General features: G+C 39.5%; 8 protein-coding genes across 14 annotated transcripts; 2 read left to right on the top strand and 6 right to left on the bottom strand.

Annotated features, from left to right (window-relative positions):
* Positions 1-9,639: 9,639 nt before the first annotated feature.
* timm29 (translocase of inner mitochondrial membrane 29) lies at positions 9,640-12,508 on the bottom strand. Its single transcript, XM_044332513.1, has 2 exons — positions 12,284-12,508; positions 9,640-10,649 (listed from the first exon to the last, which is right to left on the bottom strand). Exons 1-2 carry the CDS (start codon positions 12,387-12,389, stop codon positions 9,973-9,975), a joined length of 783 nt encoding a protein of 260 aa, XP_044188448.1. The 5' UTR covers positions 12,390-12,508; the 3' UTR covers positions 9,640-9,972.
* A 749-nt stretch (positions 12,509-13,257) lies between these two features.
* On the top strand, positions 13,258-25,387 carry yipf2 (Yip1 domain family, member 2). Of its 2 annotated transcripts, none has more exons than XM_044332511.1 (9): positions 13,258-13,516; positions 13,658-13,723; positions 16,098-16,282; positions 16,390-16,470; positions 16,591-16,678; positions 17,952-18,068; positions 18,264-18,430; positions 18,756-18,938; positions 19,030-25,387. In XM_044332511.1, exons 2-9 carry the CDS (start codon positions 13,693-13,695, stop codon positions 19,117-19,119), a joined length of 942 nt encoding a protein of 313 aa, XP_044188446.1. In that variant the 5' UTR covers positions 13,258-13,516; positions 13,658-13,692; the 3' UTR covers positions 19,120-25,387. The 2 variants fall into 2 exon arrangements, with proteins under 2 accessions (XP_044188446.1, XP_044188447.1); XM_044332512.1 differs by having other exon boundaries at positions 13,258-13,520.
* Positions 24,375-50,674, bottom strand: carm1 (coactivator-associated arginine methyltransferase 1). Of its 3 annotated transcripts, none has more exons than XM_044332508.1 (16): positions 50,044-50,674; positions 41,653-41,778; positions 40,581-40,687; positions 38,646-38,750; positions 37,460-37,570; positions 37,150-37,327; positions 36,859-36,949; positions 34,691-34,772; positions 34,311-34,396; positions 34,083-34,172; positions 33,804-33,941; positions 30,860-30,949; positions 30,633-30,745; positions 29,289-29,474; positions 27,839-27,907; positions 24,375-27,722 (listed from the first exon to the last, which is right to left on the bottom strand). In XM_044332508.1, the coding sequence occupies exons 1-16, from the start codon at positions 50,183-50,185 to the stop codon at positions 27,583-27,585; spliced, it is 1,854 nt and encodes a 617-aa protein (XP_044188443.1). In that variant the 5' UTR covers positions 50,186-50,674; the 3' UTR covers positions 24,375-27,582. The 3 variants fall into 3 exon arrangements, with proteins under 3 accessions (XP_044188443.1, XP_044188445.1, XP_044188444.1); XM_044332510.1 differs by having other exon boundaries at positions 29,397-29,474; positions 50,044-50,673; XM_044332509.1 differs by having other exon boundaries at positions 41,653-41,775; positions 50,044-50,673.
* Positions 50,675-51,258: 584 nt separating this feature from the next.
* si:dkey-204f11.64 (uncharacterized protein LOC100537752 homolog) lies at positions 51,259-55,314 on the bottom strand. Its single transcript, XM_044331485.1, has 3 exons — positions 55,074-55,314; positions 52,439-52,565; positions 51,259-52,268 (listed from the first exon to the last, which is right to left on the bottom strand). Exons 1-2 carry the CDS (start codon positions 55,164-55,166, stop codon positions 52,440-52,442), a joined length of 219 nt encoding a protein of 72 aa, XP_044187420.1. The 5' UTR covers positions 55,167-55,314; the 3' UTR covers positions 51,259-52,268; position 52,439.
* Positions 55,315-58,349: 3,035 nt separating this feature from the next.
* On the top strand, positions 58,350-63,312 carry LOC122967067 (caseinolytic mitochondrial matrix peptidase proteolytic subunit). Its single transcript, XM_044331480.1, has 7 exons — positions 58,350-58,454; positions 59,789-59,890; positions 60,798-60,869; positions 60,987-61,083; positions 61,887-62,074; positions 62,219-62,324; positions 62,544-63,312. Exons 1-7 carry the CDS (start codon positions 58,443-58,445, stop codon positions 62,768-62,770), a joined length of 804 nt encoding a protein of 267 aa, XP_044187415.1. The 5' UTR covers positions 58,350-58,442; the 3' UTR covers positions 62,771-63,312.
* Positions 63,313-64,017: 705 nt separating this feature from the next.
* On the bottom strand, positions 64,018-74,088 carry aldh3b1 (aldehyde dehydrogenase 3 family, member B1). Of its 3 annotated transcripts, none has more exons than XM_044331476.1 (10): positions 73,972-74,088; positions 72,537-72,706; positions 71,984-72,094; positions 70,105-70,225; positions 68,634-68,719; positions 68,230-68,311; positions 67,210-67,602; positions 66,116-66,282; positions 65,932-66,031; positions 64,018-64,919 (listed from the first exon to the last, which is right to left on the bottom strand). In XM_044331476.1, exons 2-10 carry the CDS (start codon positions 72,696-72,698, stop codon positions 64,732-64,734), a joined length of 1,410 nt encoding a protein of 469 aa, XP_044187411.1. In that variant the 5' UTR covers positions 72,699-72,706; positions 73,972-74,088; the 3' UTR covers positions 64,018-64,731. The 3 variants fall into 3 exon arrangements, with proteins under 3 accessions (XP_044187411.1, XP_044187412.1, XP_044187413.1); XM_044331477.1 differs by lacking the exon at positions 73,972-74,088 and adding an exon at positions 73,784-73,965; XM_044331478.1 differs by lacking the exon at positions 73,972-74,088 and adding an exon at positions 73,592-73,725.
* A 1,409-nt stretch (positions 74,089-75,497) lies between these two features.
* Positions 75,498-83,857, bottom strand: LOC122967332 (serine/threonine-protein phosphatase 4 catalytic subunit B). Its single transcript, XM_044331922.1, has 9 exons — positions 83,717-83,857; positions 82,324-82,634; positions 79,052-79,103; positions 78,905-78,955; positions 78,217-78,318; positions 77,352-77,525; positions 77,068-77,194; positions 76,692-76,881; positions 75,498-76,456 (listed from the first exon to the last, which is right to left on the bottom strand). Exons 2-9 carry the CDS (start codon positions 82,431-82,433, stop codon positions 76,327-76,329), a joined length of 936 nt encoding a protein of 311 aa, XP_044187857.1. The 5' UTR covers positions 82,434-82,634; positions 83,717-83,857; the 3' UTR covers positions 75,498-76,326.
* Positions 83,858-84,962: 1,105 nt separating this feature from the next.
* cln3 (CLN3 lysosomal/endosomal transmembrane protein, battenin) lies at positions 84,963-99,237 on the bottom strand. 2 transcript variants are annotated; one of them, XM_044332214.1, is made up of 16 exons: positions 99,087-99,237; positions 98,879-98,952; positions 98,734-98,761; positions 96,747-96,843; positions 96,519-96,605; positions 95,814-95,893; positions 94,549-94,634; positions 92,843-92,915; positions 91,819-91,962; positions 91,447-91,586; positions 89,546-89,598; positions 89,386-89,454; positions 89,184-89,239; positions 88,990-89,083; positions 87,507-87,647; positions 84,963-87,181 (listed from the first exon to the last, which is right to left on the bottom strand). In XM_044332214.1, exons 2-16 carry the CDS (start codon positions 98,931-98,933, stop codon positions 87,065-87,067), a joined length of 1,320 nt encoding a protein of 439 aa, XP_044188149.1. In that variant the 5' UTR covers positions 98,934-98,952; positions 99,087-99,237; the 3' UTR covers positions 84,963-87,064. The 2 variants fall into 2 exon arrangements, with proteins under 2 accessions (XP_044188149.1, XP_044188148.1); XM_044332213.1 differs by having other exon boundaries at positions 98,879-99,237.
* Between the last annotated feature and the right edge of the window lie 4,580 nt (positions 99,238-103,817).

The raw sequence follows: 103,817 nt of genomic DNA, 5'->3' as shown, positions 1-103,817 counted from the left end.
AGAGATAACGAGAATGGTGATGCCCCCACCCCCCCACCACCACCACCCCCTCCGCCTTTGCTGCTGGGTGTGTGACCAACTATGCTTCTCGCTACCTGGCCCAGACTGGATCAATACTTTAATCTAATTGTCATTCACTTCCACTGGGACAACCAAACACACACACATATACAACACACACAACACATGCAACATGCATATCTACATAGGTGCCAACATGTATCCACACACATATTCCTAAAAGACACATTCTTGTAAAAACCTACACACACACACACACACACACACACACACAGCCAATCACATGAGAAATCATGAATGAAAATCCTCTTTGTGTGAATGCACTCACTGTTATGATAGCATGCAACCTCGGTGTCCTTTACTACATCCACTTCCATGCTCAACTCTGCACTCTTTCTCTGCCTCTCTGGGCGTTCCTCCTTGGCGTTGCATCATGCATGCACATCAGTGTCGGCAAACATCCGCTGACACACTGTCACATCGCATTCATGTCTGCCGGCAAGCAGCCTCTCCCACGGAGTGACAATGGAAAGTAGATGTCAGGGCTGCTCTGGGATCAGAGCCCTGCCGTATACACAACACTCAACCTGGAAAAAAATATAGGAAATGAAGGTGCAAACTGACTTACCCAACATCCTCTCCTGCAGAAGCGGTAGAGTCTCCGTCTCTTTCTCTGCATTCCTTTATCTCTATACCTCCTTCTTTACCCCTCCCAGTGAAAAGCCAAGCCACCACTCTCTCTCTCTCTTTCTCTCTTTCATCCTGTTCTCATCTTTCACTTATCTCTTCTTTTCCAAATCCCTATTCTTCCTTCCTTTTCCCTGTTTTGCCACCTCCTCCTCCTCCTCCCTGCTTACCGTTTATCACACTCTTTCCTTCTTTCCCTTTCTTTCTTCCTCTTCGGTGGCTCTCCGGTGTCTTCTTCCTGCTGCTGTAAACTGCAGACTGTCTGGCGAGAGAGAGAGAGAGAGAGAGAGAGAGAGAGAGAGAAATAGAGAGAGGAGGAGGAGAGAGAGAGGGAGCGAGGTCGAGAGAGACCGAAGAGGAATTGGAAGTGCAAACCAGGACACCCACAGCCTCTGTCAGTTTGAATGAATATTGTGCACACTCTGCTTGTCTCTCCTCCTCCCCCCCTCTCTTTCTCTCTCCCTCCCTCCCTCCCTTCCTCCCTCTCTCTGTCTACCACCCACCCCTCCTCCACTCCTCTCTCGCTTTGCCCTCCTTCGCTATCTCCTCCTCCTCCTCCCTCGCTGCTGCCTTCAAACATGTTCACACTCCAAGACTGACTGACATTATAGAGCTGCACTTACTGACACCCCCCAACACACACACACACACACACACACACACACACTTTGTACTCTCCTGGACCCAGACAGTTAACCCTTTTGATGCAGCTGCACATCCTGTCTGTTTGTATTCATTATCATTCTCTTATTACATGTGTATTTCCAAGCACTAGTCTGTGTACTTTTGTATGAATGTTATTTATTGGTATATCTTTTATTGTTTAGGGTCCCTAAAAATTACTGACACTCTTAACCTGTAGGGTAATTTTATCACCCTTACAAAAAAACATGAATTCAGATTTTCAGATGAAATGTACAAAAACCATGCGTTTAACTATGCGAATATACTGCATGTTAAATGTTTTCACATTTTTCACATGTAGCATTACATGTGAAATTTATGTTTTCACATGAGATGTCTTACATTTTAAAATATCTGAAAATCACATGTGCCTCTGTCATATGTGTATCGCATGTCAAAGTGATGTAGTACATTCAAGTCATGTGCCCATGACTTTATCACATGTGAAATGTTGTTGCACATGTGATATTTGTGTGAAATTGATGCTTTCACACATGTGGAATATATGAAAATCACACAAGCCTACTGTTTCACAATTGATAAACCAGGCGTCATCAAGGGAAAGTATCACATGTGGTGTGTGTTTCACATGTAACATTAAATGTGAAATAGATTTTTCACTTGTGATATCTTTCATTTGACACGTTGAATATCTGAAATCACATTTACCCATGGCACGAATTTACTGTATAGTACTACTTACTGTAATATTACATCAGAAATTGATATTTTCAGGTGATGTACATTTCACGTGTCAAGTATTAGATAATCATGTGTGCCTGTATCATGTGAAACATGATTCATGTGTAATATTACATGTGAAATTGATGTTTTAAGGTGATGTTGTACATTCCATGGTTTGAAATATGAAATGTCTTTCTCATGTGTGAAATTCATTTCTTTTGTGATTTCTTGAAATTCAGAATCTATCTAGAAACACAGGAAAACATGCACCTAAAAATATATTTTCTTAAAACAAGTGTATGTTGAAATCATTTTACCCACACTTTCCAAGAATACACCTAAATCCAGCTTTTTATATTACATATTGTGCTTGTCATTCTGATATTTCTTTGAAAAATGCATCAATTTCACTTTGCACTTCCATAAAACTGACTCCAGTGTTTGTAAATCCAAGCACATGATGCTATTTGGAGCAACTGTAACTATTCTTGGTGCACCATACTTTGTGGTTGATCCATTTCATCAGTGGCTATGAAAGCATTTTTTAGTTTTCCTGCAAGTATATCTCTGTTTGTGTGGTTTACATCTATCAACACCACTTGAACAATGCCCTCTTTTCTTGTATTTTCATTTATACCGTTCCTTTACCCTCCTCCATCTTCTGCAATTTATCCCCCACTCTCTCCATCATCCTGCCTCCTTCCTTAGTTACATATTGATTAGGTACTTGAATGTGTGTGTGTGTGTGTGTGTGTGTGTGTGTGTGTGTGTGTGTGTACATGTGTGTGTGCATACAAGCCTGGTCCTGCTGTGGTCAATGAGGTCAACATGGTGGCCAGACAGACATCCCCACCCCCTTCATTTTTTGTTGATTTTTTCTACCCCCTGCCTCCTCCATCACCTCCTGCTCTCCATTCTCAGGGTTAGCGAGGGTAGTTGGAGTAAAGGAAGCGTTGCGAACGACAACGTCAGCATCCTTCACGAACTCACCTAACAGCTCAGTTGATAGCAGCTGACAGAAAATGAATGCACTGGCTTGTAGTGTGTACCCCAGCATCACATCATGAGCCTGATGTGTTCACGTAGCAAGAAGCGAGATCTGACTGTTTTAGCCATGATTTTGTTGGAATGTCCTGGTGGACCTCACAAATCCCCTAATTTCCTCACAGGAAGGTCAACACAGTTAAGAACTGAGTTTCTACACCATTAGGGTAAATGGAAATTTTAAAGATCAGTATAATTGTCAAAAACAGGCATTTACACTTTTGAAAATGTTGCAGATTATTCTCTGAGGATGGTCAGGTGACATCCCTTGCCTCTCCAATTTTGCATTGGAAAAAAAAAGCAGTATGTTTTTCAAACACCACCTGACAGTGACCGCCCTCACTGACCCCTACGGCCGACAGACTAGCTGTCTGCGGGGAGGAGGGGGCAGGATGGATGGGAGTGCAGGGGTCGATAGAGGCCATAAGGCAAAGATGGAGGGAGATGCAGACAGAGGAAGCTTAAAAAGATGCAACACAAGACAACAGAGACAAAGCAGCAAAGCTTTTTGTACATTTTCACTCACATACACATCAAATGTTGTGGTAGGCACAATAAAATATCAACTAAAACATGAACTCAAGCTGACAATCTTACTGAAGCAACCAGCCATTATTAAAGAATTTTCTTTTTAATCTTTTGCCAGGGGTTGATTTTATGTTTACATCCACAGATATTTACAGTCCAGCTGAGGCCAAGCTTGAAGTGTAGCTCTAGGAATGTCAATCTTTCTGTTTAAGTCAAGTCAGTTTTATTTGTATAGCCCAATATCACAAATCACAAATTTGCAAACAACATCAATTATTACTCTTTCTATTATGAACTTTTGATCCATGGAGGTTTTATATTTGTAAAACTTTCCTCGAGCCGAGAAAAGCGATTTACAAATCTGTGACGTCATCACGTGGTAAGTGTATGGGCTGAGTGGGAACTCACAGGCAGGGCCAGCGGGGGAAACACTACTGTGCATATTCAGTGGGCCGCACAACACGGAAGCAAACCCGGAAGCTAGAAACTTTTTTTGGCATATGCGCCAGGCGAGCAATTCCTACAGGACTGAATGGGCGCCATTCTTAGTCCGGTATGCAGCTCTTATAATACATCCATGATCAAGTACCTCAGGAATATCTGTTACATCCTTTTATTCTCAGAAAACCAGACAACTAAAAAATATATATTTTTCAAGTAAATAAGATACTAGATTAATATACTTTTATCCAGATTTTAATAATATTTTTCTTGTACATTTTTTTCTGTGACTGAAAATACATCTATCCATTCCAGTGGACGTTATGCGCCATTTATTTAAAATTATGATATAATTTACACTTGGACTCAGGACCTATATTGAGTTCCATTGAATCACTTTTTATACTGTTGACGCATGGTGTCCACTGCAGTGGACAGATCCGTAACTCCTTCAAAATAACATATTGAAAAAAAAAATATTGGCATTTTTTACTTGTTTAAAAGTAAATATTTTAAAAATATTACTTTGTGATTTAATAATTCATGCATGAAAGGGATAGAACACAAATTACAGAATACAGCATTGAACAGGAGAACAAAATTATAATTTATAATACATATGAGGAATGTGATGAAGAGTGATCTAGTGACATCCAATTTTTCACAGCAGCCAATTTAGTAATTTGGGTCAGCCCTTATTATAGTAGTTGAGTAGTAGTAGTAGCACATATAGTTGAGTATCATCCACACAGCAATGGAAATTTATTCCATGACTACGTATAATTTGGCCAAGAGGGGAAATATAAAAAGAGTAAAGCAGAGGGGCAAGAACCAAGCCCTGAGGTACTCCATATTTAACATCAGAGAATTTAGATGTAATATTATAGCAGACACAGTGTGTTCTTATCAGACAAGTAGGACTTAAGCCAAGAGAGGGCTAGGCCAGAGACACCAAAATTACAATTTAGTCTAATGGTAAAGAGTGATCAATGATGTCAAAGACTGCATTGAGATCCAGTAATAGAAGCACAGAGTTGGAATCTGGATCCATAGCAATTAGAAGATCATTTACCACTCTGGTTAGAGCAGTTTCAGTTGAGTGACAGGCCCTGAAAACCAATTGAAAGGGTTCATATAGATCACTTTCTTTTATATGAGTCAAAAGTTGATGAGACACAACTCTCTCTAGTATTTTAAAAAAGAATGAAAGATTAGAGACTGATCGATAGTTAATAAGAGACCCTGGATCAAGGTGTGGTATCTTAAGTGAACTCGTAACTTAAACTTCTGGGGACAATGCCAGATTTAAGTGATAAATTAACAATAGATAGCAATGTAGGTCCCAAGGGCATATGTTTGATTTTAACATTGGTAGAAACGTTTTTCTTTCTTTTCTTTTCTTTTTTTTTTTGGCCCTACTGAAGTCGAATGGCATATGCACCCATATAGATCTTGACTCTGCAAAAAGTTTTTTTGATGTATTTGCTAATACAACATAATTAAAACACGACTTGTATCATATATTTTCTCTGATTTTAAACAGATATTTACTTTTTTTTTTTCAAAATTATATATTTTAATTTGACACAACACATTTTCACATTTAAATATGATGAGAAAATAAAAAGACAATAACTAGTAGGTAATGTGCTACTCTTCAAACCATCTGCTGTCATCTATCCAGAGTGTCTGTAACTCTGTCCTTCTTACAGATTGTTGATTTTGGCAACAAATTAAGTTTCTTGAAACTGAAAAAATATCAGATTGGTTACAGAACATTCTTACTGGTTACTGAACAGTGCCCTCTTTTCTTGTATTACTGACACTTTGGTTGTTCTTTTAAAAAAAAGGACCTGATGTCTGCAATGATCAGTGTAGATACGCTTTACACTTGAATTTCAAAAACAGTATCTACTAACAAATGTTAGTTTTGTCCAGCAAAGAACTTTTTAATCACATGATGTTTAAAATGTTTAAAATATAAAATCAGGTATCCCCCATCCATCTCTGTCACTCTTTATCATAATAGCTGACACAAACCTGGCAACTCTGCATAGATCTCATTGGTAACATTATGTGTAGTTAAGATGACAATATTAGTAAAAAAAAAAAATCAATAGGATCAGCAACACCTTGACATTTATAGGTCCCTTCCGTCCATACCTTTATCTACACCTATGGCCTTTCACCACTTAAGTCCAGACTGAAATTTCTCAACTACTGGATGGACTTGACTGAATTTTGTGCAGGTGTTCTTGGTCTCAACAGGATATATCCTAAAGACTTTGGTAATCCCTCCCCTCTTGAGCCACCATGAGGTTGACATTTTTGTTTTTCAATGAAATATCTCAACAGCTATGAGATGGATTTCCAAGAAATGTGGGACAGATATTCATGGTACCCAGAGGATGAGTCCTGTAGACTCTAGTAATCCCCTGACTTTTCATTCGGCGCCAACAACAGATTTTCACTTATCCAGTGAAATATCTCAACATCTATGACAGGGATTGGCACAGAACTTTGTAGACATTCATGGTCCCCCAGGGGATGAATCATACTCACTTTTTGCTGACTTTTCCTATTAACTATTACATGAGTCACTATCATATTTGGTACACATATTAATGTCCCCCTGAGGATCAATTCTAATCACTTTGGTTATAACCTTAGTTTTCATCTAGCTCCATCATCAGGTCAAAATTTTATTCTGTGCAATACTTCAGTTTATGACCAAATACTGTCATGAGATTCTCATTAGTTTCATCTGTACTTTCTGCTTAGTGCTCAGTAAATGTTATCATGCTACCACGCGAAACTTAGATGATGAACATGGTAAACATTATACCTGTTAAACATTGTTGGCATTGTCATTGTGTGCATGTTAGCATTATGTTAGTATTTAGCCAAAGCACTCCTGTACCTCAGTACAGCCTCCCAGAGCTGTTGGAATAGCGGTAAAATCTTAGTTTCCAGACTAATACCAACTGCAACTCCGTCTGCATGTACCAAGCTGTTGTGGTGTCTTAACAAGGTAGGCTGATTATAACATAATTTCCATAATTGGTTTTAGATTACTGAGATGTTTACAGTTGTAAAACTACATGATGTTATTTATTTTTATTTGCATTTTTGCCTTTAATAGTGGTTTACGGTGAAGACACTCTAGTTAAGATAACTAGAGCTGCAACTAACTAATTATTTTTATTATAGATTAATCTTTTGATTATTTTCTCAAGTAATCTTCTGGTCTATAAGATGCACGAGAATAGTGAAAGATGCCCAGCACCATTTCCAAAGGTCTAGATGTTATTATTTTTCAGCTAATCTTAACCCAATGCCACCAAGATGCCTTTCACAATACTTTTCATGATGAAACTGAAAGTTCCAGAAAAGCTCCTGAATGGACCTTGAGGTGAGATTGTTTCGTCCACTAAGCTGTTGGCAATCATAAATTATTTGTGAACAGTTTTGGTTTTCTTCTTCTTTCTCTTTTTTATTTACTAATGCACCACTGATCAGGGTTGTTGTAATTGCTCAGCTTTTTTTGAATGTGTTCTCTCAGCATTTTTAGAAATGAAATGAAACTGAGCTCCCAACATCAGAGAGCAGATGTTGAAGTGATTCTGAAGCTCCATTATCAGATTGTGGAACTCTCTCACCAGTATCACTTAATCACCGGGATGCTGAAATCATTGCAGGATGAAGCAACCTTACTCTCAGCAGACCAGCTTCTTGCTGTTTGATAATATGTACTAACTGTTCCATACGAGTGTGTTATTGGGGTATGAAGTTGTTGTTAATAAGCAACATCCAGTTCAATTATAGGGTTACTATGACAGAGAGACCCCTCAATGCCTTTACTTTGCTAAAATCAAATTTTGCTGGGTCTGGGCTCATACAATATTTTACACTAGACCGCCCTCTGGTGGCAAAATTCAAAAACACCACTGGTCCTTGGGCAGAGACTGATCGGTAATCCATTGCAGTCAGCTCACTACTGAAAACCGCAGGCTGGCCCCTGACCTATGACTTCCTCCAGGTGACATCTGATAGCCCCTATCCCAGAGTCATATTAGTGACATCAAGAGTCACCTTTGACCCCATTATGGTTTAATCTCCTTCTTGCTTTGGTTGGGTTATCAGTCCAGGAGGTCAGAGTCAGTGTGAGACTCCCTCTTAGGGTATCTGAAGAACTAATGAGTGGGTTATTAATCTACACTGAGGTGCTGAGAGACATACTGTACCTGCAGTTATCATGTAACCCTGTGACAGTGAAGGCAGCAGTGGTGTACATCTGTTGTGTGTTGTAGTAGACTACAAGCTTACACACTTTAACATTAAGCACAAATGTAAAAAGGTGAGTCATGGGTATGAATATTACATCACTACTACATATAAAGTAACTAAGCACATCTACTCTGGTACTATTTCCATTTGATGCTACTTTATATACTGTACTATACTTTTTCCTCCACTACATTTATCTGACCGCCATAGTTATTACTGACTATAAATACATTTATAAAATACAATGCAATATCTTTAATTAAACTAGTAGCTCCCAACCTTTCTGGCGTTTAACCCCTTACAATAAAGCAGTGTGTGGTTGTTCTGAGTTGTTAGTAGTTCAACCAAAGGTCCAGAGAGATAAAACGATCAGGTACTTAACAAAAAAAGCAAAGATTAAAGAAAAGTCCAAAAAAACTAATATAAAATATAAAAGCAGAACTTTGTTTTTCCTTCTTTCCTACCTAATTAATCGTCTCATGATCCCTCAGATTCATCTTGTGACCTTTTGGAGGGGCCTGACCCCTAGTTTGGAAACCAGTGAACTGAACTACCTAACTGTACTGTAAAAGTAACTCAAGCAGCTACAATAGTAAAATGCATTTTTATTGGTGCATCAGTATAAACATAATAATAACATATCAGTCACAGGAACCATTAAGTACTTTTACCCTTGATTAGTACATTTTCCTATTTATACTTCAGTATTTTTACTTAAGTAGGATTTTGAATGGAGGACTGGGGGACAAATTCCAGTCCAGAGAGGGTGTTTCAATGCCAGTTCCCATCTGACTACTTCAGGTAGCATATGTGAATTTCTCAAATCAGGGAAAGATGTTATCCAAGCTTCAGAAAGCACGATATGACACACAACTAAGATATTCCAAAAACCTCATCATGACAGGAATATTACAGCTCATTTAAACACATTCAGTGTAATCTCATATAAAGCATCTGTAAGAACTTGAGAGGTAAATGTCAGGTTTTGGTGTCAGCTGCTCAGATTTAAAGAGTAGAGAGACACAGTTTTAACAGGAGAAATACATTTTCACACCCACAGGTGCAAAAACTGGAGCAAAATAGAAACAAGGGGAAAATGTGGGAAAATAATACATTAAGTAAAAAACAATTGAATGAAGAACAGAAAAAATAGGCATCACAAAACTGATATTGAACTTGTGTTTGCATCCTTAAAATTCCAAAGTCTTTATAGTTTTGTTATTGGAGTTGTGAGACGAGTGAGACAAAAACAACGGAGACATCTGGCTTTAGCTGACAGATTTATTGACACATGGGACATGGTAGAAATGATTTGAAAAACTTTCTGAGAAACAAAAAAACATGTTGGAATAAATAAAAACAAAACTAATTATTTTGAAGGGCTGTTTACACTTTGAAGAGAGAGCATTTCCTTTTTTTTGTTAGCAGCTTGTGGTGACAGTAAACAGTTTGGACAGTTCATAGCTGATAAACATTAAGCTAACAGTGGTTTGTAGAATCCAACACTGCATGAAAAATGTGAATAATGACCTCGCTACAGTTTTGTGTCCAGCATGGTTTTGCTTTGCTGTGTGATATGTCTGTTCAACACAACACTTAAGCTTGAGTCTGTTCCTCTTCCAGTGATTTTATTTGGCTCTCTTCACTGACACTGTCCTCTTTCTTTACCACTACATTTGTTTCTTTCTCCTCGTCTTCCACTTTCAGCGCTAACCACGACTCTTCGTGCAACCTCTCGTTCCTTTCCACCTCCTGAACACTGGGTGGCAATGTTGTCCGCATGTGCTCCGGCAGCTGCTTGAACTCTTCCTCGTTCACGTCAAAGTCCTTCATCTTTGAGTCCAGGATCCACCAGCGGCCTGCGAAGCCAACATCCAGTACCCGCTGGGGGAGCTCCCTCCAGGGTACTGACAGATTGGAGCACTGGGCTTCGTACAGTGTGGTGTCGGGGTCGTAGTCGGCGTGGTAAACCAGAGAGAGAAGACCCAGGCTGGCGTGGCGCAGCCGGCCCTCATTGCGAAGCTTAACTAGACTCTGTATGTGGCCGTCAGAGGGCCCGCTGCGGATCCACGGTGACAGCAGACCCAGCTGATTGGAGTACTCCACAAGGGTGGCGTCAAAAGATGAGTCATCAGGTTTTGTGTAGAAACAGGCCCAGGCCCCGCCCAGCAGAGACACATATACAGAGGCTTTGACCGGTCGCTCCCAAGCACCAACAACCATCTCCCGACACGCCTCTTTGTAGTCAGAGACCAAGCTGCGACACCACACTCCTAAAGACAGAAGAGAAGAAGAACCTTAGTCCTTCATGGTGTCCTAAACACACACATCACCAGGGGCCAGGGGGGCCACAGTAAAGCTGACAAACACTTAAGCAGCTGGTTTAAGTGTTTCACCTTGTTATCCAATATTGTACATACCATGAATATAAACATACAAACAATGACAGCCAAAACTACAGCTGCAACTATGAAGTCCATCCACAGGAATTGAATCAGTAACTATTTTCATAATCAGTTAATCAAGTCATTTTTTAAGTAAAAATATCAAATATTCACTGGTGTCAGCTTCTAAAATGTTGTTGTATTTATTGGGACCATGTACAGTGTTAAATATAAATGTTACCGTTTGATGTGCTGAACCAGAGTTAGCTTAAAGCTCATTTTCATCTGCAGTCCCTTCAGCAGGTCACAATTAAGACATATGACATTCAGTTTACTGTCATGTATGACAAAGGAAAGTGTTACATCATCACATCTTGCTTTTAATTTGACAAGCTTACATTATTAATTTCTCCTTGACATTGTGGTTGTATGTGATGTGCTATTATGTGTAGCTTTGTATTTTGTATTATGTTTCCTTTGTGTTTTTTGCTTTGTACTGTTTGTAATTGTGCCATCTTTATGTTTTGGGCAGTTGGTCAAAGAAAACAGGACATTTAAAGACATCACCTTGGAAACTTATAACAGTCATTTTTCACTATTTTCTAACACTTTATAGACCAGATAGATTTCAACATGCAGTTTCAGGTGAGTGCTGACACAGTATGGTGGTGAGTGTCTTTGTGCTATCTAATGTTTTGCTATTCAGACAGCTCTGAGTGTGTGTGTGTGATTTCCAGGATGCTACTCGCCTCAAGTTTTCACTTAAAGGAAACGTTTGCTAGTGGCATGAAGTGAACAGACTGAAAAAGGAGAACTGGACACCAGGCTGAGGTTAAAACAATAGTCAGGTGCCCAAATTAATATTGAAACAGGTTTTTCTTGCTGTAATCATTCTGTATGTTCACACACTGGCTATTAGAAGATCCCTTCATAATGCACTTACAATGTAAGTGATGGGGGACAAAATCAAGTAGATATCTTTCAACTTTACAGTCTTTTTAGTGCCAAAGTCCCTCTTTTTGTTACTATACTTCCACCACAGCTCAACAGGGAAACACTGTCTGAGGAAACACAAAGAGGGAATCTGATGCTAAAAAGACTGTAAATGTGTCAGATATCCACTTGATATGACTAACTCAGACTGCTAAAGCCTCATATAAGCTTCACATCAACTTTTAAATGCATTTTTGCACTAAATGACTGTGTGGACACACTGTGGATTTTGGCCTCCATCACTTACATTGAAAGCACATTTGAAAGGGATCTTTTAATAGGCAGTATGAACAGGAGGAATGAATACAGTGAGGAAAACCTCCTTTACTGTTCATATGGACACCTGACTGTTGTTTTAAGACAGAAGTGAAAAATTGTAAACTTATCATTTAATAATGGGTGACTTGTTGATAAAATGGATCACACACTCCAAGATTTTTATTCAAACTAGTGTTAAGCTATTCCTGTAACTCATGTGAAAACCTGTTAACCTCCCTGTATATGATCTGAAGTCGGTGTTAGTTTCTCACCCGCTTTACTGTTCTTCAGTCTTTCCCAGCGGCTGGTTGAGGCCGGAGAGGCTGCTGTCTCTGCCGCAGCACAGAACAGCCTCCTCGCTACAAAGGACCAAGACATTTCGGCTGCTTTTACTTTCCTAGCGCCTGTCACCTTCACGCTAACATCTCGCTGGTCGCTCACGTAAAGAAGAAGGGAAATGGCGCCCAGGAGGTGGGCCGATGTTAATATTCCGTCAGATAACTCTACCTCGGAAAGGTTCCGCTTGCTGTCACATTTGAACAGACAGTGAATTAGGGACTGAATTATTAAAAATATGTGTTTAGTTGCGATTTAAACATAAATTGGGGATGTATTCAGTTTTTACACAACTGTGCAATATACAGTACACTATTGTAAATCCATGGCTGTTTCTAGCTTTTTGGGGGACCTTTTTTCCATAATGAACATAAAAAATTAAGTATTGTAAAGTAACACCAGCAAGATCAAGATAAAAGTGCAAAACCATTTCGCAAATCAGACTTTCAGAGTATTTTTATAGGGCCTGATGAAACTGGCATAAAGATAAAGGTGCAAATGAACTATGAACAAATAACTTATTACACACAATTGTCATTACGAAGACTAAAACAGAAGGCTCTCAATTATCAACATCATCATTATCATCATCACCATCTTCAAAACTTTTGCTTCCCAGATTTTTTTTAAACTTTGAAATTAGTTTACTTGTAAGGCAAAGAGCTCTCGGAAATACAAACTGCTTTTTGATCATATATACATGTTATTTCAGCCATTTTGATATGTATATAAATATGCATATAAATATTATGTGTTTTAGATCAACACATGAGGATGATTCAAGTTTGGTTACCGAAAGTGTCAGTTTATATTTGAGGAGAAAAAAAATACGTCGGCGCAATGGGCCTCCGCTACGCACATGCGTAGTCCGTGCATAGCGAGAAACGGCCTTGCTCACGTGACGGCTTTGTTTACGTGGTGACGTGTACCCGGATGACATGTTAGCTGGACCATCCTGACAGGAGCCACGCTATTTATGAATGACAGGCTTTAGGAGTGTTTTCTTATTTTCTGCCAGTTTATTCTTGGTCCGGCCGATCTATATGGGCCGTGTTGTCACATATTTACATTAGCTACCTTCAGATAGTCAAACAAATGCTAAACAAGAGCTAGTTTAGCTTGTATTAGCTGTCACGCCATCACCGTCAGAGACATCCTGCTGCGGACAGGTCGGTGGGTTTAACATATGCTTTTCTGCTTAAGACTGGTAGATTGATAAATCCACGGCTGGGTGGCTTACTGGTACTAATACTGTACATTGAAAATTACGGATAACTGTAGGTTATATAGTTGTTGTCTTCTTCTCATAGGTCTTACATGAGGTTGCTGTTGGTCCACTAAAGCAATGGCCAGTCCAAATGATCTACAATTCCAAGGTAAATACAACCTGTATAAAGTCACTCATGTCTTCGTTATAAGATAGAGTTCACGATTTTTCAAGTCTGTCTTAAAACAACAGTCAGGTGTCCATATGAACAGTGAAAGAGGTTTTCCTCACTGTAATCATTCCTCCTGTTCATACTGGCTATTAAAAGATCTCCTTCAAATGTACTTTCAATGTAAGTGATGGAGGCCAAAATCCACAGTGTGTCCACAGTCATTTAGTGCAAAAATACATTGAAAAGTTGATCTGAAGCTTACATGAGGCTTCATCAGTCTGAGTTAGTCATATCAAGTGGATATCTGACACATTTACAGTCTTTTTAGCATCATTTGTGTTTCCTTGGACAGTGTTTCCCTGTTGAACTGAGGTGGAAGTATAGTAACAAAAAGAGGGACTTTGGCACTAAAAAGACTGTAACGTTGAAATCTACTACTATCTACTTGATTTGACTCATTTGGACGCTGAAGCTTCATATTAGGTTCAGATAAACTTTTAAATACATTTATGCACAGAAGGAGGACTGTGGATTGTGTCCCCATCACTTACATTGTAAGCCCTTTATGAAGGGATCTTCTAATGGTCAGTATGAACAGGAGGAATGATTATGGCAAGAAAAACCTGCTTCAATGTTAATTTGGGCCCCTGACTGTTGTTTTAAGACAGACTTGAAAAATTGTGAATCCATCCTTTAATGAGGACGAAATCCTGTTGTTTCTCTCTGAAGTATTTAATGGTCTTGCCCCTGCATTCATTTCTGAACTCCTGTCCTTGTACCACACTGCCTGAGGATCAGTGGTACATCTGTGGCACACTGCCTGACCTGAGATCACCTCTGAGCAAAGGTTCCTGTCTATCCCTAGATCCAGGGTTTTCTCTATAGCTGCCCCAAAATTCTAGAACTCTATCTTCCTGCCGTACATTTACAACTTCAAACACACTTTTAGTTATTGTCGTTTAATTGTGCTCAATCTAATCTGCTCCTGCATTTCACCTGAAACCTGAAGTGCTTTTCTGTCTCTCTCTAGCAGTTTCTTCTCCGTGTGTGCTTTGTCATGTATGATTCTTATTATTATCATGTGATTATTTTTTATCTTATCTTTCACTGACCTCTCGCTTCTTTTTGTGGCTCTCCTGCCTGCATTACTGACCACATGCCATCCTTGCAGATACTGGATCTGTGGTTGTGCATTAATTAAGCAATATTTGCTACGAATTAACCTCTTAAGTTAGTCAGGTGATGTGTTGCCTCTTTCTAGCACTGAAAATAAACTGAGACCGATGTGACGCCTTTTCACTGTAATTAGATAGTTGTGTTAGTTTGATACTTTCTTCAGATCATATGTGGAGGAAGACAAGAACTTTTAGAAATCAATGAAATAAGTTGAGCTGCAGAAATCTGCCCTTAACTCTCAACTCTATGACCTCGCACCTCTGTTACAGTTTTTGCTCAGTCGCTTCGGCACACTCATTATTTTCAAAAGAAATATGTGTATTTCCTGATTTCCCACATTCACCGACTGTGATCAGTGTGTCTCTCATGTAGCGTGCAGACATGTTCTGTCATGCTCACTGTGTAGATCCTCACATGCTAAATATCAAACCTTTCGTTTCAGTAATGTTGCCTTAAAAAAGAATTATGGTAGGTACCACAGATCCTGGATATGGAGCATCAGCGATAAATAATGCAAATAAATGTAGGGGGAGCATAGCTACATGCCAAACGATTCTTGTTTATTGTACAGTAAGAGAAAGTATCAGGTGTGATGCTGATGAAACACCGAGGCCAGACATGTCCACAATAGTCCAAACTGACATGAATTTGTTGTATTGAGATGTTTGTCTAAACTGCACGATGTTATATCAGCTTTCATGTCTTGTATATTTGGCATTACTGTTACTGTGAGGTGCTTATGATAATTAGATGTACAAGGTGCACACTCACAAGGAAAAACATTTCAACATTTTGTTACTATACTTCCACCACAGCTCAACAGGGAAACACTGTCCGAGGAAACACAAAGAGGGAATTTGATGTTAAGAAGACTGTTCTTAAGCAATTCAGAAAAATAACTGTAAACCAGATTTGCAGGTTTAGGTTAAACCTCAGGTGCAGTGACCTCTAGTGGCAGTAGGTTATTTCTACAGGAAGCAGCAGCTGGATTGAGACTCAGGTGCAGTTCAAACCACAGCTTCCTAGGATGGACTGGGGTTTAGAGCTGCAGTGATTAGTAAATTAACAGAAAAATAATCATTCTCCTGCTTCGTCAGCCAATGGAAACAACTGAAATACCTGATCTGGATAAAACTGTATGTTTTGTCTACACCATTATTACTGACCCCCATTCTTTCCTGATGTACGTCTGTAGAGTTTGAGGAAGCAGCAGAGCTGTTGTCTGCAGACCCGGGGGCGTCCACACTCGGTATATCTGCCTCAAACACTGCCAACACAGCGGCGGCAGCAGCAGCAGCAGGAGGAGGAGGAGGAGGAGGAGGAGAGGATGTGAAATTAGACCTATCAGATGATGAAGAGGGTCAGGAGGAGAGCTCAGAGGTGAGCAAAGTATCTACATATGTTGACTTACGGTACGTCACCACAACACTTGTGAAGAGTCTAAATGTTTCGAGTCAACAGTAGCTGAGAGATGTGTGTGCTTTCAGCTCTTAGGAGGACAGAAACCAGCTGGTGGCTTCTGGACCTTTGAGTACTATCAGTCTTTCTTCAATGTGGACACAGTGCAGGTATGTAGACAGTTGTGTTTCAACAACGGGTACAAGTCATTTTTAAAATTAATAAAGCAAGCTCAGAAACATATTTCATCATGGCAGTTAGTTTTAGTTTGCATTGTTCTTGTGATGCAGGTACTGGACAGAGTTAAGGGGTCAGTCATGCCATTACCTGGAAGGAACTTTGTCAAACACCACCTTAGGAGTAACCCAGATCTGTACGGTAAGCCAGTGGAGACATATTCACTGATTAGGTATTTATTACACAGTATACAAACATTTAATTTATTATATGTTATATATATATAGATATAAGGACAGTGGTTTATAATGTGCAGTATTTATCAACAATTTCTCATATGAACTTCCTCTTCTTTGAAGACATATTTCATATTCTTACTGTGTTTTACTATATTGTCATTGATTATCTGTTTATATAGCAGTGTACAGTTATGGGTGCCCACAGGAGGAGATGAGAAATACATTAATAAACATTTAAATCTACTTATAACTATATTATGTATTATAAATCATTTATTCAATGTTTATTTACTGCTCATAAACGCCAAGTAGGGGTATGTTTTTTTTTTCATGTATTATAGATGATATGGCCATATTTTTGTAGAACAATTACTCTTAAAAGACACTTTTTTATAGTGTTTTTACTCTTCTTGAGTCATTTTATGTCTGTTGCCTCATTGTTCATGGGAAGCACTTTGTGACGTTCTTATAAACATACTTACTGCTTCCTTACTCACACATTTGCTTACTTACTTACTTACTTACTCACGTGATTATAGTATTTATTTACTCACTTACATGCTTGCTTACTCACTTACTGAATTACGTACTTGCTTACTTTAGGTACTGACTTATTCTCTTACTTCCTTTCAGCACTTACATACTCACTTACAGTCCTTACTGACCGTCTTTCTTTCTTTTAGACAAAATAACATAATTCTTTATGCACAGAATCATTTGAACCTGTTTTTTGTAGCATGTCCTTTTAGCAATTTGAATATGTCTGAGCAGTAATATGGGAGTATATAGGGAGTATATTTGTTGTGTTTTTTGTGATTTATAAGGTTATTACAGTTTACAGTGGCAGGGAAGGACATTCTGTGTCAGGGCACTAGTGTGGCATGTTGTTGTGGTGCTTTGTAGTCACATTCAGTTGTCATGTTAGGATCATCTTCTACACCTGTTGCTCCACCTGTCAAATGCTGCTCTGCACTCTGATTTAGGGATAGAGGCCTATATGTCTGATTAAGCCATTTGTTGAACTTCCAGCATAGTTTTGTTTACAGATTTTGCACTTTGCATCATTCAAATGCATTCTAAAAATATTTTGCCACACAGCTGGACTGTAAGCTGCTAAGTAGTAGCGTTATAACAGCATTTGAAGGTCAGTTGCATGATAGCATTAAGAAGTTGTGGAGAAGGTTAAGTTAGGAAGTGAAAGGTAGCTGATAGTAAATGTGTATGTGTTTCTGCAGGTCCATTCTGGATCTGTGTGACTCTAGTGTTCTCAGTAGCAATCAGCGGGAATCTGTCCACGTTCCTCAGCGAGATGGGAAACCCTACGTACCACTACAGACCACAATTCCACAGAGGTCAGTCTGAACATGTTTGTCTTTCTTTACTAAGTCATGCATCATATTAAAGAATTATCAGTCGTGCTCTGTAAATGTAAAAGATTTAGTTGACAACATGTTTTTTGTTCTGACAGTGATGAGTCCACATCTCATGACTCACCTGACAGTGGCAGACGACAGTGATTTCTGATTTCTTGTCTCTTTTGCTTGCAGTAACAATAGCTGCAGTAGTGATCTTCATGTACGCCTGGCTGGTGCCGATTGGTTTATGGGGTTTCCTGACCTGGAGGCAAGGGGCTGAGAGGCAGATTGGAGGCTACTCCTTCCTGGAGACTGTGTGTGTCTATGGCTACTCCCTCTTTATCTACATCCCCACCTCGGTGAGTTCATCCACTCTCCTGAGTTTTGATTCTATTATCAATGGATGTCAGGATCATAATAAGCTGGCTTCATACAGAAAAACTATACTGACATAGAGCATCATGTGTTTTGGCTTCAACTTCTGCTTTCACTCCACGAACAAACAGGACTGAGACCCCTCTTTTCAGGCAGTCTCGACCCAGTTGTTTAGTCCGCACCAGAGTTTGATTGACAGCTTTCACACCAGCCCAGATGAACCAGACTGAATAAGCAAACACACCAAAGTTGGAATCAAACAGGTTAGGTGTGACATCAGTAACCAACATCTGGCCTTGTCATCTCCAGGTTTTGTGGATCATACCGTTCGAGTGGTTGCGCTGGACACTGATCCTGATTGCCATGGTGATCTCTGGCTCAGTCCTGGTCCTCACCTTCTGGCCCGTCGTCCGTGACGACACCAAGGTGATGGCAGTTGCTACAGTTGTGACCATAGTGGTTTTACACACGCTGCTGGCAATCGGCTGCAAGGTTAGTGAGCTACATGGATGAAGCCTCAGATATCGGTTGTACACGTTTAACCTTGAAAGGATAGTTGATTTCTTCTCTTTTCTTCTTTTAGATGTACTTCTTCCAGACGGCTGTACACATACCAACACCGGCCCCAACAACCCCCCCGATTCACATGACACTGGCCACCAAATCCCACTGACCAATAAGCAGGAGGAGTGTCTGTTTTCATTGGGAATCACATGCAGATATAAAATCATGTACAGACATGGCTGGTTGAGGCAATGTTTATTATTGCCGTCGTGTGATTTCATTTGTGATTTGCTCCCCTGATGAAGTGTTGGGATGGGTGTGTGCGGTTGTTTGTCTAATTTATCCTGAGGTTGGTTTTACTGTGACTGAAGTAGCACGTGTTCACTGCAATAACTGTAGATTTCGACTGTGACGTATCAAGATGTGGTGCATCTCAGCGGTCTGGCACGGCTTCCTTAATTCTGTGATTCCCCTCGTTACTTTAGCGAGATTCAAACACAAGTTCAAAAACAGAAGAGATTATGAAAGACTCATCAGTAGAAGAGAAGCAAGTAACACAAATCCAAAACCCATGTTGTTGCAAATCATTACTTCTTGTGAGATATCAGATGGACAACAACTGAGACGGAACAACAGCTAAGAAAATGACAAAGCCCCTCATGTGCGTGATCATGCTCTTCTCTCGCCTTGTGCAATACTGACTTAATTTGTGTGGACAGTAATATGATTCTTTTCATTCATTTTCATTTGCTGAATCTGATCATTTTCAATTATTTGTTCATGAAATATCAGAAAATAGTGAAAAAAATTCCCATTAAAATTTCCCAATTTGACCAACGTCATGTCTTCAAATTAATAGCCAAAAGATATTCAATTTAAAATGATATAAATCAGAGAACTGTGTGAAATTTTATTTTCATTATTAATGATTTTTCACAGCAGACATTTTGACTTGTAGGTAAAGCACAGGTGTTACTAATAACGTTAACGACGGCTCTGTTCTATTCAAGTATCACTGTCGGCCATGTCTGTACACACTAATTCTAATCCAGTATTATTATGTAGACTGTCCACACTGGAAAAGTGACAGAATAGAGTATACTATATATAGAGACTAATATTCCTTGATTCTGAGTGTGCTGTTGATATACACTAGTCTCCCACAATGCAATGCACAAGGGAAATGGAGGAGCGGGGGACACAGACAAACATCTTTGCCTCAATGCTAAGTTTAATTAGCAGTGTTATTCTAATGTCACATTATTTACATTAATCATAACCTGTGTATAAAACAGCAAACTATGTTGATTCCATTTTTACTAACTGCAAAAACAGTGTAGTAGAAATATAAAGTATATACTGTATACAGTTAGTATGTAGTGTGGATTATGGGCACAGCTATAGCAGGACCCTGAAACTGAAGCAGCTAAATGGAATTCAACCATCATTCATGTTGTTATTTACACCTGTGATTCACTGTGACATCAGAATACGTTCCATGAAAAAGGCCTGTTGTGATGAAATATGGTGCAAAACCCTCATGCTCTCCACAATGTGAATTATAATAACTTGTGTGAGATTATCTGAATTATTATTGAGCATAATCCTCAAGCTAACATTTGAAGTCATATTAGAATGCTGTAAACTAAACTAAGACTAAACAGATGCTCCCTGCCAGCAGCTTTCAGCTACTGATGCAACAGTTCAGGAGTGAACAGAACGTTGTACGGTGTGAATGTTTTCCCATGAAGCAGCTTGTTTCAGTCACACGTAGGAGAGGAAGCCGTTCCAGACTGTAGTACAAAGTGCTGAATGTGTTATTATAGTATAAGACTGGAGAGAGACTCCTGCTGATGCACCACATCACTTCTACCTGTAAGAATCATGAAGAACTCAGCCTCGTAACCTTCACTTACAAAATGACTTCAGTTGCTTTATATGAATAGATGATCTATTGTAAATTGAGGAACAGGTTTATGTCTGCAGAACTATTTATTCCCTACTGTGATGCTGTTTAGGGGCTTTTGTTAATAAACTTAATGAGTCTTTAACTTACTGTTTGTCTGCAATTACTGAGACCATATTTGCTGCAGAGAAGTAGACAGTTCTGCAGTAATGAGACTCACCATAGTTTGCTTGATTAACCTTACAAAGGTTGCAAATAGTCTCTCACATCATCATCTGTGATCATTATATCTCAGGATGAACTGTGAGATGCACTGTGCCGTTGTGATGCAGTGTGAATGGAAACAGTGAGAATATCATAAACAGAAGAAAACTTACCATATGGTTCACTGACGACAGAGCAGAGGAGTCACCCACACAGCAACAGTGGTGGAGACCATCAGCAGCGTTATCACTGCAGATCTTTGTTCTTTTATTCCTCTCAACCTGACTCAATAGTCAGTATGAGGGCTTTATGAAATTAAAGATAAATTAAGATCCAAGCTTAACACCACCCTGGTTTTCACCGCCTGTTTCTTTGTCAAACTACATGAGATCAGCCTTTTAACTCCCACTACATCTGAGTCAGAGAAGTCTTCCCACTTTAAGTGAAAATATGATTTAAAAGATAAATGGGAACAGGGATTGAGGGAAATAGCCAGGCTCAAATTAAACAAGCTGATCCTGCATGAACGAGACTTGGTTTGGTTCTTTTTAATTTATTGCAGACCCATAGACTTGAAACTTGGACTCGAGGCTGAGGTCACAAAAATGAGGACTCAAGAATTGAAAATAAGAAGTCTCAACTTTGTGGTGAACTCCTGGAACAATACAACTGACTTGAACTTGTCTCAACTCACTTGTGACTTCACTTTGACTTGTGTCGACTGACCTTTATGTTCATCTGGTAGCTCGATTGGCCCAAATTAAATGTGTAAAAAGTTAAGGAAGTGAAAGTGGAGAGAGGTTATGTGGGTTACGTCTTAACTGCTGAGTTCACCTGGTCCTTGATAATGAATGCAAGGATTTTGAAAGTTAGATCTCCAGAGGCTTACTGTCCGAGAGAGACGCTGGGTCTATTTTAGCTGAGGGAGGGAACGCTCACACAGCAGACAAGGGTCACCTCTTTAAGACTACTGGACCACATTTACACCTACTGGTACAAGAGACCCAATTCAGTTTTGGGGGGTTTTTTTTGCACAAATGATGTTGTTGGGGGTAACATGCTGAATCTGCTGTTTTGGGACACATTCATATGTGGAAATATGCAGCTGATATCAATGCACTGAAATAAATAATCTACTCCTATTAGGGTAGAAGACAAATTATGTTTTGACCTGGTAAAATCCTATGACAAAACACCTTGCATATTTAACTATTATACATATTAGTGATCTCCATGGAGAGACATGAAAGACTTGCAACTGATTGGCAATTATGAAGACTTGTTATTTGAAATATGACACGAGACTTCACTTGAAGTCGATCGATCAATCTGTATTTGTCCAAATGAAAGTAGATAGCAAATGAGCCGACATAGACTTCACAGACATCACCTTTCATTTAGAGAGCAGCTACAAGCAGATGAAAGACTTGTGAGACTGTCTAGAGGTTTTCGTAATTTAAATGCTACATACATATCCAGAACGGTTGAGTCAAAACAAACTGGACTTGTAGGTTCTTAAAGATGTTTTCACATCTCATCCAAAAGGCTTCTTCAGTTCTGACTGATTGGTGGAACTACCCATGACCATGATGACTGAGAATCTTCACAGACATAACACTACATACATTCAGAGTTGTAAAATCATGTCTGTATTACCAAACACTTGGCTTCTGATAAGCCTTTGAATGCAAACTCTTCCTTAAACAACACACCCCCACCAACACAGCACCTTGCATTGCTGTAATGCAAGTCTGATTTTGGTCTAAAAGCTGTTCCCATTTCTGCAAGACTCGGAGATCTCATGGTGTATCTATTTGTGTTAAGCCATGCTAGCTGTGTGGCTGTAGGGATGGCAATGTCCACCACTTTAGTTCAGACTGAAATATCTCAACTATAGGGGATGATGGATCGCCATGACATTTTGTGCAGTGCCCAGAGGATCTATCCTGGTGACTTTTTCACTAGCACCACCATAAGGTTGACATTATTCATTTTTAGTGAAATTTCTAACTATTGGATGGATTGCCTGTACATTTTGTACAGACATTCATGTTACCCTCAGGATTACTCTGAATAATTCGAGAAAAATAAAATGTGTCCAATACTTTGGTTCATGTCTGAATACCTGCTAAATGTATGACATCCCCATCAGTCTCAGTTGTACGTTGCGTTTAGTGTTAATTAGCAAATGTTAGTATGTTAACATGCCAAACTCTAGTGACAATGGAAAATGTTCCACACATTAGCACAGAGCAGCGTTACAGAGCCACTAGCATGGCTGTAGAGTCTTAGCCTTGTTAACAGTTAACAGTTCCCTCTGAAAGGCCTCTCCCCAAATACCAACGAGTGCCTGGACATCTTTGTTCATCAAGCACACCTCATTGTTCTTTAATTTTTTTTTCAAATGTTGGTTGTCTTTGCGGTTACTGTTGTTGTAGTTGCCCTTGTTATGTGGCAACACATCTGCTTACCAATCACGATCCACAGCACTGCTGGCAACCTCTGAAGGTACCTGGAACTTACATTTAGTATCACTTGCAGAGCAGCGCCCAAATTTAGTTCCAGGAACCCATCCCCAACGCAAATGGAAACAATAGCAGAACCCGTGACAATGGCTACACGTTATCTTTTCTGTAGTGAAAAAGGGACAATTGTGTCCCAATTTTTTGGGTGAAATCTCACATTGCCCAAGAACCTGAATTACACAGTATTACCAATCATTCTAATTCTGTTACTACCTCTATCTATTTTACTTGACTAGTAGCAGTTGCCACTTGTTACTGCATTGTTGATGGCTTATAATGTAAAGAGCTAGAGCTGCTGGCTTTGACATATCAAAAGATGCTGAGTTGAAGCCCTCAGCAACTTATAGACATGACTCGACTGATCACAGTGCTTAGTGTGCAACATAAGGGCATACACTAACATTCACTAAGAGTGAGTGAATTTAGGACTCAAGAATTGCATCTATTGCAGAAGCGTCTCAGTTCTGGACTGAGAAAATGCTCACCACAGTATTCAGGACGGAGGCTTTCTCTAGCTGTGTCTGGAGCAGAAGAGTCAATGTCAGACAGTGAGAAAGGTGTTATTACTGGTAGGTCAACACACAGAAATGACAGAACATGACACACAGTCTTCGTCATACACTTTTCCATGATAAAAGTGGATGCCACTATTGACTACACAGAGCAATGATTTCATGACAAAAAGGGACAAGATCGCTATAGGCTAGCTACCACATGGTAAACATCTGGTGTGTCCACAGTCTATTTAACAAACTATAGGGAACAAATTAAAAGTACTACAACACCTGATTCCAGGATGGTTTTTGGAACATCTCCACCACATTTAATTTGCTCTCTTTTTTTAATTGTTTGTTGTTTTTTTGTGAAAGAAAAAAGACAAAATAAAGACAAAAAAGGTTAATCCTACAAAGACATTTTTTTTCGCAGCTCTCTTAAAACTTGCTAACCCATAAATTCCAAATGAACCAAGTCCAATAGTTGTGACACTGGAAGCAATGCATACATGTGTCAGTCTTTCTCTCCTTAACTCATACACAGGGATGAGGGTGTCGGGTGTGTTGGGGGCATGATATGTTGGAGGTCATACATATTGAACGGCGAGGAGGGATGGACTGGCCCTGTCTCCCACGCCTCGACCTTGAAGTCTTTTTGCGACAGTCTCATAGTCTCAAAGGAGGTTGGGAGGAGAAGCGAGGGAGGAAAGCAAGGATGTAAACTAGGACGATGCCAATCCAGCACAGCTTTTCTCATTCTGGCGGCCAGCTGGCTGCCGCCTGGGTCATTGGTCCTTACTGGTTCGTTCTCCAAATCTTCCTCCTCTGACTGTGCCGGAGCAATCTGGCTTCACAAATGACTGGCTGATCAGCTTGGGTGGTGCTGCTGCAATGTCCTCTCAGATCAAAGCTGGGTATTGGGTGAAGAGAACAGGCAGCAGCAGGTTTACAACTGTGAAAGGACTAAAATGTTCTAGCTAGAAAAAAAAAAAAAAAAGGACACCAATTATTTTTTGGCAGACTGTCCCACTGGTCACCTTCCATGTTGGGTAACAAACACACCAAAATCATCCAAAGCTCCCTAACAGACTGGTGTCTCTAGGGTTTGCCTAAAGGCCTCAGTATGCTTCAAACGAAGTGCTTGTCAGATCGCCTAACAACAGCTGCGTCAGACAGTTTTTTTTTAAATTTCAGACATAAAATCCGACAGGCATGCCAACTTTACACAGCAATTTGCAGATTGTGCTGAAGCTTTAAACTTCTCTCTCAAGCAACAGACATTTAAAAAAAAAAAAAAAAATTCTTGGAGAGATATCAGGAATCAGCGGGACGCAGCCAGAAGAGGCTACGATGGCAGGCTTTATGCTCCACCTTCAGGTGTGGCCATTCAGAACAGGTATATATACACATTTCCCTTTAGATGTAATCAGACGACATGTTGTACAAACAAGTTCGTTTGAAGCTGAGGCCTGCCTCAAAAATAAGAATACGATAACCTGCAGCAGCTATAAACTGACCAGCACTTCATGCTAGTTAGCCTAGCTATATCAAAAATCAGACAAAATACACCTTCTAACAGCTCCCTTTAATCATTTGTTGTAGAACTTGTTTAACCTGTGCAAATATAAAGTGTCACCTGGCTTTTTGTTCACTTTGGACGGTGCTCAAACCTGGCAACCCCACTATGAGGACAGGACTTTTGAGATGCTGCATGCAGACACTGCACCCAGCTGTAGGTGGGTCGAGGAATTTGTCTGACTTAACTGCTCTAAAAAGTTTATTTCTAAATATTACATGAACATGATGTAAACTTAACCCAAGACAGGAGCTTAGGAGCATTTTGGAGGAGCATATGTTCCCTTTTTAATAGACAAAGGGTAGCAGTTACTCCCTGCTTCCAGACTTTGAGCTAAGCTAGGCTAACAACATCACAAGTCTGGGTAAGATGTGCAAGCATATTTAAAGCTGCACTAAGCCATATTTTATATTCAAATGTATCAAATGACTGTGTGGAATGTGACAGGGGTCGTTCATAGTGACAAACCCACAGAAGAGAAGTTAATTATTTCTTGACTGCAGTTCCCCTCAGCTTTACGGAGCTTCATAGCATCTTTCAGCTCGTTGTTTTGGTTTTCTGGCCTACAAATTGACTGCTTTGGTTCAGGCAACCTCATTTCCAGCAGCAGCTGTTTCAGTGACAGCTCTGACAAGAGTGAATATTTGACTTACATCTGTCTGGTAGTCAGAAATATGAAGTCAAATGAATGCTGATGTTACTCCGTGTGTGCTAGATGTGTAAATAAGCAACAGTTTGCTAACATGTGGTAAAGAAATATCAATTCATGCAGCTTTAAAAATACAGAATATCAGAGCTGTTCATTTACATTACAGGCTATTGCTAATTGCCACTTAATGTATTGTATGCCAACATGCTAGCATGGAGCCCAATTCCAGTTAATGTAGTGTTTGCTTAATTTTTAGCAAAAAGGACTGGAACCCACTATCTACAGCAGAAACAGATGATTATGGTGCTGCTTTATCTCATCACTCAGAATGGAAGGTAACCACCGTGCCATACTCCCAAAACTTGATGTTTAAATGAACATTGGTGGAATGCATCAAGACTACTGCTTTTAAGTAGGATTGAGAATATAAACACAACACCGATAACCACACATTGCGTAATAAGCAGAACTTAGAGGGTCAGTTTATCCAAATCACAAAAATCTATCATTTACTCTTAAGGGTATCTAGCCATGTAGATGGTTTCAGTTTACTGATATATCTGCCTTTGCATAAAACTGAAACTAACTGCATGAGAACACTGACTAGAGGTAAGCGGGAAAAATGTCGGGTTTTTTTCAAAGGAACTTTTGTCTGGCATGAGTCAGTCTCTTGAAGATTCGATCAGATATGAAAAGCCAAGATGGCAGCCCAGAGATGAGTGTTGATGATGATAATAGTGTCCTACTGCACTAATGAGAAGCTTCAGTGTAGGTCTGGCGGAGAACTTTAGGAAGAGACTGATGCTGGTATCTGGCAACAAGTTGATTCTTAGGGGTAGGAGGGGTTTGGGGAAATGTGGGTTATGACACATTGGAAAAAAAAAAAACTGAGAAAGAAGGGAAGTGGGAGGTGAGGGAAGAGGGTGGGAACCCAGGAAAGGGGACAAACAACGGCTGTGCATCTCAGCTGTGAACGTGTTACAGTCCCAATGAATCCAAGGAGGGGTAAAGGAGGAGGTGGTGGTTTCTGCTGTTAGCAAGACAAGAGTCTGGACGGATACGAGAGTGTTCAACCGTTCATATAGTGATGGACTGAACACAGTAAAATGAGGGTGACGAACAAGGGGAGGAAGTGCTGGGACAGCACTGGTTTTGGTATACTGGTTTTGGCTGCGGTTGGTGGGTCAGTCAGGGTTGAGGGGCTCCACTGGGAGGGGTTGGGGATGTCTTGTCATGCAGGGGTGGGGAGGTCAAAGAGGTCTTTGCAAGGTCTTCGTCTTAACTGCCGTAATGCATGGTGTTGCTGGGGATGACCATAGGTGAGGCCATGGAGATGGCAGCACCCCCCATGGTGAACTGGTTGGTGACGGGATAGTAAGTACCGCTGCTGCTGGGGCCTGATTGGCCCGTAGTGGCTCCTGAAAGAAAGAATGAAGCAACATTCAACATTCCCACTGAAGATGCTTACATGATGAAGTTCTCTTAACAATGTGTGTACGTTTCTGTACTGTGGTGTTTTTAGAAAGTGACATACCCTGGACAATTCCTGTGCTCATGATGGAGCCCATCCTGGAATGGGTGTGGTTCACAATCCCTGTGTTCACTGTGACCAATCAGAAAAGAAAGCACAGTCAAGCACATGTGCATCACTACAATGGATAATTTTTTTTAGGCCCTTTGCTCCCTGTTTAGAATCATGTAGCTACAAAACACAGATGCCATGAGAGCCCCTCACTCTAGAGGTCTTCACAGGTCCACATGGTTCCTTGTTATATTACTGAGTTGCACTATGGGAAATGTAGGATCCACAGTTTTAGGAGTTTGACTCGTACTGGGGACTAAAAATGTGTGGCTTCCCTACCATGTGTCTTTCACTGTAATTTGTACAGCACTTTGGTGTTTTTAAATGTGCTCTATAAATAAACTTGAGTGGAAGTCAGGATATCTTGACCTCTGCTGCTTTGATTTTAACATGGAGGACCCCTTTAACCACCACTTTACAGTCTATTTTATGTATATTTAGGTCAGTATTTATTCATCAACAGCCATTCAATGTAGTTACATTCTGTAATTGGCTCTCTGTATTGTAGTGCTCGTTGTTAGTGGCAGAGTCTGGATTTCCATGCTGAATTCAAATTGACCTCACACACAAGGGATTTACAGAAAAAGATGCATGTATGTTGTCCAGCATTACTGTTTGTTTTTTCTCATTGATATCAACCTCACTGTTTCCTGTTTACTCCCCCACAGCTGTATCAGAGCTATTTGTAGGTGACAGCAAAAAAAGAAATGCAAGCATACTAGCCAGTCAATAACAGCTTCTGTCAGACTCTCCGTGTCCGCACTGGAAACACAGAGTCTGCTGGAGCTTTGACTGTCACTAGGAGCTCATTCATGGCCTTTTGTTAAGTTTGGGTGGTACCTGTGTTGTAGCTCAGCTAGAGGCTCAGTGAGAGGCTCTCCGGTGTGCGTGTGTGTCTGTGGGGTAGTGTCAGTACGTAGCCGTGGCCCTGCGGTTTATCATGTTACCATCGTCAGCCCTGAATATCTTGTAAAGCTCTGAATATTTCACAGTTAGTTATCGGCAGGTCATGTGTTGTGTTTACTGCTATAGAAAAGGAATGTTGGGTTATTAGCAGAAAATAGTGCTGCCAGCAGCTCTATGAGAGGCACAAACTGAAGCTACAGTTAGCTAGTGTTAGCTAGCTTAGTGTTCTGATGCTTGGTGGCATTTCTTTTCTGTGAAACTGATGTACTATTAGTATGTTTTTCTTTCTTGTTCAGTTACAGATATGGTGATATATTGTAGATTATTTCTTCGTGATATATTGTGTATTGGAGAATCGTCTTTGTTGTGATGTATCATTATGGTGGGAAGAATAACAGTGATGGTATCGTATCGTGAGTTCATCTGTGATTCGCACCCCTATCATACAGTGCTGCAGTGCTCATTAAAAACAAAAATTAATTGTTCTCATGCATGCCTGGTACTTCATGCTGCACTGCAGATTTCCTCTGTTGCTCTCCTATTTGTTCCCCACTAGACCAAGTTCCACAAGATGTTGAAGGGCCAGGTGGAGTGTGATTCGTACCCAGGGGGATGAGGTTGTTGTGAGACACTGACGTGCCGCTGCCGATGACTGTGCTGAGGTCATAAGCTGCAGGCATCCCTGGAGACGAGAGACAAGAGACAAAGCAAAAACATGATGAATCTCATCATATTCGCCCTTTCTCGACGTGGAGCCTGCTGACACCACAAGTCATTAAAGTAGCAACATGCTGGTCTGCAGCTGCAGCAGTGTTAGTGACAAGGAGGGAGGTGTTACCCACTGGGAGGAAATAGGAGGGGCAACAAAAATTAAAAGTCTGTTGTAATTGTGATGATGGAACACAATATACTGGCAAGTGAACAGTATATGGATTCACTATGAGAAGTAGAGCTATCATGTTTTATTCAAAGCCGTCATTCAACCATGTAATGATCTGTCCAGATTCAAAAGGCTGGATCTGCTGTTTCAGCTGTGGGCGTTCATAAAATGTTCAACTGTACGGTTATCTGATGCACGCTTTGATTTTTATAACTGTTAGTTAATAATGCAGCTGATGAGAAAGTGAATCAGGATATTCAGGGTGAATACATCAGCAGCCTGATGCATCCTGGTATCTTTATTGGGATTTCAACAGTGCCGTGGTGCGCTGAGCTCCACAACTGACATGGACAGAGTGAGGGCATCATATGGCCCCCTCTCCTCTGGATCTGGGAATGTGTTGATGCCAGAGGCTGACAAAGTGGATATATAATAATATTTTGATATGGAGTGAATTGAAATGTGTGACAGTGATTATTATAAAAATCTGAATTCAATTCACTACCTCACGATCCTTTCAAGCCCCGTTTGGTGTGTATGAGATGATTGTAAGTGAGGCTCTAGGTGTGTATTATACATATACATATGTATATGATTCTCCACCAGCACCTCCCTGTCTTTGATCCAGCAGAATATTGAGCAGGTCAGTGTGGTGGGATCTGGTCCAGGGCCGGTCTCCTGAAATCTCCTTTTGCTCAAACTTTTACATTCATCTACAGGCCTTTTCCACAGCTTCACATATCAGGCCACCCACCTTCAGTTAAGGTTACACTATGTATATCTCTAAAAGGTCTCTGGCTACATACCAAGTTTGGTGATTAAAAATTGTTAAAAACGTGTATGTGTCAAATTTCCATCATGTCCCCTGACAGGAGGAATGACTGAATCTGCTTTTTCAGACGGGCGTCACTCTAAACACACAGAGATGTTTCATCTACCAGTGTTTATGTGTGTGTTCACCTGATACACCCATCCCCTGACTCATGCTGTAGGCTGCCCCCGTGTTCCACATGTTCTCAGATGGGGAGGTGTAGTGTGAGCCAGGAGGAGGGTTGGGGGTGGTGCCTGTGTACCTGCGAATAACATACACACACACGTTTGACATTAGAGAGACAGACAGCGCTCCCAGCTCACCTCAGCTCTTTAATGGCGCGTTCCAGATGCAGCTCTGCGGTAAAGAGACTCACCTGAAAAAGGGGTTCTTCAAGTCCAGGAGATTGCTGGACTTTGATCCGGTCTGGTCCACCTGGGCAACAATACTGATGTCGTAGCTTTGTCTGTTGGGGAGAGGATCAGTGTTAATATTAACATATTATTAGTGTTTGTTTTATTTTTGCATTATTATTAAGGGTCCAAGAAGTGAAGCTCGCTGCTGCAGCCTTATTGTTTTTGTTCTCATCCTTCTTCTTTATTTTTCTCTGCTTAAAGTGTTTGTGCAGCAAAAACTGTAAGACCAAAAGTCAGGTGTGTTGCAAATTCCACCCACTACTCAGGCACCTAACATGACACTCATTGACCACAAAGTGTCGCTGTAACAATCAAGCTTACATTTTCACAATTATCTTGGCTATAAGCTTGGCTTGTAGTCAAAATTCAATCTCTCAATTCATCTGCATCTTTGCAGCAATGGTTTTCTGCTCTAAAAATGTCCAATTTTGCGACTTTCTCAATTTTCTCAAAATCCTGCTTTTGACAATTTGCCAGAAATCATTCGTCCGATCATCCCAAAGCTTTGTCAGGATCATTTACGGACTTCGCTGATCTAAAGTTATCAAGGAAATTTCAATACGTCAATCCGTTTTGAAATGAAACATTTTTAGACATGTGTCTTTAAGTTCAATTTAACAAACGCGCATAAATCAAAACTGGCTTTAGCGATTGTAACCAGACTTGAGATATTCTGCCACAAGGGGGCATCACAAATGCAAAAATGTTATATCTCATAATCAGCTACATGGATTCATACAAAATTCGGTGCACATGATCTAGGGTCATGACTCCGTCAATGCATAAAATTTGGTGATGATTGATCAAAGTGGGCATGGCTTATTGCAACAAATCTAAATTTCTAAACATTTCACATTCTAAACTTCAAAAAATCCAAATAAATCAACCGAATCTCCTACAGAGATGAGATTTTTTCAGCACATCCAATGAAATGTGACAAAAGTTTGCCTCACCGCAACCTACGGTCAACCCAGAAGTCCATCATTCTATATTTTTCATAATATGCAAAATCAAATAACATCTACATCTCCACAAAACCTCATTCATATACAGCCAAAACTGGCAGACATTCTGTAGATGGAAGATATCAAGTGTTTCAAACGGTGTTCAGATCGGTCAAACGGTGAATCAGCCGTTATATTCAATTCGTGCTGTAATTAGTACTGTAAGCACATTTTCTATTTCGTCTCATCTTTAAACTAATTTCACAAAAATATTTGACTATATACTCGAGAAAAGCAGGTTGATGAATGATTTTTTTTTTTCAGAATTGTATCCAACAGTTAAATTAATGTAACGTCTCTCTCTGCCTCCTGCTTGTGAGGTTGCTTCCTGACTCAGGAGCCGGTGGGCGAGGTTGGACAGGGCCTGGTTAGTTTAGGCTTCAGCCTATTTTGGTGGCGTCCTTGTTAACCTCTTTCTCTTCTCCTCCTCCTCCTCCCAGGCCTCCACCAGCCAGATGAGTTAGGGTTTTGTGTTTTGTGTTTTGTTTGCACATGTCACACACAGACTTCATTCATCCAAGTTATTCACTCTCATTGACTTCAATGCAGTGAAAAAATAGCCCAGTTTAGCACATGATGTCATTGTCTCAAGTTCTGAGAAGGTGTGTGGAAACCACGTCTCCAGTGGTGCAGTCAGTATGTCACCTTTTCTGATATACAAAAATCCACAAGTAGCCAAGTCCTACTTTCCAACAATGCACCAATTCATGCATGTGCTATGTTTTCAAGTGCTTATTGAGGTCATTTTAAGTCGAAGGTCTCCTATTATGACCCATGACAATTCCTTTTTCTTTGCTAAAAGTCTTCGTGCAGACCAAAAGTCACCAAAATTGGCAGGTTGGTTGCAAATTCCACCCACTGCTCAGGCACATATAATGACACTCACTGACCTCAAGGTGGCGCTGTAATAATCAAGTTCACATTTTCACAATTATCTCAAAACAGCTTGGCCTAGAGTCAAAACTGTTTCATCATTTTAATCTCACAAGTCATCTGCATCTGGTCTTCTGCTCTACAAATGACTTTTTATTTTTTAATGTATGCGAGAGCCTTGGTGATACAGTAGGTGCCTTGAGGCCTTAAAGGAATAGTTCAACATTTTGGGAGATGTGCTTATTTGCTTTCTTTGAGTTAGATGAGAAGACTGACACTGCTCTCATGCCCGTCCTCTAAATATGAAGCTACAGCCAGTAGCCAGTTAGCTTAGCATAAAGACTAGAAACAAGGGGAAACAACTAGCCAGCACCTGTAAAACTAATTAACACATTATATCTTATGTGTTTCATAGTGTAAAGTGTAAAAATAGCGTTGTGGTTTTACAGAGCATTAAGTGCTGGACTATTTCTTGTAAATTCCTGCAGTCTTATCGTCACTGTGAGGTTGCCAGGCAACCAGCAAAAACTCCAGAAAGTTACAGTGCCCAGCCAAGAAACAGCCCGGCAGAGTGGAGCAGTAATGGAGGTGTCTACATCAAATTACAAAACAATGAAGAGACGGCACAGAGAACAAACATGTAAACATTTGGATTCTTGGAATGAAACCAAGACAGAACAATGAGGAGGCTCTGCATCCAACATAAAACATGTAAGGCCAGTTTGTGGTTTTATTTATATCTTTGTGAAGTTGGGTGGTGGCAGGAATGATTTGAAAGTCTTGTGTGACTAGTAAAATCACTTTTCCATGACTTTCTCCAGTTTGGTTATCATGGATACAAACGAGCTTCCAAACAACTGCTCTGGTCTTTTTCTTTTTCTATGATTTCATTCATTTGATTCCTTTGTACAACAGATAATTCTCTTGACCTACAACTTCAGGGCTGATATTTTGGATAAGCAAGAACCTCTGAAAATAAGTACAAAGCAGAGCACCATGCTATACAGAAATATGCTCAGAAACATACCTCTTGTTGGCCACCAGCACTGCAGTGCCGGACAGTGTATCTCCAGCCTTGGTGAAGAGGGGAGACTGCAGCAGACAGCGCACCTGGTACCAGTGGGTGAGGGGCTCTGTGGGTGCTGTGGACAGCCATACTGTCATCCTGCAGGGAGGTCACCAGAGAGGTGGTGGAGTGAGGGCAAGACAAACGCACGGGACTCATTAAAGGCTTACAAGCAGGTTACATCAGTTGCTTACAATATGGGAGGTATTCTATGTCTCAGTCAGTGACTGGCAGACTTACACTGATCCCATAAACGCCACATCAAACCAGAAAGCCAGGCCGTGCACCAGGCCTGAGTGCATCATGTGGAACTTAAAGGGAATCTCTATCCTGGAAGCCAAAAGAAAAGGCAGAAAAGGAGGCTTAATAATGGATATACATTCAATATACTCACTCAAACACACACAAGCAACTGAACACACACACACACACACACACACACACATACACACACACACACACACACACCTGTAAAGATCATCTTCTTTGGCCTCCAGGAAGTTGACTGTGTACTTGACCGACTTGGCCATCAGGATACGGATATCAAATGTGTCCTGTGGAGGGAGATATGAGCTCATCACACAAGACCAAAGAAGAACAAAACCTGTTTCACACGACTCAAATTCAACATCATCAACCAATCAGAGCAGATTACTGCCACACATGTCAGCGTGTCCCAGAGCACGATAGTGAACCCTCCAACTGCTCTTGGATTGATCCAGAGGTCAAACCAGAGTGTCAACAGACTACTGTGTGTAGTAATCAAAACCTTGTTTGTGCACCAGAAGTGAAGTTCAGACATTTCATTAACAAGCGTAAAATACGAGTGTGTATGGTAGATAACGTACCACGATTGGCTGGCGGAAATACTCGTCCACTGCTGCCCCCCGTAGGGCAGAGAGGTCTACACCATGGAAGGAGGGCTGGTACCTGAGGGGCCAAAAAAAAAAAAAAAAAAAGTCAGATTCAGATCCTCAGAACATCCTCCTCCATCAGGAAAACTCTGCCATGAATGTGACTTGTTGTTCATGACTCAAACACAAAACAAAACAAAACAGCAGAACTTTTCCAAGAAGAAGTGAACTCACTTGATTTCCCAGCACTTCTAAAAACTACAGACATGACTACTGAGAATGTTCTGTATGAATGTTTTATGCTATAATTACTGTGGTACTATAACAATATTCATCTACCTACTACTACTTTTAGTAAGAACATAAGAAACTCTGCACCTTGTTCACCCTGGACTATCAAACACTGTATATTGCAACTTTGTTGGACTGCAAAAGCATGAATGTAAAACACACTGGACACCAGGCTGGTAGTTAAAAGTTTAGGACAGTTGACTGGTGATTACTTTAACTGCACTTTCTGTCTATTCATGTTTTAACACATGTTCTGACTTCTTTTGGGCATTAATTGTTAAAAAGTCAGAATTTAAATGTAATGGACGGCGGCTGCTCTGCCTCTGATCGACCAGTTGCTGATGAAGACTCTGAAAATGACTGTAGTGTAAGCCAGCATACCGGTCACCTCTGACTTCTCTCAACAGTCAGTCAACCAAAGACTGACATACAAACTAAACCAGTTTGAAATAAAACAGAAGAACTTCTGTCTTCACTTTTTATTTGCTGTGTCAACATGAAGTGACTGTAAGATCACACATTCACAACTCAGCAGTGTCACTAATGTCTAAACCCAGCAGCTGACGGTCAACAAGGTCTAAAATTAAATGTATCCTCCCTCCTCAGGTGTTATTAGACTAAAACAGACCAAATTTGAGGACTGCTCTTTTAAATACACTCTAAATTATGAACTCAACAAGAAGCTGATTAAACACGCACTGTGAGCTCTACTCACCGGGATTAAATGAAGGGCTATTTTAAGTGTTTCTGTTAATACGTCCATCTCCTTTAAATGCTCCTCATCCTGTGTACTCTTCATCACACAATTCAGTCAAATCAAAAATATAGTTTACAATTGTGCATACTGGAAACATTTTGGGCAGATTCTGCAGATTGTCTTCAATCTATCACCTAGAACTGCCTCCTACTTTTTTCACTTTTAATAAAAAAAAAAATCACTGAACATGTTGCATCACAAGTCAGTTTCATAATCACACTGTGTCCCTGCTAAGCTCAGTGTCGGCACAGATTAGCTTGAAGTGTGTGAAGATGGTGTTAAGAGGAAGTGAAACGGAAGACTTGAAATACTGACTGATAAACTCTCTGCATTACAACAACAGTTTTCACAGACTGTTGTCTTTCAGCTTGTTTTCTTTTCATTTTCCAAAAATGATGTTCCTACTGCGCCAATAAAATTCGCCTTCTGGCCACATTGCTGCTAACATGCACATCTATGAGCCTAGTGATCAGTTTCACTGCAGAAACATGATGTGCCTTTATCCCGTCTTCTTGTGTTTCCGCTACTCTTCACCCACTTTGGCACGTTCTAGGGAGTAAATGAGGACACAGCTCGGGAGCTGATGCTAAATACAGTTTCAGTGGTTGCAGTGGTCCACTGCAGGGGTCGCAAGCTGTGCTGTCAATTGGGATTGGTCAAGCGAGTGCATCACAACGAGAACGAGAACGACAAACACAACAATAACCACTATGCTACTACTGCACCTGTATTCACCAGGATGAAACAAGATAATAGAAACTGAACCACCACAATGTGTGCGGTGGAGCAAACTGATATCAGCAGCACCTCTTCCACTGTCCCACAACTGCGTACTTCACTCTCATAACCAACGGCACTTCAAATTACTTCCTTATAACTATGGAATAGTATAGTCGGTCCTGTAAAACGTCCAAGTTTGTAACATACAGTAGAAACCTGATGAAGAAGCTAGCTTAAAACCCCACAAGCTCCTTAAGAGTTCAGGTTGTAGGAAGCCCAGGATTACAGGTTCAGTTCCTGCAGTGGAAAAGGGTCACATATAATGTTGCTGTTGTAAGCTATGAAACTTGTTTCATAGTTTCATAGCTCCATCCCCACCCCTCACCCTCCTCACCAGAAGTTGGCCTTGGTGAACTGCTCCATGTAGAGCTGCTCGTCTGTGAAGGGGGCCAGGTGGACGTCACCGATAGTAGGGAACATTTTACCTGAAACACACAGAAGAGGCCACTTAGCAAAACTAACATACTGCCAGCATTACATAATAGAATGAGAAACACTGAAACAGTTTGCAACATGAACACATGACAGCTGTTCTTCCTGCTTCTCTACAGCGGTCCTCCACTCAGCATTTTCATGCGTACAGATTTTGCTCTGTTCCACTATTCTGCACCTCAAACATTCTCACCATTGGGTTTGAGGAACTTCTTGGCATGCAGGTAGCTCTCCAGCATGCGCTCATTGAACAGCATGTAGCCCATGGGCTCTGAGATGATGATGTCAACCTGTTCGGGCAGCGTCACCTCCTCCACCTTTCCCGGGATGACGACCACGCGCTCCCCTAAACGGTTACTGTTCACCAGCACCTGCGAGGCGGAGCACACTTTTACTAGGGCTGGAAATGAACCAAGTCACTCAAAACATATCAGAGGCAGGTCAGCGATATTAGCAGTAATCTGTCTGTGTGTGTGTGCGTGTGTGCATGTGTGTGTGTGGACCTCGGCATGCTGTGCCATGGTGCTGGCCTCCACAGCGTAGACCTTCCTGGCTCCAGCTTGGGCTGCAAAGAAAGAGAGGATCCCCGAGCCACAACCGACATCCAGCACCACCTGGAGGAAACAGGAAGTATGATGTCACCCTCAGCAACTATTACAGCTACAGTTTCCATCCAAATAATGAGAAATCGTTCCACAAACTTTGGACAGATGATTTAAAAGCATTTCCATCTGCTGAAATGAAACAAATAAATAAGTCCTTCCATCAATCAATAATAAAAACACACCAGAAAATAAGTCTTTTAATAATTATCAGCTCATTTTAGCTGCTTATTAGCATCAGCTAATGCTGGTTATATTTTGTTGTGTCTGAAAATAAAAAAAACAATAAATAAAAGAGACTTTTATCCCTGGAAATAGTTTCTGTAACTGTAAGAAACTCATATGTTTCAAGCATTTTCAAATATCTATCATATCATTAAATGATGCATCTATACAGTAAAGACTGCAAACTCCATCTGTGTTTTAGACTGACAAAACATGTTATCCTTGAGTTCTGCAAAATTATAGATCACCATTATCTGACATTTTATAGACTTAAAGATTCATCAAATAAATAAATGACACATTCATTGTTGTGTCCACTGATCATTTTCTTTGTCTTCTGGCCTGTAGCAACATCTCAAGTGCTTTTTGTCGCTTGTTAGCCATGTGCCTCATTTCTCAACACTTCCTGAACCACTTCTCTCAGCTATACCTGAGACTCCACTGATCACATCACATAACACACATCACACACACCATGAAGACAGAGGTAACAGTCAGGGCAGAGTGGCTGACATGTCACTGCAGGAAGCAAATGTGATCAAATTGGTGCTTTTCTGCAAAGCCAATGTGCATCAAGATGTCATGTTGGTGTTTTGATGCGTATCACACACTGTTGGCTACAGTTGTCTTGTTAAGTGAATCACTCACGTCACATAAGAAATGCTGCTTTCAGTGGGTCGCCACATTTCAAATGACAGCAGCTGAAAACTGTTGCCGTCACTGACATGAGGTCGAGCAGCATCCTGCATCAAGTGCAGGTGTGTCTGCAGTTGTGTGTCCCAAAGAATACAAAAACCCTTCAGATCAACATGAATCCCAATGCTGCCATGCTTTCCATTCAGACCGGCATGTTTGAAGTTACCTTGTCCTTGAAGTCGGTGTGGTTCTGGAGGATCGCCCGTTGGTAGGTCCCTGTCCGAACGTAGTCCTGCATCATGTTCTGTTGCTGGGAGAGGTAGCCATAAAACTGCAGACACAAGGAAAAAAAAACATTCTTTGATGCATTTTTTTTTACATTTTTAAAAGCCAACTCAGTGATTAGAAAGGACATACAAAAAGACAAAGTGATTGACAAATCCGATCCATCAGAATCGTATGCCTCCGAGCTTCTCAATTTCTTTTATCGATGCCGGCATGTTTTTCTCACAGTTGTGCATTTTGCAAAACAATGTTGTTGCAGGAATACAGCCAAATATTCAGCCATGACTTTGAAAATCTTTTAGATAACACTGAGCTATGTTTTCTGTACTCCAACACAACAAACTCTTCACTCCTCATATCTTTAGTGGGAGGGACTAAGATGCAAGGAAAAGACACAGGAGAGGGAAACACGGGCTGAAACCAAATGTCCAGACTTCACTGCGCTTGCAGACTTGTGGACTATGTGGGTGCGTTCCCGGGAAGTCTGCAAGTGCTGAGGTCTGTCCAAAATCTACCAGTCATCAAGTCCACAAGGGGACAGACCTCCAGAGAGTCCACTTGGGGTGCAGATTTCACCAGACGTTGTTTGGAAAAATACCCATAATCCTGCAGCAATAGGCTATAAAGTGACGATGTAAAAAAAACTAATGATACTAATTATTACTATAAATAATAAAAGTTATTTAAAATAATAATTATCATAATAGACTATGTAAAATACATACTTTTGATGACATTTGCTTTTTTTCATTTTGTTGTATCAATGAATTGATGTAGTGAAGTATAATGTACACACAGAATGAAAGGCCTTTAGGCTTAATCATGATAATCTGCTAAACTAGACGGGCAAAGGTTGGTTTTTGTCCGTCTACTGTGTGAAGGTCTTCAGTTGAGGATTGAATGTGAATATAATATTAGCAGTTTTCCAGCAGTTGAGAGTAAAGACGCAAATCTGCACATATCAGAACATTCAGAAAAACACTTTGAAATGAGTTACAGGGTCAGGAATTTCAATTTATCTCCATGGAAACACTGAGGTATTAAGTCTCCTCTGAAAGCACTTTTTTTTTTTATCCACTCGTGGCCCAGCGCCCTTGAAGACTTGTGATGACAGTGAAACACATCACAGTACGTATGACTCAAGTCCACAAGGGCTCAGTCCACGAGTCCAGAGGGAGGACATTTGGATTCAGCCATGGATGCAATTAAGGGAAGTGTTTGTGTAAAAAAAAAAAAAAAGAGACATTAGCTTGAAAGCTTATGTGTGATGCTGTATCATCAGTATCATCGACAACCAACGACAGCACAGCGACGTTTCCGCTTTATGCAAATGCAGATTCAAAATTAAATTATCTGATTGGCTATATGCAAAAAAATCTGTGTCTGTGTAGACAGAGGATCACCGCATACTCACTGACATGCAAAAACCAGTGGCTCTCAAAAGACAACCCAGGACATGTAGTTTACAGAGCAGAGCTATGTGCTATGCCAATGAAAAACATCATATTTCATCTTAGTTGATCATGGAACTGGATTACAAAAATAACTCAAACAGCAGCACAAACAGGCTTTGTTCTGACTGAACATTCCTAATAAAAGTTGTAGAACTATTAATAGTCAGCAAAGAACAAGTGAGGTGGTAATTATTAAGGAATAACTGCTTTGGAAAACTGAATAAATTCAAATCTGTCATTTATTTATGAAAAAAAAACTTAAATAAAACATTCTCATGTTTGTGAGAGCCTGAAGTCTACTGTGTATACTTCTATGGTTTCTCTGATCTGTTTTGACGACCACAAGAGAAGACCCAGGAAGGTGTGTGTGTGTGTGTGTGCGTGTGTGTGTGTGTGTGTGTGTGTGTGTGTGTTCCTCTCACCTGGAAGTACTGTACAGCAGAGGACTCCTCTGTTCTGTCACTAAAGACTGAGCGCTCACCGAGATGCCCACGACAGTTCTTCAGGAGGTTATAAAAGGACTGAAAGTCTGAAGCAGAACATAAACACACAAATAATCAGAATTACAAGTCATACTTCATGCTCACTACACGAGAGATAATATATACTCACAGTGCTGTCAGAAAGCATTGCAATGTTTTTCATTGGTTTGGTTCTGTAGTCAAGCACAGTGGGTTTGAAATGAAACAATGACTGAGGTTAACATGCTGGCTTGCTTATAAAGGGGTTCATCTGGGGTGAACAGTGTGTTGCTTTTTATTTGTAGTCCCCCAATTTTAGGACGATACAGTTGGACGATGATCATAACAGAGATGGAGACCAAAGAGTTTTCTTTTCAAACATTCAACAAACAGCTGAATGTCTGGAGTTTATGTTAACTTGTACTCATGAAGCTTACATTAGCATAATTAGGTAGCTAGCTTTGGGGAAAATAACAGAAATCCTTTTCCTGCAGCTAGAGGGCTGTGATGGTGTCTGTTTGATTGACAGCAGCTGGCGGGCTGAGCCCCAAGAACAAAGTAAACAAAGTTGCACTGTAGCTGCATGTCACAAACACTGTGCTGTTAGAACCACACCAGCATCTAACAGGAACAAAATGACATTTGCAGGTATGTTAACATGCTGTTTAAAGTGCTTCAGCTGAGCAGCTGATTAGCTATCTAGTATTGTCACTGCCTGCTAACTGACATTAGCAGGCAGTGACAAGCTAACTGCTTACATAACAAACTTTGGCATGTCGGCTCACAGGTTATAAACAGGAAGAAAGCAAAGCCAGTGTGATGTTACATGCTACTGGGGAGACATGTATGCATTTATATACCTAAAGGCCTTATCACTGCAGCAATAAGATATTATCATTCATTCATTGTTCCAGTGCACATTCGGTTACAAAGAAAACAGCACATTAAGCAGTGTTCATACATTGAGTTGTGTGAGTTCTTGTCATACAGTATGTAACAGTCTTATAGAGTGTATTTGGGTGTTTGTGTGTACCTGCAGGTGAGGAGAACTGCAGCAGGACGCTGTTACAGCCCAGTGTGATGATGAATGACTGCTTCCCCACACGGCTGCACTCCGTCTCCCTGGAAACTGAACACTTGAACACACTCGCCTCCTCTCCTCAAAAGAAAGGGAAGGGATGTGCGTTAGGATGGCATGAGACGTAATTTCCAAAACCACATGCTGCTCAAACTTTGCTTTGGCGGATAAATTCAATGATGGTCTTCTAGACATGGCAATATTTGACCATCTAGTAGGTTCGGGCCGTTGATCAAATTTTATTTTCAATTACGATTTTGGCTTCCAATGATTATGAAAACACGATAATCAACATAAAACAATCATTGTGCTGTATGTGCTGTTTCGCAGTGATGCTCTGGTTTTGTCTTGTGTTATAAATCCAGCACATGGTGTATCGGAGCAGCCGGACAGCGCAGTGAGAGACAGACGGAGCGGAATGGACTTATTTAGACATCTACAGGACACTTTGTTTTAGTTTCAGTCAGAGTTTCGATTCCATTATTTTAGCTACAAGGACGCTTCGCTGCAGACACTCAGCACTGTGCTCTCTCTGTCTGCAGTCTGTTACTGTACACATGCTTACTTGTAAAAGCTGATTAGAAAAGAATTAGATTGGTTATGCGTATACATGGCAGATAAATCAGTGTCCTCTGTGGAGTAAAATCTACCTGTGGAAACCAATCTTCTCTAATCCCATTCTCTGATTACAGAAAGCAAGTTTCTCATTCACATGACAGTTAAGAAATCAGTTTTCTGGAGAAAAGCGACTGTAAGCTGCATGTAAACACACTGCATGATAATACAAGTCAATGATTTCTGTCAAAAGTACCATAATGAATGATCATTTTAGTATTGATCACTTTCCACACAACATGCATCTTAACCACTATAATAATATGATCTGGTTTATTTTGTTCTAATCATTTTTTGTATTGAATATATGTTTAGTGGTTTTCAGTGGGTTGTGGAAGTGCACTAAAACTTATTTATTTTGATATAATTTATTTTTATTTATTATTAATATATTTTTTTATTTATTTATCTCATTTTTTATGTTTATTTTTGTATTTGTTTGAATTAAATTTAAAGTTGAAGGAAAGAAGAGAGAGAAGTTCTTTTTTTAAAAGTTCAATAAATCCATGATGTTTCCAAAGTCAATGAGTAATCATGTTCAATAATCATGTTCAATATTGACCAAAATAAATGTGATTATGATTTTTTTGCCTTAATCGAGCAGCTGTACCATCTAGGTAATACGGACCACTGAAGAAGATGAGTAAGGGACTGAGTTTGAAGACAACAGCACTGAGAACAGCCACGACTGATTTGAAAATAGACGTTTTCGGTTTTAATTTCGGTCTTCATTTTTTCAGTTACCAGCATTTTGCACGGCAGCCAAATACTTTTCTTGCTGCTATTCACACGTTTGTCCTGACATTTCAGTGTCAGATTCGACACAATCCGCTCCTGTGTGGGAGAGTTGCATACAATGCAGCCTCATCCTCTTCTTCTCCATCAGCTGCTCACACACACACACACACACACACTCGCAGGATATCCACAAATACTGAAATTTGTTTGAAAATGGCAAATTAACAGGAATCAATATACACCTGTTAGACACCAAGATATTTATTTTTTAAAATGTCCAGTAAAAGTCTAGGTGAGATTATTTCACACCTGCTGATGACATCAGTGTCTCTTTCTGTCTTTATGCAAATTTCCATTTGCATAGATTTCTATGTCTACCCACAGCTCAAAGATATGTAGTTTAATTTTTAAAAAAAGCAATTTTCAAAAGCAGCTGGTCACTGTAGTTTTTAATCAAACATTACTCAAACAGGAGGGAACGGTGCATTTGTTGGGGACTATTTTCAGTAGCGAATGAATACACATTTGACTTTGGTGAATGTTTCCTGCAGCAGGACAGTGTAGGTGTATATTGAGTCAAAAATAAACTACAGTGTGTGTGTGTTCATGGTAATGAAGGAACATGTCACCCAGGGCAACAGTGTGGTTCAATGATGTGTTTTTTTAATAGTTTTGTCCATTTAGTTTTTAGACAAAAATGGACTTCTACAGGTATACACACAAGATATACACACACACACACACACACACAAATAGTACTGGTTAGTGTATAAATCAGGGTTTCTACCAGTGTGTGTGGGTGGGGGTGGGGGGGGGACATGGGACACTGTAGTCTGTACTGCACATTTACTGTCAGATTGACAACTTACTAACTAACGACAACTAACATTAAAAGTAAAGTTAGGCTTTGATGTCCGCTTTCCGGCTCATATAAAAAAAACAAGAGAAAGAGAGAGAGAGCACCAGCGAGAGAGAGAGAGAGAGAGAGAGAGCAGCAGTGGTCGAGCGAGCTAGAGAGTGAATGAAGAGAGGGAGCGCGAGTAGCAAGAATGCCGGTGAGTCAGATCAATAAAATGTTATTTTCTGATTGTTTCACAGCAGTTATGATCCGGAGGACAAATAAACATACCCACACCCCCCCCCCCCCAACACCTCTCCTGGACCCTGCAGCTGAACGCCACACCGTACCGCCTGATTTGGTCCGAATACAACCTTACTGCTAACCTTTTCCTCTGCTCCGCTCGCATTCACCGTCATTTTTCTGATGCTCGCTCTCTCTCGCTTAACCACTCACTCACTCACTCACTCACACCATGCCCTATGCCTTACGCTACCAGGAGTTTCCCCGGCAACAAGACAGACGTTGTCTCATGTTTCGAAACAGCACTGCTAAAAGGCTCCCAAATGCTATTGATTTCTGAATGAATGGATATTTGGCGTTATTTTTGACATTTAAAAAAAATTTTTTTGGCCTGGCAGGGGTTCTTGTTGGCCTGGCAACTCACCAGGCCTGTACTGTTATAGGGGAAATACTGTGTACATATATATATATATAAATAATGGTTGGAAAGCTACTTACTGTAGCTTGCAAGTAAATGACAGAAAGTTTTGTTAGCAGTTGTGTTGAAGAGCAGTCTTGACAATTTGAGGCACCACTAGTATTTTAGCTGCAGTGTGCAGGCTAATGCTAAACTAGCGGAGTAAGTGAGTGGAAGAGAGAAAGTGAAGGAGCGGCGGTGTGGCTGCTATCAGGGCGGCAGTATAAACTGTGAATGTAACTGTACATGTAGGCTATTTTATGATCCACACTTTGTAATAAAAATAAATGATGCAGTCCTTCATGCAAAGCAGAGTTCCTGAATTTTGTGTAGATACATTTTGCTGATTGTAGTGACACGAATGAGCCGTAATTTATTCCATGGAGCAGTAAAGGTGTCTCAGAGCCTTTCAACCAGCTATAGTATAAACTTCCATATTATTTACTTTAATTTATTTTGTTGTTGTTGAAATATGCCCAGCATTCCAAGGCTGTAAGAATCAGGAGCCACTCAGGATTTTTCATATTATTATATTTTCATAACATCCAGTCAGCTTTTAGTACTGACTTAATATGGGGCCCTTTGTGATCTGTGTTATTTCTTTTTAAATTCTCAATGCAATTTCATCCATGCTTCTGTTATCACAGAAACTATCTTAATGTTGCCATCAGTCTGTCTCTGGCCTGTGCCGGACCTGTCAAAAAAAAAAAGACACTAGGCCGCCAGCCCCTGCCAGCCTCCTTTAAAAAGATACTTGCTACCAGCCCTAACAACTTTTCTGGGGGAAACCCTATAAATTCCTTGTTGGTTTAAGAATATAAAGAATGTAACCAGTCTTTATGTTTAGTGCGATGGAATGTTTCCCTCTGTGGCAGCTGGTTTTCACACTGCAATAATGGATGATGAGTGTGTGCAACTGGCACAAACATGTTGTTACTGTAGTGATCATCTTTTGAGATTCTAAACTCAAAAATGACATTTTAACAACAAAGTAATATCTTCATTATGACTGAGTGGGAACTTGGGAGATTACGGTGTAACACACCTGAGGAAGCCTCACAGTACACACAATAACTGTAATATTGATGCAAAGACTTTCCCAGGCAGGAAAAACATTGTGGTCGTGCAGCAGGCCCACTAGTGTAGACTCACAAAGCAGCCTGAGCTAATCCAGCATCTATTAAGGGATTAAGAGAAGCACTTCAGATTTAGAGAGATGCATCTTCTGGGAAGAAAGCCAGCCACTCTTCAGTTTTCCTCTCAACCACTTAAGACACTTAACAATGTGAGAAAACAGATCCACAGAATAATCGCATTGGTGAGTTACAGTTCTCATCAATAACCTCAACACTGATGATCCACGACTACAGGCAGGTGATTTTTATTGTGATGTTTGTGTGTTTATGTTCCCCATATACGTATTGGTCCTCATCAAATATGCAGTAGCAATGAGGTGGCAGAACACCTTGGTGACATCATCAGAGTTATTTTCTCAGACCAAACATCCATCCATCCGTTTTCCGCCGCTTATCCGGGACTGGGTCACAGTGGCATCAGACCCAAGAAAGGGGATCCCCAGGCGTTCCCAGGCCAGAAGAGATATGTAGTCTCTCCAGTGTGTTCTGGGTCTGCTCCGGGGTCTCCTTCCACTTGGACATGCCTGGAACACTTCTAGGCTTTACTCCGAGCTCCTCCCGGATGTCCAAGCTCCTCACCCTATCACTCAGGCTGAGCCCAGACTGTCTCCGGAGAAAACTCATTTTGGCCACTTGTATCTGTGATCTCATTCTTTCAGTCACTACCCAAGGCTCGTGACCATAGGTGAAGGTTGGGATGTAGACCTACTGGTAAATTGAGAGCTTTGCCCTCTGGCTCAGCTCTTTCTTCACCACAACAGTCTGGTACAATGCCTGTGTAACTGCTGCTGATGCTGCACCGCATCCGCCTGTCAACCTCATGGTCCATCTTAACCTAACTTGCGAACAAGACCCCGAGATACGTGAACTCCTTCACTTGGGGCAGTAACTCACTCCTAACCCACGGGGAGCAGTCCACCTTATTCTGGCAGAGCACCATGGCCTCAGATTTGGAGGTGCTGATTCTCATCCCAGCCATTTCACATTCAGCTGCAAACCATCCCAGTGCCTGCTGGAGGTCATGGTGTATTGAAGCCAACAGAACCACATCATCTGCAAATAGCAGAGAAGCAATCTTGAGGTCCCCAAAGCAGACACTCGCTGCACCTTGGGATTCTGTCCATCAAAATCACAAAAAGGATCAGTGACAAGGGACAACCCTGGCAGAGCCCAACACCAACTGAGAACAAGTCTGACTTACTGCCAAGAATGCAAACACAGCTCTCACTGCGGTTATATAAGGACCGAATGACTAGCAGCAATGGCCCCAGTACCCCATACTCCCGCAGCACCACCCTCAAGGTGCCCCGAGAGACACAGTCGAGACCCCTCAAGTACCTTTGCAAGGTTGAAGAGCTGGTCCACTGTTCCACGGCCAGGACAGAATCTGTGTTGTTCCTCCTGAATCTAAGGTTCGACAATCAGCCGGAGCCTCCTCCCCAGCACCCTGGCATGAGCTTTCCCCAGGAGGCTGAGTAGTTTGATCCCCCGATAGTTGGAGCACACCCTCCAGTCCCCCTTTTTTGAAAATGGGAACCACCACCCTGGTCTGCCAGCCCATACGCACTGTCCCCCATCTCCATGCAACACTGAAGAGGTGTGCCAGCCATGACAGCCCAGTAATATCCAGAGCCTTCAGCATCTCAGGGCGAATCTCATCCACACCTGGCACCTTGCCACTAAGGAGCTTTTTGACTACCTCAGAGACATCTGCCGGGGATATGAGTGAGGCTTCCCCTGAGTCGTCCAACTCTGCCTGCTCCACAGAGGGCATGTCAGTCGGGTTTAGGAGATCCTGAGTGTTCTTTCCACTGCCCAAAAATGTCCCTAGTCAACCTAAACAAAAGCTCCTCCAGAGCTACAGAACACATTATACAACTGTTTTCACAGGCTGAGGAGTAACTGTGACAATTAAACTGACCTATATGTGTAAAATCACCCTGCTGACATTTCTCTCTTCCTCTCTTTACTTCTGCAATTCACAGAGAAATGAGCCTTCTGTCCTGATATGTTGAACCTTGACTAAATGAGTCAGTGAAGCTGTCAGCTTTGAACAGGATCAACTTTTCTTATTTCTCACTAAGCTGTTTCCTCACTGCTTTTATTTTCCTGCTGCCTCAACCACACTGCCACAGTCACAGCTCAGCTCAGCTGTCAAAGGGGCAGACAGATGTGATGATTGGTTCTGGTGCTCTACATCATGGATACACATGTATATGATTGGACAGGATGCAGCAACATGACTACATGCCAGCATGCTGCTGACAGCTTAACATCAGTCAGAATAAACAGCTTTAGACTGGTGATGTCATGAAAGAAATGCAGATCTCAACATAATAGAGTATGAGAAGCAGGAGCTGTGGTATCAGTGTGTTTAGAGAGCTCACTGTGAGTCTCAGTAAACGCATGGCGGCTCTGGATAGGCTCAGTCAGACTACAAAATGACAGAAACGTATTAATAATTAAGTCTTATGAGGAGATTTGATGTTTTAAAAGCAGAATGTCCATAATGTTAACTTCTTTCACAGTGCAGAGGGAAGCCAAACAAACAAACCAAACAAAATAGCCTGCACCAATCACATCACGTTCAGTCAACATTCAGACCTCCTCCTCCCTGAAAATATGACTTTACCATAGAATAAATTTATTAGCATTTTTTTTTTTTTTTTTTTTTTTTTTTTTTTTTTTAAATCAACCAGGCAGACATAGGTGAGTTGACGCCAACAGCTTGAGCTTGGGAAACCCTCTACCTGACAAAAATGGTCACTGACCATCAAAAGCTGATCAAATTTCTGCCCCTTTTACAACAGATGATCAAGTGAGAAAGCACAGAAGTACAGGACAATGCATGAACACAAGTAACCTCTACTCCTAATGCAAATAATAAGCTGATATACCAGATGGCTTCCAAGTAAAGACTCTGTTACAGCTGAAGCTGTAAAAATGCAAACTTGAATAACTGGATAACTTAATTAGGTTATATTTACCACACAGGAGATTTTGATTTAAATATTGTTCATTTCCACAATTTAACAATCAACATTTTCAACTCAAATACAAAAGAAAAAAAAAATCACTGGCCTAAAAGGCAGTTCATTTTCATAAATATACTTTTCAGTGGCATAGCAGTCAACAATTATAATGCTTAATTCCAAGACATACACACTTTGAAGTCTTTTAGAACATTTCTAATGTATTTGCTGCCAAAAAATTACATTATGCTACAAATATGAAACTTTTAGTAGCTATTAACACTGTATTTGCATGCTCATCTTCAGCATGGAGATTTTTACTTTTCGAATGATATTACTTTTGCTTTTCGAGGGACCTACTTTTCCACAGGGATCAATTAAATTTCATCTTTTTATATATGCTATAGAGATGTGTGTGGCGATTATCTCAGTGCCATGCTTTTCTCTAACTTCAGCATCAGAGTAGAGGAGGCCAGCAGAGCGGCTGTTTCTTTTCAGCGGGACATCCCATTGAATAAGAAAAGCTGGTGAGGAGCGGAGCGGCTGATGCCGCCTGAACGCAGGAGGGAAGGAGGCGGCGGAGGACCCGGGTATTGTCCCAATGAGAACAAAGATGAATGCATAAGTAATGAGGGCCCGGTCTCGCTGCACCACCCAAAGCGCCAAAACAGCTTTTCCCCAAAAAAGTAAAAGCTTCAAAAGTTGAAGTGTTTACCGCTCTTATCACGGAAAGATGTGTTGGGGAAATATAGGGCTGCATCTGCCGGCTGGACCGCAGCGCAGAGCGGCGGGTCGGGAGTGATGCCCTCTGCTGCTCCAAAACAACCCGGAGAGGCTAATTCTCGAGCTATACAGTCAAAAAACATTACTCTCGGGGGACAAAACGGGATATGTTAGTTTACAAAACCACTGGACATGTTCATGGGACTAAATAAATGTAACTGAAAGGGAAAAAATAGGTGCGATGTGACCGGGTGCACCGCTGCTGCTGAAGCAGGCTAGTGGCATTGTTTAACTAGCATTAAACTACACGTTACTTAGCTACTCTACTGGCTGGAGTCACTAACTAAGATACGTTGTGTGTGTGGCGCTATATTTTCAGACGAGTGTACTTATGTGGAAGCTAAAAAAGCTGAAGTTAATCAGCCTCGAGCATCGGACGACGATATTTTTTGAGTTTTAAGGGCTCCCTCGTGATGAGCAGGGGGACGCGACGTGGTCTCAAGACGGGCTAGCTTCTTGGTAGCTAACGCTCCGTACAGCCGGATTAGCTGCATTAGCATTAGCATCGGCAGTTAAGACAGGCCGAACATCCGAAGAGCCGCTGCGGGGAAAAGGTCAACTCACCATTGGAGAGATTGATGAGGGCAGCATCTTGTGAGGTTTTCACTTCTAACCGCAGCGGCTGCTGCTCTGAGTGTCGCTGTATGTCTCCGTTCGCGTCTCCGATGGACAGGAGCCGCACGCCGGGGAACACCGAGACCGCCATCTTCAATCTGGAAGTAGAGACAGGTCGGTCGGTGGCGCTCACATCCAACCGACCGCGCACTGCTCTCTGCTGGAGGCGAAGCTGGGCACCAACACGATAAGCCGCTCCAACAGCGACACCTAGGCGGCTCACAGCGGGCAGTGGATCAACACAAGAGCTGGAACAGAGAATTATATAAGATCTTGCCAATGGAAAACCTTTCTGCTACTTTAAAGGGGAATGACACGTATTTCTTAATATTCTGGCAACCAGTTTTAGTTAATTTACCATCTGAAATTTCAGACTTACAACAGAGGGGTGGATTAACTTTCAGAGTGAATCCCATCTCATAAAAACGTATTCAATTAAATTATAATTCTTCTTCTATAATTCTTCTTTCCCTCTCTTCTTTTTATGAATTTTATGAACTAGTGGACTTTTTTTGATGACGCAATATCACAGTAACAATAAAACAAACGGCTTAGAGCAACACAATGCAGCAGCAGTATCAAAGATGCCCTCCAGACATGCTTTAAGATGTATATAAAATGCTCTACTTTGAATAATAATTCATGTCTAATATGGTTTTTCCACAAAAAAAAGTTAAGGCATCTCATCCAGATTCTATAAATATGCAAATATTGTTGATTTATAAAGTTTTCCTGCTGGACACAAGATGTCTCCTACTTCACTGTAAAGTCCATTCTCAGTGTTTATGCACTGGAGGCTCCAAGTTTCCACATCACACTGTAAGTTGAATATTGGACCAGGATCGTATCCAAACTATTTGTGATGTCACATATCATGCTGGTAGGTACACCCATTTAACTTAGATTTTCAATGAGCACAGAGTAACTTTCCACTTTCAGCAAATGAATGTAAAAACAAACTCTGCACATACATCATTCTGCACAGTGAAGCTCAAACATCCAACTGAAGGAACAAGAAGAAAACTATTTTTGAGTTCCATAAAACATGAGAAAAAAATCTAAACTCTATTAGTGTATAACATATTCACCATAGATACATATATACTGTACAACCACTTCCCAATATCGACAAAGAAAACATCACAATATAACAAAGGCAGGAAATGATTTTGGTAATAATTTAATGTGTTAAAACATTATACATACAGTAGCATCAATTAGCAACAGTTTGCTACAGATGCAAGCAAAGCTATGAGTAACCATGATGGTCAACAGCTGGCAGGATGACAATGTGAATTGTTTTACTGTATTAAATACATACAAATGTAACAATAATCAAGGTTTCCCGTTAAGAAAAAATGTCTTTTTCAGTCAAACATATCAAAAGTCCACATCATGAGGTTCTCTCCACACCTAACTGTCAGTTTGTGATTGTAAGTACTTGCATATTTATTTATGCCATGTTCCATTCAAAGAATATGGACACCCTGGAGATTTCCTTAGTGGTACATGGCAATGTCAGTTTGCTAGCTAGCAGTTGTTCAATGCAACTTTATGTTTCAAACACAAGTGTTTTGATCAATTTCAGATCAAGCAATGCTTAGTGTATGCTGCTATGTTTACATGACATGAGATTATGACATCTTGAAAAAACAGAACACTGAGAAATCTTGGAATTCTAACTAAACTAAAGTGTCATTTTAACACAATTCCTCTGCTATTTGTATCAAGTTAAATCATTTTTTTCATCAGCGAAGTTTGGTGTGGTTAATGTAGTCGGTGTTTGTTAAAAAAAAAAAAAAAGTAAAAATCCTGTACATTAAGGCTTATTGTATAAATCTGCCATGGTATAGACCTCTCAACCTTGAACAGAGTGTAACATGAAACCAGTGGTTGCATAATAAACGCACAGGAAACATCTTTCAGCTGCAAACACACACCATATCAAAATAAGTACGATACATTTAGCACATTTTATCAACTGAAATTGTTGACATCATTCCTCAGCTGCTCCAGTGTGTGTGTGTGTGTGTGTGTGTGTGTGTGTGTGTGTGTGTGTACGTGTGCATGTGTGTTGGGTCTGGGTTTCTTTATCTTCAGTGCCAGTGAGACACATGACAGAAATCGGAATGATCAGGAGTCTGTTGATGAGTGTTTTGCACTCTTTCACAACCCTAAAAAGAAAAAGAAAACAAAAATTTAGCTTGAAGGGATGCATCTTGTGCTCTACCAAACAGCAGGTTCATTGTTTGGCAGATGCAAGAGGTACCATTGAAAATGTATTTAAGAATATTAATAAAATGATACATTTGAGCAAACAGAAGAGAGCTATACTCTCACACACCTCAGAGGAGGACACATGACTTGGGAGGCCTGAATGGGTTATCGCTGGAGGGCACTCCGGTGAGGAGAGGGTCTTTGTGAGCATTTTGCAAACAGAAGGTCTTCAGTTCAGCAGCAGCCTGAGAAACCTGTGTAATATCCAATAAATCACATCATTTGGTTAAGAGGGGGCAGTGTCTGTGATAAGTCTTCCAAGTGAATTGACATGTACTTGCACCATTATACTGTCCAAAAAAAGACAAAGAAGACCTGAGTATTCTCAAAAATGTCTGATGCCATTAACACAGATTTCATAGGGAAACACAATTTTAAAAATCACATGCTTCAAAGTAACAGCACAGTTTAACTTTCTTCCAAACAAGTTTTTTCACCCTATCAACCAACATTTATTATCCAATTAGAAGAAGAATATTTTCATATTTTGTTTGTTTTTTCATATTTTACTGCACATGAGCACATTATGAGTCTGGTATGCCTAGTTATTTATGTAGACATTTTGATATATTTATATAAAATTTGGGGGGCAATACAATGAAATAAGGGAATACACTTTAAAGGTACACTCCCTGATTTTATTATAATAATAATAGCACCAAAAATTAGCTGGAGGAAATTTTGTGGCACTTTTGGCACTCTGTAACAGCATCAAAGGGTGTAACCAAAATATTAAATAACCCTGATGATGCCCTCAGTGTTATGAAGGTAATGAAAGATACTATCGAGTTGCATTATGGGAAGTGTAGGATCCCATAAGTGCTTTGTGGGCTTGACAAATATTAGGGACTAAAAGTCAGGATATCTCAGCCTCTGCTGCCATTGGTTTTTAAATCTGTTTTGCAAGTTGCCTAACTTTATAGAAGTGCTTTACAAAATCCATGGAGTGCCCCTTTAATTTACTGACAATGAGGCCAATTCTACACACTTTGCTATCTGTGAGCCTCTGTGAGAAAACAATGCATTTTCTGACACCTCTGGTTCTAATTACTCATTGATGTCATATCTGCAATCTATTAAACAGTATGCCCAGAAAGCTCTCTCCTTCACATCTGATGGAGTTTTAGTTTCAATAGCTCCAGTTAACTATGTTTTTTTATAGTTGTTTTATTTTTACAATTTCAGCCAACTGGAAAAATCCAAATGTATTACCTCCTGTTTGCCAGAGTAGTTCTGTTGTGAGACAAAGCTACCAGACAATGTGATGTTATGACAACAAATGTAGAAACTTAACATTGCACTATTATAATTTTTCTTTTTTTCTGTTTTTATTACACTGTATAGACTGTCAGAAAGGTGACAATTCAACTTTATGTTTATAGACTGTCAGAAAGGTGACAATTCAACTTTATGTTTATAATTGAGGTCATAGTGGGTGGTGGTGGACTGAACTGCATTATATTGAAAGATGTTTCTTTTGTTCACCACCATTTACATACATGACAGATAAAATAAAGTAGAAGTCATACAGAGCTTTTGTATTGGATTGCATATATTAATATTTAAAAACCCATTTCTTTGCTTTTGTTTCTTTAAAAGTCTGGTTATGGTCCTGCATATGGTAGACACTTCCTAGCATCACACCCCAGTATTGAACCTTCATCATGTCTTACTGTACCATCTTGACAATATCGCAGATTATTGTCAAGATTATTCTTACATTTCTGTTTTGGACTGCTACTAACTGCATGAATTTGTGAGTGAGCGAAATCCTTCTGTGATTTATTCATTCTGAGAACTCCCCCTACGGTTTTCTGCTCGTGCGGTTAACACAGACACACACTTGAAACTAGTCAGACTTCTGTTCTAAAATAAGAAGCTGCCCAACAATCACACCAGTCACACAGCAGCACAATCAACAAAGCAATCACTGTGCTGCACTACCAGAGAAGAGTCTGTCTGCTACCACACTGCACTACACTGCACAGCAGGAAATTACACTCAGTGAATTGCTCTCCAGTGACTTATAACATGAACTAACTTACAGTATATGTCATGTTATATGGGTGACTTATAACATGAACCAAAATGTAAAAATTAAGTATAAAACTCAATGTCAGTGGTTGGAGCTCTTCTGGATGTGGGAGTTTGAACACATTTTCAATTTAAGCTACTGTAGTTTGTAGTCACATTAGCCCCAAACACTTGGTCTAGTTTTAACAGGAACTGAAGAGTCAATTTTCCTGAACTTTACAACTGTACAGTAACACAGCTACTGTACAATCATAGTCAATACATTGTAGGCCTGCTCAAACTCTATATAGCTAAATTTTTGTCCTTCACTACGAGCGACTCTCACATTATGTCATTTGAAACGTTATTATTATACAATATCGATTATAGTCGTTTTAAGTAAGTAGAAATATGTGAAGATAAATTTCATTTATTGCTACAAAACATTTAGGAGGCTCTGTACAAAAAAACAACAAAACATTGTGTAGGCTGCTTGTTGTTACATAGTGATAAGCTGTAAAACGTTTAAAATGCGAACAGTGAGAGTAATTGGCAGCTGATGGATTGACAGTAATTAGCTGCAGCTCGCGCTACATTAAAAGCTCGTGTTGCGCCTCAGAGCGGGAGTCACGCGCAGAGGAGAGGTTTGATGTACAGTTGGATAAAGTGTTGCGGAGTGATGTACATACCTTTATCCGACGGACGCTGGCCTCTAGACGAAGCTGCTTCACTGCTTTCTGAGCGATGACTAAACTGCTGTTTGGGGCGGCGTTGTTCGACATGACTGAGTCCAGATATCAGAGAAAGTGACTGAAGTAGCCGAGCAGATACTTCCACTGATGTTTCAGTTGTAGGCTGTAATAAAACTCATCTTCCGGTCAAAACCTACCAAATAAAAAGCCTATTCACTGTCTTTTCCTTTACTCCCCCCACCCAAACACACACACACACACGCATGCACGCACGCACTTTATGGGACATATTCATTGCTTTTCAGTATTTGTTAATTCTATGAAGTTGTGGTAGCCTATACTGTCAAAAACAACTCATTACAGTAATAAATCTGTATTGAAAAAATGTATGTGGCTAAGTATTATTAGCTACTTAAACTATCAAAAGTAAAAGTACTTATAATGCATAAAAACGGTCCCCTGGGATTATTTACTATGTGAGTGGATTATTGTTACTGGTGCACATATCACTTCACATATCAATATATTTTATAAGTTTTTGATATATTTTGTAGCCTATGCAAAATCTTAATCTGTAAAGGAACTAGTAACTAAGTAACTAAGGAAACTACATTTCCTATCGAGGAAATGTAGTAAAAAAGTACAATAACTGTAGTGGAGTAGAAAGTAGTTTGAAAGGGAAATACTCAAGTAAAGTACAAGTACGTCAAATTTGTACTTGACGAATGTGCTTAATTACATTCCACCACCGCCAAATGCAGTGCTAGAGTATTCCCAGCGGACGACAAAATGTTCCATCAATATCAACATAAATATTCTCCATCCAAATCAGTCTGTTAAAAGTTCATGAAAATAATGAAAGACATTTGTAAGATTCAAGTCTTCAGAACAATATAACAGTTGCATCAGACCAGGGGTGCAAATGATGTGCCAAGGTGGTGAGGATGAGACAACGGTCATGCGTGGACATTATGGTATCTTATTATTTAATTTAACTTTTGATTATCTCGCATCACTAATATTACCTTCTCTATTTGTTTACTTAAAATGTTTAATTCAATTCAGTTTTATTTATATAGCACCAAATCATAACAAAAGTGATCTCAGGGCACTTTTCACATACAGCAGGTCAACACTGTACTCTTTAGTTTACAGAGACCAAACAATTCCCTCTAGAACGAGCACTTGGCGACAGCAGCAAGGAAAAACTCCCCTTTGACTGAAGGAAATCTCAAGCAGAACCAGACTCCAGGTGGGCGACCATCTGTCTTGACCGGTTGGGTTGAGAGAGAAAGAAGAAGGGAGCAAGACTAGTAATAAAAATAGCAATAATAAAGCTTTATATGCAATACAAGACAACTAGTGAGGAAATCCTTTAAGTAGATGAAACAAGAATGAGATGAAAATATCATACACAAAATCCTATTTGGTTATTGTATGACTAAAACTATGTTATGACTATGACTGATTGTTATTGTGTGACTTTTATAACATTCAGTGAAGCTCGATGTGCTTCCTTCTACAGGTTTGTGGTTTGTATTTGTAAGAAAAAAGTTTGCTTAAACAACTAAAATAAATATTTTCTCTTCTGTGCACAACCAGGTGGTCTAGTTAGTCACACGATAATTTAAAGAAATAATGATGAGTATAAAAAAAATAATAAAACATGCAAGGTCTATGGTGTCATAAATGTATACTGCAGGTTTAAAAGACCAAAAATACAATTCCTTTACTAAACAGTTATTCTTTCTTCTTTTAAATCTCATCCACTGTTGCTGCAAAGCAGCAGCAGGAGTTCAGGGGGAAACTTCATATTATAATTATACATTTTTGTCCACTTTATAAAGAATTCATGCTTTTTAGTTTACATAACTGTGTATTTTTGCTGTTTTGTATATCTCATTTGCGCAATGTGGTTCTGTGGAGGATTTTATATACTGTATTCTTTGTCATTATTGTCCCTAAATACATTTTTGCAAAATTGTGTCCACTTTGCATTTTTTACCACTTAAAGATCTCAAGGATTTCTTCTGCGTAGAGATTTTAAAATATAATCTTAACCACACCATAAATAATTTATGATAGCTTTATAGAAATAGTAGAGTAAGTACAACATGAGGTAACTACGGAGCCCTGAAACTGACAAAATGTAGTAAAATGTTATCAGACAAAAATAGAACTGAATAGATCGAAACATAATGCTCTTAGTTAAACACTTACTGGATTGTGAATATTATGTATTGGTTTCCTTTACCACTAATAATTGTATAAAATAAATGAAAACTTAATTTATTAATGTTGGCACACATTTTTATCATGTATCTATTCCCTGTACGATTCCCTGTCAGCAACATTTCCCATTTCTAAGTATAAAACTTTACATTTCTTTTTACACTATTTCTTGTTTTATGCCTGTAAAACATGTATTTAACAGTATTATTTATTGCTGTCTTCAGTTATATTTTTTGACTGGTCTGATAACCTTTTGTCCCATTTGGTCAATTTTTGGGCTCCGTAGGAACCAACTGGGAACTAATAAGTCAAGAGAATCATATTGAATTTATAAAATATGAGGACAGTTTGTAATCAGAGAATAAACTGTTTTAAAGTTGTACAACTCAGCCAGTCACAAGTTAAAATGCTGCTTACATATAGCCCACAGTAATGCATCAGTAATCATTAGGCTATAAAATGTAATCTAATAAAGTGATAGAGGCCATTCTGCTTCATCATGACTAACCTACTTTCACCTTTGACACTTTAAGTCTGCCTTCATTTTGCTAATAGCTACGTAGCCTACTCTTATTAAAGTAAGATTATGAATGCAGGATTTTTGCTTGTAACTGAGTGTTTTTACACTCTGATATCCTATTACAATTCGTGATTAGGTAATATATGAAAACCTCAGGCTGCTCTACCACTGTATTGTACCATTGTACAATACAATATTTGAAGGAGACTGGTCTAATTGCTCACGTAATAATGTAGTTTATCGTTGGCTACTTATTTATTTATCATTGTATATAATTTGAGCCATAGTAGACGGGGGCGCTAATGAAACAAACACTGAATCCAAGCGCGTATTTTTCCTACAAAGAAGAGGCAGTTCAAAGGTAACGCAGGAATTGATTCCGGTGCACAAATTCTTTTTCCTAGGATGGCGACGGAATGACCTGTCTTACTCTGTCTCTGATTGGCTAGTACTCGTTAACTTCGTTTGTTAGGTTGGTTCAGGGTCAGCCAATCAGAGGCAGAGTATGGGCGGGTCCTCTCAGAAATTTCCGTCGCCATCCTAGGAAACATAAACTCGCTTCCGGGACAACTGCGGGTCAGACTGAGGGGGAGTTAAACCTACAAGACTTCAAAATGCTGCTACGAGTGAGTATTAGCAACAGTTTTCATTGAACCCCACTGTCAATGTGGGTCACACCGTCGTAAACTGGTTTGATACAGATAAATGTAGATATAGTTACTGTTATCACTGCAGCTTGTCGTGTGTGTGGAGCTTGTTAGCTGGTAGCTTGTGTAAGTGTAACGTTACGTCAATGCATCAAACCAGTATCACCTCTAAACCAGTCAAGGCTCTACTGATGTAAAGACACAGGACACAGTGTTCCCCCAACATACAACACATTTAACCAGCTACAAGTTAGGCTTTTCTTTTGCTCGTGGAAAACATGACAGCAGCAGTTAAGCTCGTTGCTGTATGTTGTGACCATGATGGTCACAGGCTGAAGTGTAGTTACATAGAGCTCATTATAGTAACTAGCATAAAACATAGTCAGAGAGTTTAAAGTCGACGGTCTGAGATGGACTTTAACTAGTTAAATGGAAGATTCAATAGGCGTAAATCCTGGATTAACCCATATGTGACAATCCGTATCAATTAATCAATCAAACTTTATTTGTATAGCACCTTTTCATATAGGTTAGTGCAGTTCAAAGTGCTTCACAGGTGACTGACATGCTGATAATAATAAAACAAAACAAGTGTAGACAGTAAAACCGAAAAAAAGAATAATTTGAGACTAATGCACACGAGAAATAAAAATGATGAAAATGTAATCAAATAAAATAGATTTAAAAGCTATAATAAGCTATATAAGAAACAACATATATTACCAACCTGTACTTCCACATCTTTGCTCCACTTTCAATTCAAGGTATCCTGCTGCTAAACAAATAATTATTAAAATGATTTTATCAGGCCATGTCTCACAGAATAGCTGTATCCAGATAGACAAAACAATAATGATATCTACTCCCAGTTTGACAAGGACTCATTTATTATATAAAGAGCAATCCATTTATCTCTACCTATATCAAAGAGACACATTTTAATAGTATGAAGGGCATCTGTCCCTCTAAAGAATTACAGAGAGCGTTTCAACCGAGATTACTTTTTTCTGGAATAATGATATTGAAACCACAGACTATATCTTCTTTTTTATGTAATAGGATACATTTGTTTTGGATGAATGTTTTAATAGTTTTCTGGCACCAGTAGTTCCATCCTTTAACACATCATATTACAAGAGATGATATCACATTTGTCCTCAGAATAAAAAAAGAACTACCAATGAACAGATTCGCTCTTAAGCTGCACGTACGAATGATTGAAGTAAATTTGTGGCATTCACCAACTTACGCACTTAAACTAGAGTAAAGTTTTGAGTTTTTTCTGCATGTGTCTTCCTGTCTGTGTCTTTCAGAGGGTGCTGCACATGGGAGGATTGACACTGAAACACAGCAGATCCATCCATCACAGTCCTGCATGGAGGAGTCCTCTAATACCCATAGTTGTGGAGCAGACGGTGAGTCTTCTTTTGCCTGTGCTGGTCTGAGGTAGATTTTTACTGGGAGATATGCTCCAGGAAGGGATGAGTTTTACACACACACACAGAGACTTGCAGTTGAGCAGGTTGTGAGTATCTTGTGTGTTGTGAAATAAAACAAAATGACAAAGAGTCAGTATGTAGACTAACAATCACTTCATTTTTGAGAGTGTACACAGGAAATGGATGTCTATTCACACCTAGCAAAAATAAAAATGAGGATTATGAATGGTGGTAAGAGAGCTGCACAAAGATACTGGAAACACATATTGTATCATTTCCTGTTAGAATGAAGCTCTAAAATCTGTTGATTTCATGTAAAATAAAAAATGCAAAAACATATTAATATATTAGTACACACTGTATACAGGCTGTATGTAGCATGCAAGTGCACCAAACATTGAGACAAAATCAACTAACTCCACCACTTTAAAGGATATTTTAAAGGGATGTTATAATAAACTAATATTTTAGTTTTTCATCTATTCTTCTGAACATTTTCTCAAGTGTATCTATGTTTTTACATTCTTATTTCATTAGACAATGAAAATCAAGTTGCAGAGACTGGAAACATGGTGCTAATAGTTTGCAGTCTCTGCAGTACTGTGCTTCTTGACACATAGAAGATCAGTGGAATAGTGTGAAACCACTGGCAGGGAAGTATATAGTGTTACCAATGTGCACATGCGTGTTCATTAGTGTCCTTGTGTGTGCACACAAGACAAAAAAAAAAACTGGAACAGACTCATAAAAAGAGCTCCATAGCACTACTAGAGGTCAGGTTACACACACAGGTTATCTGTAAAGGTGAGCTTTTTGTATTAGAGAAAATGGTCTCGTTGGTGTTCTTTAAGATAAAAACATTCTGCCTGTTCTTTATTTCCAGGGGAGAGGAGAACGAGCGTATGACATCTATTCTCGCCTCCTGAGAGAGAGGATCATTTGTGTAATGGGTCCCGTAAGTGTCCTGCTGAGTGTTTGTATTGATCAAGAGACAACTTTTGAGATATATATATATATATATATATACACATATACATTTATATACATTCTCTCTCTCTCCTCCTGTGCTCAGATTGATGACTCCGTAGCCAGTCTGGTTATTGCCCAGCTGCTCTTTCTTCAGTCAGAAAGCAACAACAAACCCATCCACATGTACATCAACAGCCCTGGTAAGCACATGAGGAAATGTACATTTCTGAAGGAAAAGGGAGAATTGACAGTTAGACTGGGGGGGAGTAGACACATCTATTATAAATATCCTGCAAATAAGACAAACGATGCATGTCAGAAACCAGAACATTCAAATAGAAAGAAAGAAATTGCATTTAGTTTTCTATAAAAGATTAGTTATTGGTTGATCTGCCTCCTCTATCTCCATTTTGAACCACTTTTTTCCATTGATAAAAATCACTGGTTTTGATTACCCTTCTAATCTTCTATAGACAAAAACAACATGTTTGTTTGTATTGTTTTCATCAGTTATTGATGTGCTAATTGTCTCAGGTGTTTTGAGATTTGGTTTCCTCTTTTTATGTGACATCCTGTGACTGTGGTTTAAAGATGTGTTTCGTATTGTGAATTTGATGTCTGACAAAGATCCAAAACAAACGTTGAGTCTCAAACAAAAATGACCAAACTCCTGTGTTTCAAGCTCCTCAAATGTGATGATCTGTTGCCTTTATTTCTTTTCAGATAGTAAAGTGAATATCTTCTTGTAATGCCAAACATGTAGAAGAAAACTGGAAAAAGAATGTTTGATTTAGTATTTTTCTATTTTCATGAAGCCAAATGTACTGTGTGTTATTATTTGACTTTTCATTGACACATTCCAATGTAAGATTTTGCACAAAAGATCTTCTATTTTCCATTTCAGGGTTTTAAATGTCAGTTTTACGCTGTGCAGTACAATATAACAAGAATTAATTTGCCCATTTTTTTCTTTTATATTCTGGGTAAAATAATCCTGCATTAGGCGGTGTGGTGACAGCAGGCCTGGCCATTTACGACACCATGCAGTATATCCTTAATCCCATCTCCACCTGGTGTGTTGGCCAGGCAGCCAGCATGGGCAGCTTGCTCCTGGCAGCGGGATCGACAGGCATGAGGCATTCACTGCCCAACGCCCGCATCATGGTCCACCAGCCTTCAGGAGGTGCCAGGGTAAGATGACAAGGCAGCAGGGAGCCCATAGTCTCCTTAGGCCCTTTAATACTGATCTTAAATCCAGTATGGGGTGATTATGAAGTCTGAAAATGAGGAAAGCGAAGTTACAGTGAGATAATATTCAGAGTGCTGTGTGTTCAGGGTCAGGCCACAGACATCGCCATCCAGGCTGAGGAGATCCTTAAACTGAAGAGACAGATCAACCACATCTACGCCAAACACACGGGACAACCGCTGGAAACCATCGGTAGGTTTGCACAGCTGTTTATCTGTCTTATCTATCTAACTGCTTATCTGTTTTCCTGTGCGAAAAAAACTATTTCAGTCACAGAGTCCAGAGCTGAATTTTTATTTAAAGCTGCACTGATTAGTATTCTTTACATTAAAGGAATTGCTCATTTTGAGAAATGCGGTTATTGGCTATGTGAAGATGGATACTGGATGCTAATTTCTCTCTGCATTTCAGAGAGTGTGATGGAAAGGGATCGCTACATGAGCCCCATGGAGGCGCAGGACTTCGGTCTCATCGACCGGGTCCTGGTCCACCCGCCTCAGGCAGGCCAGGATGAGCCTGAGCTGGTGCAGAAAGAGCCGGCGGCGGCAGCCAGTCCCTCTCCGGCACCGGAGTCTTCAGTCCCTGAACCGGCCTCCCCAGGGACAAATCCCCCTTCCTCGTACAAACCTGAGCCATGAACCGAGCGCGGCAGAACTCTCTGAGTCCTGCACACATTTGTTGAAAGTCTGGAGAGCAAGGCCGAGCCTCCATGGTGTGTTTCTCTTGTCTTAAGTGGCTTCTATCTTCCCCCTACAGTACCAACACTATGCAGTCTACTCATATGGTGGCTTCATTCACACCGCTCAGAAAGTGATGCGTCAGGGTTTTTTTAATTATTTTTGAGATGATGATTCCTGCAGTCTGTGAAATAAGTCAGAGAAATGATGGCTAATGACTGAAAAGTAACAGTAATTAGTCATCGATCCGACTCCACACAGTCTCTATTACTCAACTCTGTAGGAAACAAATGGATCTCAGCTGAGTCCATCTTTAGTGTGTACAATGTGAAAGCAATGCAGGATGAGGTGCTCTACTGTAGGTTAGGAGAGGGGAAGCCTGTTAAGACTATGGAGACATCTTGTTCTGTACCTCCTCGCTGCAGAAACGTCCACTGAAGAGTGGGCAGGACCTGTATTTGCATATTCATATTTTTTAATAAATATGATCATTTTGACCACAATTCACAAAACATGTTCTGCTTGTTCTTTATCCACAATAGTCTCGAATTCATTCTATTATCCATTATATTACTCAGAGTATTTGATATTAAATGAATAAGGCATTATGAAATGAATAATCTAATGAATGAACACACAATATATAATATAGCAATTACATTTCAAACTCAGCTCAGTTTTATGAAATGTTTTCATCCTGTTTTCTTCTACAATAAGAGCTTATTGCAGCTCATTTCAGAGTTAATTCCAGCACTTTTTATATTTCAAAATGTACTTTTTCCGAAGTCTTATTTCACACCATTTTTCTTTGGTGAATAATCTCAATGAAGACAAAGTGATTGGCTGTTGATAGGGTCTGAATTAACAATATTTTATAATAAAAACTGCTGGAATTTAAATTACTGTCTAATGTCTTCATAAATTTGGGTTCCCAGAATGTCTTCTTCATAGACTCACGTACAAAATGGAATTAGTGAGATGCTTTTATAAGTAATGCAGACTTTTACACTTCAGACTCAATATCTGGACCTTTAGAGCAGTGATCATTGTGCTAAAGAGAACAAATCCATTTGAAGCACACAAGTCAAACACAGGAGAGATCCAACTGGTTCAATTAAACCTGAGTTGATTTCTGAGAACTGTTGGTTCTATATTCTTATCTTTATAGTACTGCAGTAGCACAGATAATAGTCAATAATTCACATATATACAAGATGACATTTCTCATTTATTTACAGTATTTCATGAAAAGAACATTAAAAACAGACAAAATCACATCCGAATCTCCTCAGACACCAAGAGAGAAAAAAATGATTGTTCAAGACAACAAAAAGATTCACAAATGAGGTTGTTAAAAACAACATAACACTGTAACACCATTCTCAACACACAACTCTTTTTAGTGCAGTGAGGATAAAAAAAATAAGCACTAAGTGGTATCCGAGGCTTTAAGACATCTAAGCCAGTTTTAAAAGTTTTATTAATAAAATAAACTGCTTTGATCTCTAACCTGCGCTGTTCAAGTTAAGGCTGACGTAATGAATGTTGAGGTGAAGTGAAACCAGAGCTCAGAAAGTGAAGTATGTGCCGACACAAAACCCAGTGAGAAAAAGTGAGAATTTTACCACAGTTTGGAAAAAATGCAGGGTAGGATATCTTCTAAAATACACTATAGATATACAGTTCTAAACAGTGACAAGATGACTACACAGTGTCAGAAGGCTGGGGAGGGAAATCAAACAGATCAAAAGAATGGAGGGAAAATAGTGCACCAACACACCTTCCCAAACGATTTAAAAGCAAAAAAATGATTAATCCTGCTGCACCTACATTCACACTCATGCATACAAGTATAAAAACTCCATCTATCTTCACACACACCCACAAACACACACACACACAAACATTCTTCCTGCCTGCCATCACATGAGTGAGCAGCTGCTCTTGGCTGAGGTGGTCCAGCGCAGCCAGCTCAGCTTGTTTTCTGTGTAAGGTGGGTAACGCAGGCCGTTGAGTCTCTCCAACGCCCAGCCGCGCAGCATGCACGCCCGCCGGTGGCTGAATGCCTCAAAGCCCCAGCGGCCGTGGTAACTGCCCCAACCGCTGGCCCCTGGAGGGAGAGGTAAAGGACATAACACCAGTCAGTAAACATCTTCCAGGCTCTTTCAAAATAGAAATAACACAATTTTATATGAAATGAATTTGCTAAAGTTGACCCTCTTCTCAGCTGTTGGATAATTACGCTTCCTGAAATTGTCAGACTCAATGTGTGTATGGATTTTTAACCGTTATGGCAGCGTGACCATGAACGGCTGTCGGTCAGTTGGTCCAGAATGAATGAATTGCCATGAAAGTATCATTTTGAGAATGTTAACATGCTGATGTTTAGCTCACACCTGCTGTTTTTGCAGCTTATTTTTAGAAAATTGTGATCATCCTTCATACCAAGACTGTACATGCTGACAAACATGTGAACACTGACTTCCAATACTGTATACACAAAACCACAAACATGTCCACTGTTTGAATTACCAGATAGATACTGTTCCGATTCCCATCCCAAAGATCTAACACTATTTTGTCACCAATTCAAAATTCCCCAGTTTTAGCCGTAAACTGAAGGGCTTATATACTCCATCAGAACTGCTTGTCAGACAGTTAGATTTGCTTCAGACCCTCTCTCCTTACCTCATTTTGGACTTCTCTCTTTTTTACTATTCTTGACACAACTATTTAGGCTTACTGACACACTGCCTGACTATAGTTGTGTCTTTGTGAGACATCGTCTGCATATAAAAACATCACTAGAGCAGGCTGTCTTCAAATCATTAATATATAATAAAAAGAAAAGTGGATCCAAAATACTGCCCTGTGGGACGCCACCTTCAATGGTTCTAGGTTCAGATAATGTCAGCTTTACATCAACATTTGTGTGCGATTTGATTGTAGGACTGGACTCTACTGCTAGCCTATTAAATCTGATAGCCTTTAGTTGTTTTAGCCTTTTCCTATGATCCACTGTGTTAAATGCTTTCCTCTCTCCACTGTTGGCCAGGTACATTCAGCATGTATCTGTAGAGTAGGATTTTCTGAAGCCTAATTGAGCATTTATCTGGTCTTACCTACACCTCCAAAGGGCAGGCCTGGCAGTGTCATGTGGACGATCCCGTCATTAGAGCAGAATCCTCCACTGCTGGTCTTTTCCAGCACTGTTTTCACCACCTTGAAAAAAAGAGGAAGGACAATATGATGAGTCAATACGTCTACAGCTGTGAGGTGGAAGGTTGCAGTGTTCTCGTCTCTTACAGAGGACTCATCAGAGAAAACATAGAGGGCCAGTGGCTTCTCTTTGCGGTTGATGAAGTCGATGCTCTGCTCCAGAGACTCAAAAGTGATGATGGGCAGGATTGGGCCGAAAATCTCTTCCTTCATCAGGGCGTCGTCTTCAGCCACGTCCACCAACACTGTGGGAGCTGAGTAGAGCACAGTGGCAGAAGCCATTATAGCCACAATGTTGATGATGTAGAAACCTCGCTTCATAAAATTTATTCTGCCTTTCTTTCCCATTCTACTTTCCATTTTAGCCTCTCTACACATATTCTTTGAAGATGCATGAGATTTAATAAAAAAAAATCCAAAGTTGAACTACACAATTTTCACTCACTGACAGAGGTACCCAGACATCCTGCAGATATTGCTCTGTAATTAGCTTAGTTGCAGTTTAAGGTTTAAGCCAGGTTTAAACTTGTGTTGTGTTGTCAGAATCACAAGGTCTCTTTAATCCCATTGCTTTGAAGCTGCAGTTTAAACTGCACCTGGGATTTAGTCCAAACCTAGCTGCTGTGTCCTGTAGAAATCACATAAACAGCACTAGTAAACACTGTATCTGAGGTTTAAGTTCAATCTTCTACAAACATGGTCTAACTCAAAAGAGTTCAGTATAAAGGCTCAAATCACTGTAGCAATTTCTGACCAAATCTGTCACCCTGTACGATCTTATGAAGCCAACACTAAAATATGTGTCAAACTAATGTAATTATATTGAAAATGTGTCTGCCTCTGTTCATTTTGGATGGCAGATATAGGGTTACTGATAAACTGTGTCCTAGGCCAGTCCACAACCTGCAATGAGGAAGAGGCCAGTAATGACCTTATTGTAACATGTTTTACAATGTGATGCATATTTACATTACTATAGGCTAGACAGATCATGTTTATTACTATAACTTATACTTTTCTTTGTCTTTGTAAGATGGTGCTGATGCTGATACAAAAATACATCACCAGTACTATGACTTATGCCATGAAACATGAATTACATGTTCTATAAGTAGCACCAAACACTTGTTATTCTATTCAGATATAATTATACTGCACACTCTTAACCCTTCTTAACACACCTATGTACTTGTCCTCCTCGTTGCTCTCTCCTCCCACAACAACCTTTCCGCTGGAATTCTTGAGCAGCTCCATCAGACGAGTCCAGTGTCGCTGTGACACAATGCGGGACATGTCAGGACAGTTCTGAGGCTCCTTGCTGTAGAATTCCTCCAGGACCTCACGCAAAGCAGGCAGCAGGGCGTCCCGGGTGGCTTTTGTACACAGCACATAGTCCGGTGCCACGCAGCTCTGGCCAGCGTTGAAAAACTTGGCCCATGCCAAGCGGCGGGCAGCAACTGTGATATTCACCCCTCCGTATATGACGCATGGACACTTGCCGCCCAGCTCCAACGTGACCGGGGTCAAGTGGACCGAGGCTGCCTGCAGGATGCTGCGCGCAACATTCTGAGAACCTGAAAGAGAGCTGAAAAGTCACCATCCAAAGTGGAAAGGATATCTAAATCTCATGACAGTCTGGCTGGTTTAAAAACACTAATTTGTACGTCTTACAACTTTTCTTTTTCTTCTTCTTATTTTTTCTAAAACACATCATTTTTCAATTCAACAAACTCAGGGGTTTGCCTCTACAGTGGTACAACCGGTATGACCAGAAGCTCATAGGGGCTAATGTTAGCTAATGTTGCACACTTTGTTTGCTGAGAGTAATGCCCTCTTTTTCAGAAACGTCCCATATGATCACATTCACTCAGTTACACATTCACACCTGGAAGCTGCCCAGTATAACCACAGTCTGATCTGCTGGCCACTGAGCAGCTCCAGGGAGGGAGGCAAGGAGCAAACACTGCTTCTTCACTTTCCCTACCCACATTTATCCTGCTGGTCCAGAGGATTGACCTGACAATCTTCTGGTCACAAGTTTGCTTCTCTAACCTACAGGCAGTGGTGGCCTAAAGGTTAGAGCGAGCTTGTGTTCCTGATATTTTGGTCATGAGACCTGTGTAAAAAGGGCAATATAGACACTTATCTACAGTTCAAATACTGTGATAAGCAGCAATCTGATGGATCCTGGAGGTTTTTACCTGTGTAGAAGATGTGGTCAAAGCGATTCTGCAGGAGTGCCTTTGTCTCTTCTGCTCCACCACTAACAACCGCGCAACAGTCCTGTCAAATGAAGAGTCCCATCTGAAACGTCAGATTCACTGTACCAAGCTCTATGGACTGATATGACAACTAGAGTCCAATGTTCTATACATCAACATGCATCAACAGTGTATGTCGGCCAATAAGTGTGTAAAAATTGTTGTTATCTTGATTACATCACTGGTTCAAGTTTCAAGCTTTTCGGTTATTCCTCACAAATATTACTAAGAACTTTGGTATGTAACTGGCTATTATCTATCTGAAATTGCAGATATTAAAAGAACAAAAAAGAGCAAAAAGACCATTTCAACATCTTGGAATAAATATTCTGAAGCTGCTTTACCTGAGACAGATATTTGGGGATGAGCTCTGCTATCAGACTGTCTGTGGCTGCGCTGACCTCTGAAGGCTTAATGACCACACAGTTTCCTAGTTGGAGACAACAACATCATCCAGTCAGTACAGATAGCAGTGACTGAGCTGACGACAGTTACATTTGCACGTGTGTCTAAGGTGTTTTAATGCTGACCTCACATGTAATGAAGGCAGCATATACTAAGAGTGCTAGTTATCAGGTTTTGTGGTGAAGAAATAGAGCTTAAGGGAATTCTTCTTGTGTTAAATGTAGCTTTTTTTCAAAAATTATTCATGAAAATCCAATAATAGCATCTTTACACAAGGATGTGAAATGCTGTAAGCTTCTACCCGCTATATGTAAAGTTATGTTATCGTTGTGTGGTAATGCACTTACGAGAACAGACTGTGTTGACAAGTCCTATTTATGTATTCAAGAAAGTGACATCTGACACTTGAGAGTCAGCTGCAGAACAACAGCCTTTATCATACAAGAAGCTCCCAAGTTCACATTCCAGACTTTCATGTTTGCTTATCATTTATCTTCAAGGTTAGATCAGGACAGCTTGTGAATACAATGCAATTTGGAAGGCAACACTTCAGTTTACCTCACTGGACTTCCCACTTACCGATATAACTAATCTCTTCTTATTATACTTGGCAAACTTTGTGGCACAATAATCCATATTTTTATATTAACAATGACTACTTGTATATAAAAGGAGTTGCTCATAATGATGAACACACAGAGAATTATCACCTGACTCTGCAGTTCCCTGCAGCTCTATGGAGCCTTAATATGTGTTTTAGCTCATTGTTTTGGTTTTATGACCCACAACTCTACTGTTTTGATTCAGTCTCACTGCTCTCTTAAGTGTTTTTTTATGGAGAAAAAGCTCTAAAAACCCACTGTACACAATCTGCTCAGCACCAAACAGCAGACAAAGTTAGTAACTACCTGGTTAACATAGTGCAGCACTTAGCAGCTAGAAAGAGATATTTTTCTCAGGAGTTAGTGAAGACCAAAAACAGAACTACAATTAGAGTGAATATTGAACTTACATTCCTCATGTGGCCAGAAACATGACTCCCATTGAATATGAATGTTGCCCTGTGGTGGCATAATATGTTTTTGTTGTGTTTACAGTTTGTTTTCCGCTGCCCCCAAGTAGCCTAAAATCTATTATTACAAGTTTAAAACCTGCATTAATTGAGTTTTTTCTTTCAAGATTGGACCTTGCTGGCGAACTGTTTCAGAAAACCAAAACAATGAGCTAAAAGAGCGTAAAACGCTCCATGGATCTGAAGAGAAATGCAGAGTTGATGATAATTCTGTGTTGCTTAATAGAGTGACCCCTTTAACATTACACATTGTCAGTTGATTTATTGTAACATAACATAATATTGAATAATGCAGCTTTAAGTCAATTTATATCCTAGTGATATGCTGTGAATGATACCTGCAGCAATGGCTCCAACCATGGGTAAGAGAAGGAGTTGCAGTGGGTAGTTCCACGCCCCGATGATTAAAACAACTCCTAATGGTTCTCTCCGTATAAAACAATCATCCAGCTTTGTAGCCTGAAAATGGACAGATATAGTATATGAAAAATACATTATACAAGCAGTACAAGCTTTTTGAAAATACATACACATAATATCTTAGCTGAAAATGAAAATGTCAAAAGGTAAAAATACCAAACATTTGCATCAAGTTGCATTCAGGGAAATGTAGGATGCAGCAGTTTTGGGGTCTGACTCGGATATCTCAGCTTCTGCTGAATACATTTTGACCATTCTCGTTTTAATCTGTCCTTTGTTAGTCTCACAACTTTATGAAACACTGGCAGAAAATCCTCCAGTGTTTTAACTTCTCATCTTGCTGCAGTGAAGTAGAAGTGCACTCTAGTGATGTTAACTCATTACTATTTTCTACTGTAGCACTTTGAGTTTCACTATGAATGAAAACTACAGTACAAATGAAATGTATTATTATGATCATTATTATCATTGTTATTATTATTATTATTATTATTATTATTATTATTATTATTATTATTATTATTATTATTATGTTACCCTCAAAGCAGACTACTCAACACTGTATTGACTTTTCAAACCAAGTATCAGAGAGAAAAAAATAAATAAATAAATAAAAATCATGTGACCACCCCAGACGAGGGCTCGTTACGTCACACTCCAATCAAAGAGCTGTGGCGCTGGTTTTGAATACGGGGTGTTCTTCTCAATCTGCCACAGTATGTAAAAACAGAGCTGTACTGAACTCTGTTTAAAAGTCATCCGTTTTTATGGATATAGATTTGTTTCATAATGATGAACAAATACAAAAAACTGATTTGTAAACTCACAAAAATTATTTATATATATCATTTATATTTTGCAAATATAAAACATATCTGCAAATACACAAATTCCACAAATAAAAAAAAATATCTGTGAATACATTAAATTAATTTACAAATAAATGAAAAGCATTTCTGAATATCTTCCTAACATTTACAACTTTCCAACAGGCATTTTTGAACTCAGAATCGAAAAAACATTTTCGGATAGCAAGTGATCGCCTGCTGACGACGCCATTTCCGCATTTCAAAGTAAGAGCACGCAGTCTTTCTTTTAGCTGTTTTTTGTTTTTTTGAATAATCAGCGATAAGTAACGTGCATTCATTGTTTTATGTTAATGTCATACAGTGAGTATTAGTGTGTGTTTATTTGTTCTATGTATATTATCTAGTACACACTTATATTTATATTTTTCATTTATTCTTTCAGATGAGTAAAAGTCACAAAGCACTTCACATCTCATTAGTAGCACAAAACAAATCTCAATCCATACCTTTTAATAATATAGACTTATGGAACAAAATAATAAAAAGCAGTATGACCACTATGACCATAATCTGACTAACTGTTTCATCTCGGCCATACAAGTGCAATACCAATAGTTGCCCAGCAGATGTTGCCATTTTGACTGTATCACAGGCTCAAAAACAGTGAACTATTTTTGATGCGATTGCTTCATATTGATTCAGGCCTCAGAAAGCTTTGTTTCCCTAATCACTAGTGCACTCCAGTGTGTATCTCTGACATGACATTTGGGTGTGGTTACAGGCAAGACAGAGCACACTTCTGACCACACCCAGCAGTGATGCTCTTAAACTTTGTCAAATGGAAACCTTGTGATTTTTGTACTGTTGGTTAGACAAAATGACATGAAAACATGACTTTGAGCTCTGCTATCCACTTGTCATTATATTTAGAATTTTGTATAAAAAGTGTATGCAACAACCAGCACAAATAAATCATTGTCAAACTTACCAGGTTCTTACCGACATACTCTGGCTGCAGCCAGCTTTTGAGGTTATTGATGGCGTAGTGCAGCTCGTTGATCACCATATCAACCTCAGACAGGACGGCCTCAAACTTTGGCTGATGTGCAAGAACAGCAATAAGAAAAGGGAAGTAAGCAAGAAAGGGAAGTAGCAGAAAATTTTTTTCTTACTGTGCCTAAAACATGGAGGCAGATGTGTGCATGCATCCAACTGTGTCTGTGTGCGATTCTATTGTGCCTAAAATGTACAAAATAAATAGTTAATTATTAAAGTGCAATTAATTTTTGCACAGTATGAGAATAGTATGAGATGGGGTAAAATATTACTTTACTGTATGTTAAATAGCTTTTTACTTTCAGACAGTTTTGTTACAGGCTTTAATAAAATGTTCAATTGCACCATCAGCGGGACAGATGGGGACAGACAGCTGCTGTGCAATATATTTACCTTCAGGCTTCGAGCGTAATTGTTGCGTAATTATGTGTTTAGGAAGTAATGTGAATACTGTCTCTGTATGACACGTGAGCACATTCTTGTACCTTTGCGAGGTCTTTGTGCAGCGCCTTTAAAATCTGCTCCTCATTCTCTTTGATCATGGACATGAGCTTGGTCAGCTGTGTTCGACGAAACTGCTCTGGAACTGTGACGCCTGAACGAAACGCTGACCGCAACCTGTCAACAACCTGGCTGTGGGTGTCCATCCTATCACCTGGAACACACACACACACACACACACACACACACACACACACACAAACAATGGAGATAAGAGAGACAAACTTCACATTTGAGAAGCTGAAACAACAAATGTTTGTTTTTATTCAGTAAATCACAATTCATTAAGTTAAAGCAATGTAAGCTTGCATTAATTAATGAATTGATTAAATATATTGTTGCATATATTAAGTGTGCATATTAAAGACTTTCCCAGTATAAATGCTGATGAATCTGTGCAGCTCTGTGGAAATAAGTTGAACTTAATGAACTAATGACCTGTTCATAATGTCACTGTGATGACGCAGTACTTTACTATGACAGTACACTGTGTAACCACAGTGCCACAGTGGAGGCTACATGTTAGTACAGGCTACTGATGTGACACCCTGAAATTTGTGCAGACAGGTCTGTCCAAATGACTCAGCGAAAAGGATGCACGACTCTATGGGGAAATATTGAAGGTGTACAAGTACAATATGTACTCTGAATCTGCTTTCAAAATGACCAACTTACCTGGGAAGTACAGACGATAATAACCGAAGGAATTACCGAAAAAAAAACATGCAAGCAGGTCTTTCTATGGCACTGTTAATTCACGGTGAACTGTGAAGTATCTCCCTCAGTATTACCGCGAACACACAAAAACACCAAGCTGAGCCGTCAAAACCCACCAGATACTGAGACATTTCACAACTTTTCGCAGTATAGAGAAAACATGAATAGGATAGCTGTATGCCGAATTTACCAGAAAACCCTAATGTTTTATCAAAAGTCTTCAAATGTAAGTCTGTTGTGATCCATTTCTGGCAAGAAGTAGAGAAGTGTAAACTAGGATATTTCTTAAGGGGGTTTCGTGCTCCAGTGTCATCGAACTCACCGTCACACAGCGCGTAGAGGACAAGCTGTAAACAGGCGGTAAACAGCTGGTTTTAAGCTCACAGTTGAGCAAATATTATATTGAGTTTAATAGCAATAAAGCAGCCATGCCGTTATAGTGTGTGTGTGGTCAGATATAAGTGGAGCCCAAACACAATGCGTGTGTAATGTTAGCAAGTAATTTCCTGTTTATCTGAGAGATTAGCAACCAAATCGCAGGTCAATCGATTTCTCAAAACAAATCAATTCCCTTTTCGCTGGACTTTGTACTTTGACTTTTCTACTACCACTTCTCACGCGGTGATATTCATCCGCGGGGAAATTTTGCAAACTGAACAGATATTTTAAGTGTTAGAAGAAAAACTACAGTTTTTAGTCTACCTGTTGTCTGATCTGTGTTGTGTCTCTCAAACTGCCAGACCCGCCGCCCCCGTATCCAAAACTGCTGAAGCCAGGGAGTAATTTATTGTTTCCGGGTGTCGTCATTTCTCTAACTGCCGGTTCACTGTGGGAGCTCTTGGAAATGGGAGGGGGAACGGTTTTGGTTGTTCTTGAAAAACTAGACTTGAAACTTGTCAGGCGACAGAGCCGTGATCTTGCATGTTCAGCCCGCATCTCTGTGTATTAAAAGATTTATTTGCCCTGGAGTCAGGGTTTTATCAGGTTTATATGTTTCATATGGACAGACAACTCCAAACTTACTCTTTCTTTTCGCCCATAAACAATAATCTGCTCCAGGGATCGAACCAGCAACCCTCTGGTCACAAGCTGGTTTCCCTAACATAACATTTGGCACACCCACTGTCTGACTGTCATTGTACCACAGTGGGATGTGATGGTAATCTTTCTCTCTCCATATCTTCATCTGTATGACTCACACACTCAAATATCACTGAGACCAAATGAATCCCAGAAATGTTACATACATTTTCAATAGCAACCATGCGTCAAATTCAGTCTAGGGTGGAGCGGGACTGATGGTTTTAAGAACAGGTTCACAATTTCTCAAGTCCGTCTTAAAACAACAGTCAGCCCATTTTAACACTGACGCATGTTTTTCCTGCTGTAATCATTCCTCCTCTTCATACTGACCATTAGATCCCTTCATAATGCACTTACAATGTAAGTGATGGCGGACAAAATCTGCTGTCCTCATTCTGTGCAAAGACATATTAAAAAGTTTATCTGAAGATAATATGAGGCTTCAGTCGTCTGAGTTAAACCTAGTGGATATCTGCTACAGTTTGTCTTCTTAGTGTCTGGATCAACAGTGTTTTCCTGTTCGGCTGTAGTAGAAGGATTGTAACCAAAAGAAGGACTTTGGCACTAAAAAGACAGTAACTTTGAAAGATATTGACTCGAGTTGACTGACTTGGAAGTCTGAAGCTTCATGTTAGCTTTTAAATACATTTTTGCACATGAGGACTGTGGATTTTGTCCTCCATCACTTACATCGTAAGTGCATTATGAAGGGATCTTCTAATGGTCAGTATGAACAGGAGGAATTACAGCGAGAAAAACATGTCAGTGTTCCTTTGGGCTCATTGGATTATAGTTTTAAGACACTTGAAAAATAGTGAACCCGTCATTTAGCAGTTTAAGACATAGACTATACAAACAGGAAACTTGGCAAACAGACTTGTTGAACAAATGTGTTTTACATCATGAAAATAAAAATAAAAAGGCTTAGCAATAATACAGTATCAGTTTGGCTTTTTACAACTATGTTTGTCATTTTTACGTATGATTACATGAAGAATGTGGTTATGGTTTTATTTGCAGAGGTTTCAGGTGAACTGACCCCTTTAAAATGTGACTGGTCCAGCTGGGCCAGTTATTGACAACCAGTAATGTCTAAACAGCTACGGCTAATATTCATGTGTCATAAAATCACACCTGAAAATAAATCAGCATCGATATAAAAACTTTATTCTCACAATATCAAAATTGACAGACCTACAGAGATTTGTAGATTAAAAGGAATTAAGAGAAAACAATGGTGAATATAGTGACTCCGTTTGGCCAGTCATTACATCTCTGGGATTTATTTGTGATGGTGCTGAGCAGCAGCACTGGTTATGTTAAATAGTGTCACACGAAACAGATGACAATTAAACAGAAAACGTAAGAGCAAAAAGGGATAAGTTGTTTTGCATGTAATCCTGGCAGCAACAATTATACAAAAACAAAAAAAAGAAAGAAAAAGAAAAGACAACATATGCTTCAAAGGAATTCCTTAAATCGTAAAATTGTGAAACTTCCTACATCAGCATATTAAAAAAAAAAAAAAAAGAAAGAAAAAGATCTAGCTCCTTCCAAATACTCCTAAAACTAAATGACAATGTTCGTCTTGAAAAGAACCTACAATGGTGGTGGAGGTTAAGTCAGGGAGGGAGAGTCGTATCTACAGGGAGAGAGAGAAGAGGACAACAGATGGAAATGGAAGGAGGCTGATGGGGAGAAAAGAAACTCTGACGGTGACAACAGTCATGGACCCAGTATCCACCTCGCCCCTTAACCTTTCACAGTGACTGCTCTGTCAGGCTCGGGCAGTGCGGCAAAAATCCAGCTCTTCAAGCTGAGGCTCTGCGGAGCCTCGCAGGGGGTTTGGCAGGTTTTCTGTCAAACTGCTCTGAGTTCAGACTGACAGAACCGTCCAGCACAGGGTGGAGGGCGGCTGGTGTGAAATGGTACCGGAGATCTCGACACATCATCATGGCTGTCTGCTCGAAGACTTCACAGGAAATAATCAGCTACTGGCTTCTTGGAGGGGATGCCTCTGGTCTCCTGCGGCGCTGCCTCGAATATGATGAACTCCCGCTGTAGATGTTCATCCAGTTCCAAGATGGCAGCCACGTTGCCACATCTGTTTGTAGAAACAAAAAAAGAAGATCCAGTTAGGGATATTCAAATATTTGCAAGACTCAGAAAACCAAGTTATTAATTAGTTTTAAAATTTTGATCATATTTTATGTTAGATAGATCCTCATATGATTTCTCTCTGGAGCAGTGCTTGTAATTGTGAAGTTCTTTTCCATGGAGTTGTTGACATTATGTCCACTCAGACAGGAACTCTTTTGAGTTTGACTGTAGCTGCCTACCTGTAGCAGTAGTTGGGTGCTGACCACACTGTGAGCACGGTCTCGTTGAAGTGCCACTTGTAGCCCTCCATGACCAGCTGATGTGCTCGGCAGATCATGTGGATGTCGTTGGCGGCGTTGAACTGGGCCACCACATCGCTCCCAAACAAGTAGCCAGCACCTCTGGGACTCACCCCCCACCCTGTGGTATCTGAGAGCAGGGAGAGAACATGACTCAGGTCAAGATCTGCTTCTGACATCAGGGCAGATGGTTATATGCAGGGCTGATATTAATCTTTTAATAACACAAACGCTTTGTGCTGCAGTTGTTTGGGACTCTTCCAAGCGTGACTGTAAACATTGATTGTTTAAAAGGCTGGAGAGGGCGCCTGTATACCTTCAGGGTCCGACCACAGGAGGTCACACATGGGCCCATCGTGGGGCACTTCCTGTTTTCTGTCAATGGTCCGGATCTGGTCCAGTGTTTGGATGGATGGAGACAAGCCACCGTGCACACAGAAGATCTGGAAGATAGAGAGAGAAATGTAATCAAACCCAACTGAACAGCATATCAGACACTGAGAAGTTACTCAACAGGCTCAGTCAATTCAGTGCATGTATTTTCAGAACTATGTCAGAGCACCAGTCCAAGTTAAATATATTCCAGGACATGCATCTCACCTTGCCGTCAATAATAGCAGAGAGGGACAGGTAGTCGAAGATCTCAGTGCAGTATCTCCAGACGGTGACTGAACCGTACTTGCGGAGGCACTCGTCGTAGAAGCCGTAGACCTGGGTGATTTGCCGAGACTCGTGGTTTCCCCGGATCAGGGTTATCCTGTCTGGGTAACGCACCTGAGGAGCACAGCAGAGGCAAGAAGATGAGGACAGGAGGATTTCAGAAACCTAGATGTGAAGTCTCATGACAGCCCTCGAGATATTTTTAGACATTAGAAGTGAGCATTTACAGTAACACACTGGTGACCAACTTTTCCTGTTGTTCAACTGTTGTCACTGTGGTTATACAAATACAGTGGTGTGAAATGCTCTGGGGGGGGTCAATATATATAAAAAATAAAATATGAAAAAGCAATATATATAATATAAAAAGGCAGAGTCAGTGAATTAAAAGCCTATAGAAAGTTATTATACAGAAGGCGGTTACCGCACAACAGGTTGAAAAAGCACAAAAATAGATATACACAACCTTTGGCCTGGATTATGTGGCAAAAGTTGATTTTTTTGGTTCAAAAATGTGTGGTAGAGGTGAAGGAGATTCCTTTATTGAGAATTTAATCCAGACTTTCATTGGTCTCTTCTGATATTTCTTCTAAAAACACGTTCATCTCTGTAAAAACAGAGGTGGTTTGTGCATTTCTTCCTTGTACCAGTGCTAGATGGATTCCAGTTACCTGTGTGTTTACTCTTTCACAGGTATGTGTCACACCTACGCAACTGTGACACTGATGAAGGCGGTATGTTTTCTGTAAATCAAGGGACCCTCCTCTGTCACCAGTAGTGAACAAAGACAGAAAAGCATGTGTACCTTAAGAGCTAGCAGAAGAAGGAAAGTCTCCACACTGTAGAAGCCTCTGTCCACAAAGTCGCCCATGAACAGATAATTTGTCTCCGGGACATCTCCACCAACCTGTCATGTGGAAAGATTAAAAACAAATCAGTTTATCAGTAACATAGAGTGTTTTTTATGTAAATAACACATCAGCATCATAAATAATGCCATGCTCAGTAGGACTGGAGTTATATTCATGCTTGAACTACAGTCAGTTTGCCAGGAGTGCTGCTCCCTAATACACACAAACAAGCACAACAACAGAGTCCAGCCAACATCTAGGAGACCCACAACGCCAATTGTCAAGTTAGATGTGGGCATTTGACGTCTGATGTGGGCACTACAATGTCCAAACATCCAATTTGCATAAAAACAAGCGCCATCCCTTTGAAATGACGCGTTCTTTTGGAGAGCAACGCTGATGGTAATAATACCCACTGCAGTGAAGTAAGGGATGATATTTTAAACACAATAATCATGATAGCAAATACTAGGAGATGTGGGCTAGAATAAAAGCAACAGAATAATCCTTTAAGACTTGTATTCAATATTGAAAATTAAACATACTGCAAATGATGTTCATAATGTGTACATCTCAGTCTAGCATATTTAAAATATTACACAATGACAAATAAAGAAAATCAGAGAAGAAATAGTGACTTACTCTAAAAAGCTCTTTCAAGTCATAGAACTGACCGTGTATATCACCGCAAACCTATGAGGAGAAACAGGAGAATCATTATTGCCACATTCATTTCATTTTTAGTCAAATTCTGGTCAAAAAAAAGAGCCGTTAGAAAATGTTACTTACTGTGACCGGAGAGTCTACTCTCTGGACATTGCTTTCTTCAACCAGAATCTCTCTGAAAAAGACATACACATAAATATATGATTCAACTGAACCTCGCCAGACTTCCTGATGATGTATTTAAATGACTCAGCAGCTGGACATAAAGCCTGGCTCCACCTGAACTCATTTCAGTGTTTAAACCACAGCAGTTCATTACTGAGTGATTTTCTGTGCATGTTTTGATACTTTTTTCCAGCCAAAATAACTCTGCACTGTTGGAATCCATAGTACCTGACACAAAATCAAGCTGGAAAATCACACACTTTTTACAGCCACCTTTTCAAGCCAATGTACATTTTCTGGAAAAACCAATTGAGTGACATTTGAGAGGGTAAAATTACCAGAAAGGATTGTCTGTTTTTGGTTAAACTGGAGACCAATCACCTTGATTACATTACATTGATGCACAAATCATATGCAGTTGTATGCAGAAGTTTGGACACCCCTTAACAAATAAGTTTTTTTTAATTGAAAAGATGTAAACACAGCCTCTTTTCAGCAAAAAATAATGCATAGATGCTTTTTATGTGAAAATATTGAACAAATATAAAAAATAAAAGACATCATTGTGGCATGTGCAACAGTTTGGGCACCTTCAGAGTTCCGAAGTCTCAGATTCTTTTTACAAGGTCCTCAGACCTTAATCAGCTCTTAAGGCCTGAGGCATGTCAACAGCTGTCATTAGGAAATGTCAGCTGGTGCCAATTTCCAAGCTTTACAAATACTCTGTCTCTTCAAACCTTGTGTGAGCACTCAGCAACCATGAGTTCCTCTAAGCAGCTGTTATTGATGCCCACAATGCAGGGAAAGGCTACAAGAAGATAGCAAAGTGTTGTCAGCTTGCAGTTTCCACAGTGCGAAATGTAATTAAGAGGTGGCAGCTTAGGGCAACTGTGGAGGTCAAGATGAGATCTGAAAGATAAAGAAAACTCTGGGAGAGAACTGTTCGAATGTTGGTCAGAAAGGCAAATCAAAACCCTCATTTGACTGAAAAAAAACCTGCAGGGAGATTTAGCAGACTCGGGAGTGGTGGTGCACCGTCCCACTGTGCAGCCATGCTTGCACAAACAAGACCTTCATGAGTCAGTAGAAGAAAACGTTAGGCTACCTGGGTCCTCATCATAAAATACAACGTCAGAAGTATGTAACAGAACATCTACAGAAGCCTGATGCATTTTGAAAACAAATGCTGTGGACTGATAAAGTTAAAATAGAAATCTTTAGCCACAATCAGTAAAGGTATGTTTAGAGAAAACAAGGAGAAGCATTTCATGAAAAGAACATCTTGCCAACTGTTCAGCATGGGGGTGGATCTATCATGCTATGGGGTTGTGTTGCAGCTTGTGCCACAGGAAACATAAATACCAGCAAATTCAGGATGCAAACATCACACCGTCTGTAAAAAAGCTGAAGCTGAAAAGAGGAGGATGGCTTCTACAACAGGATAATGATTCTAAACATTCCTCGAAATCCACCATAGACTACCTCAAGAGACACAAGCTGCAGGTTTTAGAATGGCCCTCACAGTCCCCTGACTGAAACATAACTGAGAATCTGTGGGTAGATCTTAAAAGAGCTGTGCATGCAAGGATGCTGCAGAACAAGAAGCCTTTTGCAAGGAAGAAAATCCCAAATGAAAGAACTGAAAGACTTTTAACTGGCTACAAAAAGCGTTTGCAAGCCGTTATATCTGCCAGAGGGGGGGGGTTACTAAGTACTGACTATATAGGGTGCCCAAAATTTGCCCACAATGATGTTTATTTATTTAATTAAATTTATGACATAAAATGTAACTATGCATTAATGTTTGCAGAAAATATTGTGTTTTTTCCATATCCTAGAGAAACTGTCTTTACATCTTTTCAGTTTAAAAAAAAAATCACCCAAATATGTTATCTGTCAAGGGGTGTCCAAACTTTTGCATTCAACTGTAACAATTGACTATTGCTATTAAGCAGTCCTGCTCATTGATTCGCAGAACTGCCCACAATGGCCACCAAGAGACTTTAAAGTGATAGCTGCTACATAGGGCTGTGCAATATGGCCAAAAAAGCTTGGGGTCATGTCACAACTTTAATCAGTTTTTCTTCGTCTGCCAACCGTTTTGTATTACATATTTTATAATAATTTGATTTTACGATTTAGACATTTTACACATCATGTAAAACAAAAATCAAATTAATTTAAGATATCACCCTGCAGTACTGCCACATTATAAACATTGAAGCATCTCTCTGTTTACAAATTAATACTGTCTCATACATCTTCATATTGCCCAACTATACTCTCTGCTAAAACATACTTCCAACCTGATATTTCTGAAATACTTGAAGTGCAAACTTCAATACATGACTCACTTAGGCTACGTCCACACTAATATGCTCTCGTGTGATCTCCGTCCACATGACCGCTTTAACGCCGTTCATACCAACACGCCTGAAAATGCATATCACCATTCACGTACACTGGATATGTGTGAGCTGGTGTAAACAGGAAGCAGATTGTCTGCTCTGTAGTTGGTTTCTTAGTTGCAGAAAATACTAAAGTAAGACCAGAGATATCTTTGTTTTTTGACCGATGACAAGGTGGAACTCTTACTTAAAGTAACACAGGACTATAAGTCACGACTGATAAGACTCCAATCAGGAAGTGAATGTTGGTGCATCATGGTTTCTTAAAGTCTCTGTTTCCACCCGTCCAGACTAAAACGCAATCCCAGTGTTTTCAAACTAAAATGGGGTCAGCAGCATTTTCAAAAGTCTCCGTTTAAGGGGTTCGAAAACACCAGAGTAGTGTGGACGCTAGGTGTAAACGTAGCAAAAGTTATGCACTTTAAAACAATAATATATTAGTGTGGATGTAGCATTAAACGTAAATAAATCAAGGTTAGGTAAGCTATGCCTCACATTTGAAAGGCAAACAAAAACATGACCTGCATTACAGCATTTCTTCTATGTTTATTATAATTCTATTGCCTGTATATTTTGTATGTAGCCTGTAAGATTTTGTATGTACACATAATTTGTAAACCATAACACTGCTGAACAGCCTTTGTCAACATCCTGTTTGTAACCCTGGCTACAGGGAAACCATCAAAACCAACTAGCTAGCCTACAAAGATAGGTGTTATAGCTCTGTGCCCTTCAGTTTGTTTTGAATGCCCTTTTTCCGACCAACCTGTGAACGTGTCTATCGTCACTTACATCTGTTTTCTGTGTGTGTATGTGTATTACCTGGCTTTGGCACACAGTGCTTTGACTTCATTTTCCTTAATGAGCTCACAGCGTCTGAGCTGTTCTATCTGTCGGTCCAGGTCACTGATGTCCCCCATTGTAACACACATAGGGAGAGCTGCTCACACACTATGGTCACACACTCCTCTTCTCACACACCGGGCTCACAGAAACAACAGACTCTCTCTCTCTCTCTCTCTCTCCCCCGCTCAAAGGAGCTGACAGTCACTACAGACTCCCTTCCACTGAAATACACAGGGCTCTCCTCCTGCACGTCAGGCTCTTGTTATGATGATGTTCAGAATGAGAAGCTGTGGAGGGGAAAAAAAATACAGTTTAAGTACTCCTTCGGTCAGTGTTTCAGCTTCACTGTGCAGAATAATGTATGTGCAGAGTTTGACACTTAAAGGCTGTTTTTACATTCATCTGCTACAAGTGGAATGTTTCTCTGTGCTCACTGTAAATCCAATTTTAAGGGTGGATCCACAAGCGTGATTTGTGACAATAGTTTGGAAGCCAATCCTGGTTCAATATTCAATTTACACAAGTGTGATGTGGAAACTTGCAGCCTCTAGTGCACATACACTGAGAATGTACTTAACAGTGAAGTAGGACAAATCTTGAATCAAAACAGTTTAATTTCTGAAATGAAAAATATTTGCATATTTATAGATTCTAGAATTTTTAACAAGGGAGAAAGATATTTTATTTTAAGGATTTAAACAAGATAACTGAACTTTTCCTTGTGGAAAAAGCATATTGGACGCAAATTATTATTCAAAGCAGAGTATTTTATATTCATCTTCAAGCATTTCTGGTGTTTTTTTTTAGGTAATTCAACAAGGAATAAAAAGCAAAACAACGCAACAATGTCCAAGTAACCGGATAAACATATTTGCTGCGCGCTAACTGGGGCGCAAGTTTCCCTCAGACGGGTTCCTACTCAAACAGTCATTTATACAGACGTTGTATTATTGGTTTATTATTTGCACAGAATAGAAATGAAGAGAGCACCAGAGAAAATCGACGTTATTCGTCAGGCAGTGTGAGGCCTATTGGGCGTAGCTAAACAGAGAGCTAACCATTAGCGCGTTAGCTTACAACGACAACGAACAACTGATTCTTTGGTAACTTTAACCAACCATTTTGTGTTTGGAAATGAATCCTGGGAGGTTAATGCTTATGTCTGCCAACTGGGAAAGAACAACTACGCATACATGGTATTCTAATGAGCTGAAAAATAACGTATTACGTGAACGAAATGGTGGATGTTAGTTAGCTGGCTAACTGCGACTGTCGGCGTCAACATTAGTAAGCTCTTCAAGGCTAATTTCGTAAGAAAACAATTCACATAACGCGACTTCATCGACAGGACAAGATTTAGAGGTATTACCGTGCAGTGAGTGGAAGCAGAACTTTGTGGATTGTGTGCTCTTTCGTCTTTCACCGGCCCCTCTTCTTCCCCCGGTGTCGTCGTTGCCGGTTCACTCCAGCCGTGCTGATGAACAACCAACTGTGACTTCCGGTGTAGTCAGGTCTGGGTTCAGTAAGTGTGGGAAATGTAGTTCTCAGGACATAGTGAACCACGTTCAGAACTGTTTAACCAAATGCAGTATAATACAGGGTGGCATACTAAGAAAAAAAAGACTACTGTGAAGTCAATAATAATAATAATTAAAATGAAAGTAAAATTAAGAATTAAAAAAATCGATATAAAGGATAGAGCATCACAAATATGGTCTAGCTGACATTCAGTCAGGGCCAGCCCTGTCTATGTTGGTGCCCTCTGTGAGATTTTAGATTGGAGCCCCCCAGAAAGTGCAACAATGGAATAGGTGATACAGTATACAATAGATACAATATAAAGATACAATACAATATGCAATCAATACAAGATACTATAGATGAATTAAAGTAATGTGGGACAATTTCTGCAATTGGTACTTCAGCAATATATTTTGATATGAAGACAATACATTATATCCGCACCCAATACCCTTCTGAAATCCCCAGGGTGTTCTCTAATCATATCAGGAAAGAGAATGCAAATATTACACTCAGAATATAAATAGCAAATATAAAAGTGTTCCTTGTTCCAAACTGTCCCACATTATGTGCATTTTCTAAAGTGGGACAGTTCAGGCTGAAATCTGGGACACTCATTGGGAGGCTGAAAGGTCTGAATCACCTTACTTCATACCATAAAAACTTCTCAGTAACACTCAAGGCCAAAGTGCATGCCCACATTTGGTCATTTCAGTACTTCTGTTTTTGCAGATAGTAATGTATTATATTATGTATTCATATTAGTAGTAATATAATTTACAAACTGCCTAAAAATAAGTAAAAAACATTAAGCATTACAAGTCTAAGACCTCTGAATAACTATTGGTATTACACATTTAATGTACTTAAATGCATATTTCACCAATTTAACAACATATATGACTGTCCCACATTAGTAAAACCAGCTGTCCCACATTTCAAACCACATTTCTAAAATGAGGCAATAAAAATGACTGGAATAAAAACTAAAAACATGAAAAATGTTTTCACTATATCATAGCATATTTTAACATAATCTGATAACAATTGGCAACTTTGCTTCATTTATGACAAATCAATACCTCAACATTAAATTAGGCAAAACTTTTTATTTTACATGATAATTACTTTCATGCTTTGAGGCCAAATCTTTAGTCCTCCATTCAACACTTAAAAACCTGAATTTATTAAAATCAAATATGCAATTACATCTTATGCTGTTAAATCAACAGTAAACCTTGAAATATTTTAATAATGTAAAAATATGTGGAAAAAAGCACAGACAGAAACAATATCATTGAGTCATAACAAAGTTATGACAATTGTACAGTAGCAGCATTATATAAATTTGTTGGTAGCTCAATTTCAGTAGGAATGTGCATACTGGTGTGCGGTTGAGAAAAGTTTAAGATAGTATAAGAGAAAACAGGGTGTGAACACAATCACCAGGAAAAAAGTATATCATTATAACGGTAATGATTATCATTATTTGTAAAATCATATGTGAAACCAAGTTTACTTGCATTACTTAGTTTTTTGCAGCAAATAAAAAAAGTGCACAACAAAGACAAACTGTATTGATGATGTTAACAATGATGACAGGCACATCCAAAATATATTCCTATTGTTTTGCATCTTTTGTCGTGACACCTTTTCACTGTCTTTATAAAAAAAAATCCACGTATAAAGACCTCTCTGCCTAAAAGGCATTTTTCAATCATGACTGGTTTTCGGTCACTGCAAAAAGTAAAACGAAAGCATTAATATACTGTATTTCAGAGTCATTAGATAAGAAATAACCTGATTCAACCTGGTTCAGAAGGCACAGTAAAACACTGTCGTAGGCTGAGGAGCTTCTGACTTATGAATAGGATTGTTCTAGTAATGCAGAGTTTCTTCTGTTCATAGAAGCAACTATGTATCATTTACAACTTAGTGCCATACTGGCATGTTACTTACATGTTAGTTAAAATGATGTCGCAACAGTCAGTATGCAATAGTTGGAGCCTTTGGTTGTGTCCATGTATTGAGGACATAACATGTAACAATGACATAATACTATAATAATTTAGATATCTCAAACCATCAGTAGTAAATAAAAATAAACCTTAAAAAATGTGCAATTATCACATAAGGTTTGTTATGTTGTCAGCCAAGACCTAAAGTACCAATCATTCTACTGAACCATCTTCGATTTTAAAGTCGCACTAAATGGCAGCCAGAGGTTAACCCTTTAAAACGTGAAGACTACATTATCCTAAAAGAGGTCAGTAAGTGAGGGTCAGTAAAATAATAGTTTTTATCCTGAACTCGTGTAGTCTGCTGTTTGGTCAGTTCACATTCCATGCTTGCTGTCTGCTAATAGTAAGCACTTCAAATTGCATGACAAGACAAAGATGCGATAGGTGCTACTTTTGAAGATGAGATGCATGTCTCTGTCCCTGTCTTATCAGGAACGTGTCACACTGTTCATCTGATACTGCATTTCTTCATTTTGTCTTACTATTAACATGCTCACTGTTAACTGATCTGCTATTCTTAAGTTTTATTACAGCTGTGTTTACTGTGTTAAATTAATGCAAACTGAACATTTGCTGCCCTGCTGTAGCCGCTTCCCATTAACAGTTTTTCACAATTGAGCCACATTAAGGCTTTTCTTGTGACGCAGCCAGAGGAAACGCAGTTTGTTACCGAGGTTAGTGCACAACTAATATTGGTCTACAAAACAAGCTATGAGCATTCTCTGCATTTTATGACAGCATCATCAGTTTTTCATTTAGTGCAGTTTGTGCAAACCAGCAAACCTGTAAGACAATATTAAAGCTTTTACCATTCCTGTTGTATGGAAAATCACTTATGTCATGGGATCATGGGCTCGGATCACAGTTGCTCACATCATGACCCGGCATGTAGATCCCAAAAATCAGCATTAGTTGATCACTGGGAGTTGGTGAAAAGGTTTAGTCACTGGTAAGTGATTCTCTTTCTGGATGGTTCGCTCAGGGTGATCAGGAATCTGCATAGTGCGGCTTTAATTACAGCATGTGCAGTCAATATTTATATGTAGAAGTAAAGTCTGCTTTAGTCCGATGATCTAAAACTCATTTAATATTAAAAAAAAAACATTCCTCACATGGAACACACACTTGTCTTGCTTATTCATCGTCAGTGGTCACTGGTCAGTGTGTGGGCTGGGTCATAGAGAACAGAAGTATCTGTGGACAGGGAAAGCAGCCATTCCAGCCAGGGCTATACCCAGACTGTCTCCTACACTGGCAGCGGCCATGGCAAACTCCCTCTGTCTGTCTTCAGTCTGTGGGAGAAAACAGAGAAGTAGGCATGAACACACACTTCTTTGGACTGAGACACAACACAGCTACAACAAAACAGCAGCCTACATACTGTGGGGCTTGGTAATATGGCAAAGAAATGTATCACAATAATTTTGTTGATAGATACATATGATAGATATACATCTGTTTGAATCTGAGAGCAGCAGAGTGGTGGCTTTGACATGACTCTGTTGCTGTACTGATTGAATTAGTGCTTTGGAAATGTACATTATCCTGATTACAAGTAGACATGGATGACGTTTTGAGTTTGCATTAACAAACCAACTGACAGACAGTTGACCTGACCTCCTTGCTGATGAAGTAGAAGGTGTTGACATATGCAGCTCCACCCAGCAGACCCTCATAGAGGATTATAGCAAACACCAGCCAGGCACTGGGCAGGAACTGGTAACGCACTGCGAACAGAAGCAGCACTGCATTCACCACCTGTAGAGCACAGAGAGAAGAGGAGGGGAAGATGGGAAAACAGAGTCTGGCAATCTGCACTTTGATACAAGTTTTTGCGAGTCACAAGCTAACTGCAGTGGAAAACAGATGAGACAGCAGTCACAAGTTGAACCCAAACAGAAATGTCACTTGACAAATGCTGCTGACGTGCTGATACACCACCTGACATACCTGAGCTTTTAGCAATGTTTGCAGTACTGACATGGCTATTTCAAGTGTATTTTTGCTACTCTTTACAGGTTATCACTGTGCCAATTACTATTCAAAGTTTCAAAGGTTCAAAGATCTGTACGGCAGAACTTTGGATATTTGACACTGGAAACACTGATAACTGTTAATGGTTTGTTTATTAACAGCTTGGGTCATATAACCAACCTGCTTTGTAAAATGAATTACCAATACAAAGTGTTGCCTACATAATAAACTGACAATATTCTCTACACAGGCACTGATGTGCATTGCAAATAAACATCCATGAATCTGCTTGGAAATCACAGAAAAAAAATGCTCTCCCTATAAATCCAGAATTTTCCTTCACGTTTTTAAATTGTCTTTAGTATCAAAGTAATCCAGTAGTAGATAGTTAATTGTACACCAATGTACAGAAACTACTAATAGCTGATTCAGCATACATTTAATAGTGTCAATCTGCAAACAGGTCAACGAATAAAGTTTTTAAAAATTACAGGTAATAATTTCGCCGGCCAATAGGCGGCATGTTGTTCTGACAAGAATTAACATGGTATCCATATAATGGTGATTATCAGGTAAAACAATATACAACTACTGTAAGAACTACAAATAAAGAACTGGCAAATAAATTCTTAACCTCTCATTCCCATAATCCCATCAAAATCCAAGCCTTTCTAACAACCATATAATTCAATTGTGCTTACTGCAGTTCATTACAATTTTTACCAGTATGTACCTACATTCACATTGTAAATACTGTATCTATGTTATTATGTTAATGTTTGTCTAAAAAAAAATAAAAAATACTTCAGTTACCTTATGTATTCCAGCGTTTATATGTAATGTGGCAACTAAATTATGCTGAGAGCAAGCATTTTTAAACATATACTATAATTCACATTTAACATATGCACCTATCAAGCTCATAACTTTTGACTTAAAAAAAAGTAACCTTGAGCAGAGTGTTTCTACAACCTTAGAGAAGTCATTTTAGTTGAATGATCTTAACCTTAACTCAGTTGCCATGTGCAGAAATTAAAGGAATATCCAACCAAAAAATATTGGCTGTGACCATTTTGCAAAAGTATTTGTAAAAATAAAAAAAAAACTCCCTATCTCTATTTCTCACCTGCAGCAAAGCGAGAGCCCACAGTTTCCTGATCTTCACGCAGCACAGGGAGGATCGAGACACGAGCACACCGACCTGATACAGCGTCTGATACCTGAGCACACATACAAATAACAACCAGATTGAGGTCTACATCCTCAAACTCTAAATCAAGTGAATTCCTTCAGAATAACATTCCAGTAAGGAAAACTAACCAGCGATACTGCTCTGCATGGGACAGGAAAAACTTTGGGAAATACAGGAGTTCCATCTGGAAAAGGAAACATCTGAGTTATTCTGGGCTCAATATGTATCACTGCTGTATATACTGGGCTCCAAATACACACAAATTACTTGTTAAGAGGATAAACAGTGCAGTAGAGTGGATGTGACGCCAGAGGGCACCACAAAACTTACCAAGCCCTGGTTAATGAAGTATTCAGCAAAATAGACCAGGCCCAGAGGAAACACAAACTTCAGCAAGCCCTGCTCACAAGAATTAAGATGAAGAACAGTGTAACTTGACAAAGTGCAATAAAAATACTCTGGTGTGAAGTTCAGTTAGGAGTACACTTACTCTGATGACATGCAGCTTGTCTTTGAGGGTGAGAGGTCCAGTACTGCCGGCCTCTGTTACATTCAGGAGGAAGAGAGAGAACATGGATATTCAATAACAAACAGCAGTGCTTTAAAATTACACTTCCTTCACATAAACAGTGTGGCACAGAGGACAAGGAAATGACAAATGGAAAAGATGAGAAATCAGACACACAGGTCATTAAAAACATGACACTGCTTTAGACTTTTTGTCTTGTTACAGAAAAATAAATTTGACTCATCAGCCTGAATCACACCTGTCTAGCATTTTAAAAACTGTTGTAGTGGTGTGATCGACACAGACCATACATATGAATCAGTCCAAACAAGTGATCTAGTGCTTTGTTTTCACCGTCCTCTGGAGCCACTGAAGTGCTTCATGCAGAAATGAAAGTGTGTGCAGTCAAAAAATGCAATGACCGCTGAGAGAAGTCTGGTCAATAACAACCTCTTTTCTGTATATTAAGTAGGCAGCTGGAATAAGGATGTGGTTAGCCTAGCTTAGCTTTATAACATGTTCCCAGACATGATCGGTGAGCACAGGTTCTCATCTCTACACAGGCAGAAATCTTCACTGTAAAGAGACACTGCACAAATTCACTGCACCCAGCTGCTGGAAAGAAACAAGAAAGTTCCAGTTATGAAGTAGTCCAAGTGGTTCCAGCATGCATCTCCCCCTAAAACCACAATTTTTACATTTCTGTTTATGTACAGATTAAGCAAATGACTAAATGAATGACTCGGCATGTTAATCAGTGAAATTTAGAGGTGTTGGTAGGTGCAGTTTTTCACTTTTGGCAGAGCCAGGCTAGCTGTTAAACTCTGCTTCACAGGCTAACCATATGTGGTTAGCCTGTGAAGCTAGGCTAACCACATCCTGACTCTAGCTCCATACTTAGCAAGACGTGAGAATGATATCATATTTTTATCTCACTCTTGGAAATAAAACAAAGTATTTTCCATATTTCACATGTCATGCACACCCTAAAATCAGGATAATCAGCTAGTCTAACCTAGCTTAGCACAAAGATAAGCAGGGGAAACTGTTAGCTTGGAAACTGTTAGCTATTCTGCCTCTGCATACTCTTTGATTGAGTATATGTATACACAGTCACTGTATATGCAATGTGTATGAGCATCTTAATGTATTTATGTGCATGTCTTTGTGTACATATGCACATATAAAATGGGATACTTTGTCACATTTCAAGAGATAACATAAACTGCCTACCTGGCATTAATATCATATGGTATTTAAAAAAATGTTTTGTATCATAGCCACGTATTTGCATATATTTTTTTATGATGATAAATTATAATTATTTGTTTCATTATTGTTAGTATTTAATTTATTTGTTCTACATGTTTATTTTGTCGTTTTTTTCTGTTCGGCCAGTGGTTGATAAGAAGGAAATGGACAAGTTGGACTAGGAGGTTTGGTTTTTTCTACTTTTGCTCTTTGAAATCTTATCAGGTCCATCATATCAAACCTGGGAATCAGTTTTCACTGGTACATAGAGTTGATTTCTCCTGACAAATCCTCCCACATACTATCACTATCAAGGCTAACATACAATATCTGAATGACACACAGCATCCTCAAACAAAACCAAGATAAAACTATTTGGGTGACTAAGGTTATCTGACCGCTTGGTTTACCATATTTTCACGAATGTTTAACACCCAAGAAGTCTTAAGGATGATAATGAATGTATTGCACAACTGCAGCTAATATAAAACTCTGCTGTTAGATTAGCCGACTCACCAACCAACAAAACATGTTCAGCTTTTACTGGATTTGGTCATTGTATTTTTTAATGTCAAACTATTTTTAATTAAACCTATTTATCATTTGTAACACGGGTTACACTGAGTTTGTACCTTGGGTTGATTTGTCCTGCTCCTCTTCCTCTGATCCTTCCATCAGCCGCTCTCTCTCGTCTGAGCCCACAGCTGCATGTTCTGTCTCTCTGCTTCTCCACTGAGGTAATGAAGCTGGAGGAACCAGCAGGACAAAATAGCTGGTGTTGGATGGTAAAAACAAGCCAAGGCGTAAGGCGACATGTTGGTATAAGCAAAGAAATGCATTTGCAGTGTGAAATAGTAGCATTGCTTTTTTCCTCATGAAGGTAATGGCTCTGAGCAAGTCATGCTTGTGCTGAAATGTCAGTTTATGGAATGAAGTCTGTCAAGGTGGTTTATGTTTGTTTGCTGCCTACAGAATTTTTTTAATCTTTATTATTCTTTACTTACCTAATCAACATAGCAAACGGGACCACAAGCATGATGAGAAGTGTAATCTGAGGTGACAGGCCGGCTTGGGTGAGGCCCGAGTAGAGGAGGGCTCCAGCAACACCGGCACCACCAGTACCTGAGCCCCAGCCTCCCAGTACATCTCTGAGGCAGATGGGAAACAAATGTTATCAATCTAGATTTAATATCTTTATAAAGACATGTCATAGTGTATGTAATGACCAATAAATTATAAAACCATCAGAACCTGAGAGACACAGATACACACATACATGCACGCACGTCTAATATGGCCTTACTGGTTAGGGAATAGCTTGTTGCCAATGATTTCAGTTGGAAGGGTGGTATTAAAATGAAATTGAATCTTGCTTAAAACAGATTAAATTGTAGTCACATTATCATCACATGGCATTGTGGTTGAATGGAGAGATTGTTTTGTGGTGTGTTTAAGGACATCAAAGATTTCATAGTCAAGTGACAAAAACCACTGAAATCAAGGCTGTCAGATTTTTCACAACGTTTTTAAACAGCCCATCACCACAATATGGAAGTCCATACAAACAGATGAAAAGTTAGCAATAATAAGAATAAAAACACTCATGGTAAGTCACAATTATAAGATATTAAGTCATTATTTTGAGATATTAAGTGAAAAGTATAAAATAAGTCAAAGGTTTTGACTTACTATCTAAAATGTTTGACTCAAAATGTCAGTGTTTTCATTTATGTCATTCCCAAAACTGAATCTATTTTTTTCTTTCCTGGCAGAAATAAGCTTCCATACACTGCATCAATAACAGACACAAAACTTTGACTGGAAGGCAGGACATCAAGTGAAAAACTTGATTGTCATAAGCAATGCAGAGTATTTGCAATGTGTAGTTAACAGACTATAACATGTAAGTTAAAGTTTTCTAAGCTTTGAAATGGTTTATTATATACAGTATTGTATTATAACCTGCTGTTGGAGCCCTTTTCTACTCAGACTACCTTACACTTTACTGTAGGTACAGCTCCTGTTTACCTGCTGTAGAAGACCGTGAGCGAGAGGAAGGACAGTTCTCCCAGTCCAGAGCTGATACTGGCAAAGATCACTCCTACAAACACAGTGGTAGAGAGGTAATCTGAGTGAGAGAAGTACCTTGTTCATGAAGTACAGAGAAGTAATAATCACAGGACGACACACTGATCCTTTTGTTTGACAAGGAAGAAGAATCACATTTTGATGCTGCCATTTTACCTCCATATTACTTCACAGGACCTATTTTTACTTTCAATTTTCTCATGGATCATGTCATTCAAAATGATGACTATTTACTTATTGGTGATTTTAATACAAATGTCAACAATACACTTTAATAAGCCTTTCTCAACATAATAACACATTTAACATAACTGTATTTATTCACAAAAACCATGAGGTTGCATCAGCTCTGCATCCACCCTCTACTGTTTGCTTTTAACTGAGCATTTTCAGTCTGTATCTAACAGAGCCATAGGAGCTCATCTGCCTTGCTTTGTGAATGGGTCCCAGTGTCATCTTTTTGAAAAAATCAAAGGGGATTTTGTGCATTGTCATTTGTTTGTCTGCTCACCTGACACCAGTTTGTCTTGAGTGACCCGACCTCAAGGCTGGATTACCAGCGAGACAGAGCAGGCAACTGCCCCAGGGCCATAAACCTATCAGAGCCACAGAGGTGGCTCAGGCTTACTTTATTTTATTCATTTATTTATCATGTAAAACACATTAACTAACATCAGTATGATGTTAATGTGTCAGATTTAGCCAAATGGCTAAAAAAAGAGGTAGATTTGGCTTAAAGGTTCACTGTGTGGCAACTGGTCCATGGTCATTTGATTAATTGAAAATGTGTTTGTTAATACTGTGTGCACCACTGAAGCAGAATCTAAACTGAGCCTTAAAGGATAGGTTCCCATTTTTTCATGTCTATCTTAAAACAATACTCACATGCCCATGTATCAAATTCTCAGTCCTATTTTTGTGCACAAATGCATTTCAAAGAAAATTTGACAAGTCAAGTGGGCATCTTCCAAAGTTACTGTGCATTTAGTATAATATTCCCTCTCTGTGGTATCATCCAAGGACAAGGACTGTGGATTTTGTCCCTCATCTCTTTTCCTTTAAGAAGGGATTTCTTCACTGCCGGTATGGACAAGAGGAACAATTGCAACGACCAACAACTTTCAATGTACACATGGGCATGTAGTGTTGTTTAAAGACAGACTTGAAAAAATGTGAACCTATCTTTTAAGGTGACACCATCATTATCATGTTACCCCGAACTAATTCATAACTAACACATAGACAGTGCACAGATCGGGAGCAACAGGGTTGTAAATAGGCCGCTATAGCTCATTTTTGCCCTGAGACTGCATAGAGGCTTCATTTTAACTTTTGAGAAGAGCATATTAAGAGAAAGACTTATGTTAAAACATGAGCTTGAACATCGGGTCACTGATTAGTCTTAGCATGGTGATAAATATTTCTATTTCTGTTTATAAGCCATGATAAGACTAAAACGTTATCACATTTCTGTGGAGCAACTGCAGCTGCAACCACTGAGATAAGATGACAGGAAATGAAACCGAGGAGATTTTATGCTGTATCTAACACATCAGAAGCCCAACGCCAAAGGCAGCTCGACCACCAATAATGATAAAAGCTATAACTAAAGATAATAGTAACTGTGGTAGCTTTCAGGTCATTACCTAGAATGCTCATCCACGCAGTCGAAGAGAAGGACACGAGGAGAAAACTTGTTGCTGCCACGATGACACAGAACAACACTCGGAAACTACAATTAAAAGCAAGAATTAGGCAGGAAAATTTCTTTAGGTACAATAATCATGTTGTGCAAAAAAAGCTACCTGATCTTATGTAACCCATGATGATGATGCTGTATTGCTAAAGACTGAAGACAAAACCCCCAGAAAGCTGCTGCACGGGCCTGATAGAACATCATTTGGAAAGAAGTGTTTGCTGCTGTTTCTGGTTTGAAGACTTCAGACAGTCATTAACAACTTTATTTAACTTTATGTTCACTAAGGTTATGTATATAAATGGTTGCAATTCTTACAGTGACATTCAGAGAGTTAAATTCTGTTGGCCTGCCGAATAGTCGACTGCTCAAATGGGACGTTTGTGAAAGTGAATCAGTCTGTGTGTGCTGTGAATCCTCAAATAAAAACTGGTATGATGACAAATGATGGCTGAGGGTTATTTGAGCATGAACAGATAAAGGCTGAGTAAAAAGCATTCAGAGAGAGTAACATTAATTGTGTTGTAATGACTCTGCTCATTTTTCCAAACATTGTTAAGATACTAGGGTTAGGGTGAAACAGCCCACCAGAAAACAGAGAGATTGTGGACAATGAGCTGCTTGGAAGACACAGAACACCTGTGTTGAGTTTCTTTGAAGGTGGTTTAACAGCAATTTAAAAAAAAAAACAACAGTTAAGTGGAAGTGACTGGAAATAATACATGAATGAGAACTGTTTTTGGCTAGAGAAGAGGCTGAAAGCAGCAGAGTGGAATCTGAGTTTGCATTAACTGGGGAACAGGAGAAATATGGAAGGAGTCCTGTCTCTAACATGAACTTGTTTCAAATAAAGGCCCAGTTCTCTCTGCCGGTAATGAAAATAAAGGCTTTAGCCAAAATTTGAAATGAACTAATTAAGATTCATGTATTTGGTAACCACTACATACAAACTATCCGTGTGTGTGCTTAGCTAACACTAGAAGTAAATGAGAAAATGTTTTTTTCTCATTAAGGTGAACCAACACTTAAAGAGTACTGAAAGCTGCAAAATGTTGTAGCCTTGAGATGAAAATTAACTGAGAAATCATTGTTCTATTTCACTGATGGCCCTGATTTAAATCAAATGTTGGTGAGCTGTGGTCAAAGCCAGAGGAATCAATTGTCCACACTGAGGATTTTTATAAAGAGAGTTAGCGGTGATGGCCATCGTCTTACCCATAAGGCAGTTTGTGGATTACAAAGGGAGCGAACAGCTTGATGAGGAGTGTTGGGAGGATGTCGGCTAACAGCACAGCCTGAAGAGGAAACCATCAGAATCAGAGAGAGTTTGTCACTAAAGAGTGTGATGTCCTCTAGATATATGGTATAAATTGTTAGATAAAAGGATAAAAGTAATGTGAAATAATGTAATGTGAATTAAGTAGTTAACTAAAATGATCAGATAAACAGTTGAGATAGCTTGCTAAAAAATAAACAAATGGTTTAAAGGTCCAGCTACAAATGCAAATTTAACAAAATCGACCTAAATATTGATTTTTCAAATTAAAAAAAAATATTGTAACAATTTCCACTTTAGTGTAATGTTACTTAACATCTACTTAAAAATCAACTAAAATGAAAAAGCTTAGAATATGACCAGTGGGGTCAATGAAGGGGTACTTGAGCTCATCTCATAGGTATGTGGGGGTATGTCAGACAAAGACGAATGGGAGCCACTGCTACAGAGCAGTGTTTGTGGGCACCTGTATTGTTTGTATGTTGTGTTGTCATATTAACATTATACTGTAAGTGTGTTTCAACCCCTTATTTTTGTGGATTGGATGAGTTTCTCTCTTGAAGTCTCACTTTGCATATAAATATACAGTACCGATCAAAAGTTTTTGAAGGTTGTCCAGTGTTGTGTAATGAATCTCCATTTACCGCAGTAGAGACAGGATTGCAGTCATAGCGGCTACTGTTGCTACTGTTTCCACCTTGGAAGTCCACAGCAAACGTGGTTGTTGAAGTCTAGAATTTAAGAAAGGAACAGGTGAAAATGAATCATTTGCTTTATAGCTTTATACTGATATAGTTTTATAGTTTTCAAATTCTTTGCAATAACAAATGTGACTGCAAATACAAAATATAAAAATAAAAGTGCTTTCTTACAGATGTTGTGACATTTTCTGACTGTTGTTTTTTAAGGATATCATGGGCGGCGCTCAGCATTACCACATAAGCAAAGTTGTTGCACAATCCGAGGAGCCTGAGGAGGTAATCAGAGGGAGGGATCATTAATACCGGCTAAGCACAATCAGATACATCATTACTTGACAACTAAGCCACAGACTGAGAGGTTTTTCTGAAAGAAAACACCAATAGAACTGTGGATCTAAATCCTATATTTCAGAATCTACAATGTTTGAAGTTAAGCTTTATGTAATCATGTTGCCAGCTCAATTTTCAAAAACATATTTTTATTGCTACAGTACTAATAATATGTATTGTGTAATATATACAGTATACATATGGAATCTTTTAAATTTAGCTTAATATTTCAAATTTCTCAGTGCATCAGTGTTTAATATTGTCTTCTCCTTAATAAAAAACATTTTAAAATATGAATCAGAGTAGGAAAAATGGAATTAAACACATAAACTAAGAATTGAATGGTAACTTTCACGACTCCATAGTTGATTCTACTGACCTTTTTCAGTCTCAAAAAGTATTAAGGTTCAATACCGAGCTCTAATGACATAGTTGTAATTCAAATCCCATTTCTATTTTTCCTGCATGTAGCGCTAATTAGCACTTTCACCAAAAAAAATTCAACAGTCTCTCATAAAGTTTTGTTGTAGCTTGCTAGTAGTTATTTTTCTAATTGTACCAGCTAACTTTTTCTGACTAATTGCATTTCCCTCCTTATGTCACTGCATATTTCTTTAATATTATTTCAACATTTTAAGTTACACTATGTAACCTCTGACAGAAGAAATTGCACATTTTCCCTCATACATATTTTAAGTTGAATTCATCAGCAATATAATTCACTTTTGTTCAATTCAATTAACTTTTTGTTGCTACAGCCTCACTTGGTCTGGTATGACCAGTCACTGATGGTGGCTAATGATAGCTAACTATAGATAGATATTAATGTGTGACTGACATTACTGAGCCAGTTCACTGTCAATACATTTTAGCATTTAGCATCATTTATCCTGTATTTGTCGATTCTGGCCACAGTTCAGCACAAGTCACATAGGTTCACTTTAAGGTGAAAATCATCTGAAACACTTTTGGGAAAAACAAGAATTTTATTTACATCTTTGTTGAAGTTGTCAGGGGTTGCAAATAACCTTTCATTTCTTCAATATAAATCAAACAGAGGGTTTCTGTACCTTTCTGTTTGTCTGAGAGTGAATATAAAAGTATGGACATGCTACACTGCAACAATAAGGCAACACTATGAGGAAGCTGTGAGCTTCATTAGTGTTGACTGTCGTTTCACAGTCAGCACTTCTTTTACTTTATGTCTAATACATTTACATTTACATTTTTCATTTAGCAGACACTTTTATCCAAAGCAACATACATATGAGACTGATACAACACAAGCTGGGATCTAGTCAGGAGACAACACAAGAAGCTTAAGTTTGGGCCCAATAGGCAATGATTGCATAGAAGCAGGTTTTGTTGTTGTTGTTGTTGTATTTGTTGTTTTTCTTGTTTTTTCTCTACCTACAGTCCATCAAGTGCAGAGTTGTTCGCGAAAGAGCTGGGTGTTTAGTCTTTTCTTAAAGATTGAGAGGGACTCTGCATATTGAACAGAGTTTGGTAACTCGTTCCACCACCGGGGAACTACAGAGAAGAGTCTAGCTAGTGACTTAGGGCCCTGTTGTGGTGGTGCTACCAGGCACCTTCCATTGGCAGAGCGTAGTGGGCGGGAGGGAATGTGGACCTGAATGAGGGAGTTCAGGTAGGCAGGAGGCGTTTCAGTTGCTGTAGTGGCTTTAGTGGTTTACGCTGCCATTTGTCACTTTAGTTATTCTACACTTCAGATATAGATGTGATAATTAATCTTCAGTTGAGTTGATCAAATATATGTGTAATGGAAAACCCAGCTTCAGTCAGTGATTTTATAAAAATAGAAACTTACCAAAAGCCAGTCCAGTTGCGCCAACGACCTGTAAATAACAGATAAACAAGAGCATTAGCAACTCACCTTAACGTAACGTGTGAATTTTTAGTACTGTATGTTTATGAGTCAATTCAAATAAACAACTGACAAATGACGGACTCACCATTACTGTCGGAGCTTTGAGCAGGATCTGCGTTAACGCTGGCTGTCTGCTCCATGTTTACAAATCTACACAGGCTGAATAAAAGCAGACCCAGCTAACAGGCTAAATAAAAGAACTAGCAGGCTAACATTTCAAACTGCTGAAACACTCAGGAGACATCGTAGACTGCGTTAATGCTGACACAGACGGCAAGTTCACAACAACTTACAGGCTAAGTTATATTTCTCATGACTGCAGCTGATGTAGTTTATAAACTTTGATGATGTTACCAGACATCCATGAACGTTACATGAAACGCGGTGTTTCACACAAATAAATCCCCGTAGAAACAAAGCCAATCCCGGTCGGTTCCCGTTCGATGACGGGAGACACTTTTTCACAGGAGACACTCTAGCTGGGAATTTATTTCATACAGTGAGAGCGGTGTCTTGTGATATTAAAAAGACAAGACGTTTCTCTAAATGATCTGTGGCTTTGTGACAGCTGGCTAAAAGCAGAACTGTTCCTACTTTCAGCATCACATGTGCCTTTCGGATCATTTTAAACCAACATTTAACATTTATAAGCAGGATATAAACACTTAATACACAATAATGGTTTGACAAAATAATGAAATTTTTTATAACACATTTACAAACTATTTCAAAGTGTGAATGATTATTTAATAACATTTAAAAGTGAATAAATGCTTTTAATAAATAGTTCATGTGTGTACAGTCACAGTATACTGTTATCAAGCTTTCACTAACTGTTAATACATCAGTTACAGGTGTTACATGAGAGGAATTCTAATAGTTGACAAATCAACTGATCAACACAGAAAATACATGTAACAATAATCAAAACTTTAAAATGTTTTCATGTTTGAGTCTACAGTTTTACAAATGCATTATAGTGTGTTATAAATGATTTATTGAGTGTTTATATACTGCTCATTACTCTCAAATAGGGAAGGTTGAAATAAAGGGTTATGCAACAATACATAGTAGCCTACAAAACAGTCTGAGCAGCAGATAGACTAAATCCAACAATAAAATTAGAGGAACAATATAATAATAAGATAATTTAGAATTTCTTGTATTGTTATTGGGATCAGGACAGGCAGGAGAGCCAGAATATCCTTCATAATCAGTTTGCTGTAAAAAGCTGCTTTTAAATGAGTGAAATAGAGAATTCAGCTGTTCCTTTTGACCAAAAGCGCAAGCAAGCGCGAGCGTTGTAATCTTGGAGGATAGAGTTCGGTCCCAGACTGTGGAGATATGGGATTGCCACTGGTTGCAGAATTTTATCTCGATATCTCTCTGCATTGAGATTGCCTCCAATGATGACAAGCCTTGTTTTTGCAGTGAGGGAGATGCAGCCCTACACCATCACACTGCCTCCACCAAAAGATGTTAGTCTATCGGTGCAGCAATCAGCATAGCGTTCTCCACGTCTTCTCCACACTTTGACCCTACGATCCAACTGCTGTAGACTCATCGCTGAACATAACGTTCCTCCAAATGTTCAGGTTCCAGTGCACGTGTTGTCGACACCAGTGCAAACGGGCCTGACGGTGAAGGGCAGTCATGGCAGGCCAAGCAGGTGCCAATAAGGCACCTGATTGGCAGCACTTGGGGGTACCAGAAGCTCAAAACAAGAGTCAATAGCAACAGCAAAATAAGCTGTCTGGCATTGGCAGAGAATATTTGGCAAATTTTTCATGGGCGCAACCCACATACTCAGCTCTGCTGCTCATCCCACAAACGCATGTTCCTTACAAATGCGGCACCATTTAAAAGGGAAATAAACAGGCTTTCCAATGGTATAAGATTTATTGCCAAGAAGCATTGCTATAACAAAGAACTAATCTGCCAAATACAAATTTCCTTACATTTTGTGCTATATAGTTTAAACATTCAAAGTGAGTCATGTTTAAAGAGCCAATGTTCTGAATCTATAACCTCGTTAATTAAAGTACTACAAGTGTGAGATGAATATGAAATATATTAAAAGCACAATATTTCTCTCTGAAATTAACGCACTTTCAATACATGTGAGAAAAGTGTTCTCTTGTGTAGCTCTGAAATGAATCAGCTTTTTCTTAGTGACATTTTTTAAAATCTGATTTGTTGGCCTTGCTGGCAGCTTGACTCAAGCAATGGACGGCTGATCAGTCAGTCCACCACTACAGACTAAAATATCTCAATAATTATAAGATAGATTGGACATTCATGAATCAGTATGACTTTGGTGATCTCTCATCTAGTGCCACTGATAATATGACATGTTTGGTTATCAGTGAAATGCATAAACAACAACTGAATGTTTTACAAAATCACCTTCACTCAAGGTTGCCTTACCAGGCTTTCTAGAGCTTTTAACTGCAGCTCATGGTCTTCCACAGCAAATGGAGATTGTGCAGTTGTCATGGAGATGACATAACAACACTTCCAAATCCATTTGTTCAGTGGCCCTGAAGGCAACACACAGAAAATTGCTCCAAAGTACTAATAGTGGTCAAGAACTCCACAGGGTTCTTTTAAAGCAGCTATAATGTATGAAATGACACTGTGTGATGTGAGAAGTGTCACTAGTAGTGATGAACCTACAGAGAATTATCAGCGACTCTGCAGCTCCCCTCAGCTTTACACAGCTTTATAGGCAAGGCAAGGTAAGTTTATTTGTATAGCACATTTCAACAACAAGGCAATTCAAAGTGCTTTACATAGAGCATAAAAGGCATTAAAACAGAATATAAAAGCAACATAAGTAAAAAGACATATAAAAACAATTATAAAGTGTTAAATTTGGAGATAAAAAAGAAGCTAAAAAGGGAATAAGACAGATAAAACAAGAGAATAAAAGTAACAGTGCAGTGTAAAATATTAACCCTTAATGTGGATTAATGAAAGGCAGCGGCAAACAGAAAAGTCTTCAGCTGCGATTTAAAAGAACTGAGAGTCGCAGCAGATCTACAGTTTTCTGGGAGTTTGTTCCAGATATGTGGAGCATAAAAACTGAAAGCTGCTTCACCATGTTTAGTTTTTACTCTGGGGACAGAAAGCAGACCTGTCCCAGACGACCTGAGAGGTCTAGATGGTTCATAATGTAGCAGCAGATCAGAGATGTATTTTGGCCCTAAACCATTTAGTGCTTTATAAACCGACAGCAATATCTTAAAGTCAATTCTTTGACAGACAGGAAGCCAGTGTAAAGATCTGAGAACTGGAGTGATGTGATCCACTTTCTAAGTCTTAGTGAGGACTCGAGCAGCAGCGTTCTGAATCAGCTGCAGCTGTCTGACCGATTTTTTTAGGGAGACCTGTGAAGACAGCATTACAGTAGTCAAGTCTACTGAAGATAAATGCATGGACAAGTTTTTTCAAATCCTGCTGAGACATAAGTCCTTTCATTCTTGATATATTCTTCAGGTGATAGTAGGCTGACTTTGTAACTGTCTTAATGTGGCTGTTGAAATTCAGGTCTGAGTCCATGACTACACCAAAATTTCTGGCTTGGTTTGTGGTTTTTAACATTACTGATTGAAGCTGAGTGCTGACTTTTAAACATTCTTCTTTGGCTGCAAAAACAATTACTTCAGTTTTGTCTTTGTTTAACTGAAGAAAATTCTGGCACATCCAATCATTGATTTGTTCAATGCACTTACTCAGTGCTTGTATTGGACTATAGTCCCCTGGTGATACGGTTATGTAAATTTGTGTGTCATCCGCATAACTGTAGTAGCATATTTTATTGTTTCCCATAATCTGAGCTAGTGGACCGCGTCAAATGCGGCACTGAGATCTAGTAATACTAATACTGTAATTCTCCCACTGTTGGTGTTTAAGTGTATGTCATTGGAGACTTTAACAAGAGCAGTCTCAGTGCTGTGGTGTGGTTGAAATCCTGACTGGAAGGCATCAAAACAGTTGTTTAGTGCCACAATGTTGTTCAGTTGTTGAAAAACAGCTTTTTCAATGATCTTGCTTAAAAATGGGAGGTTTGATATGGTCCTACAGTTGCTCATAAGTGAAGTGTCTAGAGTGTTCTTTTTTAAGAGTGGCTTGATGACTTCAGTTTTCAGGGCCTGTGGGAAGACACCTGAGAGAAGAGATGTGTTGACAATCTGTAGAAGATCTGAGGCCATGCAATTTGAAACAGTTTTGAAAAAGCCTGTAGGCAGAATATCAAGGCAGCAAGAGGAGGATTTCAGATGTTGTATAATGTTCTCCAGGTTTTTATGGTTGATCGGATGGAATTGTGTCATACTACTAAAATTGATTTTAAATGGACACAGGGACAGCGCATATCCTGCACCTGATATGGAGGCACTGACTGTTTGTCTTATTTTCTGACTTTTGTCAGTGAAGAATGAGGCAAATTCATTGTAGGCCTTGCTGGACAGAAGTTCAGGGGCTACTGACACAGGAGGATTTGATAGCCTGTCGACAGTGGCAAATAAGGCATGTGCATTATTAATGTTTTTGGCAATGATATCAGAGAAGAAGGACCGCGTTGCATTTCTCAGTTCCAAATTATAAATGTGTAGTCTCTCTTTATAGATGTCATAAAGAACCTGGAGATTTGTTTTTCGCGACCTGCGTTCAGCTTTTCGACACTCTCTTTTTTCCTTTCTGACCAGCTTAGCGTTTCTCCATGGAGATCTTTTCTTACCAGAGACAGCCTTCACCTTAATAGATGCAATAGCATCAATAACATTTGTAATTTTAGAACTGAAATTATCTACAAGCTCATTGACTGAGACTCAAGAGAGGGCAGGTATGACAGAGAAGGCCTGAATAAATATTTCACTGGTGTTGTTAGTGATATACCGTTTTCTGATTCCCTCTGTTTGAACATTTGTGTGCATGGAGATAGCACTCTCAAAGAAAACACAGGAATGACCAGAGAGAGCAACATCAGTCACCACAACCTTAGAGATGTTCAGACCCTTAAG

This window comes from Thunnus albacares, chromosome 17 (assembly GCF_914725855.1).
Source record: "Thunnus albacares chromosome 17, fThuAlb1.1, whole genome shotgun sequence".
NCBI classification, from domain to species: domain Eukaryota; kingdom Metazoa; phylum Chordata; class Actinopteri; order Scombriformes; family Scombridae; genus Thunnus; species Thunnus albacares.
The sequence above is the reverse complement of the archived record's forward strand: the minus strand, read 5'-3'. Positions and strand labels throughout refer to the sequence as shown.

What these genes read in the sequence shown, in the direction of transcription:
- timm29 (XM_044332513.1), bottom strand. Translation starts at nt 12,389, where the DNA reads ATGTCTTGGTCCTTTGTAGCGAGGAGGCTGTTCTGTGCTGCGGCAGAG. An exon ending in ACTGAAGAACAGTAAAGCGG is followed by an intron (nt 10,650 to 12,283) that starts GTGAGAAACTAA and finishes TTCTGTCTTTAG; the next exon opens with GAGTGTGGTGTCGCAGCTTG.
- yipf2 (XM_044332511.1), top strand. Translation starts at nt 13,693, where the DNA reads ATGGCCAGTCCAAATGATCTACAATTCCAAG. An exon ending in AAATGATCTACAATTCCAAG is followed by an intron (nt 13,724 to 16,097) that starts GTAAATACAACC and finishes GTACGTCTGTAG; the next exon opens with AGTTTGAGGAAGCAGCAGAG. An exon ending in GAGTAACCCAGATCTGTACG is followed by an intron (nt 16,679 to 17,951) that starts GTAAGCCAGTGG and finishes GTGTTTCTGCAG; the next exon opens with GTCCATTCTGGATCTGTGTG.
- carm1 (XM_044332508.1), bottom strand. Translation starts at nt 50,185, where the DNA reads ATGGCGGTCTCGGTGTTCCCCGGCGTGCGGCTCCTGTCCATCGGAGAC. An exon ending in CTGCTGTACAGTACTTCCAG is followed by an intron (nt 38,751 to 40,580) that starts GTGAGAGGAACA and finishes TTGTGTCTGCAG; the next exon opens with TTTTATGGCTACCTCTCCCA. An exon ending in ATTTCCGCCAGCCAATCGTG is followed by an intron (nt 34,397 to 34,690) that starts GTACGTTATCTA and finishes CTCCCTCCACAG; the next exon opens with GACACATTTGATATCCGTAT.
- si:dkey-204f11.64 (XM_044331485.1), bottom strand. Translation starts at nt 55,166, where the DNA reads ATGTCGAACAACGCCGCCCCAAACAGCAGTTTAGTCATCGCTCAGAAA. An exon ending in CCAGCGTCCGTCGGATAAAG is followed by an intron (nt 52,566 to 55,073) that starts GTATGTACATCA and finishes GATATTACACAG; the next exon opens with GTTTCTCAGGCTGCTGCTGA.
- LOC122967067 (XM_044331480.1), top strand. An exon ending in CCATAGTTGTGGAGCAGACG is followed by an intron (nt 59,891 to 60,797) that starts GTGAGTCTTCTT and finishes CTTTATTTCCAG; the next exon opens with GGGAGAGGAGAACGAGCGTA. An exon ending in AGCCTTCAGGAGGTGCCAGG is followed by an intron (nt 62,075 to 62,218) that starts GTAAGATGACAA and finishes CTGTGTGTTCAG; the next exon opens with GGTCAGGCCACAGACATCGC.
- aldh3b1 (XM_044331476.1), bottom strand. Translation starts at nt 72,698, where the DNA reads ATGGACACCCACAGCCAGGTTGTTGACAGGTTGCGGTCAGCGTTTCGT. An exon ending in TCCCCAAATATCTGTCTCAG is followed by an intron (nt 68,312 to 68,633) that starts GTAAAGCAGCTT and finishes TTCATTTGACAG; the next exon opens with GACTGTTGCGCGGTTGTTAG. An exon ending in CCTGCCCTTTGGAGGTGTAG is followed by an intron (nt 64,920 to 65,931) that starts GTAAGACCAGAT and finishes CTCTCCCTCCAG; the next exon opens with GGGCCAGCGGTTGGGGCAGT.
- LOC122967332 (XM_044331922.1), bottom strand. Translation starts at nt 82,433, where the DNA reads ATGTGTGTTACAATGGGGGACATCAGTGACCTGGACCGACAGATAGAA. An exon ending in GAGTAGACTCTCCGGTCACA is followed by an intron (nt 78,956 to 79,051) that starts GTAAGTAACATT and finishes TTCTCCTCATAG; the next exon opens with GTTTGCGGTGATATACACGG. An exon ending in ACTTGAAAGAGCTTTTTAGA is followed by an intron (nt 78,319 to 78,904) that starts GTAAGTCACTAT and finishes TCCACATGACAG; the next exon opens with GTTGGTGGAGATGTCCCGGA.
- cln3 (XM_044332213.1), bottom strand. Translation starts at nt 98,933, where the DNA reads ATGGAGCAGACAGCCAGCGTTAACGCAGATCCTGCTCAAAGCTCCGAC. An exon ending in GCAGGACAAATCAACCCAAG is followed by an intron (nt 89,599 to 91,446) that starts GTACAAACTCAG and finishes TGAATGTAACAG; the next exon opens with AGGCCGGCAGTACTGGACCT. An exon ending in ACTTCATTAACCAGGGCTTG is followed by an intron (nt 89,240 to 89,385) that starts GTAAGTTTTGTG and finishes TTCCTTTTCCAG; the next exon opens with ATGGAACTCCTGTATTTCCC.